We start from the raw sequence: 144,179 nt of genomic DNA, 5'->3' as shown, positions 1-144,179 counted from the left end.
TTTAGGTTTCATTGCTTAGTTGGTACTAGTGCAATTTGCTCAATTAATTGGCGTCAATATCTGGCTGATCCCAAAAGATTGCAAAAGCTCCCTTGGGATCTCCTGATCCTAAAAGATTGTTTTACCATTACAATAAACAGGACTGTGGCTAGGGAAAGGGGCAAATGCTCCCGCCACAACAATTTTGGAAATTGTTGTGCCTTTTTCATTGGAAAAGGCACGTTTTTCATTTGAAAAAAATGGGGGAAACAACCGAAAGTGCGCTTTGTGGGAGTATGCTATCTGGTAAAATTTATAAAAAGCGATGAGGTATAAATATAAGCTTTTAAACGAGCCCTTAAACAGCTCTCTTCTGTTACAGTAGCCTTCTAGTTTCTCCTAGTCAGTAGGCGATTTATAAACCCCTGTCTTCATTATGGCTCTTTCAGGCGAAGTCGGCCAAGTAAAAGCTTTTTGTTCATTGAATGACAAACGTTGCTAGCCCCAGCTTTTCCACTTGAGACATGGGACCAAAAGTGCCGTTTTTAGTTCCATTTGAAACTTGCAGGCTGTGGAATTTATAGGAGGAACGTAGATATAAGTAATAGTTTTTATATGAGCTATCAAAAATGTATCTAGGATGTTCTGGTAGCCTGCTAGCCCCACCCCTTGAGAAATGACATAAAAAGTGCCTTTTTTCGTGCTATATGGCACTTGCAGAGGGCAGAATTTATATAAACCCGGTATATATGAGAAATAGATTTGAATGAGCTCTTAAGCATCTCTCTATGATGTTCTAGCACTCCGCTAGGCCTGGAAAAAAGAAAAAAAAAGACTGTTTTAATATTTTATAAGTATTAATTACTTTAGACAGTGTCTTACTCTTTAATAGGTTTCGTCTACTGCTTAAACCTAGACAAAGAGTTTATTACAAATTCTCCACAGAACCTAGCTAACATCGAAACCTATGGGATCTAATAGATGGTATAATTTGTAAAAACCTAGTAAATATAAGCAATAGCTTTTAATTGAGCCATTAAGCATTTATCTACAATGGTGTGGTAACCTGCTAATGTTTCAGTAGCTTAATGATGAGCAGAAGATTTATGAAATTTACTAATTTACTAAGGGGGCTGGGAGGGGTTCTTGTAATGGCTATCTCAGCCTTGCTTTTCTCGACGCGTGACTATTGGTATCTTGAAAAGTACCCAAAGTTTTTCCAAGAGAAGTAAAGAGCGAAGTTGAAACTTAAAACGAAAACAATTATTACTTCACAGCCTATGTAAAATATATCAATAAAACTAATGCAAATAAATCAACTGGTGATATTTCCCTATGTTTGTAACATTACAGAAAACTAGCGCTTTACTGAAAACACAAAAGCTTTACTGGTACGGTAAAAGTAAACCTTTTAAGAACACTTTTAACAGTATAAAATTAAAGCATTTTAAGAATGTTGCTTTATTCATTTTGTGGTTTAATTTGGCATTATTTCTGCACAATGAGTTCAGTTCAATGATTGACTCTCGTTTTTGGATCTGAAAAGGATATTTCATAATTATTTTGTACACAAGTTTGAAGTGTCACTAAAGACTTGCTTTAGAATTTGTATCGAAACTTCAAATTCTCCGTTTTATGGCGAGAAATAACTGGATTTCCAGAGTCCATATTACGGTTGATATGTTTTCATTTCGAGTAATTCTAGGTGAGACCAAAATGTTACCAGATAAATCAATCCATTATTTTATATGCTGTGTAATGACTTAAAACTTATTATTTTTCTGCCTAAATTTTTAAGATAAATTTAATTGTATACTGAAAGTTACTGATATCACAGCTCCTGTAGGATTATGACAAGCGTTATAGATTAGTTTTCTGTTGTGAGGTTACGTATTTACTTTTGACTCCTAAATCAATATTCTTGTTTTTTATACTTGGCTTTTGTGTTTCCAGTAAAGCGCTTGTTTTCTATAATGTTACAAACAAAGAGAAATCACCAGTTGATTAATTTGTATTAGTTTTATTGAAATATGTTAGATAGGCTGTGAAGTAATAATTGTTTTCGTTTTAAGTTTCAACTTCGCTCTTTACTTCTCTTGGAAAAACTTTGGGTACTTTTCAAGATACCAATAGTCACGTGTCGAGAAAAGCAAAGCTGAGATAGCCATTACCCGGTACTTATACGAGACGCTGGATAAATATATATATATATATATATATATATATATATATATATATATATATATATATATATATATATATATATATATATATATATATATATATATATATATATATATATATATATATATATATATATATATATATATATATATATATATATATATATATATATATATATATATATATGTGTGTGTGTGTGTGTGTGTGTGTAAATGCATCTTTGTACCACAGAGAAACATAGAGTTTAAGTGTGAAAAGTGCCTAAGAAAAATTGACTCAAGAACTTCTCATTCTTTTAATTATAGAAATACGAAACGATCAAACAACAAGGGATTATTTTGCTGAGCTTACAGGGTCACAAAATTAACCCCCATTCCAAACCAAATAACCAGCGACATCCGGACTCGAACACCTAACCTCAAGATTTCAAGTCCGGGGCGCCAGCAACTCGGCTAGGACGGCTCAAAAATAACGCTTGATTAGGCTTCAGCGTCTTTTCGCAGCGTAAGCTTGCGACAATACGGTTGAAAAATAAACCAATGGGATTAAAGGACGGTTTTTAACAAAGATGTAAAGGAGATTCGTTTATTTGTTTGTGCTACCTCATTGTGTTATATTTGGCTTCTATGAATAATGTTACTAGAGAACAAGAGAGAATACAGTTTTTGGACGAACAACAAAATCGCAACTGAAAGAAGTGTAACCTGCACCGACCGGGTGAAGTGTTACACCGGGGCAATATTACTCCCAAATCTTAGACAGTCTGTCATTTGAAACACAATAAATGATTACTTATTCATGCATAACTTATGAGCTAGCATTTGACATATTAAGAGCTATAAATTTGAAATTGATTTCATACAAAATTCATAACGATTGACACAACACGTTAGGAAAAACTATTAATAAAATGTTGACACGAGACATGCTTTCCAATGGAAGTCTGCCATATGATTATCTGTAAATTGAATACTTACGACTCAAAAAATAAAATACTTTCAAACCTGCGGTGTATTGCAAACCCACAACACATGTGAAGTATTCCGAGCTAACTGTCTGCCAATCTATGGTAAGATACTGTGAGAATAAAAGAAATTCATGAGCCCAAAGATTACCTGTCTGAGAGGGGGGGAGACGAATTGTTGATGGGGAAGATAGGCGACATCGTGGGATAATGGAATTTTGGACATCCTCTTCACACAGTAGCACTAGAGGTCTCAGTGGCGGATTCAGGGGGCACCCCCCCCCCCAACATAGTATAGTATAAAGTAGTATAATTCCCTTAATTAACGCAAGATTCCGTTAATTAAACTTGCTCCTAACGCAAGTTTATCATATCAACCTATTTTGGGCCCCCCTTAGAAAATCCTGGAGCCGCCCCTGCAGTGGCTTGACTTCACAAAAATTTACGGCAGGGGCAAACCGTACTTTTCAAAATATGGGGGTGGTATAAAATATGAGGTGTAGGCTACTGTTTTTTGGTACTCCTGTACTAAACGGACTCTTTTATATAGTGCTAGTTTGGTTAATGCTAATGAAATAAAATAAAATAGGATGAATATATAATAGTATAGAAACAAATTTGGGCTATATATTTGCACATCTGGGGGGGGGGGGTAAAGCATAGCATATATTATTACGTAACTTACCCTAACCTAGGTACCTTCCCCCCCCCTAAACCCCAAAAAATAATAGTTTAAATATCGTATACTCAATGAAAACCACGCTATACATGGCATTGCTCTATAGCGGTGTCTTGAATTAACCCATCAAAAACGGGCTTTTCGTGACTGGATTCCATTGCAGTATATAAAAGAGTCCGTTTAGTACAGGAGTACCTGTTTTTTTTTTTTTTTTTTTTTTTTTTTTTTTTTTTTTTTTGTCAATGAAAATACAAAAAAGGGCATTTTTGATTAAAATATAAGGTATTTTCAAGTCTAGGGGCAAACAAATTGGATTTTATAACAATTTTTGAAAACAAATTGCACATTTTTATTAATATTATGATGCTTCTTTGGAGAACAGTCCATTTCATTTATTTTTATTTGAAAAAATGTTGATGTTGTTACAATTTATTTCATTTTACATTTAAAAAAGAATAAAGATCCTTCAAAGCCACTGGTGACACATAGAGCATCGAATCGACACTCTATGCGCATCTAGAAATGCCAACATTATATAGCAATTATTATTAGCAATACCAGCTTGAATCAAAAGATATACATGTACTTTTTTTGTAGTCGTACGACCAGGGACAGCTTTCAATGGCCTCGTTCGACAATAGTGCATTTGAATAACATGCTATATTTCCAAAGCCTTTGGACCGCTGAAAAGGAAATTTTTTGGATTGAACTCCATTTGAAAGATGGATGAACGAGAACATTTGTACGTTTACGCCAATAGACAGAAATTTCCATGCAGTTCGCTGACCTAACATCATCATGTGGCAACATTTTTTACCAGTTTGCGGATTTGGATTTGGAGATGGAGCGGATCTGGAGATTGTTGAAAGCTAATGAAGAGGGTTCCCTATAAATTAAAGCTAAGGAAGAAATAGAAGAAAAACTTGATTAGTATTTGAGAACCAAAACTCTCCTGGAAAAAAAACAACAAGAGAGATATTTAAGAAGCCGCTTCTTGTGAAGGAAGTACTGATATGCAGTATTTTTTAAAACCAATTCTGAAACTAAAAATGTGCAGGTTATTAGTTTTGTTTCATGTAGAATCTTGAAAGAGTACACTACAAACATGGTAAAAGCTTCAACGTGGTGGTATACCCCATATAGAGAAACAGACGGTGGAAGGTGGTTAGACGTCATTCGTCAAAAAATTGAAACGGAAAATAATTTTATTTCTAAACATAATGGCAACATTTCTAAGCAAGTACAAATGCAGTTAATGGATTGTTGTATATGTTTTGTTTATTGATTGCCTTTTAAAATACTTGAATTGAAAATTATATTGTTTAAAACAAACGTCCATCAATAAGCTCTTTCATTTATGGGCCTTTTGGAAAAAAAAACTTTTATCCAATTCCAACTATCCCTATGTTTAAGTAATCATTTTTAAGGGATCAGGATAAAAAGTCAAACTTTAGCGTACAGAGCGGGAGTTAAGAAGGAGGCATCCTCCCTTACATACATAATTTCTCTTCGTTTCAAGTTTTATTGTCACTCTACATTCGTTTGCGAAAACCTTTTTTTTTTAATCTAAATATGGATGAAAGAAAAGAATTTGTATCATCAACAATTTAGACCTATGAGCTAAAGAATTTGTAGATAATTGAAAGCTAATGAAGGCTTGAAAGATAAATTAAAGCAAAGGAATAATAGAAAAAAAAAGAAAACTTGATTAATGCTTGAAAACCTAAGATCTCTTGTGAAAAACATATAGGTATTTAATCAATCAATCAACCCGTTTATTCAATCAAGAGATTCACGACAAAAAATACTTCGACATAGAGTCCCCCGTAAGGCTCTATGACCAGGGGAAAAACAAAAATGAAACAAATACATAAAAACAACATTTGCAAGGATTTCCAACTTCACGGTAATCAACAAAGAAAAAGAAATTTTTGATCAAGTGCAGCACAAAAAATGTACAGACAATTAATTAAAAACAACTTTATCTCAATTAAATGCCCTATTTTAACGAAAACTCATATTGACTTTTTTGGTTCAGTGCCTTAGTTAAAAAACATCTCTTTGTTAGGTTTAATATGCATAATTCTATAAGTCTAACAACGCACAAAAATTAATTTTAGGACACCAAGTGTTTATGATTGAAGTAAAGAGTGAACCTAAAACTTAAAACGAACAAAAATTATTGCTTCACAGGTCATGCAAGATATATATACAAATCTAACTCAGATAACCAAACTCAGGATATTTTCCTTTATTTGTAGAATTTTAAGAATCAACTCTTTTCTAGAAACTAAGCTTATATGCAAGGCCGTATCCAGGGGTGGATTTAGAGGGCTTTACATGCTCCCCCCTCCGAAATGTCTGTCCGATTCGTAAAAACAAATTTTTTGTCCTTTTTTAAAGTTTTTGTAACTTTAAAACGCTTGTGGATTTAAGGATTAGGTAAGGATATGTCACATATAAAGAAACAAACGTGGGAGGGTGATTAGAAGCTATGCTCTTAGATACTGTTGATCAAGTCGTCAAAAAAAACAGACACGCAAATAATGATGAAATAAAATAACGAATAATTGCGTGTCTTAATGGGGAAAATTTAGGCTAAATTTATAAAACTTTTAAGTTTGTAATGAGGAAAGGAGAACGGGAGCAGGGGAAAAACTCAAAGAAGTGAATTAGTCTTTGTAAAAATCTTACCGGTGAACTAACTATCATCGGCCTTATCATAACATTTTGAGCTTAAAATTTTAGTATCTCAAATAATAAAAATGATAATGTTGTTCTGTTACATCGTCTCTGTGCTCTTTGGAGCTTTCCTTCTTTTCTCCCCATGGGTGGTCTAGCCAAACCGATGGTTGTAGAAAGCTTAGGAATACTTTATTCTTAGGTATATTTTATAATTTTATGTCAGCAACAGAAGAGATGTGATCATACCAAAGTGTCATTTCTTACCAACTCCCAATTTTATCGGGTATAGAATGGCATCGGAGGAAACGTTTGAGAAAGCTATTCAATTTAGAAGTGTCGAACACTTGTACATAATACCAAAGAATACAAGAAACTTATAAGAGCGAAAAATTGGTGCTAGGAGGAAAAGAAGGACCACTAACGTCATCTAGCGTTTGGCGACTTTGTTCAGCCCAAAACTGCTGGATATTTCTCCCTTCAGGTAATAAGAAACCCAGGGGAGGCTATAGAAGGTAGAGTTATATCACCAGTAGGCCTATCAGCTCAAAGTCAACTAGCCTACTTAACCTGCCAAGATTTTTCCAAGCTAGCTTAGGCTTACTTTTTGACGACTTTACTAAAAGAAAGGAACACTCTTACTAAAACGAGACTGGAACATGCTCATTTACCTGAAATATGTAGCTTAATTAAAATATCATATTTTTAAGTGTTGGTATTTTCGCCAGGAACACCATCTGGTGTTCATCTCAGAGCCCCAAGTGTGCCGCACAGTTACGCCACACTTGGCAGAGTCTCTTTCACGCTTGACCCATTTTCGTCGCGCTTAGTACACGCCACGTGGAAACATGGAAGAAGTGGTGTCTAAAAGCGGGTGCCACCTCGTGGTAAGGGCACTAATTCACGAAAATGTAGGAGGTTCCAAAGATTTTTTTTTACTATTTACGAAGATACAAAAAAAAAGATATTTTTCGAAATCTAGGGGGGAGGTGATTTTTTATGTCTAATGATAATAATAATAAAAGGTATTTCTTTAGTCTATAAGAGGCAATTGCCCTTATCCTGTCTCTCCCCCAATTGGCATCATTTTCTTTAGAACAACTTGGAAGAAAACTGCTGATTTTAATCATGGAATCCACAATTTCTAATTTCACCAAATGATGAATATAACCTAATAAAGCTTTTGTCATAAATTATCTTACCTTCTGAGATGTTTATATCTAACAATTGTAAGAATAACCAGTGTGTTCATAATGACAGACGCCAAGAAAGTTGGAACATACAAAATTAACAAAATAATATTCCTAGGTTCATTGTAAGTGTAAATCATGGTGTGATAATCCTGCATGTAATCCTCCAAGTTTCTAGATTCGTTTACAAAATGTACGTGAAGTTCGTCATGTATGTGAAACACGTCACCCGCCATTTTAACTGCACTCACTTCTCCACTCAAGTTGAATGACACTTCACAATAAATACTTTGTATTTGATGTGTTTGCGTTCTCTGGAAATTTATTTACTATCCCAGAGTTCTTAGAAGACTGACTGGAAAAACGAATCTTCAGGGATACGAAAGTTAAAGAGACAGGTTCGGACTATGCCCAGTTGTTAACACAAGTCCGGTAACTGTTTATGGACGAGATAGCTAACCATACAAAATTTGGCGAATTTTGTTACCACAACGGGTTGACAATTTACATTAAGAACAAGTTTCAAAATAATTCAAGCTGTGAACAAGTATTGAGATGATACCACTCATCTGAAAAGCCACAGTTTTTCAGCTGTTAAATTATATATTGCTACTTACTGAGTCTAATTAAAATTCAAACTTCCATTACGGACCTAGATCACGCAGCCCCGGTAAGACGCTAATTTGATTTACAGGTATGGCTGTGAATAATTGCAATTTCTTTGTGGTACTCCAAGGCGCCTAGTCCAAATATTTTTAAAGATACGGGTTATTTGCTTCTTGTCTTCGGATGCAATAAAATATATGGAATAATATTTTAAATACAAATTTCTTTTTTCCTTTTTTGTCTTACATTATGTATAGCCGGTTTGGTCTCAGACGTGATTGAACCAAAAACTCCTAAATACGGACTTGAAAGGGTGTAAAGATTTTCGCTTAAAATTATGGATTGGAATTTTACTACACTGCGTTAACTTTGTCTCATTCCACTTTTTTTTAAAGAGAAGGACGAAATGTCTTTCTTTTAATTGCATGTTGAAAAGGGTACTTGTGCATTATTCGGGCCCACCGCTATACACTGTATCAAGGAAACCAGTTACGAAACCCGTCAAACAGGCTATTTGCAAGAGACCGCTACAGATAAATGATTGCAAAGCCGTGGTTTCTCAATGAGTTACAATATTTAAACGATTATTTTTTGGAGTTTAGGGCGGGAAGGTACCTATTTTAGGTTACGTATTTAATATATGCTATGCTTTACTAGCCACAACCCCCCCCCCAAATGTGCCAATATGTAGCCCAAATTTGTTTCTAAACTATTATATATTTATCCTATTTTATTTTATTTCATTAGCATTAACCAAACTTGGCTTCTTCGCAATGCCCGAATAATGCACCAGTACCTTGAAAAGTATGCTTTAGTTTCAATGGTTTGCATCTTTGACTGATTTCGTAAGCTAATCACATCATTCTTATTTCTGGACTGACAAATAGCCACGCCTTTAAAAATCTTTATTGCTTTTAAAAGATTCTGTGTGAAATTTTAAGCCAGTAATAAAGAAGGGAAAGTTCAATCCCAACTTATTGGTTGGGGATTCCTCCTCCTTCATATGTGAGTAAGTGATCATTTTAAATTTTCTTTTGTTTTTTATCTCTGAGTATGTAATTCATATGTCTTCCCTCTTTGTACAGGCCAATGAGCCTTTGAGGGATTAATAACATGTAATATTGTATGTGTATTTAATGAAGAATAAAACATATCTTATCTTATCCTGTGGGAAATTTCAAGCCATTAAAGCAACGGAAATTTTTTGAGTCGCAAGATATTTTACAAGTAGGCCTAATATCTGTTTCTCTACGGTTATCTTGAAATCTCCATAGATCCCCACTAATAATATACTTTGTACATTAAGAAAAAAAAAGTATGATGAAGCAAAAAACCTTCCATGAGTTGAAAGCTATGACACATCATATCAGTAGCACTTTTAAAATCATATGTGAAAATTCTCAATGTTTAAAAGGGAGTCATACATTTTTTTCTTCTTTTTTTTGCAGCTCCAATTAAAATTAATCTCACAATTAAAATGGTATTATTATTGTTAAAATATTATTAAAATAATAATTTTATTATTATTAAAATAATCTATTATTAAAATAATAATCTCATTATTATTAATTATTAAAATAATTATTATTATTATTATTATTAAAATTTAAATAATATTATTAAAATAATAATTATTATGATTATTATTAAAATAATAATCTCACAATTAAAATTAATCTCACAAGAAAAAAGAAGACGAATACATTTACTCTTTGATTATAAAATTACTTATATAATGAGTCGGAGGTAATAGGCTAGTGATTGTCTGTGCAGGTTTTCGACTCTTGTTGATAGAAGAGCATCGCCAAGTGCTGAAAACCATGTTGTGACCAAGATGGGCCCAGGATTGCACAAAGCCCCCATTCATGGAGGTCCCAGCAGCTGTCCGGTTCTAAGCCGGCTTAAGCACTTCGGTGTAGACTTGACAAGATATGTGATCCTCATCCTGCAATAGCGTCCGACATAATTGCTTGTCTCAAGGCGAGAGTCATTTCAATGATCTAAAGGATCAGAAAATCGGAACTTAGAATTTTATAACGTTCAAAAAGGATTATCACACCCACATTCCGATAGAAAAACTTAGGTGATTTGAACTGCACTTATATAGAGTTTTGGAGACTCATATCCCAGGGGTAGGAAGTATTAAACTAGGCGATACAGAATTTGTTTACTTAGGTAGAAAGGATGGGGTACATATACAGGGAATAGGGGTTATGATAAATAAGGAAGCTGATAAGTCTTGTTTAGGATGGGAAGCTATTACTAATAGAATACTAATTGCTCATTTTATGACTAAAAAGTTCAGAGTATCAGTTGTAGTAGTATATGCCCCTGTAGAACCGACTAACGGAGATACTAGTGACTCGGATGAATTTTACTTACAGTTATAGGAGCAAATAGATAGGGTCCCAGGTAGAAATATGATGTTTTTATTGGGAGATTTTTACGCCCAGGTTGGTAGAAATAGGGATAGATGGTACCCTAGCCTAGGTAAATTTGGTGTAGAAAAAGAAAACAGTAATGGCTACAGTCTTTTGCCATATTGTAGGTATAACAATCTAGTTATAACCAATAAGGTGATTGGTCATAAAATGGCTCATAAGTTAACATAGTATACACGTGATGGTAAGATAGTAAACTTTATTGATTATCTTATTGTATACCGAAGACTGGCAGGGTCAATACAAGATACTAGGGTATATAGGAGTGCCGTTATTGATATTAAGAGCAAAGATCACCATCTAGTAGTGTCAAGGGTTAATTTAAAGCTGAAATATCGGAAGGGTAAATACCTCCCAGGAAGTTATGATATTGGGAGACAGACTCCAGGACAAGAATTTGAGAGAAACTTTCCAGGAACAGTTGAATACTAAACTTGAGAGTTTAAGATTTGATAATGTGGAAGATGGTTGGAATAATTTTAGAAAAATAATTTGTAAAGTTGCTGAAGGGGCTCTTAGGGAAAAGTTTCTTAGGAAAAGAAAGTTTCTTAGGGAAGAAAGCTAGAACTGCAGCTAAGAATATTAGTGAAAAAGCTTTATGTTTGATAGAAAGGAGAAAGGACTTGTACAAGAATTACCTTAGTGATAGATCATATGAAAACAAAAGGAATGTAAAGAAAGTGAAAAAGCATTAAAATATGAACCAAGGAGGTTTGAAGTAGAGGCCATGGATAAAATTGCCGAGGATCTGGAAGATGCAGCTAGACGGCATAATAGTAAAATATTGTACTGGCATATTAATTGAGAGGGAGTAGTCAATGCGGACTTTGTCCAGTTAAAGATAGGAATGGGGCCCTAATTAGCGATAAGGAAAAAACTAAAGAAAGATGGGCCGGACATTTTGAGAATTTGCCTAACCAAGATAGAGTTGAAGGAAGAGATATAGTGGAAAATGAAAAAGTTTGTGATACCTTGTATGTGAAGAAAGATTTGTTTTGTGAGGAGGAATTAGCGACAGTACTAAAAGGACTAAAAATAATAAGGCCCCAGGTGCTAATATGGTGATAAATTAATTTCTTAAACATGGTGGCTCTGAGATTAGATATAAGTTACTGAAGATTATGAATATGATTTTTGAAAAAGGGGAAGTACCTAACGATTTTAGGGAAACTTCAATTAAGCCACTTTATAAGAAAGGTGATAAAAATGAGTGTGGTAATTATCAAGGGATTAGTCTTGTCTCTGTAGGTAGTAAATTACTTAGTAATGTGATACTTTTTAGACTGAGAGATGCCGTAGACAAAGTTTTAAGAGAAGAACAGTGCGGTTTTAGAAAAGGTAGAGGATGTGTCGACCTAATTTTCACTCTTAGGTTAATAATTGAGAAATGCCTGAGTGTTCAAACACCTTTGGTCCTCAGTTTCATAGATTATGAGCAAGCGTTCGATTCTGTTGATAGAAGAGCTTTAGTAAAGGTTTTATCCTTGTATGGTATACCAGATAAATACTTTAAAGTTATTAGTGATATGTACGAGAGTAACACTGCTGCGGTTAAGGTAGGAAATGAGGTTAGCGGCTGGTTTTGTATTTAATCAGGAGTTAAGCAGGGCTGTGTTCTATCCCCCTTTATATGGATTATTTTGATGGACTTTATCTTAAGGAGCACAGGAAAGGCAATGGGATACCAAGGAATCAAATGGGGAGGAAAAACTCCTGGAATTTGATTATGCTGATGATTTAAGGATCCTAGATGAAAGTGTGAGCAAAACTAATGAACTTTTAGAGGTTTTGCGAGTTCAGGGTGCTAGAATAGGTTTAAAAATTGATCTTAAGAAGACTAAGTCACTAAGGCTAGGATTAAGCGAAGATGAAAAGGTGAAGTTGGGTAATGAAAAGATTGATCAGGTGGACAGCTTCACTTACCTTGGTATTTTTATTAGTAAAGATGGTTAGAGCAGTGAAAATGTCAAAAGTAGAATAGCCAAGGCTCAGGGTGTTTTTTGACAGTTACAAAAAGTTTGGAAAAATAGGAAGATAAGTCTGCAAACCAAGATTAGAATATTAGAAGGTACAGTGATGATAGTGGTAAAATATGGCTCTGAAGCATGGGCGCTCCGAAAAGCGGATGAAGATCTGCTAGATGTTTTCCAGAGAAATTGCTTAAACATTTTTCTGGGTACCTAGCTGACTTACCGTATTTCAAACAATAGGCTATACGAAAAATGTGGTTCAATACTGCTCTCTTGGGCTATAATGAAAGAAAGGTTGAGATGGCTAGGTCAAGTTTTGTGGATGAAGGATGACAGATTGCCGAAGATTGTCCTTTTCGGCCAACCACCTAGGGATAAATAGAAAGCAGGTCATCCTCGTCTGGGATGGGAGGACATCATAAAGAAAGATTTAAAGGAAATGGGAGCTTCATGGGCGGCCGTAAAAAGGGAGGCTTTGAATAGATTGGTATAGAGGAGGAGCATGCGTAACTGTATTGGCCTTAGGCGGCTTGGTGCTGCGGTGAGTTGTTTGTAGTAGTAATAGTAGTAGCATTCTTACGGCCAGATACATGCCTAGAGTTGCGATTCAGACCTACCCTCCCCCCTCGGGGACTATATTTTTAGAATTGTTCCTATAATTTTGTTTTTTAGATGAAAGATTGATTTTTAAAACCATTTCATCTTAATTTTGGGTTGGTTGTAAAAGAGTGACGTTCTATATTTTATAAAGAGGGTGGTTTCACCTTTTTTTTTATTTGTGTCTTATTGTGCAGGGGCTGTGAAGTCCCGTATCGCCTTATTTGAGTTGATTAGTGGTGAAACGCAGATTCTTTTTAATCGTTTGATTTATTTTTATTTTTCTGGCCTATTTGTCCTTAAGACGTTAGGAATTTTTTTTTTGGCAATATTACATAAATATATAGGCTTATTAGAACTATGGATACTCATGTATGTTAATTTCTTATTCTTATAAGATTCTTATAAGATATTCTGATAAAATCTTATTCTTATTCTTATATTCTTCGTTTTGAAAACGAAGAAATAAGCAAATTTTATTAAAATAAAAATTATGGAGAAACCTGAGATATTGGGGCAACGGTCCCGAAAACGAATCTGCATATTTAAGTCAAATTATCTTATAGAGAAAAATAAAAACGACAAGCATCCCATTGCTTTTCTATTTACTTCCATCTGCGGTGTACAAACAGACAGCATAAACACAGTTGTTTACACAGTTTTTCTATACAATCGTTATTTTCTGGAAACATGTGGCATGTTTTCTTAAGAGAAAGTCTTTTCTGATTACCTTTCAACAGTTAGAAAGGGGGTATGACTTCAGAATTCAATTCTAAATTTTCCACTATGCTTTATCCATGCCCACTACACAAAATAAGAAATTAAATACATGATGCACACTTCATACATGTCCTTATTCACTGTTTGTTCAACTTTTTTCCGTTTGTATGTTTTCGGGATATTTTCTGCCAGACCATACAACTCTGCTTTTAGCACACAATTTTGAATATTTCGTTTAGCTTTTAACATCCACTCCATACGACATAATGTCTGTCAAATGATATTTTAGAAAGAGCCCTTTCCTGTGACACCAAAACAGATAGCACCAAAGTGCCAACTCTTAGCACTATTTTACTTTTTTCTAGGAAAACCGTTGATAAAGATATACTCTTTTTGAAAAGTAACACTACGGAGGTACGTAGGTGGGCTGCTACCACTTGTCCATAGTTGAGCAAAAGGTGGTCTAGATTAATTTCATCTCACAACCATGCTTTTTGCTTAGGTTCAAATTAATGTACAATTTCTGTTTTAACAGTTGTATCAGATAGGGACAGTAATTTTTTTACTTCTAATTCAAAAGTCGCAAAGCAACTGCCAAGAAGGTATCCAGAATTTTTGTTTGGGGGGGTGTATTTTTTCCGGAGGCGGAGGGTACGTTACAAAATACTTTAAAAACTCATCAGAAATTTGTTTACATGCATTTTTGTTACGTTTTTACAAGTCATAAAAATAATTTAAAGGGAGCAGGTTCGAACCCCCTAATCCCTCAGGATACAGTTTTGGCCACTGTACATTTATTCTTCCCTCGGCTAGTTCAGATTAGGACCCATAAAAACAAAACAACCATCATCAGGACCCTTGTGCACAATGTCTAGGTATACTTGATTAACCTGGAAATAAAACTTGTTTTGCGGTTTCCAGATTCCAGGAGACAGAATGAAGTTGCTACACCCTCCCCCTTTAAGTTTCTAAAAAATGGTATAGGCTACCAGTTATTCTCAATTATTCAATACCATTTATTCAAATGGTATATTTTCATAAAGGCAGTAATTTTCATGTCGTATTTATACTTTAAATGCTCACCATATACTGTATGAAAACCATAAATAAATTTATATTTATGTAATAAATTTATATATATAAATTTATATGCTTCTCACTTATTGTGGAACTCCCACTGGGGATAAACTGAACAGAATGTTTTTTCTTCGCTAGAAAAATCAAAATCAGGAGTCGCAGATGCTTTCTCTCCCCCCCCCCCCCCTCCCCCTATGGGGGAAGGGGTATTAGCTTAGTTGGATAGGGAAGCGTGATTTGGACGGAACACTCAAATCCACAAAATCGTGAAACAACAATAAATAATTATTAGGTAACCCGTAAAACAAAAACAGACCAAAACATATTCCCCCTGTCTTCTTTCCTGCTGAATTCTAACTATTTGTCCTATTAGATGTCCGGGTTGCACAAAAGCTTATGCTATCATCCCCCTTACACCCCATTCCCCTTGTTCACAGCGGTAGCCACGGGTTCAGACTCATAAATGTCACAAGTATGACACTGGCTCTTCCTTCCCATTAAGTGTGATTCGGGTTCAAAACTCGGGTTCTTCCAGTAAATGGAGTAATGACAATAAGTATTGGAATAAAATTTAACTACAGAAGCTGTTTTTCTAAAAGAAAAAATCAAGACTAAAATACACATACCATTTTTATTTCATACTCCAAAAATAAATTTAAAATATTTTTTTTTTTTAGTATACACAGTGTCTTTTAAAGATGTGAAAAAAATTGAAACAAAAAGTCTCATCTCGATGAAGAATAGATTTTTAACCGACAAAAAACACCAGCTTATTTTCCTTTTCAAATTCCCACACTAAGCGGCTATTAGGGGGCCGAAGTTCATTAGCATGACACCCATTGAGTAGAATGTATTCCTAAGAACAATTTATTAAAAAGGGTTGTTAGCTCTGTTGGCTAGTGTACCATCAATTCATGCATGGGACCTGAAGCTCAAATCTTACAGCAGTCAAATAATTCATAAAAAATATATATTAAAAATTCCACCCTGTAACTATTAAAATTTTATTTCATTGCAATTTATAGTTTTATTTTTGATGTTGTATGTATAAAGGAATGTATTTGTAAAATATTCCGTTTTCAGTAAAGCGTAAATGACGCAACAAGCTTTAGACTTCTGCGGTTAGGAAAGGGGGGGGGAGGGCAGTAGCCAAGCTCCTGTTGTGTATTACTGTACAGTAATTTTAGTTCTTTTTAAGTTTGGCTTGAACATTCCGTTTAGTTTATACTCGTTTTAAGATTTATTTATCTATCTATCTTAGTACCCGCTATCTCTATTTTTTCTATGATCGTCTATTTTAATTTCGTTTCGTTTTGGGTTTCGTCTATTCTTTAACATTAATGTTTTGTCGTTTTAAGCTTCAATTATTATAGCAATTTATTTCTGCTGGTCTTAAGTTTAATGTGGCTCTTTACTTTTTTTGAAAAACTTTTTTTTCGGAAAAGTTTCTTAAATTAATTTCGGTTCGTTTTTGATTGCCAAAGTTTTGGTATTGGTTACTGTAATGAATATTTCTCCTGTTTTTCATGTCTCTAGAATAAGAATTAAAATTTATACTTTTAATTGAATAGTTCTAATTAGTGGCATTTGATTAATTTCAACATCCCCTCAATATTCCCTTAAAGTTTCAGCTAAATGCCATTAGCCGCTCCTGGTATATTTTAGATACGCCTTGCTGACAACCGAGATGCAGATGGTATCTTTTGATTAAATATTCTGACCTATAGCCGCTCCTAAGATATTACAGATGTTCCCTTTAGATAACCTGGATGCGCATATTGTCTATCTGTTTAGTTTAAAATTCCTTCAGAATTTCCTGAAGGTTCAAGTAATGTTGAAGACGCCCTGAAAGTTTCAGCTTAGTGCCCTCATCTATTTCTGAGCAATTGCTAATGCGCCCTTTTGACAATCAGCATGCACGTAGTGTGTTTTGATTGTGTTCAGCTTCCCCTATTATTCTCTGAAAGTAGTCACAAGTGAATGTGGTAACAGTTGCAAGCAGTCGTAATCACGGTCACAAGTTGTCACAGTCAGAAGTAGTCACTGTCGCAGTCGCAACCAGTCGAATTTACAGCCACAGTAGTAGTAATAGTGGCCCCAAGAATCTCAAGTTAATACCCGTTCTTAAGATATTGCAGACATTCCTTTTTGATAACTTTGATGCAGATAATGTCTTTTGATTTAACTCAAAATACCCCTCAATATTCCCCAAAATTTCCCCTCAGTACCCTAAGTCTTTTTGGACGTACCCAGGATGAATCATCCTCTTCTTTCCCTCTTTCCCTCTTTCCACATGTTAGAAATGGTAATCCTTGCCCCGGGAACTGTGGGGGCATGGTATCCATGGGGGTAAAGCTAATAGAGGAGGATGGGGCTGTTTGCTCTCCGTCCCTTTTCGAACTTTTCCCTCAACAAGATTTTCAAGTTCCAACTTAACATCCTTAACCGTTCCTTAGATATTGCAATTGTACCCTTTTGACAGCCCTCAGTAGTATCCCCTCTATACGTACAAGGGCAGCCCTATCTCGGAGTGCATGGAGCCAACATGTGGTTGCTAACCCCTCCTCAACAAAAACTACAAGAGCCCTATTCCGGTGTACTATTGGATTTGCTCACCCCTCGTATCCTCTCAGCGAATACTATGATAACCCTATCCCGGTGTACTATTAGAGTTACTAGCCCCTTGTATCCACCTATTATCCGGTTAGAGCCATAGCTATAAAAATGCTTCCAAGAAACATTGCTTGCCAAGTTTATAGAACGTTTCCTGGAAACCACCCAACGAATATTGTCGCTGTACCATGAGAGTCCTATGTTGTAAATGTCATATCTGGATGTTATTATCTATGTTTCGTTTGCCAAGTAATTTGTTCAATAGTTGAAGTGAGCTTGAAGGGATGTGATATGGATATGGATACGAATGTACAATTTGAAGATATCTTTTTTTGTTCTCTATTGGTGTCGAGCAAACTGGGTTTTTTTATGGTTAATGACAATTTTTCCATACCCAAATTGTAACGGTACCAAAAATTGTAATGAAAACAGCCGGCTAGGTATCCTTTTTGTAATTAATGGTCCCCAGCACACTGGTTTTCTGACCACACTGGTTTACCGGGCTTGCGCATGAGTTTGGGCCCGCATTTTCCCCTCCAGGGTCCCATGTCCACCACAAGGCCCCCCAGTCCCTCCCAACTTTTTGCCCTTACCCAACTATTTTTTGAACTTAATTTTTTTTTTACTTGCAATTTATTTCGGGGAGGATGAATCATAATTTTTTTTTTGGGGGGGGGGCTGAAATTTTTTACATAGACCAAAAGAAAGACATACAAAAAGACACACAGACGGACAGAAAAAAGACACAAAGACACATAGACAGATGGACAAAAAGACACAAAGACACACGGACAGATGGAAAAAAAGACACAAAGACAGACACAAACACACAATCATAGGCAGCGCAATAGCGCTGCTTAAGTAAAGAGCGATGTGGGCGCAATGTATTATTTTGTTTTCTTCGTTTTTCTCCATACCCGGGCACTTCGTATCGAAGGAAATGTCGTAGAAACTTCAAAAATAGCTCATTCGCTTGGAAATTGGTGTGGCAAGTGCCCTTTTTAATATTCGAAAGTGATTGGAGGGCAACTAGCCCCCCCCAACACCAATCATTCCCCCAAACACATCCAATCAGAATTTTGAGATAGTCATTTTGTTCAGCGTGGTTGATTTCCAGAGAGGAAATATTTTTTTGAGGAGGACACTCCCCCAAAACCCTCGGGGCAAGGGTTTTAAGTTATGCCCTCAGGGCATATAAGAACGATGTTGGCACAATGTATCATTCCTTTAGAGCAGGGCACTTCGTATCGAAGAAGTTGTCATAGAGACTTCGAAAAGGGCTCATTCAATTGGACATTGGAGTGGCTTGTGCTCTTTTTAATAGTCGAAAGTGATTGGAATGCAACTAACACCCCTTCCACACTCACGATTTCCCGAAACATATCGAATCAAAATTTTGACATGGCCATTTCGTTCGACGCAGGTGATTTGGAGACATAAATTATATTTCTGAGGAGGGAAGTCCCCAGCCCTCGGTGCAAGGGTTGTAAGTTGTGCTCGGAGGGCATATGAGGTTTTTATATAAGGCATTCTCGTAGAAACTTCTAAAAAGGCTCATTCGATTGGAAATTCAGAGGGCTAGTGCCCTTTTTAATAGTCAAAAGTAATTGGAGGGCAATTAGCCCCCCCCCACGCCCATCATTCCCCCAAACACATCCAATCAAAATTTTGAGATAGTCATTTTGTTCAGCGTAGTTGATTAGCAGATAGAAAATATGTTTTTGAGGAGGACACTCCCCCACAACAACCACAAGGGTTGTAAGTTATGCCCTGGGGGCATTGAAGGTTTTTATAGAAAGCGTTGTCGTAGAAACTTCAAAAAGGGCTCATTCGATTGGAAATTGAGATGGCTAGTGCCCTTTTTAATAGTCGAAAGTGATTGGAAGGCAACTAACACCCCTACCATGCCCACCTTTTCCCCAAAAACATCCAATCGAAATTTTGAGATAGTCAATTTGTCCCACGACGTTCCAAGTTCAGGAAATTATACCTTTGAGCAGGAAACTACCCCCACAGTCTTCGGGGCAAGGATTAAAAGTTATGTCCTGGGGGCATATAAGGATTTTATTGAAATCTTTGTCGTAGAAACTTGAAAAAGGGCTCATTCGATTTGAAATTCAAAGGGCTAGTACCTGGTTTAATAGTCGAAAGTGATTTGAGGGCAACTAACCCCCATCTCACGCCCACCTTTTCCCCAAACGCATCCAATCAAAATTTTTAGATGGCCATTTTATTCAACGTAGTTGAAAGTTTTGGAAATTAGGTATGCATGGATAACAACCCCCACCCCCACAGCCCTCAGGGCAAGGGTTGTAAGTTATGCCTTGGGGGCATATAAAGTTTTTATTGAAAGCGTTGTCGTAGAAACTTTAAAAGGTTCATTCAATTGGAAATTGAATCGGCTAGTGCCTTTTTTAATAGTTGAAAGTGATTGGATAGTGACTAACGCCCCTCTCACGCCCACCATTTTCCAAAACACATTCAATCAAAATTTTGATATATCCAGTTTGTTCAACGTAGTTGAAAGTTCTGGTAATTAGGTCTTTTAGGATTATAACCCCCTCAGAGCCCTCAGTCCAAGGGTTGTAATTTATTCCCTGGGGGCATATAAAATTTTTATTGAAAGCGTTGTCGTAGAAACTTCAAAAGGGCTCATTCAATTTTAAATTGAATGGGCTAGTTCCCTTTTTTAATAGTTAAAAATGATTGGAGACCGACTAACGCCCCTCTCACGCCAACCATTTTCCCAAACACATCCAATCAAAATTTTGATATATCCATTTTGTTCAACGTAGTTAAAAGTTCCGGAAATTAGCTCTTTTATGATGATAACCCCCCTCAGAGCCCTCAGGTCAAGGGCTGTAAGTTATGCCCTGGGGGCGAGTAAAGTTTTTACAGAAGTCGTTGTCTTAGAAACTTCCAAAGAGCTTATGCAATTAGAAATTAAGGGGGGTCGAGCCTTTTTAGTAATGGAAAGTGATTAGAGAGCGACTAACGCCCCTCTCACGCCCACCATTTTCCAAAACACATCCAATCCAAAGTTTGAGATATCCATTTTGTTCAACGTAGTTCAACATTCTGGAAATTAGGTCTTTAAGGAATATAGCCCCCTCAGAACCTTCGCAGCAAGAGTTGTAAGCTATTCCCTGGGGGCATATAAGGTTTATGTAGAAAGTTGTTGCATAAATGGTTGGCAGCGTGACCGCGCTGCCTAGGGAAAGAACAGGGACATTCGAGAACCAGACGCGAAACGGGGAATAAGTCCTGGGGGCATATAAGAACGATGTTTGCACAACGTATTATTTATTAATTTTTTCCTTTAGAGCAGGGCACTTTGTATCGATGAAGTTTTCGCAAAAAGTCCGAAAAGGGCTCATTTAATTGGAAATGGGAGTGTCTTGTGCCCTTTTTAATTGTCGAAAGTGATTGGAAGGTGACTAACACCCCTTCCACTCCCACCATTTCCCGAAACACATCCAATCAAAATTTTGAGATTGCCATTTTGTTCAGCGTAGTTGATTTCCAGATAGAAATTATATTTTTGAGGAGGGTAGTCTCCCACAGCCGTTAGGGCAAGGGTTGTAAGTTATGCCATGGGGAATAATAGGGTTTTTTTTTATAGTAGGCGTCGTCGTAGAAACTTCAAAAAAGGCTCATTCGATTGGAAATTCAAAGGGCTAGTGCCCTTTTTAATAGTTGAAAGTGATTAAAGGGCAACTAGCCCACCTCTCACACCCACCTTTTCCCCAAACACATCTAATCAAAACTTTGAGATAGCCATTTTATTGACCGTAGTTTTTAGTTCTGGAAATTAGGTCTTTGAGGATGACAACCCCCCCCCCCCCTCCACCCTCAGGGTAAGGGTTGTAAATTATACCCTGGGGGCGTATAATGCTCTTGTAGAATGAGTTGTCGCAGAAAATTCACACATAGATCATTTAATTGAATATTCAAATGGATAGTGCTCTTTTGGACAGTTAAAACTAATTGGAAAGTAACCAACACCCCTTCCACGCCAACCATTTCCCGAAAGTCATTCAATCAAAATTTTGTTATAGCAATATTGTTCCACGCAGTTTAAAGTTCAGGAAATTATACCTTTGAGCAGGATACTCCCCCCCCCGTCTTCAGGGCAAGGGTTATAAGTTATGCCCTGGGGGCATATAAGGTTTTTTATTGAAATCTTTGTCGTAGAAACTTGAAAAGGGGCTCATTCGATTGGAAATTGAAAGAGCTAGTGCCCTTCTTAATAGTCAAAAGTGATTGGAAAGCAACTAACCCCCCTTCCACGCCAACCATTTCGCCAAACACATCCAATACAGCTTTTACGATAGTCATTTTGTTCCCCGCAGTTAAAAGTTCAGGAAATTGTACCTTTGAGCAGGACACTCCCCCCAAAGTCTTCAGGGCAACGGTTATAAGTTAAGCCCTGGGGGCATATAAGAACAATGTTGGCACAATGTATTATTTATTAATTTTTTCCTTTCGAGCAGGGCACGTCGTATCGAAGAGGTTTTCGCAGAAACTCCGAAAAGGGCTCATTCAATTGGAAATGGGAGTGTCTTGTGCCCTTTTTAATTGTCGAAAGTGATTGGAAGGTGACTAACACCCCTTCCACTCCCACCATTTCCCGAAACACATCCAATCAAAATTTTGAGATTGCCATTTTGTTCAGCGTAGTTGATTTCCAGATAGAAATTATATTTTTGAGGAGGACAGTCCCCCACAGCCCTTAGGGCAAGGGTTGTAAGTTATGCCATGGGGGCTAATAAAGTTTTTTTTATAGAAGGCGTCGTCGTAGAAATTTCAAAAAAGGCTCATTCGATTGTTAATTCAAAGGGCTAGTGCCCTTTTTAATAGTCGACAGTGATTAGAGGGCAACTAACCCGCCTCTCACGCCCACTTTTTCCCCAAACACATCTAATGAAACCTTTGAGATAGCCATTTTATCCAACGTAGTTTTGAGTTCTGGAAATTAGGTCTTTGAGGATTACAGACCCATCCCCCTCCCCCCACAGCCCTCAGGGCAAGGGTTGTAAATTATACCCTTGGGCATATAAGGTTTTTATAGAACGTGTTGTCGTAGAAACTTCAAATAGGGCTCATTCGATTGTAATTTGAAATGGCTAGTGCGCTTTTTAATAGTCGAAAGTGATTGGAAAGCAACTAAAAACCCTTCAACACCCACCTTTTCCCCAAACACATCGAATAAAAATTTTGAGATAGTAATTGTGTTCCACGCAATTCAAAGTTCAGGAAATTATACCTTTGAGCAGGGCACTCCCCCAAAGTCTTCAGGGCACGGGTTATAAATTATGCCCTGGGGGCCTATAAGGTTTTTATTGAAAGCTTTGTCGTAGAAACTTGTAGGGCTCATTCCATTGGAAATTCAAAGGGCTAGCGCTCTTTTTAATAGTCTAAAGTGATTGGAAAGCAACTAACCCCCCTTCCACGCCAACTCTTTCCCCAAACACAACCATTTCCCCAAATCATAAAGATTTTGAGATAGCCATTTTGTTCCACGCAGTTCAAAGTTCAGGAAATTTTACCTTTGAGCTGGAAACTCCCCCCAGAGTTTTCAGGGCAAGGGTTATAAGTTATGCCCTGGGGGCATATTAGGTTTTTATTGAAATCTTTGTCGTAGAAACTTGAAAAAGTGCTCATTTGATTGGAAATTCAAAGGTCTAGTGCACTTTTAAACAGTAGAAAGTGATTTGAGGGCAACTAACCCCCCTCTCACGCTCATCTTTTCCCCAAACACCTCCAATCAATATTTTAGATAGCCATTTTATTCAACGTAGTTGAAAGTTTTTGAAATTAGGTCTTTAAGGATGACAACCCCCCCCCCCCCAACAGCCTTCAGGGCAAGGGTTTTAAGTTATGCCCTGGGGGCATATAATTTTTTATTGAAAGCGTAGAAACTTCAAAAAGGATCATTCAATTGAAAATTGAAAGGGCTAGTGCCTTTTTTAATAGTCTGACAGTGATTGGTGAGCGACTAACGCCCCTCTCACGCCCATCACTTTCCCAAACACATGCAATCTAAATTTTCAGATAACTATTTTGTTAAACGTAGTTGCAAGTTCTTGAAATTAGTTCTTTTAGGATGATAACCCCCTCAGAGCTCTCAGTGCAAAGGTTGTAAGTTATGCCCTTGGGGCATATAAAGTTTATATAGAAAGTTGTTATAGAAATTTCAAAAAGGGCTCATTTGATTGGAAATTGAAATTGCCCTTTTTACGAGTCAAACTAATAACCGAGTCAAACTCAAAACGAGCAGAAATTAACATAAGTTGGGCGTAAACCCCTATACCTTCCCAAGGCCAGAACAAAATTTGCACTTTACTGAAAAAATACAAATGAATGTGCATTGTCAGTTTAATATACATATACTGATATTTAGTAATAAACATGTTGATATTATTTGATTTATTAAAGTTATAAAAATAAAAACATTATTATTTTTTTCAGTAAAGTGTAAATTTTGTTCTGGCCTTGGGAAGGCATTGGGGTTTTGCGCCCAACTTATGTTTGTTTCCGCTCGTTTTGAGTTTGACTCGGTTATTTATTGTAATTTCTGTTCGTTTTGGGTTTCATTTATTTATCGATGCTGATTTATGGTAGTTTCACGTTTGGTAGATTATTTGATTTTGCTCATTTTTCTGTTTAATGGAGTTCTTTACTTTTCTTTGAAAGACTTATTTTGTGGAAAAAGTTTTTTTTAATTAATCAGAGAGAAAGACATATAGACAAACGGACAGACAGACAAAAAAACACACAGACAGAGGGAGCAAAAAACACATAGACAGTCGCACAAAAAGCCATATAGACATACAGACAGACAAAAAAGGCAAACAGACAGAAAGGAACAAGACAAATGGACACACAGACAGATGGACAAAAAGATACATAGACACACCGACAGACGGACAAAAAACACAAAGGCAAACACATAAACACGCGGCCAGAGAGAATAAAGACAAATAGACACAAGGACAGACACACAAACACACAGTCAGACAGAAAAAGACACAGAGCCACACGAAAAGACAGACAAAAAGAAACACAGACAGACTTACAAAAAGACTCGCATTGAAAGACAGACTGACAGACGAGAAGACAGATAGACACACAGACAGACATACAAAAAGACACACAGACACACAGATTAAAAGACAAATTGACATATAGGCAGCCGGAGAGACACACAAAAAGACATATAGACACACAACAACAAAATTACACATAGACACACGGACAGACAAAAAAGGCTCATAGACACACAGACAGGCATACAAAAAGACACACAGACACACAAACAGGCAGAAAAAAGACACAAGTACAGAAAGACAAAAAGACACATACACACATGGACAGACGGACAAAAAGACAGAAAGACACACGGTCAGACAGAAAAAGACATGTTGACACATAGGCAGACGGACGGACACATAGACAGTTGGAAAAAAAAACAGACAGACGTACAAAAGGACACATAGACACAAATACAGACAGAAAAGACACATAGACACAAAAACAGGCTTATAAGAAGACAGACAGAAAAGAGACAAATAGGCATACATACAGATGGAAAAAATGCACATAGACACACGGACAGACGGATAAAACAGACACACAAACATACGGTCGGAGCAAAAAAAACGTTGGAACATTGGCTGAATGACTGACAAACAAAACGACAGGTAAAGAAACACACAGAAAAATTACACATTGACAGACAGACAGACAAAAAGACACATAGACAAAAAAACAGGTATATAAAAAGACACAAACACACAGAAAAGAGACACATAGACACTCATACAGATGGACAAAAATATATACAGACAGACACACGAACATATAATCATAGAGAAAAAAGACACGTTGACATACAGGCAGACGGACAGACAAACAAAAAGACACGTAAACAACCAGACAGAAAAATGACACATTGACACACAGATAGTTTGTGAAAAAAAAGCCAAACATACAGACGCATAAAAAGTACTTAGATACACAGACAGACAAAAAAGGCACATATACGCACAGACAGACATATAATAAGGCACAGAGATAGACAGAAAAAAGACACACATACAGATGGACAAAAAAACACATAGACACATGGACAGACGTTTAAAAAAGAAACACAGACAGACACACAAACACGCGGTCAGAGAAAACAGACGCACATACACACAGACAGAGGGAGCAAAAAAGACAAGCAGACAGAAGCACAAAAAGACACACAGAAAGAAAAAAAAGACACAAAGACACACAGAAAGACATATAAAAAGACACATAGACAGACAAAAAAAGAGACAAAGACCCAGATGGACCAAAAAAGATACATAGACACAAGGACAAACGAACAAAAAGACACACAGACAGATGCACAAGCACACGGTCAGAGAGAAAAAAGACACATAGAGGCACTTACAGACAGACAAAAAGACACACAGACGGACACAGAAATAAACAGACAGACAGAAAAAAACAAATAGACACACAAACAGACATACAAAAGACAAACACAGACAGAAGGACAAGAAGACACACAGACAAACAGACAGACACACATACACACGGCCAGAGAGAAAAAAGACGCATACACACACATACAGATAGACAAGAAGACACATAGACACATGGGTAAAAAAGACACTCAGACAGGCACACAAACAAAGGGACAGAGAGAAAAAAGACACACAGACAGAGGGAGCAAAAAAGACAAACAGACAGACGAAGAAAAAGAAACATTGACACAGACGAACACACAGACAAGCATAAGAAGACACATAGACACACAGACATATATACAAAAAGACACACAGACAGACGGTTAGAACACACATAGACACACAGACAGACATACAGAAAGACACACAGAGAAACATGGTTCAGTAAGACATACAGAAGACATACAGCTCAGTTAGCACACGGGGACGCTTACTGAACCCAAATGAACCCAGCCTAAAATCAGTTAACAAAATGTAACCTAGGTAAAAAAAAAATCAGATGTGATGAGATCTATCATTAAAGCGGATAAAATGGTAGCATTTGGTGCAGTAAAAAAAATTCAACATCTATAACTTTAAATGATGAGATGTCAATATTAAAGACGTGAACGAACGATATATTTTCTGGTGTTACCAAAATTCACCTGATATTATCAAATATTAGTTATTTTTTCTTTATCAAGAAAAGGTGAAAGGGTTTTATTTTGCTTAGCCTAATTTCTAAGGTAGTGTTTTTTGGGGTATTTTCATTGTTCCTGGGGTCTTTGTCGATCAATCAAAATGATTGTACTTTTATTAATTTGACACTCTTTTTTTGCGTCTTTTTGTCCGTCCATGTGTCTATGTGTCTTTTTTTTTGTCTGCGTGTCTTTGTGTATTTCTGTCTGTGTGTCTATTTATCTTTCAGTGTGTTTGTGTGTCCGTCTGTGTGTCTTTGTGTCTTTTTGTCTATCTGCCCGTGTGTCTATGTGTCTTTTTTCTCTCTTACCGTGTGTTCGTGTGTCTTTTTGTCCATGTGCATGTGTGTCTATGTGTCTTTTTTCTGTGTGTCTGTGTGTCTTTTTATATGCTTGTCTTTGTGTCTATGCGTAAGTTTTGTCTGCTTGTGTGTCTTTTTATGTATCTGTCTGTTTGACCTATTGCTCCAAATGTATGTGGGTCTATGTGTCATTTTTTTCTTACTGTGTGTCTATTTGTCTTTTTGTCGGTATGTCCGTCTGCCTAAGTGTCAATTTGTCTTTTTTCTGTCTTTCTGTGTGTCTGTCTGTGTGTCTTTGTGTCTTTTTCTGACTGTCTGTGTGTTTGTGTGTACGTCTGAGTGTCTTTTTGTCTATCTGTCCGTGTGTCTATGTTTGTTTTTTCTCTCATACCGTTTGTTCTTGAGTCTGTATGTGTGTCTTAGTGTATTTTTTCTGTCTGTCTTTGTGTTTTTATATACCAGTCTGTTTGTCTTTTTTTGTCAGTCTGTGTGTCTATGTATCATTTTCTTCGCCTGGATTTTTGTCTTTTTTGCTCCTTCTGTCTGTGTGTCTATGTCTGTTTTCTCTCTGACCGTGTGTTTGTGTGTCAGTCTGGCTGTCTTTGTGTCTTTTTTTGTCCGTATGTCTAAGTGTCTTTTTGTCCATCTGTATGTGTCTTCTTTGTGTCTGTCTGTGTGTCCGTGTGTCTTTTTATGTGCCTGTATGTATGTCTAAGTGTCATTTTTGTCTGTTTGCGTGCCTGTGTGTTTTTTATCAATGTGTCTCTTATGTCGTTTTGTCTGTCGGTGTGTCCGTATGTCTTTTTATATGCCTGTCTGTGTGTCTATATGTCGTTTTTGTCTGTCTGTGTGTCTTTGTGTCTTTTCGTGTGTCTGTCTGTTTGTCTATTTGCTCCCTCTGTCTGTGTGTCATTTTGTCTGTCTCCATGTGTCTATGTGTCTCTTTTTCTCTCTGACCGTGTGTTTGTTTGATGTCTATGTGTCTTTGTGTCCGCCTGTCTGTGTGTCTAAGTTTCTTTTTGTCTTTTTCTATGTGTGTCAATGTGTCTTTTTTCTGTCTGTCTCTGTGTCCGTATGTCTTTTTATATGCCTGTCTGTGTGTCTATATGTCGTTTTTGTCGGTCTGCGTGTGTTTGTTTGGTGTCTGTGTGCCTTTGTTTCTTTTTGTCCATCTGTCCATGTTTCTATGTGTCTTTTTTTCCTTCTCTATGTGTGTCAATGTGTCTTTTTTCTGTGTGTCTGTGTTTCTTTTTAGAGGCCTGTCTGTGTGTCTATTTGTCATTTTTGTTTGTCTCCGTGTGTCTATGAGTCTTTTTTCTCTCTGACCGTGTGTTTGTTTGATGTCTGTGTGTCTTTGTTTGTTTTTGTCCGTCTGTCCGTGTTTCTATGTGTCTTTTTTTCTTTCTCTATGCGTGTCAATGTGTCTTTTTTCTGTGTGTCTGTGTGTCCATATGTCTTTTTATATGCCTGTCTGTGTGTCTATATGTCGCTTTTTGTTTGTCTGTGTGCCTATGTGTCTTTTTATGCGTCTGTCAGTTTGTCTATTTGCTCCCTCTGTCTGTGTGTCTTTTTGTTTGTCTCCGTGTGTCAATGTGTCTTTTTTGTCTCTCTGACAGTGTGTTTGTTTGATGTCTTTGTATCTTTGTGTCCGTCTTTCCGTGTGTCTAAGTGTCATTTTGTCCTTCTCTATGTGTGTCAATGTGTCTTTTTTCTGTCTTTCTATGTGTCCGTATGTCTTTTTACATGCCTGTCTGTGAGTTTATGTGTCGTTTTTTTCTATCTGCGTGTCTATGTGTGTTTTTGTGTGTCTGTCCGTCTACCTTTGTGTCAATGTGTCTTTTTCTGTCTGTCTGTGTGTCTTTTTGTACCTCGGTCTGTGTGTCTATGTGTCTTCTTGTCCGTCTGTCTGTGTGTGTCTTCTTGTATGTCTGTCTGGGTGTTTGTGTGTCTTTTTCTGTCTGTCAATATGTTTGTGTGTCCGTCTGTATGTATCTGTGTCTTTTCGTCTGTCTATCAGTGTGTCTATGTGTCTTTTTTCTCTCTGACCTTTTGTTTGTCTGTCTGCCTGTGTGTCCATATGTCTTCTGGTCCATCTGTCTGTGTGTGTCTTTTTGTATGTCTGTCTGTGTGCCTATATGTCTTTTTCTGTTTGTCTTTGTGTTTTTTCGTCTGTCTTTATGTATGTCTATGTGTCTTTTTTTCTCTCTGGCCGTGTATTTGTATGTCTGTCTGTGTGTCTTTGTGTCTTTTGTCCGTCTGTCCGTGTGTCTAGGTATCTTTTTGTCTGTCTGTTTGTCTATGTGTCATTTTGTGCATCTGTCTGTTAGTCTTTTTGTTCCATCTGTCTGTGTTTCTATGGGTCTTTTTTTATGTATGTGCGTGTGGCTATGTGTGTTTCTTGTCCCTCTGTCTGTGTGTGTCTTTTGTGTGTCTGTCTGGGTATCTATGTGTTTATGTGTCATTTTCTGTCTGTGTTTGTGTTGGTGTGTCCGTCTTTGTGTCTTTGTTTTTTTCGTCTGTCTCTCCACATGTCTTTTTTCTCTCTGACCATGTGTTTGTGTGTCTCTTCGTATGTCTTTGTGCCTTTTTGTCCGTCTGTTTGTGCGTCTTTGTTCCTTTTGTTCATCTGTATGTGTGTCAATGTGTCTTTTTTCTGTGCGTCTTTTTGTATGTCTGTCTGTGTGTCTTCTTGTCCGTCTGTTTGTGATTGTCTTTCTGCATGTCTGTCTGTGTATCTATGTGTCTTTTTCTGTCTGTTTGTGTGTCCGTCTTTGTGTCTTTGTTGTTTTTTTTTGTTTCTGTCTCTCCGTGTGTCATTTTTCTCTCTGACCGTGTGTGTGTGTGTCCATCTGTGTGTCTTTGTGTTTGTCTGTCCGTGTGTCTATGTGTATTTTTTACCTCTGACCGTGTGTTTGTGTGTCTGTCCTTGTTTCTTTTAGTCCATCTGTCCGTGTGTCTATGTCTCTTTATTCCATCTGTATGTCTGTCTATGTGACCTTTTTGTATGTCAGTGAGTTTTTTTTATATGCCTCTCTGTCTGTATATGTGTATTTTTTTCTGTCTGTGTTTCTATGTTTCTTTTTGTGCGTCTGTCTGTTTGCATTTTTTGCTCCCTGTGTCTTTGTGTCTATGTGTCTTTTTTCTCTCTGACCGTGTGTTTGTCTGTCTGGGTGTCTTTTTATCTTTTTGTCCGTCTGACCGTGTGTCTATGTGTCTTTTTTCTGTATGTCTGTGTGTCCGTGCGTTTTTATATACCAGTCTGTTTGTCTTTATGTCTTTTTTGTCTGTCTGTCTCTTTATGTGTCTGTTTGTGCATCTGTCTGTTTGTCTCTTTGCACCCTCTGCCTTTGTGTCTATCTGCCTTTTTGTGTGTCTGTCCGTATGCCTAGATGTCAATGTGTCTTTTTTCTGTCTGTCTGTGTGTCTTTTTGTATGTCTGTCTGTGTCTATCTGTCTTTTAGTGTCTCTCTGTTTGTTTGTGTTTCCGTCTGAGCGTCATTGGGTCTTTTTGTATGTCTATCTGTGTGTCTATGTGCCATCTTGACCGTCTGTCTGTGTGTCTATTTCTAATTCTGTCTGTATGTATATGTGTCTTTTAGTGTCTGTCTGTGTGTTTGTATGTCCGTCTGTGTGTCACTGGTCTTTTTGTATGTCTATCTGTGCGTCTATGTGTCTTTTATCTCTCTGACCGTGTGTTTGAGTGTCTTTCTGTGAGTCTTTGTGTCTTTTTGTTCGTCTTTTCGTGTGTATATGTGTCTTTTTGTACATCTGTATGTGTGTCACTGTGTCTTTTTTCTGTCTGTCTGTGTGTCTTTTTATATGTCTGTCTGTGTGTCATTGCGTCTTTTCCTTTCTGTCTGTGTGTTGGTTTGTGGGTCTCTGTGTCTTTTGTCTGTCCGTCCGTGTGTCTATGTGTCTCTTTCCCTCTGACCGTGTTTTTGGGTTTCCGTCTGTGTGTCTTTTTGTCCGTCTGTCCGTGTGTCTGTGTGTCTTTTTGATCATCTGTATGTGTGCCTTTGTGTCTTTTTTCTTTCTTTTTGTGTGTCCTTATTTCTTTATACACATGACCTTGTGTCTTTTTTGTCGCTCTGTCTTTTTTTGTGTGTCTGTCTGTTTGTATTTTTGCTCCCTTTGTCTGTGTGTCTATGTGGCATTTTTCTATCTATGTGTATATGTGTCTTTTTGTCTGTCTGTCCGTCTGCCTTTGTGTCTTTTTGTATTTCTGTTTGTGTGTCTATGGGTCTTCTTTTCCGTCTGTCTGTGTGTCTATGTGCCTTTTTCTGTCTGTGTGCCTTTGTATGTCCGTCTCAGTGTCTCTTGTCTGTCTGTCCATGTGTCAATTAGTCTGTTTTATCTCTGACCGTGTGTTCGTGTGTCTGTCTGTGTGTGTTTTTGTCCGTCTGTCTATGTGCCTTTTTTTGTTCATTTTTATCGTATGTCTTTTCGTATGTCCATCTGTGTGTCTGTGCGTCTTCTTGTCCATCAGTCTGTGTCTGTCCTTTTGAATGTCTGTCTGTGTGTATTTTTGTCCTTTTCTGTCTGTCTGTGTGTTTGTGTGTCTTTCTGTGTGTTTTTTTTGTCTTTTTGTCTGTCTGTCCGTGTGCCTGTGTCTTTTTTCTCTCTGACTTTGTGTTTGTGCGTCTGTATGTGTGTCTTGTGTTTTTTTGTCGGTATGTCCGTTTGTCTATCTCTCTTTTTTCCCATCTGTATGTGTGCCTATGTGTCTTTTTTAAGTGTGTCTTTTATATGCCTGTATGTGTGTCTATGTGTCATTTTTTCTGTCTATGTGTCTTTTTGTGTGTCTGACCCTCTATCTTGTCGTCCATCTGTATGTGTGTATATGTATCCTTTTTTTGTCTGTCTTTCTGTGTGTCTTTTAATATGCTTGTCTCTGTGTTTATGTATTTTATTTGTCTATCTGTGTGTTTATGTGTCTTTTTGTGCGTCTGTATGTTAGTATTTTTGTTCCAACTGTGTGTCTATGTGTCAGTTTTCTGTCTGTGTATCTTTGCGTCTTTTTGTCCATCTGTCCGTGCGTCCATGTGTTTTTTTTCATCTATATGTGTGTCTATTTGTCTTTTTTCTGTCTGTTTGTGCGTCTTTTTATACGCCTGTCTGTGTGTCTATGTGTCTTTTTATCTCTGACCGTGTGTCTGCGTGTCTATGTGTCTGAAAAAAGACTCTGTGTGTCAATGCCTCTTTTTGTGCGTCTGTCTGTTTGCCTTTTTCACCCTCAGTCTGGGTGTCTTTGTGTCTTTTTCTGTCTGCCTGTGTGTTTGTGCGTCCGTCTTTGTGTCTTTAGTCTGCCTGTCCATGTGTCTTTTGTCTTTGTTCTCCGTGTATTTGAGTGTCTGTCTAAGCGTTTTTTGTCCATTAGCATGTGTTTCAATGTGTCTTTTTTCTGTCTGTCTGTGTGTCGTTTTGTTTGTCGGTCTATGTTTCTATGCGTCTTCTTGTCCATCTGTCTATATCTATCTTTTTATATGCCTGTCTTTGTGTTTACGTTTCCTTCTGTGTGTCTTCTTGTCTTTTTGTCTGTCTGTCCGTGTGTCTATATGTATTTTTTCTCTCTCACCTTGTGTTTGTGCGTCTTTCTGTGTGTCTTGTGTCTTTTTGTCCGTCTGTCCTTTTGCCTATGTGTCTTTTTTTCATCTGTATGTATGTCTATGTGTCTTCTTGTGCGTCTGTCTGTTTGTCTTTTTTGCTCCCTCTGTCTGTATGTCTATATGTCTTTTTTCTCTCTGACCGTGTGTTTGTGTGTTTGTCTGTGTGCCTTTGTGTCTTTTTGTCCGTCTGTTCGTGTGTCCATGTGTCTTTTTGTCTTTTTTCTCTCTGACTGTGTGTCTGTCTGTGTGTCTTTTTCTCTGTCTGTCCGGGCGTCTATGTGCCTTATTGTCCATTTTTGTGTGTGTTTTTTTCTTCTTGTCTGTGTGTCTTCTTGCATGTCTGTCTGTGTGTCTATACTCCTTCTTCTCCGTCTGTCTGTGTCTGTCCTTTTGTATGTCTGTCTGTGTGTCTATGTGTCTTTTTCGGTCTGTCTGTGTGTCCTTCTGTGTGTCTTTTTGTCTGTCTGTCCGTGTGTCTATGTCTCTTTTTTCTCTCTGACTTTGTGTTTGTGCGTCTGTCTATCTGTCTTTTGTCTTTTTGTCCGTCTGTACGTTTGTCTAAGTCTCTTTTTTCCCATCTATATGAGTGTCTATGTGTCTTTTTTATGTCTGTCTGTGTCTTTTTTATGCCTGTCTGTGTGTCTATGAGTCTTTTTGTGCGTCTTTCTGTTTGTCTTTTTTGCGTTTATACCGTGTGTTTATACGGCTGTCTGTGTGTCTAAGTGTCTTTTTGTCAATTTCTATGTGTGTCAATGTGTCTTTTTTCTGTCTGTTTGTGTGTCTTTTTGTCTGTCTATCTGTGTGTCTATGCATCTTCTTATCCGTATGTCTGTGTCTGTCTCTATATATGTCTGTCTATAAGTTTATGTGTCTCTTTCTGTGTGTCTGTTTGTTTGTGTGTCCTTCTGTGTGTCTTTTTTTCTGTCTTTCCGTGTGTCTATGTTTTTTTCTCTGACCTTGTGTTTGTGTGTCTTTCTGTGTGTCTTGTGTCTTTTTGTCCGTGTGTCCGTTTGTCTATGTGTCATTTTTTCCATCCGTATGTGTGTCTGTGTGTCTTTTTATATGCCTGTCTGTGTGTCTATGTGTCTTGAGATTTTTTTTATAACGGACAGGCGTTGAGGTTAAATTATCATACAGTCTGAAGCCACCATGGATAGAGCATCAAGTATTATTTACATGGAAACTTTAGCTACAATGGTTAATAATATGAGTTCTGTTTAGTAAATTTTCTTAGGTTATTTCCAAATAAAATCATTTTACATAGTCCCCCTCCAGTATATTCAAATTCAGGGTATACCCCCCCCCCGATACAAACTCCACTATGTGATGTTTATAGTCGTTAGAAAGCGTAAAATACGCTCTTTTTCACCATGTAACCCCCCCCATGTTTACGATTTTAATTCTTTCATTTGAAATAATTCTCTTTTTCGATAAATTCATACTTTCTGTATTTCTAGCTAAAAGTGACAGGCAACTTCGGTCAACTCTTATGCATGCTAATTCCCTTTAAGCCGTCAACCTAACTTTTATCATTTCCGTAAACATGTAAATAGGGGTTATTATCGCATCCTGTCAAAAGAGCATTCTGTGTTAGTCAATTACACAGATAGCTCGCGTTTATTGTCTGATTAACCAAGCAAATTGATTACACAAAAACACGCTTTTTCAGTCAATTTAGCAGCGTATCTTTCTACAGTAAATCCTATATATTGCTGGGGGGGCTGGTGACAGTTATGGTAAATATTTCAATATGGAAAATTGTCTTCCATTTCTAGCACTCAGTGTTTATATGGGGTGGGGTTGTGTCTGAGTTATGGGGTTCGCTTCTGAAAGCTTCGTTGTAAGGTTAAAACAAACTGTTTCATCGCGTGAAAAGTAAGGGGGTGGATTCATTGTGCAGGAAATACTGAAGTTTAGTGTTTGGTTAGCTTTTATTTATACCATATTTATGGCTGGCTATTTTGAGATCTAAATTTTAAATCATTAGCTTGGATTTGATGCAGCTTTTAGCCCTAAGGAATAATATTTTTTTTCTCTAAATGGTAAAAATAGGATTTCTATGCTTTTTGGGTTTATTTCTCACAAGTTGTGTATTTAATTTTTTCTCTAAATGGTAAAAATAGGAGCTACTGACTGTCGCAAATTTTTACCTTTTATTTTACTGAAAAGGGGGTAGGGACTTCTTTGAGACAAATACTTTCTAGACAAAATTATGGCTGACAATAAATTCTATAGAAGGGGCGGGGGTACTAATTTTTCTTCTGTAAAAGAGGAATCGTTATTTTATACTAAATTTGTCTTCTCTTTAAGGATGATTCCGACAAATGCTCTGCTCCTCCTCCTGAAAAGAGACCTAGGAGTAACGATAAAAGCACTACGAATGCGAAAGTTGTACAATTAGGCCGCTGGCCGAGGCCCCCTAGCTCTGCGCTGCCTGCCCAAGCTCCATCTGAACATGTACCAATGCAGCCAGGTAGAAAGATAAAGAGAGAGTGGGCGGCTGCTCACATGATGGTGAACCCCACTGCTCCAGCCCTCTAAGCCAGTGACATCGCTGCACCGGCTGCCCAACGCAATGACATTGCTGGCCTGGCTGCGCAAGAAACGGACGTCACCGTCCCGTCTATCCTCTGACATACTTTTCCAGGACCATCCGGCACTCAACTGCAACCGGAATTTGGAAATGTAAGCAAAAATTTTATTTCTCGCTATTTTTTCTCCCAACTCAATTTGAAGGATAGAGATTATGCAGTTTATTATTGACACTTGTGGATTCTAATTTGCGTAATATTGTTGACAACTTTCAATTACAACTTACCGAGACTTTGGGACAATCAATAAGAGATGCAAGACTTACGGTCCTTATTTTATCGTATGTTCCAGAAAATCTTGAAAATAACAGAATTGTATTAACGAATGTAATTCTAAGGTCAAAGAGGTTGGTTTATACACATTGAAAATAAGCTATTTTCAGGAGGTTATCTGAAAGGGGTGAGGTTGAACTATTTCAAATCAAATAAAAACACCGGTTTTTTTCCAAGGCAGATAAAGAGTATTAATATGAATTTTTTTTTTTTTTGGGGGGGGGGGTTGTTTGAACAAAATCAAAAACTATTATGTCATGTTTTATATTGTAAATATCTTATATTAAGGTGGAAATTTCAGAATATATAGAGTAGTTAGAGTAGTGAATTAACCAAATGCTACTACTAGTAAGCGTGTTTTTAAGCACATGCAAATAATAATCCAATTTTAAAAATAGGGTGATTAAGACACTTTGAAATTAAGATATTTTCTCTTATAGATTGCATTGGTTCCATATTCTCCATCTCCCCCCTCATCAGTTGAAGAAAGAAGTCCTGAACACATTGAAGCGCCTGTGGAGTTCATTCACGACAATTCACCTAATACCCTCCTCCAAAGAAATAAAATACCTTTGGATTGTGAAGATAAGCTAGTGGATATGAACGATCCTCGATTTCCAAATCGAATCAAAGAACATCTGGTCATAGCGGTTTCCTATGCCCAAGCGCAAAGAGACAACTCTAACACAATGCAGTTGTTAGAAATAGTCGAGACGTTGGATGAGAATGAGTGCATGATCAAGGCACTGACCAAATTAATTGTCACTGCAAATGGAGCTATTTCTCGTTTGAGAAATACCCATTACCCAATGTTATTGTCCGAAGAGGATCGTCTAGCGATAAAAAATCAAAAAAAATGCTGGGTTTGTAAGAGGGAATTTGAATAGGGGACTAAGGGGAAAGGGTTTAGAGGGAAAAGAGGGGGGAAGGGGAAAGTGACCGACCATGATCACTTGTGGCAGGAAATATCATCAGGGGGTAGTAATTTTCGTGGTGTAGCACAACAATCGTGCAATGCGAATGTAAGCCAGCAGTTTTTTATACCGGTTTTCATTCATAAGGCAAATTATGATTTAAAATTCATTTTACCGGCTGTTATTTTATCTCCTATTGATTGTCCCAAAATCTTGGCAAGTTGTAATTGAAAGTTGTCAACAATATTACGCAAATTAGAATCCACATGTGTAAATGATAAACGGTATAATCTCTGTCCTTCAAATTGAGTTGGGAGAAAAAATAGCAAGAAATAAAATTTAAGCATACATTTCCAAATTCTGGTTGCAGTTGAGTGCCGGATGGTCCTGGCAAAGCATGTCGGGGGGTAGAAGGGACGGTGATGTCCGTTTCTTGCGCAGCCGGGTCAGCAATGTCACTGCGTTGTGCAGCCAGTGCAGTGATGTCACTGGCTTAGAGGGCTGGAGCAGTGGGGTTCACCATCATGTGAGCAGCCGCCCACTCTCTCTTTATCTTTCTACCTGGCTGCATTGGTACATGTTCAGATGGAGCTTGGGCAGGCAGCGCAGAGCTGGGGAGCCTCGGCCAGCGGCCATATTGTACAACTGTCGCCTTCGTAGTGCTTTTATCGTTATTCCTAGCTCTCTTTTCAGGAGGAGGAGAGCATTTGTCGGAATCATCCTTAAAGAGAAGAAAAATTTGGTATAAAATAACGATTCCTCTTTTACAGAAGAAAAATTATTACCCCCGCCCCTTCTATAGAATTTATTGTCAGCCATAATTTTGTCTAGAAAGTATTTGTCTCAAAGAAGTCCCCTACCCCCTTTTCAGTAAAATAAAAGGTAAAATTTGCGACAGTCAGTAGCTCCTATTTTTACCATTTAGAGAAAAAATTAAATACACAACTTGTGAGAAATAAACCCGAAAAGCATAGAAATCCTATTTTTACTGTTTAGAGAAAAAATTTAAAAGAATTAGCATTATTCTTTAGGGCCAAAAGCTGCATCAAATCCAAGCCAATGATTTAAAATCTAGATCTCAAAATAGCCAGCCATAAATATGGTATGAATAAAAGCTAACCAAACATTAAACTTCAGTATTCCGTGTCGGAATGGCTACAGTAGTCTTCTTATCAAAGGGTGTACAGATCTGCACAATGAATCCACCCCATTACTTTTCACGCGAAGAAACAGTTTGTTTTCACCTTACAACGAAGTTGTTAGAAGCGAAACCCATAACTCAGACACAGCCCCCTCCCCCTCCCCCATATAAACACTATGTACTCAAAATGGAAGACAATTTTCCATATTAAAATATTTATCATAACTGTCACCAGCCCCCCTAGCAATTTATGGGATTTACTGTAGAAAGATACGCTGCTAAATTGACTGAAAAAAGCGTCTTTTTGTGTAATCAGTTGCTTGGTTAATCAGACAATACACGCGAGCTATTTGTGTAATTGACTAACACAGAATGTTCGTTTGACAGGATGCGATAATAACCCCTATATACATTTTTACAGAAATGATAAGAGGCAACTTCACGGCTTAAAAGGAGTTAGTATGCACAAGAGTTGATGGAATTTGCCTGTCAGGATTAGATATAGATACAGAAAGCATAAATTTAGCGAAAAAGAGAATTATTTTTCATAAAAGAATTAAATTCGTTACCAGGGGGGAGGGATTACATGGTGAAAAAGAGCGTATTTTACGCTTTCTAGCGACTATAAACATCACATAGTGGAGTTTGTATTGGAGGGGGGTATCCCCTGAATTTGAATATACTGGAGGGGGACTATGTAAAATGATTTTGTTTGGAAATAACCTAAGAAAATTGACTAAACAGAACTCATATTATTAACCATTGTAGCTTAAGTTTCCATGTCAATAATACTTGATGCTCTATCCTTGGTGGCTTGAGACTATATAATAATTCAACCTCAACGCATGTCCGTTATAAAAAAAATCTCAAGGGCGAATTGTGATGTAAAGGGAAACCTTGTTTAACTCCCTGATTAGCGTAGAAAGAGAATAGTGATCCTGTCCCGTTAGAGTCGATCAGTACACTTAGAAACAACAAACAAATTGACCTAGAAAGAGACACGTGATCTTGTCCTGTTAGCAGATCGATAATCCAACAATTGTTGATGTTAACTTATGTTGACATCCAAGAAACATCCAGCAACTGTTGTTGACATCCAATAAACATCCATCAACTATTGTTGGCATCCAAGAAACATCCATCAACAGTGAGAAAAACCATGAAAAAACATCTACAGTGAGAAAAACCATGCATAAATTATGTAAGCCCAGTGCTGGAACCCCTTTCCCTACTAATAGTTCCAAATAATGATAAGTTCTTTTATTAGACATTGAAACAAAATTGACCGGTAACTTGCTTTGACCCTGAAGTGATTATTTTGTTTAGTATAAATATAGATTGTTTTAATTTTGATACGCTAGTAACTCTACTGATGATGATGACTGACTTTCTCATCGAAATATCTAGAGCTTTTGTATATATTTGTTTTACTGTCTAATAAAAGGACCTGTCCCTATTTGGAAGTCTTATTTGTTTCGTCATAGCTGTCTCTCTTGGTTCGTCTTGTACCAAATAGTCCAAAGATGCTTATCGTCTTAACAAATAACCCTGCATTATTAGTTAAGAACAAAGGTTATGTGTTAATTAGTGCTATTATTTATATATACAACAAATGTGTCCTATGGCTTTGGGCTATTAGTTAATAATTAGTTTTTGCGTTCATAGTTTTTCTTCTGATTTTACTATTAATATTTGCCGAAATAACAGTTACCATTCCTCATCAGCTTCAAAGGGCAATTCTTCCTCACTTGACATTTTTTTTTCTGGAAAGAAGTTTTTTTTTGTTTTTTTTTGGGTCACTATGGGCTAGAGTTCGTTCTTTACTAGGTTTTATCTGACACTGCAACCGTGATAAGGCTATATTAGGACATACATGTGTTTGGCGGATTTTATTCTGCCGAGTGAACTTGAACAACTTTTTTGTGTAACAATTCCAAGACAAAATTAAGTACGATGGCTGGATTTTTGCCAACTCTTGAAACATGGAGTATATCATATAAATACGCACTATTTGGTTATGAAATGGTCACAAATACCTCACTTTAAGTTAAAGATCCCTTTTCAAGTTACAACAGGATCTTTTCCGAAATCAAATTCTAGTTTTGTCTCAATGTTTATTCTTAAACAGTTCGATTAGAAAATAATCTTACCTACAGTCCTTATTTTTTCAAAGAACCTATAAGCATCATATCTAGGGGGAAACCTCGGGTCCTACTCCCCCGAAGAATGTAGCATCTTGGTCGATACTTTTCACAGTTTGCAAATGATATTCTTTTCTCGTCACCTCCTAAAAACAAATGCCTACACACAATCAGCAGCCGTCGCTTCAGCCCCGTAACAGTAGGGGCGTTTTTTCATTCATCAACGTGCTAAGATATTACATCTTTTGTCAGAAAATGCTTAAAATTGAAATCTTTGAACTAAGATCTTACATCTTTTGTCATTTTTATGCAAACGTCTTTCATCATTCTGCTCTGATCCAACAATAGGCCCGTTTTTTAGCACTAAGATCTTACATCTTTCTGCAAAGATTATCGTTTTTTAACTCATCTTTGTTCTAAGATCTTACAGCTCACTGATGTTAGCAAAAAGTTCATAATTTCACTGTTTAGCGTTTTCTGACAAAAGATGTAAGATCTTAGCACATTGATGAGTGAAAAAACGGCCCTAATGATGAGTATATCATCAGTTCTCTCATCATTGTTCTATATGGCAGAACAGTTGCGTTCTTCACACTTTTTGCTAACATCAGTGAGCAATAAGATCTTAGAACAAAGATGAGTTGAAAAACGAGAATCTTTGCAGAAAGATGCAGGATCTTAGATGTAAGATCTTAGTGCTAAAAAACGATCCTAGTATAGTATATTTGACACAAAAAACCCTGCAGGGCCATGGCAAAAAAAACATACAAAAACAATTAAAAGAATCAATAAAACAAAACGACTAAAAGAAAAAAATACCTCCCGATGGGTCATGCCCATTAATAAACCGTACCAGATTCCTAATACTAATAAAACACCTATTCCCCAAAAATTAATATTTGGTTCCTCTTCCTTAGTGTTTTTCTTGAGAAGGGGTATTATAAGGGAGAAAGAAAGGGGAGGGGGTGTTCCTCTTCAGTCACCCTTAGATATTATTTGATAGTGAGGCATAACCTTAAATATTCGTTCTTTGAGATAATGCTGGGAGCAGTTTGGTATTCAGAAAAATGCCTACATACAAGGGTGTATCCAGGGGGAGGGAGTTACTGGGTTTTAACCCGCCTCCCGAAATTTTTGTTTGACTTGTAAAAAATTTTAGGTTCCTCCTTTTCAGCCTCTTTCACGTAGTCTTACTTGGCAAGGCTAGTCACAACACTTATTATATCCTCAGTTACGCTTGAAGACGTCTTTTCATTTTTTCTACGACATTTCTTATTTAAGAAAAGACATTCTGAGCTTTGATAATCCAATATATGTTTCTAATTGACAGCTTGCCTCAGTTTGTCAGCCTTTTTTTCTTAATACCCAATGCTTGTCAATCAGGGTATCAGACAAAAAACGAACCGTCAGGACATGTTCTAATTGGAGGTGCCACTTCACTTTTGTCGCATGTCTAAATGATGTCTAAGCTTATAGCATTATACGGATTCTTATTAACCTGAGACACATTGTATTTCAGCCAATTTTTTTTTTAATACTGTCAAAAATGACAGAATAAAAGCATTGAAGTAAAATAATCAACATCACGCACATCATGTTCGGCAATTTTTTCTTGTGGTATTCGACAAAAACCAAAACAGCGATGAATTCAGGCAGGAAGTGTGGAGGGGGCTGGTTGCAGCTTCCAATAAAATTCATACAAAAAAAGGTCAACAAAGTTCTAACTAATAAATCACTTGAACAAAAACAATTGAATTCTATCCATCCCCAGTCTCCACATTTTTAACCTTCAGAATTAAGTTTTGCCAAAAACATCCTTAAGCTTTCATTATTATACAGGAAAATTTAAATAACAAAAACCAGAAAAACTACATTGGTGCTGAATATTATGTCTCCATATTTATATTTAGTGCATAAATCATGTTGGGCAGTTTTTGGGCTAGAAATTATCCATTACTTGCCTAAGTAGTACAAAGTAAAAACATGGATTTCCAACAAAATTTTTGTCTGGTATTTAAACAATCAAAAAATATAATTTTTTGTTGAAGCTGTGATTCGTGGTGGAAGTCCAACAAACTGTTGAAATTATCAAGATTTATATACTTTTCAGTAAAAAAATGTAATTCTCAATTTAAATAGGTTTTATTAATCAAAAAGGTTTGGATTTCAATAGTAGATTGAAATTTCTTGAATATCATATTGAATTTGACTCTGGCGCCATTTCAAGTAAATTTATGAACAAACATTTTTAGCTTATAATTGATATTTTGGAGCAATGCAAGAAATTTATAGGATATTTTTAATCTCGTATGGCGTATGTAATAGTTACAGTGCACGAATAAAAGAGAAAAAAATTTTTTTGGCAGTATGTAATTTTAATATTACAATTTTATGTAATTTTAATATCATACTGTAATTTTATATCACACGTAATTTTATTTAATAAAATTAAATAAAATATAATTTTAATATATATTAAATTTAATTTTATGTAATGTTTAATTTTACGTATTATATGTATTTTTAATATTAATATGTAATTTTAATATCATACTTGACGACACGGCATAAATATATATACGAACAGTGGCGAAAAGTTAATCCATTCCCCTTATGCGTCTCAGCAATAGTTTCAGTTGCTTATTGCCATTCAGTCAGATCACCGCATATGTCATTTGCCACTGCGCGTGCGCGAAGGCGGAGTCAGGAAGAGTGTTTTGGCTTAATGTGTTTCAAAAATCTTTAATGGAGAATATAGGACTTTTCGCTACTGTTAGTATATATATTTATGTTGTGACTTGATGGGATCATTTCTGTAGTATGATCGCTTAGGTTTCCCCCGGAAACCGACAAATCCACTGAACTCAATGATGAGTTAAAAAGTCTATCTCTGAGCGGGAGAAGGACCGGTTCTGGCTTACGTCTGAACTTGGATATTGATAACCGTTTCTGACTGCTATTATTAGCAGTTGAGATGAAATATATGTAATCCAAATGGTTGTGGTAGTGTTGATCTTTGCGATATTTCTCCCATGGGAACAACATACGGCTTATCATCAGTCGGGTACCAAAAGTCGTATCTCCATAATTGTAAATTTTCAGAAGAGCCAAAAAAACCTCTTTTTTATTTCCGCTTCGATAACCGTAAAACAAAAACGGATTGATATGTATTGATTTTACATGAGGTAAACTTCTGTAAACACCTTCGAGTGGGGTCTAGGTATTCTTTTCGCCGCTTTTTTTCTTTTCTTTTTTTGCAAGGGACCAGGATAAAAACCAAAGGGTCGAAATGCACTGCTAAGTTTACATACAATGTGATTTCTGCGCCATTTGGTCTCAACCTATCTTTTGACTTTTATTGAAAAAAAAACTTTTTGCTGTCTTTATCCTGTCCTACTCATTTTTATCATGTGTATTCTAGTGATGGGCGATATTTGATATCGATATTGATATATCGATATATCGGACCAAATATCGATATCGAATATCAAAACGTTTTATCGAAACCGATATTGTTAGGAGTATCTAACCCCCTATATTCCCCGCGGAAAATCCGCCACATGAAAATTCTGTAAAGAAAATTTATGCATACATCTTCGAGATTCTTTGCAGGTTTGAATTCTTTCATCTATAATTGATTTGATTTATCCTTATCTTATATCTTACCCTGGCATCTTTTTCGCAAGAATTAACTTTCGGCTTCCAAGTCAGATACATGTGAATTATCAAACAGTTCGTGGTAACGAACTGTAAGTAAAAAGCGATCCGGCTCAATAGTAACCGAAACTCTAAAAACGGAATATTGATACCAATAGATACATCAAAAGAATGAAATTTTCATGCTGATTTCAAATATATAAGTTTCATGAATTTTAGTCTTACCCATCCAAACTTAAGCGCCTGACAAAATTTGCCTTATTTTTGAAGAAAGGGGGAAACGACACCTAAAAGTAATAAAACTTTAATGAATCAAGCCATAAGATTCAGCGTATCAGAAAATCCTACTGTAGATGTTTCAAGCTCCTATCTGCAAAAATGTGGAATTTGTATTTTTTGTCAGAAGAAAGATCATTGATGCGTGTTTATTTGTTTTTGTTTTGTTTTTTTTTCCAGGGGTGATCGTATCGATCCAGTAGTCCTAGAATATCGTAAGAGGGCTCACTTGAACGGAAATTAAAAGTTCTAGTGCCCTTTTTAAGTGACCAAAAAAATGGAGGGCAATTTGCCCCCCTTCCACGCTCATTTTTTCCCGAAGTCACCCAATTAAAATCTTGAGATAGCCATTTTGTTCAGCATAGTGGAAAATATAATAAATCTGTCTTTTAGGATGACTTAATCCCCCACAGTCCCCGGGGGAAGGGCTGCAAGTTTTGAACTTTGCCCATTGTTTACAAATAGTATTAATTATTGGGAAGTGTACAGGTGTTTTCAGGAAAGATTTTTTCTGGTAGGGGGGGGGCTGGAGGGGGGGGGGGTGAAGCAGTAAAATATGTCCGTAGAGGATGTTTACTTGGTGTAATGGACATTTCTATTCAGGGGGCCGCGGATTTTCCAGCATTATTTAAAAAATTTCACATTTACAATATATATGTATAAAAATTTCACATTCACAATAATATACGAAATAAACATATACGAATATAGAAGTTCGTTACGTAAGTTAATTTCTAAATTACGTCAGAACCAAATTTAGAGAAAGCTATTTAGCACAAGAAAAAGTAAATTTAATATACAAATTTTGTTTTACTTATTCAATGACGGTGAGCCAAAATAAAAGCTGCATTAACTAAAAACGATCAGAAATTAAATTAAAAAAAAGTTTTTTTTAACTGAAAGTAAGGAGTGTGACATTAAAACTTAAAACGAACAGAAATTATTCGGTATATGAAAGGGGCTGTCCCATCCTCAACGCCTCGCTCTTTGCGCTAAAGTTTGACTCTGTCTTACAACTTTATTTTTTAAAACAATAAAAAACTTTAGCGTAAAGAGCGAGGCGTTGAGGAGGGGACAGCCACTTTCATATACGGAATAATTTCTGTTCGTTTTAAGTTTTAATGTCACTCCTTACTTTCAGTTAAAAAAAATTGTTTTTTTTATTTAATTACCAACTGAGAATGAAAAGTTCGCAACAAATGATGTTATAATGAAAAGTTTGGATTTTGAATGTTATCAAAGCTAAACTAGCCATTAGTAGGGTAAGAGGTACCATTTCTGATGCCCCTATAGGAATTCCACATTCCATGGCACCTGTCCATGCTATGATTACCAGACCAGTTATTTGGCAAGGTATAATGTGGTCAAACATGTTTTGAGAGTTTGGTCGTAATAATATAATGTGGTCAAACAGGTTTTTTTTTCTGTTTTTGTTGTCAATTGCACAATGAATGTACGTCATGAGTTCACGTGTACATTCTTAAAAAAAAATGGTAAGATATAAAGTAGTCAAACATGTCTCGGGAGCACGCACGAAATTATGTAACTCAACCATAGTGGTTTTTCGAGGCAACATCCGTTTTTTAGGAGCCAATCAGAGAGTGGAGGTTACTCCATATACGATAACTTTATTTGTGGTTGGGATTTGAATAAAAGGACTGGTTTTCATTAAAATTCATATTAGTAAGAGAATTGAATTCAGAGAGAATAGTTTATTTGAGAGGATATTAGTAGGGAAAAAATGAGTGGTGCATTTACATTATTGGAGATTAATGATGGAGTCGACAGCAGTAGCAACGATATACGAGTACTCCATATAAATAAACTTCGGTCAGCATTAGATGTCCTATCGAAATATATTGATGAGAACAAAATGCATCAGTGAATATTATTATTATTGTAATTATGTTCAATAAAATTGTTTCTAAATAAATGGTATTTTTCTTTCTATAGTAGACTAGCGTATATTTTTTAGAGTAAAAAAACAAATTCTGGTTAGTCTGTAGTTGGTTGTGAAAGAGTTAGGACTCTAAAAAATGGATAAATTTGAGAAAGAACGAATCATGGGGAATCTATTGCTTATGGAGAAACGTTTGATTCTAGATGACGATTTTCTAGAGCTGTCTATTCAAAGGAAGATATTTTTTCGGGGAATGTTTGTGGATATAATGTAAAGTGATTCTCCATAATTAGACTTCTGTATGAAGCTTTTACGTCGTGGTCCAAATGCATTTACACAATTTATTGATATATTGATCACGACACGGCAAAATGATATTGTGGATATGCTTTTAAATACTAGTTTAGAAATTTAGGACTTTTCTTTCATGAGAAAGATGGTGCTCAAGGATGATTTACTCCTCTCTCTCTCTCTATCTCAGACAATTTTTGTTGTTGCTAGCTCAGTTTCATTGTGGCAGTGAGTGTCAACACATGAAAAAAAAATGTTCCATACATGTCCCCTATGTATGTACACACTGGGCAGCTGGTCATCATGTGAGAATTGCACAATGATTGACGAGTATGATGAAAAGTGTAGATTATGCAACCCGTGTAAATTGCATAGAGGATATGCTGTACAAATTAAAGGTTGTAATTCCTGTCTTGAAGAGGCGTGTGACTCTCATCCTAAAGGTCGCCTATGCTCCAAGTGCCATTATGATAAGTGTAATCAGTGGCAGAATGCATATCCTGGTATGATGGAAAACAATCCTAGCCGTGATTTTAGTTTATTGCTACGAAACTGGTATCATCTTGGTTTTAGATTGTTCTGGGAGGAGGAGCCGGGTCAACTATTCAACTGCTGGAATTATAAAAGAATATGGTTTGTACGTCATCGTTGTGAAGACAATGGGTGTTATGATTATAAGCCCATTGATTTTTATTTGGCTGTGACGGAATGTGATTCGACACTTGAGGACACTGTTTGTGAAATTGCTTCAAATAAACAAATTGAAACATGTGAATTCTATAGAATGAATAAGAACAGTATAATTGACTATACAAAGAGATATGACAAGAGTGAAGTTAAACTCTACTGTAGAAAATGTGACCCTGAAAATGCAGTACATCAGGATCAGTACACTGTGAATTCAGATAATCTACCTGCACTAGTTTTTGTCGACAAATACCTATACCTAGTAGAAGATGAAATCTAAAGGGTAGAAAAGTCGTTCTATCATGTATATAAATTTTTATTAATAAACAATTTCACATAAATTTTGAGAACATTTTATTCGTAGGGCACTAAAATCAATATGAAATACGCTTGTAAGTATATTTTCCACTAGAAAGTCGTTCAATCGAGGTAAGTTAAGGTAGATGTCGAGAAACTGCTTGTAGGTGTAGCCACGACATCTGAACATGAAAAAGAGTAGTTCATGAAAGCTACATGTCTTAGTCGTTAAATCCTGTATTCTTCGTTTATTTAGAATAATGGTTTTCCCCCTGCTTTCAATAAAGTTGCTGATGTATGGAGTGTAGAATTTATACGATAGGCCAAGAGGATCAAAAAATTCAATTTTCTTCGCTGTTTGAAAGATGCATAGCTAATGACCGGTCTTCCAAATCGATGGACTGCTATTAACAATGATTAAGGTATTTTTAACGTTTGGAATTTTTTTCAATGAAGTCCGAAGGTATGCAATAGGACTTGTACTGGGACATGCATGGATCCATACTAAATACGTTGATTATTTGGTTGTGTTCATGGTGCTAAGTCTAGTAGAACACTGCCATCGGTTGTGATTTCCCAATAGGTTTCAAATTGACTCAGTGATATTAGCGTGATACTCTCAGTCAAAGCATCAGCAAATGTACACTCTCAACCCACATTCCCTGTTCGCACTATGGTCATATCCTGAGTCCCCGACAAGCCCAAAACAATTAATCAATGATTTTTTGAAAACATTGCATCGGTTATTCCATTTTCAAATAGTTGAGAGTCATGATCTAGGGATTGCATGGTCAACTCCTACAGAGTTCTATAGGATTTTTTTTCAAGTGATGGAGTTTACAGTGGAATACCGTTCACTTTGCACACAAGGCTAGATAGACCGAAAAAATTAAAATCATGGGGGGATTCATTCCAGGACCCAACGGCATTGCCACTCTTCACAAAGGCCAAAGCCAATTTTGATGGGATTTCTCCATTGATAAATGATGAATCGCTATAGCTACGAGAACCGGTGGCAATGTGACGTTGATTGGTGATCGTATGGGGAACAAGAAGTTTAATGTTGTTGCCATTGGCTCTTAGCTTTTCAACTGCCAATGCAACAGAGCTCATAACTTGTTGTTTTCGGACGTGGAGTATTGCCGATGTGATAATGACATTTGCATCGGTTGCTGCAGGAAGTGTTTTTCTCAAAATGAAATTTGATGGGGCCAGCTGTAACTTTATGTCAATCTTGACATTGGGGGGTAGCCATTGGGATATATTGAATATCTCATGATTTAATTTTCCAACCAGATGATACTCTTACTCTAGATGATACGTCACTGCAGTAGTCAACTCACCATCAGTATCAACACCTGATCGATATTCATAGCCCAATGATTATCCTCTCAACTCCTTGTATGCCTTTGGTGTCATCATCATAAATTGTATGTAGCTTGCATAGTTTGATAAATTATTGCTAGTGCTCACCAATGTTCCATTAATAAATACATTAATTTGTTTGAATAGATTGTGTAGAATACAGTTTTCATAGGAGAGACCGTCGGCAGCATTTGGAGTTGAGTTATCTGACTTTTTCTTCATCGCAACATTTAAATCAATAAATGTTGATGACAAATCAATGAAATAGTCTTCATTGGAAAATATTTGAAAGTGTATATTTTCCGAGAGGGGTTGTTGGGGATGAAATTGTTCATAGTAGCCATACTTGACACTGACATCAACATTTTCAGCATTGAATAAATTCAATGAGGAACTGATTGATGGATATGATTCCTTGTGGGGGAGATAAGTCCTCTTAAGATAAGAAATTCTTCTTTGATCTAACAATCTTTTTCTTTTTCTTCTTCTGCTTATTGGTCTTCGTTGTTTTATTCCTCAAAGTCCTTGTTGATTTCCTTCGATTCCCGCCTGGGTGGAGACTCATGAGTGAATGACGTCCACGCATCCTTTTCAATCTCTCCCAATTTTGTCGAGATTTTAATTGCTCACCAATGGCTCTTGCTGAAGATCTAATATTTTCGTTAACACTCCTTGAAATTCTTGCCGGACCCCCAGTCCTGTAGCGTTGAGGCATCAAAATTTGATGCAGCAGGCACAAGATATTTTCTGGCAAGGGGTAGTGCAGAACGAAATAGCCTAGCAAACCAGCTACCAAGACCATAGCCAGACATTGTAGTACGACCTTTGTAGTAGTCCAATCCATTGCTTATTTGACATGGACTCAAAGCATCAACATAGCAATCGATATCGGGGCAGACAAATGGAATTCTTCTATTGTTAATTTTAAGTGAATGTGCTATCACCGACAATGGATTAAAAATGACATTTAATCACTGCTAAGCCTTTTGTTATTGCTAGAGGATCACCCAATTCACTTCTTAGTGTTAACTGACAGAGTTCCAAATACGAAGTGTTTACAGGAACATACTGAAGATGCTTTATATTATACTTATAAACAAGTTCATGAGTTGTTTTTCGTTCAAGAACACGTAGGAGGGGGACATTTGAATTACCGACTCTCGATGTTTCCAAAAAAGATATATATATAACTTGGCAAGTATCTAAGATAAAACCAATTATATAATCAGAAAGAATAGCTTGAGTTATTCTGTGAATATTACCAGTTTTTTCCCCATCGGTTGTACTACTTTTGAATCCAAGAATGTCTCACATGATCACTGAGGCTAATATCGTCGGCGTCAATAGGGGAGTTATTGTATACACTATTGTGTTCAAATGAATAAAAAAAAAGTAAAGTGCCAGTATTACGATCTGAGACTCCTCTGCTGACTTTATTACACAAGTCCCTCATATTATTATATTCAACATGTTTCGATTTAACAAGTGGATATTCTCTATATTTAACTTCTTCCACCCAGTAGTAGTCAATCAAGAGGAATTAATTAAATGGTAAAGTCTTTATATCATAAAAAAGATACTTTCTCAGGATGCCATAGGTATTTTTGAGAATACAATCGACAAGAGCCACTTCATACGTACCGTCAAATTTGATGGCGGGGGAGAACTTTGTCCAAAATCACTTGTCGTATTCAAGTCGTTGTAGAGAGGATCGGAAACATTGGATATAAAAGTTACATAGAAATCATTGGGCATTGTCAATATCTTCAACACCGATCCAAGAATCAAAATCAGGGTTGTATTCTAGCAACTAAACAAGTAACCGTTTCTTACCGCTGAGAATACGACTCTTTAATATCTTTTCTAGTGGATAGATTTCACGAATATTTTTAACCCTTTTTTGTTTATAGTCTTAAAATTCATCGAAAATCTCTTTAGCTGTTGTGTCACACGGACTAAAAGTTATGGGTTTAGGGTCTAGGATTATTGCAACTTTGAAAAATTTGGTGTACATCAAGCAATTCCCCTTTTCAAAAATATCAGTTGTCGTATTAATTCAAACAGTATCACCAGCATTAAATTTATTTTTCTTCTTGGCAATCGATTCATTGGAATACTGTTTAAGAAAGATATCAATTTCATCATGATCAGAATCATGAACTTCTGTTGGCGTAGAGTTGGACAATGATCGAAGAGGTCGTTGATTATATATCAACATGATTTTATCTAAATTCTGAATAAAAGTCGGTATATTCTTTAATGTAAAATATATTGAAATTAAAATTCGGATAGTTCTTATCAATCGTTCGGCCATTGCACCCTTTATAGGACTATGACCATGATAAAGCAGAGTACTATATTTCAATAGTACTTTTGCAACATGAGGATTAACAAATTCACTACCACGATCCGTTTAAATTTTTTTGTATGAATCCTATTCGAGAATACTTTCAATTGCCTGAGCAACTTCAACGCCTCTCTTTGATCGCAATGGAATTGCATATGCATAGCGACCAAAAACACCGATTGCAATTAGAATGTAATTGTACGGTGTATTGTGACGTCGTTGAACCTCATCTAGAGTCAGGAGATCTGCTTTCATTATATGCAATGGAATAAAGGATTTTGTTTTTTGATATTGTTTAGTTCGAACTCTATTATTTTTATGAAGAGTGTAACTTGGTTCAATTTGTATATAGTCATGTAAACTTATAGTTTGAATAACAGTGACCTTTGAAAAAGTGGTGGGGGAACTTAAACTACCCACTTTACCAATATTTTCATAAGCACCTTTCAGAGCTTCAACCATTTTGAACGTAAACACGTTGTGTAACGTCCACTACCCTTTTGTAGACGGACAGTTGGTGGTGGTAGCGGTGACATTGACTTGATACGTCTTCACCTTTTTCTAACTATCAGTGGTGTGCTAGTGTTTTCCAAAATTGATTTAAAATCTTCTTCTTCTTCTTCATATTTTCATGGTGGAGGTGGTGCTGACAATGATGCCTGTTTAATTAATTTTTTTAGAATTTTTCTATTGCTAATAAGACTTTTGTGGAAGTTTAATGTATTTAGAAAGTTGTATAGATGAGCGTCAAATTATAATAGTACTTTACGATTTCTAACCATGTCATAGATTAAATCAAGTAGATTATAGCTCTTGCCCTGAATTATAATCCCTGTCCCATTGCTCTCAACTTGAATGTGATCTTGACCACTTTCCATGAGATAGGATAGGAGTCGTTTAAATTGTTCAAGCAATGAGTGGGGCATTTGTTTTAAAATTTTAAAAAAAATTGAATCCCATTCCTCCTTCTTTAATTGTGTTCCAGCAGCAGCAGCAGAATCCTGAGGAGATGATTTTTTTTTGCGATCAATAGCAGCAGCAGTGCCCTCCACGAGATAGGGCTTATGTTTTTTCACTCGGTAAAGTACATCTTGAAGTAAAAGTAGTTTTTTATCCTCCTCAATATTCTCATTGTCAATGAATTTACCCAGATTGTCCTCAAAGTGTTCCATTGGCGAGAGGGTAAGTTCTATTGCAGTCAATTTATAGGGTTTTGCCACCTATAGAAAACTACTTACAAATCCTGCAATTATCGGCAGTAAAATTGTGAAAAAGCTATCGCCCGCCTGAAGAAGTGGTGTGCTTTTAAAATTCTTTCCTTTGTTTTTATATGATCATTTACGTAAAAATGAACGATGTTTCTTTTCCCGTTGCTTAGATAATTCTTGCAGTTGAACAATACCCTCGGTCAAGATTAAGAAAAATTCGGATATTAGATTAATGAAATTATTGTCAATACCATGTTTGAGTATGGCTTTCCTAAGCGAGGGTTTTTGAAGTGCTTAGAACTGAAAACAGATGTCTATTTTCATGTAGTTTCTTCAGTGTCATGATACCGACTAATAGGTCTTTTTAGTGTTCACGGGGAGATATACTGTAATTTCATTGTCGTAAATATCTGTGACCACACGCAGATCCTTGGGTGTATTTTGATTAAGATCCAATTTGTTATAGCCATGGGGTTTATTAGTTGCCTGATTGTATGCTGAGAGCAGAAATTTGGGGGCGCCTGGATAGATTTGCTTATTGAGAGTTATTAGCGATCTAGAATCACGAACAACTCTGTAGATGATATAATAGGTACACTTCATTGCAAGTATTCACATAAATTTGCTCTGATGAAAGAGATTGTGTAGAACCAGAGTAACGGAAATATGTTCATGATGAGAGCGAACGGTGAACAGTTGTAGCATTTCCTGGGACCATTGTTCAGTCGACTCAGCCAAATCGTCAATGATCAGCCAAGAGTTTGGTTCAATAATGCTGAAAACATGAAGTCCTTGTGTGAATTGTATCTGCACCGATCCCATGGTGGCAGCAATTGCTTTTATTTTATCGTATGACTCCTGCCAAATACTATAGCAATAGTACATTTTTTTTAACTTTTCCACAAACATTTTATCGCTATTTTTAATTATTTTAGTTAAGAGTGTTGTTTTGCCCGAAATAGAGAGTCCACACAGAAACGATCTGAATAGTGTTTTAAATTGATACGAGTTTCCTTCAATAGTTCACCTAGACAGCAAACCGTAGACTATAATTGTCTAATGACTAAATAATTTCCCTACTACTACTCTATTCAAGAATAATAATAATAATAATAATAATAAGAAGACAAATAGAGAATCATATTTTCTTTTATTATATGCATAAAAAAAGTAACAATACTTAAAAAAAATACTACATTGAAAAAAAAGCACATTAAACTTGAAAAACAAAATACAACATTTACATAGGCACAGAGAGAGAAAAAAAAACTTAAATAAATACACTTTTTTTTTGTTTATTTATTTATAGAAAAAATAAACATTTATTAGAATAAAGCACTTAAAATAATATCACTTTTTTTTAATTTGAATGCAACATGTACAAAAGCACAAAAATCTCACACCGTCTTGACAAAAATAGACCTTGTCGGAGATGGTACTCATGGCAATTTTCTCTACATTTACAGTAAAGTTTCTGTATTTGACAGAATGAATTCCCAGCACTTTGGCTCTTGGAATTGTATTTTTAGCAATCCAAATTCTATCGATGTCCTTTTTGAAATTACTATCAACTTAGCACGTGATTACTCCTTTGCAACGTTTATTGATTTCCTCGTCATATGTCTTTATAAATTACACCTTCGGACTTACAAACATACCACTAGAAATCATGTCGCTTCCAGTTTCAGATTTAAAAAATAAAAGCTGATTTTGCGCCCGACGTTTCACTAGCTCTGGGTATAGCCCACTCCAATTGGTGTAGTCCATCCGTGAGCTGATAATTTCATCCTGTGCCAAATCATCAATTAGATTTTGGGTTTTTAATTTTATCAGTAAAGAATCCGTTTCCTCGTAGCAGACCTCTACTTGTCCCTTTTCTGGCCACTGTATCCTAGCCAAATTGTAGTAGAATTCCAACATGACCTTTTTATAGATGTCCAGGATATCACTGCTTGCAGCAATATTTTTATTTAATTCAATGCGTCTTTTTTCCTATTCAGTAGTACCATGTTCGGGCCGATGATCGTGAAGGAAGTGTAATTTGGATCGGCAATAATTCGAGCACATTGTTTGGGATCGGTCACGACGTCACAAATATTTCTATTGCGAACTCTATCACACATTTTGCTGAAAGCCGAATTCAAAAGGAGCTTATAAATTTCTTTTTCGGCTTTCGTTTGTGTTTCAGAACGTTTTTTGACAAAAGTCTCAACAAACGTTTTTAGATATGGTTTTTGACTAAACTGGAGCGCTTTCTGAACCTTTGTGACGTTGTAACCGTTGTTGCACATCCATTATAAAGCCATGTGATGTACAACAATATTTTTTTTCGGCAGAAGGTCAGCAATAAGTTTTTGTTTTGATGTTGACCAATGCAATTCGTCTACCTCGAATAAACGTCTATTGTAGGGGCTTAAAGAGTCACTAGTCACAGTTCTAGTGATTCACGAAAAAGCAAAATCCTTTACTGAATCATTAAGCTCAACTGGTATCTCCCCATCAATTTCCAAAAACCATCCATTCGGTCCATTCTCCTCAACACTGTTGTCGGCAATGTTGGGGAAATGGGTAGCTTGAGGGTCATTGAACCATTTACAGTCAACGCAAGGTAGTCACATAATGTTAATTGGTCGAGGGGTAGATATAATTCATATCAATGAAAACTACATCAGATTTTGTCCCTCACTTCTCTCCAATTGGATCAGTTTCCAATATACGATCCCCGTGAAAAACGTATCCACCCCTCATTGACCTTTCGATGAACAGATGCTGATCAATGTCTGATTAGCCCGATTTTTTTCCCCACTAATTTTTAGGATGAGGTCCATTACCAGATGAGGAGATGAAAAATAATAGCCCAAATCAAGATTAAATTCCCCATAGATTTTGTCCGTATTTTTACACATAATGTCTATCAAGGTTAACACGCCACTCGATAAATACAATTTGCATAAGTCAAAAACATGTTTACACCCTCCCTCTGCATAAACATTCTTAGCGAAACTATATTCATCAGGGGTGCACCTATGATCATGAAGATTGTCATAAAACGATTCAATGCAAGGAATAGTTTCTCGGCGAATCTTGACAAGGAACAATAATATTCATATGGATAGATGCCCTTGACCGTTAACAAATCATATAAATTATTTGGAACATGTTGCTTGAAAAGGGGGAAAGCGTTGCAGCCGTCATCGTTTTTCTGCACCTGAATTAATTCGCTCAATGATTTGGGGAAAAAACTGTAGGAACCTAAAAAGCGAATTTTATTCGTGTACTCAACATCGGCTTCAACAAATTTCCACATAAATTCCAAAACAAGCAACTTTTCCAATGATTTAGGTATGATTTTGTAGGAAAAGCTGTCTATCACCCATAAATCATCCACTGTTCCATTTCTTTGAAGATGTGCCATTGCTGGTAGCAAATACTTTAGATCATAGTTAGAGTTATGCATAAAAACCGAAAGAAAGAGTTGTTGTTTAATTTTTAAATTACATGATTTGTGAGCCCACCCCAGAAAGTTACTTTTTTCCCATTCAAATGCGATCAATATGGTGATTATGATCCTGGATTGCGTCTTTTGGGGCAAGAACACCTCTACAAACCCAAAAATTTTCCCCATTTCTAGTGCCAGCTGCTCCTTATCTGATAATGTCATTGGGTAGTTGGTGTGACGCAATCGTGAAATTGCGGTATTTGCTGTTTTTATTAAAGATATCAATAACTTTTCCATACTACCCTCCTCATCCATAGCCAAAAAAAACTCTTCCAACTGCATTTTATTGTTGGAATTGCGACGGGCCTGCGCATAGGAACACGCAACCAGTTTGTGTTCCTTGACTATATTTGGCCTTGACGGGTCCGATACCTCAACTATTCTTCATTCACAATCTAAAGAAACTTTATCAGTTTGTAGCAGGGAATTTTGGAAATTTTTAAATTGCAGAAGGCAAGCATCTTTTCCCTCTTTCGGCATTTCAATTCTTTGATTCTTATGAATTTTGCAATGCCCCATGTGATCTGAGACTGTTCACTCAGACCTAAATGAGGACAGGCACATGGGACAATAGAGACCTTCCCCTTTCTGAACATCTTGGGATATGAGTTGACTTATTGCTGCAACAGGGAAAAAATGACCATCGGAATTTTATATCTTTGGGGGGCTCGTAAATAACCAAAACCCAATTTTTAACATTATCGACCATCGGTGTCCTAACTGAACACAAAACCCCTTTTTTATTTGGTTTCTTTTTCCCATTTACAAATTCCGTGTCATACTGGAGAACAACCACCCCCAACCCAAGATTTTCATTTTCTTTTTCAAATATGCCTATTTCTTTCAAGGACGCAGGATATTTTCCCTCTAAACAGTCAAAATTTACTTTAGGAAAATTTTTTTTACCATTATGTGTAAGGTTGTTGAGATTTTTCATTGTTGACTCTCTTCTTAATGTTTTATGGGCTGCGGCTAAAAAATTCATATTTAAAACATTGCAGCCCCGTGTCAAAATTGAAACTCTGAACCCCTTTGGTAGCCGACAAATCTGGGTGGCATTTTATTCGTCGAGGACCCCCTGCCCCTCTTAAAATAAAGTTTTTTTTAAATCTACTGAGATTCAGGTACATGTATTCAATGTATAAAATGGTGGACCCGCTTCCCTTCTCGCTAAACATTTCCAAAATCAATATTAATTTATTTAACCAGTTGAAAAAGTTGTCCTCAAATTCACTTAGACTAGGGTAAAAAGTCTGGTTGCCAGTTGAAAAATTAAAATAAAAAATATCCTCAGATGTCCCCTTTTGTAAATAAACTTTTTGATTCACTCATGCTTTAATACCCCCTTGACCCTCCAAATCCTGAATCTGAATCTCAATTTTTGCTTAAAGTCTGTCGATGTAACTCTTGCGAACATTTACTGCGTCTTTTAAAATAATGCTCCCGTCAATCACGTTTTCCTCGGGGGGATCAAAATCTACCCTATTTGTTTGTAAGTGACCTAGAGCAGACTTTAACAAATTAAATTCACGTAATTCCGGGGACGTGACACTATTTTCATGTCCTGCACCTATTTGCACAGGACCCAATTCACTAATTATAAAACTATCGTCAAAAATGTCCTCGGAAAAATTAGGTTCAAAAATTTGCATTGTTGTTTCTGTATCATTAAGCGGAATAGTGGGTGGTGACACAGAACTGCCAAAAAATTCACCCCCAGTCTGTTGAATTATATTTGTTGGAGGTGGCATAAAGTCCCCTTTGCCTGCTGGTACATATTCCAAGATGTTTGTGGACAATTGATCGAGCCAGCCTGTATTGTCCTGTGACGTAATTTCTTTATGAGAACCAGGTTCAGTTGCACTAGTAACATCTCCTAAATGCTCAAGCATAAATATATCTAGCCATTCCGAGTCCTCGATCATGTCAATATCACAATTTAAGTCGTCTAGGCTAGCCATTTCCCCAAAAATATCATTAAGAAAACCCCTATGCCATTCCATATTATCCATAACTGACGAAGGTTCATCACTGAACTCCGTTGGTGATGATAGAATTGGTCCAGTAAATGCTGATGTCTCATCACCCAATGGCGCTGCTATTTCATCAATCTGTAGAAAAAAGGTTTTATTTTCTATGTGAAATAAGCATTATTTCATAAAGTTAAAAAATCATGTTCATTTTTTTCCATACCATCCCATAAAACTCAATTCCTCCTAGAATTATTTAAACTAAATACTTTTTGCTTATAGCATTATTTTCAGAACAAATGCAAAATAAACTACAAATTTTGTTAGTAACTTACACACAAACACACACACACAAAATAAAATAATGAAAATCATTACATTGTTATTGAATTTGACATATTTATTATAATCTCTCCAGTAATAATAGGTTCGACAGAAAAATAAGCGGCGCATGCACCGCTCACACACACACACACAGACACACACACACACACACACACACGCAGACACACACACATATGCACACACACACACACACACACACACACGCTGAAATATTCTTACAGGTTGAAAATACGTCTCTAACCCCTTAGCCTGAATTCCATTAGCCTATAACGCGCTGCGGAAACAGCGTCAAATAGAAATGCGCTGCGGAAACAAAAACGTGATATCAGAATTTCTACTTTAAACATTCTTATTTTTCTCATAACTTTTGATGGATTAAGTTAAACGAAATAATTTAAAGATATTCAAAATCAGCATTAAAGTACAATTCAGTTGATATGTATTTTGAAAAATTTTCACCGCCCGGATCAAACATAATAAATAACGATATGTAAATATATCTCATTCAATCATTACATCGATATTGAATTTGCACTATCTCAATGAATTATCGAGTAGATGCGGCGCATGCACAGCTCACACACACACACACACACACATGCGCGCACATGCACACATGCGCGCACACACACACACACAACACACATGCGCAGACACTCACACATGCACACACACTCACACTTACACACACACTCACACACACACACACACACAACACACATGCACACACACTCACACTTACACACTCACACTTACAGACACACACACACACGCACACACACTTTTATAGTGTTGAAAAAATGGCGAAAAGGCTAATTCATTAACCTATAGAAAAAAAGGTTTTATTTTCTATGTGAAATATTGATTAGTTTATAAAGTTAAAAAAAAAAAACAAGTTCATTTTTTCACCCCATCCTTCAAAACTCAATTCCTCCTTGAATTATTTAAACTAAATACTTGCCTCCACCCCCCCCCCCCTCCCACAGAAAGTTCAGAAAGACGCAAAAGAGTGTTTTCTTTGCTAATAAAAAAAATGCATTATATTCAGCTATATCTGAGGGGAGCAGAGAAATTTAAAACAATGGTCGGGGGGATTAACATTTTAATATTTCTGACATACACTTTTACGGTGTTGAAAAAACAGCGAAAAGGCTAATTCATTAACCTATAGAAAAAAAAGGTTTTATTTTCTATGTGAAATAACCATTATTTTATAAAGTTAAAAAAACATATTCATTTTTTTTTCACCCCATCCTCAAAACTCAATTCCTCCTAGAATTATTTAAACTAAATACTTACTTCCACCCCCCTCCCACAGAAAGTTCAGAAAAACGCAAAAGAGTGCTTTCTTTGCCAATAAAAAAAAATGCATTATATTCAGCTATCTCTGAGGGTAGCATAGAAATTTAAAACCATGGTTGGGGCGGGGGTGTTACCATTTTAATATCTCTGACAAACACTTTTACGGTGTTGAAAAATGGCAAAAAGAAAATACTTAAAAAAAAAAAAAAAGTTGGAAAGAAATAGGTAGAAGCTAGAGGTGAAAATACTCACATTTCCAAATTCAGACTTCTGTTGAGTGCCGTCCGTTTCTTGCATAGATGTGGCGGTGATGTCACTGGTTTGTACAGATGAGCCAGTGGGGCTCCCCATTATGTGAGCAACCATCCATTCTCTTTTCAACTGTCTACCTGGCTGCATAGGAGTTGGCACTGGTAGGTTTTGAGCAGGCAGCGTCGGTCTGGAATGGATGTGAGTGGCCGCCAATGGACCGCCTATCTCCACTTGTTTTATTGGAGCAATACAGTTAGTCTTAGCTCTCTTTTCCAGGGGAGGGTAATTGTAGGAGTCCTCTTCCTTAAAAAGAAGGCAAAATTTAGCATGGAAAAAACAATTCCCATTTTTTTACAGAAGAGAAAATTAGTCTGCACAAAGAATCCCCCTCTAACCACACGGAATCAGGGAAAAGAGTCTCTCTCAAACCCCGTAATGCTCTTTTAAAAGATACAAGAATTACTTATTTAACACAAAAATTTCATTTTTAACGGGTACCAAGTAAAGAAAAACCGTGTTAGAATTGATACATTGCAGCCACATGCTTGACCACATTATACCTTGCCAAATAACTAGTCTGGTACTCTGCCATGGAAAGGTGCCATGGAATGTGGAATTCCTATAGGGGCATCAGAAATGGTACCTCTTACCCTATATATGCACACATATATATGTATATATATATATATATATATATATATATATATATATATATATATATATATATATATATATAAAAATATATATATATATATATATATATATATATATATATATATATATATATATATATATATATATATATATATATATATATATATATATATATATATATATAGATTACTTTCTAAAGTGTTTATTTCAGAAGATTGGATGAATCAAATTGTTTTTCTTTCTATTTTTTCCCCCAATCCGATCAAATAGTTAATATTATTGAAGTGTTTTTGGTTATTAATAAATTGTATCGACTTGAGCATGCTAAGCAGGGAAAGAAGTAGAAGTATTTACCTAGTACATTTTGTTGCAATCTATATATATATTTGTATTTCTATAGGGTGTGTCGTTTCTCTTAGCTCACTGTGTTCAGTTTTTGTATACAAGAATGAATCCTAGCATGCCAATTTAATTACCCCCCTCCCCCCCCGCCTTAAAGTTCGTATTGAATGATACAAATTTTGGATGTTTTCAATCAAAATTCTTTATCATGGCGCAACAGGGAAAGAGCGATAAGGCTTCACTGTATTATTTTTTTTGTGTGGAAGGAGTTGTCGTGGGAACTTTGGCGGGGAATCATTTCAATTCTCAATTTTTTTTTTTTTAACTTACAAACAAAAGCATAACAATTAGATTACTAATAAATAACTCCCGAAAAAAAATTACAAAAAGGCACTTGCGACGAGGCGGCTACTTACATTTTTTTTAAACTAATAATTAATCAAACTAACAAAAGAAAAATTAAATAAAAAATAAATCAACTACATAACCAACATAAAAATTAAAATGAATCTCTCATCAACCATTCTACAATAACAATAATAATAGGAACAATAATAATAATAATAAATAAACAAAACCTACGAACCTTTTCCTAATAAATATTTTTTCTAATTACTTTTAAATAACTCAAGGTGCTCAGCCACCCGAATGCTCTCTGGAATGGAGTTCCATATATTGGACCCTACAAATTTAGTAGGGTAACCAGCCCTAGTTTCCACGTCTGTGTGGCAAAACATAATTATCAGCAATGACGAGTCTCATAACTATGTAGTGACCTATTGTCATTAAAAAAGCCACGAATAATTCAATTGGAAACTGTAAGTTAAAGCAATATTTATAAGAATGGAAGTGATGTATGGCAATCAGCCTCCCACGCCCGTTTTAGCTTCCCATACCCAAGGGACCTGTGGTCAAAATTAGTCATTTTGTTCAAAATAGTCGGAATAATCTGAAGTTTCACCTTAACACCCTAGTCTTTTCAGAACATGCCCATGATCTATCATCCCTCCCTCTCCCTCCCCAATGATAAACCCTGTGTGTGAAGAGTAGGCAATAGGCTACTCTCGGTAGACTATTTAGAACCCTTTCCCTGGGGCTCTGGCGGGCATAGCATCTCCTAAGGCATAGTTATTAAACCTTTGGATTATTTTGAACGAAATGGTTATTTCAAAATTTGGATCAGTCTTTAGGGAACATCAAAAAGGAAGAGAGGGAGTGATCATTTGCCTTCAAGCACTGCCCATCATCCTCCTCAACATGCCCTGAAAGTTTCAACATAATAACTACAGCTATTTCTGGGATATTACTGGTACACTTTTTTGAGAACCGCCATACATGTAGTGACCTATTGACACTAAAATAGCCACGGATCATTCAATTGGAAACTGATTTGTCCTCCCTAAACATTGAAAAACGGATTTTGCACCCCTCCCAAGAGATATTTATTTTAAAAAATTGCTATCACAAGCACGAAGGGAAAAACCTACAAAAAAGTTAGGAAAAACCTCATCATCTTAGAATTTGGACAGTTAGGAGGGGGGGGGTAATCACGAGTACCTTTAGGAAACTTTTTTAGGACGAAGGAGGCAATTATTACAATGAGCTGCGTTTTTATCAGCGTTTACATCGAAATATTAGGTTTCGGAGAAGTATGAATGAATATTCCGATGGTAACGGATTTAACCTCTGATCTCCCTTTATGAACAAGTTAAGGAGCTTTGTTTATAAAAGAAAAGAAGGACTTGACAAAAGATTATGGTGGTTGTCTCTGCCAAGGCACTTGCGTTTATTTTAGTAGCATGGGCTGTAAGTTGTCAGATTCTACTTATTTCCTAAGATCTGGCTTCTGTAGCCATTTGAGAACATCCATAGATTCAAATTGTGGGGAAATCTATTGGGGCTGCTATAATATATTTCAAGGTTTTGAAATTGCCCTCAACATATTCTGAAAGGAGTCGCAAGTGGAATTAGTCTCAATTAGCATAAGTCGCAGTCTCAAGTAGCTGCAGTTGTAGTTGCGAGGAGTTGCAGTCGTAGTCGCAAATAGTCACAGTTGTAAGTAATCGTAATCGCAATCGCAAATAGTTAGAGTCACGAACGCAAGCAGTCATAGTTGCAGTCGCAGCACCAGTGACCCTAGAATAGTGCGTAGTTCAACTGCAGGATTTGGTCTCCTATGATGGGCGCAGGAGTTAAAGGAAGTGGAAGGGAGATATGCACTTTAATGTTAACGGTAAAGCTGGCAAAAAAGGAAAGCTTATTAAACTCACTATAACCCACCCAAAAGCTTGTTTGCACTACACTACTGTTTGTCTGCAGCAATTAATTGCTGACTCCCTTAATTAAAGTTGAGTCCACTAGGCTACTTAATTTATGTTTGTTTGATGCGTGTGCATTGTTTATTTATGTATCCTGTAATGTTTATTTTTTAATGTAACCGAGTAATGTCTTTGCTAAATAGTAATTTTTCTTCTGTATCGCTTGAAGAAAAATGTCCTATTGAAGACTTAGGGAAGGAACGGGCTAACTTTACTTTTTGGCTACTTGGTACATCCCCCATCATGTTGAAGGGTGCATGTGCATGTAGTCTCAGGATCAGGACAGCTGGGCTGTTACATGTTCTATGAACTATTAACTCAGAATAAGCGCGTCTGTAGGCTCAGCAATGTAATTGTTCAAGCTTCCGGTTCCTTAACCAAATCCGTAAAAACGAGCTTTGTCCAGCTCTCTACTTTAATGTGTTTTATAATGTTATTAAAAATATAATTTGTATCAATTTTAATTGGTTCTAACAGGCTATTAAAACCAATAAAGAGCAGAGCTCCTAACTTTCTTTCTTTGGCTCAGAATCAACTTAAAAAAAGCAACGGAAAATGGATAAGAAGAAGGTATTGAAAAGGGATTGGATTCCCATCTACTTCTTCTTATAGTAACACAATAACAGACAGTGAAGATAATCTTAACAGTGGAAGCAGCTTAACTCTGATAAAATTAATTTACCTGCGTGATCCAATTAATGGTCCAGCCTCAGCCATTTGTGGCTCATATTTGTGATGGCTCCTTTCAACAAAGAGATCACTTGATCTTCTCTTAAACTAACAAGAGAAAATGTGGAACAGAATCATCAGAATTTTCAGACATCTTTATAACAAACTTAGGCTTCTGTTTTTCACAAGTTTTCCAACACCCCTTTCCCCACAGGCGGATTCAGAGGAAGGGGTTGAGGGGCATTCACCCCGGGGCAGATATTTTAGGGGCTCAAATCTGAAATGATTAATCTAACATTCATAATCATTTTGTAGTTTATGAAATCTTATTTTTAGTAAAATAAACTAGAGGTTGTACTTGGCAGTAAGTTACTTACTTGCTGTAATACTTATATAATAATACTTGCTGTATGTATAAGCAAATTGAAGAGACCAGAAGCACCACTGCTTTCCCTTGAAGAAAAGCCCATGCCCATTGACTATCCAGATAACCTCCCCCCCCCCAATAAAAACGCTGGAGCTATGCCCCTGCTAAAGGCTAACAATTTGAGCACAATATAACTCTTCATATGCACCCACTTTTTGCCTAATTGTGATTTCGTCATTTGAAATTTGGGTGACAAAAGGAAACCATGCATTTCAGTCTTCATTCATTTTCTAAAGACGAAACACAAGGAACGCCTCCTAAGCCCGTAGGAGACCCCTCCTGCTGAAATAGAAGAAGAAATAGTCACCCACTGGTAACCTCCCATGTTCCATTTCAGCATAGCTAATTTGTCGTTATTGTGTAGTCTCTCCTTAAAAGTTCAAATTTTAAATGCGCCAAGCTTTGTAAAGCTTGCCACATTTGGTATTAAATAATAAATGACAATGCAGAAATTATAAAGTAATTTGTTTCATCTATAACATGCTATCTTATTATCTATGACAAAACTGTACGCACGCGGGCCTTTGAGCCCTCCCCCTGCAAAATATCAAGATTTCTACAATTTTGCAATCATTTCCTATATTTTTTTGGATTAATCATCATTTTCCTGGTTACTTTAATGGTACCCCTAAAAAAAAGTTCAAAGAATGTACCCAACTCATCAAATTCTTTTTTATTCCTTTCTTCTGGATACAATGCTTTTGTGTTTGCCATTCATGTTTTGACAAGTTTGCTTTTAACAGCCATGCAGTTTCCTCTGTTTATTATATGTGAGTAGTTTCGCTTCAAAAAAAAAACACAGCAGTTTGCAGGTTCAAACTTTGAACCTAAGAAAAGGCTTAAAAATAAAGAAGTAGATACCACACTTGGAACCTAAATTGTAATACTTAAAAAGAGTGAAAAGGAAGGAATTTAATATTAGCAAGTGAAAAAGCTAAAATGACGAAAAAGATTGCTTATTTTTAATCTTCGGGTTTTTCTGGAGGTGGTCCACAAGGTTGAAACATCTTCTCCATTAAATTGAACTTGATTCTAGCTTTGGCTTCGTTTTCTGAGATGGCAAAAAAATTCAAGAGGTCATGGTGCCCAATGTAAGAAGCAAAAGAATCACGATGCTGATTCGTTAGCCATTCGTACCTTAAAAAAAAATTAAATAACTATCCCAAGACTTAAAAAAAGATCTAGTTAGACAACAGCTAGATTCTGTGATCTTATAACACTAATTTGTTTGTCATATAACTACTCTAAAAGACTGCACCATTAGATGTCATTCTTCTAAACCTGAACAAGAGAGTTGACAGAGTTTGTAAGATGTCTGTTGAATGACTGGAATATTTCTTTGGCCTTCCAGGCATGGTTAATTGGAGTGTTTACTTTCTAAATGACTGCATGTATAGAGTCAAAATCTTTACTGGATCCTATTCATACATAATCTTGATCAAAGACATTTTTGAGTAGGATCCCTAAAACAACAGCAATGGACCAACGCTAATTTTAATGAACCACATCTAAATGAATAATAATAAAACCACTCTGTTGGTCCTGCCCCCTCTCATACCGAAAAATGGCCATTCCTTGCAAAAGGAGTTGAACCTTATTTGTTCAATGAGTAGTTGATGGTTCTCTGATTTTTTGTATATTAATGTAAGGTTATCAAAATAAAAAACAAGCCCCAAAACAAGCACATACCCTGACTAACAGCCTTAGTATATTAGCAACCATAGTCAGCAAACAAAGAAAGGTATTTTAGAGCAATAGTTGACACAACAAATAAAATTTATTTCCCACATTCAACACATTTCATCCAATGCCTACAGACCCTGTGGATTAACAAAATACAGCTTTTCAAGCAGATCTGGATGCATAGTGCCCAAGCTCTATGAGGGCTTGCTATAGACCAGTAGGAGAATCCAACAGTTCATGATAGCATACTATAAGTAAAGGTCAGCCCTCTCTAATAGTATCCAAAACTCTAAAAAAGGAATTTGGTAGCAAACTCGAAAAAAGGAATTTTAGTTTTCAGCTCAGTAAAATGCTGTTGAAACTGTTGTAATGTTAAAAGCAGCTTACAAGAGGGCAGCTATGGGCAAAATTCAAGAGTGCATGGAGTTTGTTGTTTTTAAATGGCAACATTTTGTTTGAGGACAAACATATGGTCTAGATCTTTATCATCTGCTCATCATGACAAAAATGTTTTAAACATTTTAGGGCTTGTGCTAACAGACCACCAAGAGACAATCGACCAACTGCCAGACACTAGTGGGACATCTTGGAATTTGGTGCAGAAAATTTAGACACATATTTGCAAATGAAAAGGCCTGATGCCAAGGTTGATCCTCAGTTTCTGATTGATGAAACCAAGGATTGTTCTTGGTCAATTCTGGCCTAGAGATATGGTGCTATGGGAGAGACCCAAAACCAATGGAACAGATCATCATTACACTGTCAAAAAAGAGTTGTCAAGTCACATCAATCAGAAAAACAATGTTGATTTGCCTTTTTGATACCCAAAGATACAGTCTATTCAGAGTTTGTTCACCCTGTTCAGACCATTAATCAATTTTTTTTATTTTAAAGTGTTAAGTAGATTGCACAGCAGTATATGTCAAAGAAAGATCATATTAATGGCAGAAAGGTGAGGGCTCTTCCAATATGACAATGCAACCACACACAAGCTATTTCTGCTCACCAATTTTTGGCCAAGAATAAGATGGCTCTGCTGGCCCAAGCTTCTTAGTTGCCTGACTTTGCTCTATGCAACTTTTTCTTTGTTTTTGTATGAAAATTGGCATTAAAGATACTGATCTGAAAATATTGAAGAAGTAAAATACTGGGCAAAACCAAAAAGTGGGCAATAGTGTCCTAGCTATTGAAACTCAGTGCTCTTTTTAAAAGCCCAAAAGAAAATTGCTGCAGGCAATTTAAACGATTTTTTTTCATAAGGTCTTTGCACAATAATCTTGGTTTCTTTTATGTACCTCCTCTTACACCAAAAGAATCAACTTGAGTGATGATTCCAAGTATGTAAAACTCAACAAGTTTAAAGGTAAATGTCAAAAGCTATAGCCTGAGAATTTTTTTTAATTTCAGTACAAAGGTGAAAATACTCCCAAAGGGAGTGATCTTAGTGAAAATTACGACATCAAATTCCACATATCAGAGGACCTTCTTGCAGACTTTTCCTGCCAGTTTCTACAAAAATACAAGTTTACATATTTTAAAAGAAGGATGGTCATAGATTCATGCTTAACAAATTTTTTTTTTCATGAATAATCCAAAAGGAAAAGGATTCATTTGAAAAGAAATTGAAAGCTCTAGTGCCCTTTTTCAGCATAGCAAAAGAGATTGTACCACAGCAAAGCCATGTTTTCTACCATTGGTGGTGCAATAATTTTCACCTGGAGATAGCCAAAATGTTAATGAGTTAAAATTTTTAGACGGTCAATCAATTTAGTATTATCAAAAAGCTATCATTTCAACTTCCCAGTTTCAAAGGCCTTAAGGTTATTTTGTAGTACATTCATTCCAGAAGATAAATGGAGTCCACAAAAATTATGTTGTTAATGTGGTTATACTTTTAAGCTTTTTCTGACCAATTTGATTTTAGTTACACATTAACTATTAGGCAGGAGTGTCATTGTATATTTCTATGGGTTAGGGGTGGAATACCCTAAGATCCAAAATGTGAATTTTCAGGCCCTAATTTACAAACTCTCTAGAAGAAATAATTCATATAAATATAGAAGAGAGAGGAGTAGTAGGTAAATATAACCCTTAGGCTAGCTATTTTCAGATGATTCTTTTTGGACTTAGCCTATAATATGGGTATTAGGCATGGGCGTAGGGAGGAGGGGGGCAGGTGCCCCCCCCCCCCCTACACCTTCAAGTTTACTTTAGATATGGCTGAAAAAGCAGATGGTTTGGAAAAAGCAGTTGATAAAACTCCATCACACTATTGACTGCCCCCCCCCCAGACAATATGCTGCCTACGCCCATGGTATTAGGGGTAACAGCTATCCTCTTAATGCAAAAAGTGTATGCTCAGAAATGACATTGATGTATTACCAGCATAAAAGGGAAGAATTGGGGCATTCACTATAAAAAAAATTGTTGAATGAATTCCCTTGAAAAACCATGAAAATGATGACCTTGGATAATCATTTTTGACATTTCAGACCCTCCCCCCCTCCCCTGGGAAACATTTAAGATGTTAAGCTTTTTCAAGGATGATTATCATTCTCAAAGCATTGTAACATAAAAATCATACTTGAACTTAACAAAAACAGGGAGATGGGGAGTGACAGGCTCCCTTAAAGCTAAGAGGCAGAGCCCTAGATCAACCAGTTCATACCAACAAATTGCAAGCAATTAGTGATCCTTGTAAATTGAAAACAAAACTCAAAAACAAAGTTTTGATAACAAGATATAGATCAACAGAATCTAATATATCTGCTGGTTCAAAGCATCTTAAATTCCAGAATTTTCTGATTTAGTTGACAAAAGCTATTAGCACAAGAAAATTTACAAAATTTTATGAAAAAATAGACTAAACATCTGACAACAACGGTGTAATCTTGATAAGATTATACAACAAAATTTAACATGTTTTATATAATTTAATATGTATAAAAAATGCATTATTTTTCCAGAGAAAGATGGTAATGCATTTCTATTTTTTGTTTGTTTTTTTTTCTTCCTGGGGTTTACTGTAACATACCAGCAGTGGTAGATCATTGAAACACATTGTAGATCATTGATCAGCTCACAAAAAATGAACAATTAAAGATCTACTGTTATTTTTAAGAAGCAAATGAGATCAGGACAAATTATTGGTGGAAAAGCAACACTTTTTTCTAGGATTTAAAGCATACTCAGCCCATGAGAGACTAGCCACAAAAAGACCTATATCTGAACTTTTTCTTAACTATTTATTCTAAATATACTTAGGTGAATTGGCATTTGCATATTCAATGTACTTACACTGTAAATGTTCAGGATATTACAATTAAAAGTACCTTTTACCATTAATGAGTATACAAGGTAGCTTGCTTTTATAAGCTATGTGTTTGAGAAACTTTTCTAACTTTAAATTACCTTAAATTGCAAATGCTCACAACTTTATTTACAGCCAAAAACGCTCACAACTCACAATACTCATTCTAACAGCCAAAAACAACTGCAACATAATTAAGATAATCTGAGCATAGTTGTTGAGTTGTGCTGTTGGATACACACCAAAAGCTAGAGCAGTCTTCCTTTGAGAGGTTTGGTCTGATCTGAAATTTTGATGCAGTATGTTGGAATGCTTTAAAAAGTAAATTTACTCTCCAAGTCCCAAAACTTTTGAAGCCTAGAGGTTATTTCCAGTAGTATTTTGTCAAGGAATTATTTGAAGATATCTTATCTAAGCTGCTGTTTTTTTGTTGTTTTTTTTTTTGTAAAATTGGTACTTCTTGAGTTGTTATAAAATTGATATTTACATTTATACCTTCTACTTGCTACAATTTGCATAGGAAGTTTTATTTCAAGCCACATAAGACCATACAAAACAGCATTCTAAAGCACACAGCACAATATCATAACTTAAAAAATAATCATCTCTCCACTTCCTAAAACAGCAACACCGGAAAAAAACACAAACTTGAACTACTCTCTTTTTTATCACCATGTTTGTAAACCTGGAAGATTTCCCTTTTTAAAGTCATTTGCAGGATCACTCCAGAGTTTACCTCCCAAAAAGATTATTTCTTAAATTAGAATGCTGCTGGCACCCTGTCAGAATGCCACATCCTCCACTCCAAGATTATATCTGGGGCAAGAACACACTGCACCTGAGACCAGCTTTTTTTTTTATCAAAATCCTTATTTCTATTTTTCAATGGTAGACTATTTGCTCAAATACAAAACCAGGTACCTAGTATCTCAGATGATAAACCTAAAATAATACTCAAAATAAATACAAAACTTCTTTGACCTGGGCTTAGAACTTCACCATCTTGGACCTGCTTACTGTCTGGTTCTAAACCTGGATTTCTTGGTCTTCTATTCAACTCCTAAGCCAAGACATCAGTAATTCATCCTCCTCAAGTTATTCTATTCCCTAATGACACATATAAGATCATCTTGCTCCATCTAATACAGAATATGCTAGAATATGTGCCACATCTTTGACTCATAGATTATATTTAGGACAAAAAGATAGTCTTGCTCCATCTAATACTGCTCTTAGATGGTACAGTCATGATCTTTTCCTTTTTGATCTTAGGATATCTAAAGAAGCTACATTTGCTAATCAATCTCCAGCAGGCAAACAATATTTAGCCAGTACCCTGGGCCATGTGGTATTGGCTTTTCATGCAAACTTTTGTCAAGGAAAGATAATATTCCCTTACTGCTTGAAAAGCACCTAGTCTAATAGCATATTAGAAAGGATCAGGCCTTTTTGTTTGAAAGTGCTGTTATACATTATTGACATCTTGAAAAACTTCACTCTAAAAACTAAAATCACAAAAGCAGGAATGAATTGCAATGTCTTCAATAGTAAACTAATATAAAATCTAGTAATTGTACTTTTGGAAGGATTTTTTAGTTATACTGAAGTCTTTTCACTATATCTTGTTTTTGACCACCCGCTTCACTCATTGAGGAGTTGAAAAAGGCAACAGATCATTTAGAGGGGTAGTATATGTAGGGCCAGATGTCAAAACAAAAACTTGACAGTCCTAGCCTTACAGGTACATTGAATATTAAATTTGTCAGTTTGAGAAGAAAACTCTACCATCTTTAGGAACAGTCAGAGAACCAGCCATCATTACACAAGAGGACACTCCAAGAAGCTGCCAAAGTTAAGCTCCTGATTGAGAACTCATCAAATGTACTTCTCAAGAAGAGTCATAAACCATTGGCATCAATTGAAGAACTCAACTGTCAGCACTCCATCCATCCAGTCTTTCAAATGCCACCTTGACAAGGAGTGGGAGAAGAGGCAGTGGAGGTTCAATTGGGAGTTGTCAACTCAAGAGCACTACAGGTCTGGAGGACCTTAAAGCTCTCAAATGGATTAAGGTGATTAAGGTAAACTGACATGTATTTTTTTATGATTTCACTATAGTTACCCCTCTCCCCCTAATATGCAAATGTATAGCCCAAATTATATATTTCCCATGTGTTTTCAGTTTCTCGGTTTTGCCAGCATTGGTTCAGTTTATGGATACACAGATTGAAAAAAGAAGGGTGCATTGAAAAATACAAGTGAAATGTTTGGTAAAACTCTAGGTTAGCTACTTTTTGCTATCTTGGGAAGGGGTTCGGAGAGGAAAATGAAACTTTCAGTGATGAGTCCAGGGTCAAAAACACATACTGGGAAGGTGTTGCCAAGCTTCCATGCTAATCCCCTTCTGATTTTTAAGTCTTAGAAATTTGCCCAGTTGACAGGTATACCTATTGATATTTTGACGAAACAACCTCTTACCTTAATTTTCAGTAATCACTTTCTTTTTCTTTGGTTCTGAAAATGCAATTCCTGTTATTAGGGAAATTTTAAGCCATATTAGGTTTCTTTTTCTGAATTCAAAAAATGTATTTGCTGATCTTTGAAACTTCATAAATTGGTAAGTGGTGAAGCAAAGTGGTGAAGCTGAAGCAGTTTTGTTATATTTATTTAAGCAGAAAATCTATTTTGCAAGGTTTTGTTTTTATAACACAAAGAATTCTAAAGGTCACTGCCCTCTAAAGGGAGAATGAGTGGAGGTAGGTACTTCAAAATACCTTCCCAGGACATACTTTAGTCAGTAGACCTATCCCTGAAAGTTTCATTCTCCTAAGCTAACCTCCTTCCAAGATAGGAAAAAAATAGCTAAACTAGAATTTTACCTTAACTACAATTATCCTGTACATTATGAAGTAAGAATAGCTTGCTTAACATTTTTCCTCCTAAACAGCCTGAATTCTAGGCTTATACAAACCATTATTGCTCTGGATGCATTCCTGAGAGTTTTAGCTCAACTACTTTCTAAGATAGCAGACATTCTCTAAACTAGAATTCTACTTATCTATATTTTTATCTTAGCCTTTTGAGCAAACAAAAATAAGGGTAATTTTTTGTTATTCATCTTATTGACTTATGAATAAAGTAAAAATATCACTTGATGCCTTTTTTTATACTCTTTCCAAATATAATAATCATTTTGATCAGAACTGAATTTTACCCCTGCCCTATATATACCAATTCAGGGTAGGCTATATATTTGCATATTACAGGGGTGGAGACAAATCCTCATTTTCTGATGTAGCCTAAATAAAAGGTAAGTTTAGACTTTCCCCCATCCCCCTAAGATATTATCAGCGTTGGGGGACGGAAACAATTGTCACACCAGGGCCAATGTTTGGAAGGTGTTGAATTGTAATAGGCTACTCTTTTGTTATTACTGTGTTTTGATGAGAAACACAATCTTATAAAAAATACTCTGCTTACTTAGTTGTGTCGGCATGACCGGTTCCAATATATTTAGACTGCAAATGCTCAAGCTGACTATGAATGTTGTATCTCTCACCCATTGCGAATTTCCTCGTTTTTGATATTTAAATAGCAGGAACAACCTGATCAGTGTTGCCACTCGACCGACACCGCTCCGCGGCGCCGGCCTCGTCAAAAAGTGGCATTTCCGCGGCATCCTTGAACCAAAATGCGATAAAAACCGCGGCATGCTCGAAATTCTCGGAAAAGCTGTGTTTTGTATTTTCGAGAGAGAATGGGTGAAAAATCTCGCTTTAATATGAATGTCGATTCAGTGTCAACTGAAGTTCAGTGTCGATTCAGTGTCAAATCAGGTTACCTGATTTGTAGAGTTAGTTACTGTCTTGTAATAAATTAAGATGGCTCAGATAAGTGTGTTTTTTTTGACTCAATTATAATTCATGAAACTTCAATTATATAATTAATTCAATTATAATTCATCCCCCCCCCCCAATAAAAGTGCTGAATATTCACCCCTAAGGAGAGCACAAAATCACAATTAAATTTGTATGATTACAACCACAAAATGGAGCTCAATTCTAGCGTCTCTTACATGCTATAAGAATTATGCGAACTAAGTTTGTTATAATCAGGCATTTCAAGCAGAGAGTCATAACAAATAATTGATTATTTGTATTGATAATTGAGTTTTATGAACGCACTCTTTGTTTGACTTCTAAATGGCTAGTTGATTTATTTATTCATTTATTTGCTAATAACAAACTCCGTAAGTTTCACGAAGCTTATTGCAGCAAACATAATCACAATTTAAAACAACGCTTAAATACTGGTTCAAACTGAGATTACTAGTCTAACACACAACTAAACATAATTTTGAAATATAGCGTAGCCACAAATCTTAAGAGTGCTTTCTTAGGACCAGATGCAGAAGACTCACCCGGAATCTAGAAGACTGCGAAAAGTTGACTTGTACCCTCGATCTTATGCCACCTCTTCAGCAAACTGGAGCCAGCAGATCTCCCGCTTTTTGCCAAGCTTTCGATATCGACCAATTGTGTAAAGGTTGTTTGTGACAGGTGCCCACCAATTCTTCAATTGACTGCCAGGACGCCTGCGTCAGTCTGGCAAAGGAGCAGCTAGAAGCATTTGCTTGATGATGTGGTCATTGGGTCTTCTCAGCATATGTTCAAGCCTATGCTGTCTTCTCTGTTTGACTATCGTGGTGGTGTCCTCGATATTACAATAGCAATGGCACCACATCAGCATTTGAGATTCTGTCGGAGAATGGAATCCTCAGGATTTTGTACTCAGTGGTAGTCAAAGGCTTCTATATCATGGATATGAAGCGCCTTCAGTGGCCAAGTCTCAACTGTATAGAAGAGAAGAGATCTAAAAGCAGCTTTATAGACACGAATTCTTTCCTTCATTTTTATCTCCAGACAGTTTCACAAACACTTCCGACAATACGAGTGACGTGACTTAAGCTCTTTCTGTTTCAAGACATCCCTCTACCCCTAAGTGCCTTGTGGCAGTCCAAAGTGGTAATGCTAGGCTACGCTGTCAGGATGGTTACCCAAAGCCAGCAACGCAAGATTGAAACATCACTTAAAAGTATTGGCAATACATACAAATTTCTTGAACAAAACTGACGGCTGATGTCTTTCCACATTTGGTCAACCTATTAAACCTAGTTGAAATAGGCGCTTCTGACAATTATTTTCATTTTAGAATTACAGCATCCAAAGCCTCAGGTCTTCTCATTGTTTATAAGCTGATTCTTCATGCAGAGGCTATTAAGATTGCGCAAAAATTACATTCATGGCCAGAATTTACATAAGGGAGGGGAATTACGTGAAGTGAATAACTTTTAGGAAACCCTAAGCTAAAAGAGTTCAGGTGGTTTTTTCGCCCAGGAGACTCATATCAACCTAAGTGAAAACCGTACAAATGTAAACAGAAAGATTCACTAACGATAAAGCCAATGAGGTAGACCCTGTCGAATTCAAGAGTTGGTAGGAGAAAGGATAAGCTTAGTCTAGTGGCATTTTCTGGATCCTATGCTAAATACAAGAATGATTAAAGAAAAGAAATAGAGATAATTTGGTAATTTTATCACCTACTGGAACCTCCGATATACATAAAGAAAAACATTTCTCTAGGGATGGGGCTCCCACTGGTTTGGTCTGACTTTTCATAAGTCATAGACCTACTATAAAAACTTGATGCCCTCCATAGGATTCAGGTGTATTAGAGGAGACTGATGGATTTTGTCAAGAGTACTTCCAAAGTCAATATTAGCCGATCTCATAAACTTTTCGAGGTCCTCCTAAGTAAATGGCAGATAAAAAGAATCTGAAACTGGTCAAGGGTGGAGACTAGTCTATAGGTTTACAGTAGACACTGATGAGCTGTACTAAAATCTAACTTTCCGCCATTTTATTGAACGAGACAAAACAGTTATTTTACCAAAATAGTTATAATATATGCATCTGCATCAAGCATTGTGTCGTCAAATATAAGCTCACACTGTATCGAATTATTAACTTATTTGCTTGCCGAGTATGCTGCATATTAAGCTGTGAATTTTTTGCTATAAAATTTCACTACTACTACTACTACTATCAACAACTCACTGCAGCACTTGGCCACCTGAGTCCCACATAGCTACGCAAGCTCCTCCTCTATACCAATCTATTCAAATCCTCTGTTTTTACACCCTTCAGTTAAAGTAATATCAAATGTATTCACAAATTAATTTTTTGTAGAGTTCACGAACTTCGTCAAGGTTCTGCACACATACCGCTGGAGCTTCAGCTACAAAATTGGCCTTCTTTAACAACCCTTTATAGATGAGACAGCATAAGTATTAAAATGGTAACTAGCTAATATGTATGTTTTTAAATGTGGTGCTCTCAGAAGTTGATTGCACATTTTGCACATTTTGACTTGCACATTTTGTGTCACTATAGCTTCCTATAATAAACGTGGGACGTCAGAGGCATTTTTAGGCGGGGGAGTGGAGCGGAATTTCTGCTTCACTTTTCTAAGGAGTGGAAATTTTAGGAGTCCAAAATGTTAATGAATAATCTAACGGTTATAATTAGTTTGTAATTTGCAAAACTCAATTTTTATTAAAATAAAGTAGAGGGCACAGTTGACAGCAAGTATAAGCAAATTGAACCCAAATTTTTTATTTTTTCCATATCTTCATTGCTAATCCTTGAAGACAGAAGACAGAAATTAATTAATTTTAATGTGATTAGAAATAATTGTGCAAAATGGAGATGAAGAGGTAAATAGAAACGTAAGAGTTCTCAATCAAATATTACTAACGGTTGCAGTATCAGCAGCCAGTGATGAGCGGTCGGTTAGTAAACTTACGTTAACAATAACGTACCTCATATCAATTATAAGCGAGGAGCGACTATATGGTTTAGCATTGATGAGAACAGAACGCGAGGAATCATAGGCATTCAATTGGGACGAGATAAAAAACAATTTGCAGCGACTAAAGTAAGAAAAGTTATTTTTAAATAAATAGAAAATTGTGTTTATAAATAAAAATTGTGTTAATAAATGAAAATTTTGTTAAAATTTGGCCTGTAAATTTTTTAGAGACAGGGGGGAGCTAATCAAGATTTGTCTTTTTCGCAAGAGAGAACCGCTACTGCGGGACATGGTGGTGTAAGATTACCTTAGAAACCATATTAAACATGAGACAGGGAAACTCTAAATTTTGAGCTACCATCGATTAGTTACCCATGAACAAAAAAAAATACAAATCAAACAGTATCAAATAGCCTCAATATTGTTCGGACACCAAAATGATAATCTATGCTAACCCACCAAAGCTCTCAGTAGCTTCCTCGGTAAGATTAAGTTTCATAACGTACATGTAGTCATTTTATTACAAATTATTGTGAATAAAGAACCTTCAAACCTATCCGTAATTAAATAAAAAAAACAAGTTTTTTTTAACTGAAAGTAAGGAACGACGTTAAAACTTAAAACGAACAGAAATTATTCCGTATATGAAAGGGGCTGTCCCCTCCTCAACGCCTCGCTCTTTACGCTAAAGTTTATTATTGTTGAAAAAAAGAATAGAGTTGTGAGAAAGTCTAACTTTAGCGTAAAGAGCGAGTTTTTTTTATTTAATTTTTGAACGTTTTTAAATTAATGCAGGTTTTGATTTTGGCTCACCGTACATGAATAATTGCAACAAAATTTTCATATTAATTTTACTTTTATTTGGTTAAATGGCTTTCTCGAAAGTTATTTAATTTTATTTACGAACGTTTTTATTAGTAATAAATATACGTAACTTACGAATTAACTTAAGCAACGAACTTCTATATTAATATATTTTTATAGGTTTATTAGAGGGTTCGCCCCCTAGTCAGTACCTCGCTCTTTACGCTAAAGATCCAATTTTGTTCCATTTTTTTTAAAATTACTCATTAATCACAAATGCGATTAATTAGAATAAGTAGCTCTTAGGAAAGCACTAAAAAAATTTTAGCTTAAAGAGCGAGGTATTGACTAGGGGGTGAACCCAAGCCTATACGTAATATTTTCTGTTTGCTTTAAGTTTTGATGTTGCTGTTTACTCTTAGTTGAAAAACTTTTTTTTTTATTTAATTTCTGATCTTTTTTTAAATGATACTGGGAAATCCGGCTCCAAAAAGCGAATGAAGATTTGCTAGATGTTTTCAAAAGAAATTGCTTAAGGATTATTCTGGGTACCCAGCTGACTGACCGTATTTCAAACAATAGGCTATACGAAAAATGTGGTTCAATACCGCTCTCTAGGGCTATAATGAAAGAAAGGTTGAGGTGGCTAGGGCACGTCGTGCGGATGAAGGATGACAGATTGCCAAAGATTGTTCTTTTCGGCCAACCGTCTAGGGCTAAACGGAAAGCAGGTCGTCTCCGTCTTGGATGGGAGGACGTTATAAAGAAAGATTTAAAGGAAATGGGAACTTCGTGGGCGTGTTTAAAAAGGGAGGCTTTGAATAGATTGGTGTGGAGAAGGAGCGTGCGTAGCTGTGTTGGCGTCAAGCGGATTGGTGCTGCGGTGAGTTGTTAGTAGTAGTAGTAGTAGTAGATTTTGATTTCTCAAGGAAGTGAACAGGGGTAAACTCTTTCGAGTAAACTCTTGTGAAGGTTTTACGGATAAATCCCCCCATCCCCCCAAGGCCTTCTTAATACTTTTCGTGCTGACACAAATAATACTTTTTATCAGAAATATATGCAATACATTTACATACTTCAAGCCCCTTTGCCCTTAAAACCAGTTTTTTTACCGTTTGCAAAAACAAGCATAAATAGACTGGATTTGGCCTAAAATAGAAATACTGTCACCAATACCAAATCTTATCAGACTTGACCCTTGTACTATTAATTTCTGAATTCCTCTATATTTACAATGTAATGATTTCACTTAAAACAAAATTTAGTAGTTTTAGTTTTTGAAACACCAAGAAAATTGTCTAAGCTTATAATTAACTCCTTGAAGCATTTAAAACATTCCGAACATTTCCATGTTTATCAATAAGTTCCTTTGCTTCGCCTTCGTCAATACCAAGTAACTCTTGAACCATCCGTATTCCTCTATTCACTAACTTAGTATTACTAAGTGTCATATCCACCATACGATTTCCTTTTATTCTTCCAAGTCGTATCATAACACTGGTGGATATCATATTAAGAACCATCTTCTGTGCAGTGCCTGCTTTCATCCGTGAGCTACCACTTACAAATTCAGGCCCCACAATGACCTCGATTGGATAATCGCATGATTTGGACAAAACAGTTTGTAAGTTACAAGTAATACACCCAGTATTAATCCCGTTCGATTTTGCCTTTTGGATTGCGCCAACTACATAAGGCGTTTTTCCAGAGGCAGCAATGCCGATCACTGTGTCAGTGGTGTTGATATTATGTGCCTGCAAATAGAAGGAGTTCATCAGACAAATTAAATGCTCTAGCTGTAAGAGTTCCTGTGAAACTGTTTATAAATTATAATTTTTTGTAATTAGTAGTACATAAAATGAAGCAGCTCAATATGTTCAAAACATAGACGCAGTGGCGCGCATTCATGAAAATTAAGAGCTGAGGTATTTTTCTTCAATTTTTCTAAACAAACATGTAAAAAAAGGCACTTTCAAAATCTAGGTGGAGGGGATTTTTAATACAAAAAAATATTTTCTTGATATCGGGCGAACCCCCCTGCCACTCCCAGTTGCTACACTGCAAAGATGTATTGATTTTTTGAAAAATGGTGAAAAAAGATACAAAGATGTATTGATTTGTGTTTGAAGCCAATGTCCTCACGGACAAAGGATTTCAAGTCTAGCGTTTTAACAGCTCGTTTCGTAAGTGTTTAACATTAATCCTTGTTTTTTAGACAAAGCTTTGGAAAAGTGTAATTGTAAAATTCAATCAAAAACTTTGACGCTTATCTGCATCTATGATGTTCATAGCAAAGTCTTAGTCTTAACACATTTTCCCTCTAGCTTTTATTCTATTCAAACCTTTTTAAGTCCTGCTAAGGTCATTTTATTCCTTCTTCAAAAATGAAGAAAACCGACAGAACTTGTGAATAAAACTGGGACTGATTTGTAATGCATTAATCAAAAGACACCCCGAATTGAGGCTAAGGAGGTACGCCCAACTGTGGATAAAAACGCCAGTGTATATGAGCGATCCATGTTTTCGTTAACGTTTCTTAACGTTCCTCTTAGGGTACAGAAGAAGAAAATTTTAATTGCAAAAAATCAGTTCCAACAATTTTTACCGACAGTAATTTGTTCCCCATTTTGTCTAACTCCATATTGAATCTTCATCTTCATTGATCAATCACAAAAATTACGCTTGAGGGTTGACCAAAACCCAAACCCCCAAATTACATAAGGAACGGAATATTGACACTATAGTTGAGTGCAAATTTCCTTTTATTGACAAGTGTGAGTGTAGTCTAGCTCGAGCATTTGAATAACGGCTTTTTCATCTATAGAGTCAAGTTCAATTCAAGTTCAGATAAAAACAAAGTTCAGTTCAAATCAAGTTCATGGAAAAGTCAAGTTCAAGTCCAAAAGAAAGTACCGTTTGAGATATAGGCTCTTAAAACTTAGTAACTAATATTAAATTCCTTGCTTTCTGTTGCACATAAGTCTAGGGAGAAAATATAAGACCGATTTATTGGGATGAGTAAAAACTTTCCTGGTAAAATCTGAGAGGAAGAAACAAAATAAATTCAAGTCAATTTGATTCACAGTTGCAATGAAAAGAAAATTTGATGTTTGATAATCCTTCGGCAAATGTTGTGTTTCACGTATGATTGGTTATTCTCTGGTTCAGTAAAGGTATTTTGAATAATTCCTGTCAGTCTGCATTTTCCTTAATATCATGTGATCAAAGACAAAATTTTCGCACAAACTTTTAAATAACAAAAACAAAAGTTTTGTATTAGCTACCGTAAACTGTAAAGTTTCATTGCAATAATTCGCTGATTTATAATCGATGATGGTGAAAAAATCAACAGAATGGTCCAAACTACTCTACAAGTGGTAGTTATATTATTTTAGGTCAATATGTAAAGAAAATACTTCAAAACTGCAAAAAATATGTCAAATCCCCTTTTAAACTGACCCTTCCAATTATTTTATCTTGACTTCAGGGAAAGGTATCAACCCTCGTGTTTGTCTCTTACTGTTCCAGAACCTGGAAATAAATATAATACCTGCAAGTCGTTCCATCCCTGTTCTGGGTCATCTTCAGCAAATTCTACCGCTCTTCTGATCGCAGAATCTCCACCAGCTATAAGCCCTACAACAAGTCCATGTGGAACGCCATAAGTAGGAGGACATTCAGAGGCATCAACAATTCCAAGTCTGCCGCTTGTTCCAGCTCCTAAAATAAGTTTTACTTTGAGTAGTCAATGATTATTTTATCACGACCGTTATTAGTTGATAGCCTGGTAGCTGTCGTCCATGAATTGTCATCTTCAGATATTAATTAAAGAAAAAAATTCCACAAAATATATTTTTCAAAGAAAAGTAAAGAACTCCATTAAACAAAGATTGAGCAAAAATAAAATCAAATAATCTACCAAGCGTGAAACTATCACAAATCAGCATCGATAAATAAATGAAACCCAAAGCGAACAAAAATTACAATAAATAACCGAGTCAAACTCAAAACGAGTTAAAATTAACATAAGTTGGGCTCAAAACCCCTATTCCTTCCCAAGGCCAGAACATAATTTTCACTTACTGAAAAAAATACAAATGAATGTGCATTGTCACTTTAAAATACATATACTGATATTTAGTAATAAAAATATTAATATTATTTGATTTATTAAAGTTATAAAAGTAAAAACATTTATATTTTGTTCAGTAAAGTGAAAATTATGTTCTGGCCTTAGGAAGACAAAAATATATAAAAGAAAAAAGACTCACAACAACATGCGTCCCATAAAACCAAAAATTAAAAAATTTTCAAAGCAGTCTTAGCATCCTTACTTCAGCGAAGTTCAACCAGGACTGATAAAAAGTGAGGTAAAACAAGGCGATTCAATGAGATGAAAGAAAAATAATTTAAAAACACGTTCTTATTGCTAATCTAGCCTTTTTGACCGCTAACCTCAAAAGTCTTTTTGTGACCGGTTCTGTGTTAATGTCTATTGGTTTTAAATTAATATTTTGTAAGATCATTTTTAATTAAATTTGTGTATAGAACATTTAGTGTATATTCCCCCAAGTCCCTATTTGAGGAAATACTATTATTAATCTTAACTCTGATTTCAATTAATTCTCGGAGTACCTGCTTTATGCCTAGGTCATTGCTAATAAGGGCGGATTCATCGAAAAGCATATTGTGGCTAGGATTTTCAAAAATATGGCTGCCTAATGCAGAATCAAATGAAATTGTGGAAATATTAGAATTTAGAGCTTTGACTATATCATCTTTATGCTGTTGTATGCACTTTTCTAATTCTGGTGTGTTCTACGTTCATAATATTTGCCACAATCGCATGGTACTTGATAGACCCATCTTTGGCGAGTAACTGGGCGTTTATCTTTACCAGAATTTCAAAAATTTATGATTTTATGATTAAATTATTTGTGAATACTACATAAAGATTGTTTTTTGTGCAAACTTTTTTAAGATGTGTAGTGATTTTTGGGATGTAGGGGAGGCAAATAATGTTTAAGGGCTTGTCAGAAATCTCACATGGTAAACTATCATTAATTTTACGGGAATGTCTTTTCAGTCTACAGTTAATTACACTATTAATAAATAAAATAGGAGACCCATTTCCAAAAAGTATGTCCTTGATAAAGTTTAATTCTGCTGTGATGTGGGAATCAGAACAAATCTTTAGTCAGAACAAATGCAAATATCTGTTATTTTGTGTTGGTTTTCTAAAATAGCAAAACTGAGTTTATCGAAGCTACGAATAACTAACACATCTAGGATAGGGATTTTATTTGCGATTTCGATTTCTAAAGAAAACTGTAAATTTCTATCGTGTGTATTAAGGTGTTCTAAAAAAACTCTTAAGCTCATTTTCCACATAGTTCCAGAGTGAAATTACGTCATCCATGTAGCGTCCCCAAAAGATATGTTTCAAAAAATACGAATCTAATGCCAAATTTTCAATATGTTCCACATAAATATTCGCCAGTAACCCGGAGAGGGGCGCGCCCATCTCTAAGCCATTAATTTGCTGGTAAAAAGAATTACGGATTTGGAAATACTTTGAGAAGGCTACTTGTTACAGAGTTTAACCAAGGTCATTAAGACTTCACAATCTATTCCTGCTGCTGAAGCTTCTATTAAGTGATAATTTTCTTTGATTTTATTTTCTAATAACTGTTCAGATACTGCGACATCAATATTTGTATGCATTGAAACAATGTCAAAGCTACTTATAATTGTATTTTCGGAGATATCTACGTTTTTGAGTTTTTCAACTAAATCTACCGAATTACATATATATGATTTTCGAGAGTAAAGCAAAGTTTTAAAGGCTGTACATAACCATTTCGCAATATTAGATGTGGTGGCTTTCGTACAAGCTACTATGGGCCTTAAATAGGGACTTAGGGGAATATACACTAAATGCTCTGTATACAAATTTAATTAAAAATGATCTTACAAAATATTTTAAAAAACCAATAGACATTAACACAGAACTGGTCACAAAAAGATCTTTGAGGTTAGCCGCCAAAAAGGCTGGATTAGCAATAAGAACGTGCTTTTAAATTATCTTTCTTCCATCTCATTGAATCGTCTTGTTTTAACTTCCTTTTTATCAGTCCTGGTTGAACTTTGCTGAAGTAAGGATGCTAAGACTGCTTTGAAAAATTTTAAATTTTTGGTTTTATTGGTTGTATGTTGTTGTGAGTCTTTTTTCTTTTATATTTTTTTGTCTTTCTGAGCACGGCCCTTGGACATAGGGCCGAAATATTCATTCAAATTACCTCCACTGTCTTGCAAAAAGATTTCCCTATTGTTCTTCGAGCTTTTGTTGTTTCTTACAACCCTTGCCCTGAGGGCTGGGAGGGGGGGGGGTGTCATCCCCAAAGACCTAATTACCAGAACTTTCTGCAACGTTGAACAAAATGGCTATCTGAAAATTTTGATTGGATGTGTTTGGGGTAATGGCGGGCTTGAGAGGGGGGGTTAGTTACTCTCCAATCACTTTCAACTATTAAAAAGGGCACTAGCCCTCTCAATTTCCAATTGAATGAGCCCCTTTTGAAGGTTTTACGACAAATCTATCAATAAAAACCTTATATCCCCCAGGGTATAACTTACAACCTTTGTCCTGGGGGCTCTGGGGGGGGTTTGTCATCCTTAAATACATAATTACCAGAACTTTCAACTACCTTGAACAAAATTGCTATCTCTAAACTTTCATTGAATGTGTTTGGGGAAATGGTGGGCATGAGATGGGGGTTAATTGCTCTCCACTCACTTTCAACTATTAAAAAGGGCAATTTCAAATTCCAATCACATGAGCCCCGTTTGAAATTTCTACAACAACTTTCTATGTAAACCTTATATGCCCCCAGGGCATAACTTGCAACCCTTGCACTGAGAGCTCTCATGGAGCTACCATCCTAAAAGACCTAATTTCCAGAACTTTTGACTACGTTGAACAAAATGGATATCTAAAAATTTTGATTGGATATGTTTGGAGAAATGGTGGGCGTGAGATGGGGGTTGGTTGCTCTTCTGTCACTTTCAACTCTTAAAAAGGGCACTAGGCATTTCAATTTTAAATTGAATAAGCGCTCTTTAAAGTTTCTACAACCTCGCTTTCCATAAAAAACTTATATGCCCTCAGGATATAACTTGCGACCCTTACCCTGAGGGTTATGGGGGTGGAGGGGTTGTCTTCCTTAAAGACTTAATTTCCAAAAATTTCAACTACGCTGAATAAAATGGCTATCTAAAAATTTTGATTGGATGTGTTTGGGGAAAAGGTGGGCGCGAGAGGGTGGTTAGTTGCCCTCAAATTACTTTCGAGACTATTAAAAAGGGCATTATCCCTTTGAATTTCCAATCGAATGAGCCCTTTTTCAAGTTTCTACGACAAAGATTTCAATAAAAACTTATATACCCCCAGGGAATAAATTATAACCCTTGCCCTGAAGACTGTGGGGGAGTGTTCTAATCAAAAGTATAATTTCTTGAACTTTAAACCGCGTGAAACAAAATGGCTATCTCAAAATTTTGATTGGATGTGTTTGGGGGAATGAAGGGCGTGGAAGGGGTGTTAGTTGCCTTCCAATCACTTTCAACTATTAAAAAGGGCACTAGTTATTTCAATTTTCAATCGAATGAGCCATTTTTGCAGTTTCTACGACAATGCGTTCTATAAAAACCTTATATGTCCCAGGGCGTAATTTACAACCCTTGCCATGAGGGGTGTGTGGGGTTGTCATCCTCAAAGACCTAATTCCCAGAACTTGCAACTATGTTGAACAAAATGACTATCTTAAAATTTTGATTTAATGTGTTTTAGGAAAAGGTGGGCGTGAGAGGGGGGTTAGTTGCCCTCCAATCACTTTGGACTATTAAAATGGGCACTAGCCCTTTGAATTTCCAATCGAATGAGCCTTTTTGAAGTTTCTACAACACCGCTTTCTATAAAAACCTTATACACCCCCAGGGTATAACTTACAACCTTTGCCTCGAGGGCTGTGGTGGAGTGTCCTCCTCAAAAACATAATTTCTAGCTGGTAATCAACTACGCTGAACAAAATTACTATCTAAAAATTTTGATTGAATGTGTTTTGGGAAAAGGTTGGCGTGAGGGGGGGGGTTAGTTGCCCTCAAATCACTTTCGACTATTAAAAGGGCACTAGCCCTTTGAATTTCAAATCGAATGAGCCCTTTTTCAAGTTTCTATAAAAAAGATTTCAATTAAAATGTATATACTCACGGGGAATAACTTATAACCCTGGCCCAGAAGACTGTGGGGGGAGTGCTCTACTGAAAGGTGCGTTTTCCTGAACTTGAAACTGCGCACAAGAAAAAGGCTATCTCAAAATTTGATTTGATCAGTTTGGGGAACTGGTGGGCGTGGAAGGGGTGTTAGTTGCCTTCCAATCATTTTCGACTATTAAAAAGGGTACTTGCCATTTCAACTTCCAATTGAATGACCCTTTTTTGAAGTTTCTACGACAACACGTTCTATAAGAACCTTATATGCCCCCAGGGCATAACTTACGACCCTTGCCCTGAGGGCTGTGGGGGAAAAACAAAGACATAATCTCCAGAACTTTCCACTACGTTAAACAAACTCGCTATCTTAAAATTTTGATTGGATGTGTTTGGGGAAAAGGTGGGCGTAATCAATCAATCAATCAATTTATTCAATCAATAAACTTAACAAAATACATTTCAATATAAACTCCCCCGTAAGGCTCTATGGCCAGAAAAAAAACAGGGGAGAAACAAAAATGAAACAAATACATAAAAAACTAAAACATTTTCAACATCATACATTCACACCTTTAAGAGACTCAACACCAGAGAAAAAAAAGAAGAAAGAAAAAAATAAATAAATAAATAAATAAACAAAAAAATAAACAAGAAAAAAAATCATAAAATACAATGATCCATATAAAAAAAGAAGAGAGAGAAAAAAAATCAAAAAATCAAAAACTAAACAGGGGACCAAGCAATTTTCAACTTATTCCGCGTGGACTACCATTTCATGCATTTCAACCTTTCAAAGACTCAACACACACACACACACACACACACACACACACACACACACACACACACACACACACACACACACACACACACACACACACACACACACACACACACACACACACACACACACACACAAACACACACACACACACACAAACAAACAAACACACACACACACACACACACACACACACACACACAAAACAAAGAAGAGAAAAAAAAACAATAAATAAAAGACCCAAACAAAAAGCGATTTTTATGAGACCCCACCCCCACCCCCAAACAGAAAAAAAGATGTAGGACAATCCAATAAAGTAAACCAAATTCCAAAAATATATTTGAAACAAAGCCACAAAAAGTATTAGACAAACTTCGTACCCCTCACAACAAAAAATATTAGACAAACTCCGAACCCCTCACAACAAACGTTTCCAACCCAGGCTAGGGTAACCCCCCCCCCCAAAAAAAAAATAATAATAAAACAAAAAAAATAATAATAATAAATTTAAACATGAAAAATCAAGACATTAAAAAAAAATTTTAATTCTTTTGAAACTACCAAACGAGTGACATTCTTGAGCTGACTCAGGTAGGCTATTCCAAACGATATGACAAGCAGTTAATGGATTAAAGTCAGACCTCACCGATGGAGTAAATAAAATATTAATATTCCTTGAATTGCGAAGATGATGCGAAGACCTATCAGTGACGAAAAAAGGAGTAGTTTGAAGGACTGTGGGAACATCACCATAAATTTGATAAAAAGTGAAAGACGCGCACGAAAGAATGTAGAGAGACTGCAAATCAAGTAATGGGCTGGTTGGGTTAGTTGTAAAACAATTTGTTTCCTGTATAAGCCTTCTTGCCTTATCATATAATTTAGAAAGTGGTTTCAAAAAGGAAGAGAAAGTTGAGATCCATATTGTAGGGCAATAAGAGACGTAGGACTGAACTAAGCAATGGAATAGAATTTTTTAAACTGATCCATGAAAAATGTGTTTTAGCATCTTTAATATTCCAAGGCTCCGTGAGATCTTCATATTAGTTAGTCCAATATTATGCTTGAATGAATGGTTTTCATCAAGAAGAATACCGATAAATTGGACATACCGTTTCTTTAGGTCTACTGAGAGAGCCCATTGAAAGCTGGATATCAGTTAACTCAGTTCAGAGGTAGGTTAGTTGCCCTCTAATTACTTACGACTAGTAAAAAGGGCACTAGCCCTTTGAATTTCCAATCGAATGAGCCTTTTTTGAAGTTTCTACGACGACGCTTTCTATAAAAGCCTTATATGCCCCTAGGGCATAACTTAAAACCCTTGCCCTGACGGCTGTGGGGGAGTGTCCTCCTCAAAAACATAATTTCTATCTGGAAATCAAATACACTGAACAAAATGGCTATCTCAAAATTTTTATTGGATGTGTTGGCGGGAATGATGGGCGTGGGGGGTGGGGGGCTAGTTGCCCTCTAATCACTTTCGACTATTAAAAAGGGCACTAGCCCTTTGAATTTCCAATCGAATGAGCCTTTTTTAAGTTTATATGACAACACATTCTATAAAAACCTTATATGCCCCCAGGGCATAACTTACAACCCTTGCCCTGAAGGTTGTGGGGGAGTGTCCTCCTCAAAAACATAATTTCTATCTCGAAATCAACTACTCTGAACAAAAGGGCTGTCTCAAAATTTTTATTGTATATGTTTCGGAAAATGGTGGGCGTGGAAAGGGTGTGGAGTGGCACAAGCCACTCCAGTTTCCAAATGAATGAGCCCTTTTCGAAGTTTCTACGACAACTTCTTCGATACGAAGGGCCCTGCTCTAAAGGAAAAAAATAATAAATGATACATTGTGCCGACATCATTCTTATGTGCCCACAAGGCTTAGCTTAAAACCCTTGCCCCGATGGGTTTTGGGGGATTGTTCTCCTCAAAAACATTTTGTATGTGAAATGAAACTACGCTGATCAAAACTGGTATTCCAAAGAATTGATAGGAGGTGTTTTGGGGAATGATAGGGGGGGGCTAGTTCCCCTCCAATCACTTTCGACTATTAAAAAGGGCATTAGCCACTCGAATTCGAATCGAATGAGCCCTTTTCGAAGTATCTACGACAACTCCTTCGATACGAAGTGCCCGGGTATGGAAAAAAATAAATAATAAATAATATATTGTGCCAACATCGTTCTTTACTTAGGCAGCGCTATTGCGCTGCCTATGATAATAAGTGTCCTGCTCCATTGTAAACCCTAGCGGAAATCGTAAGTCATTGTAAACTTTGAACAATTATCATAATAGTATTATAAATTGCACATGAATCATTATTTATCTAAGACCAATGATTATTTATAACCATGTATAATTTTCACCTAAGACCAGCAAGCAGTGGCGTAGTTTCGTCAAAATCCAGGGAGGTATAAATATAAAATCCTCCTCTATCCTCCTTCCTAGACGGCCCCAAGTAGTGATTATTCGCTTCAACGGTTCCTCATCTAAGAAATTTACAGTAACCAAACCTTTTGCCTTTTACATGGATGAAAATATCCCCCTTTATATCTGAAACCTACCCCCTAAACATGGCAAAAGTCATACTTGAATTTGACGCTGATGGGCCTGACGCCTTCTGCTAAGCTCTTATTTGCAGTCAAAATGTCCATACTGATTATTAATAAGGTATTTTTCGACTGGTAGCAGTCATTAATTTTAAACCCTGGGCTACATTTTACTGGAAAAAAAAAATTACAAACAAAATACAAGCCTTAATCAAGGTCAGTTACTTGAATGCTTTCTATCAATATACGACAGAAACCAGGTTTCGGACATGGTCATGAAAGTAGTTGAAACTTATCACTTTTCATAATTGTCTTTAATTATTACGTAAATGAACAATTTTTGTAAATAGATTATACTGTGTAAATAAGAGATCGAGTTCTAAGATTAAATTTGGAGTTTATAATAGAATATAAGCTTTTTTCGAGATACACGAGCCTAGAAAAAGTGAACAGATTTTTGTTCAAGTTTCAAAGAGATTTAGATGCGAGAGCAGGCCTAATCTAAGAAAATCAACAATAAAATAAATAAGAGATTAAATATAGATCATAGTGAATAGGAGATCAAGCTTTGAGATTAAATTTTGAGTGGACAGATTTATGTTTCAGTTTCCAAAGAGATTTAGATGCGAGAGTAGGCCTAATTTAAGAAACTCAACAATAAAATACCAATATAAAACAGCCGTCCATTATGTTTCATTCGTTCAACAATCGATTCAATAAGAGCTTCTATTTGGGATATAGCTTTTTCCACAGCAAATGCAACAGTTTTGTCTTCTCCGTTGATGAACTCTAAAAGCTCCCGAGTTGTTTTCAGTTCAAGGTCATTGTACTTGGATAAGGCTTCTGTGTAATTCATTCTTGGCTAGAAAATAAAATAGAACCAAAATCATCAACCTATCAAATTAATAAATCGTAAAAACACGGAACAGAAACTTTGAAATCAAAACAGCTGTCTTCCAATGTTTGTACCTCCTCTTGCAATGTACCCTCACATTCTCTATCTCTACCCAGGGGCGTCCCGAGACTCATTTCATTGGAAGGGCAATCTTCGTAAATTTTACGGAATCGCTACCTGATTTATGCCGAATTTTCTGCCGAAATTAAGAATTTTGCTAAATTTCGGGCAATTTTGCTAAATTTCTGCCGAAATTTTCGCCTTTGGCAAAAATTTTACAAACTTCCAAAAACTTTGGAGGGGAGCCCCCCCCCCTCGGGGCGCCCCTGTCTCTACCTATCTATTTTCTCTCCCACACACACTTTTAATTGTTCCTTTTCTTCCTTTTTTCTTTAAAAATATGTATTAACTATGATATATCAAAATAAGTTCATCATTGTAACTGTAATTAAACTATCTTCTAAAGCTAATTTTCTTAGTTTAGACTCCAGGAGCCGAAGGGCTCCAAAAAGGCACTTAAGAGACTGCAAGGAAGAGTGTGCTTAGATGCGCTTTATTTTAAGGGTGCTGTGAGGATAAAGAGGTCGAGAAACACGAAGTTGAGCACTCTCTATGGGAAGGATTCCCAAACTGACTTCAGTTCCGTATCCCTTCGATTTGTATCAGACGATTATTTACCAGTGTTATTTACCACCTGTTATTTACCACCTGACGATTATTTACCACCTTTAGAATGAGCTGCAGAATTTTTGCTTCAGAAAAACTACTTTACAAATGTATTTGGCATTTGGTATTTGCGTTGAAGTGCTTTCTAAAAATAATCCCCAGAAACTTCGAATTAACTCTAGGCTTGCTGATTTTGCTGGGGGGGGGGGTGTTCTCCTATTGGAAATACACGCCGTGGTATTGATGAGTAGTAAATACTAAAAAGAACACCAACCAACCAAATTATAGTCTAATCTTGTTCCGCATTGCGATCCTCATATTACCGAAAACCTTAGTCGTAAAAACATTTCTAAAATACCATATTCAAAGTAAAAAGAGCTTTTTTTCACTGTTCGTGATAAGTAATAAAAAAAAATGCAGACCCTAAGAGTACATCAAAATAAATATTTGCACTATGGCCGTATCCAGGCGTTAGGGGAGGGGGAGGGGGGGTTGAGATTGAATTAAACTGAAAGAGAAGATAAAATTCAGTTAAATAGACATTCTCTGATGAGAATCAAATAAGTTGTTCTTTGTTCAGAAGTGGAATCTTACACCTAATTTACCAAAAAATTAACTGTGTTCCATTGCAAAAGATCTCATTTGATCATAATCAAGATACAAACAGGAATTGAGAGTGTTGAGAGTGAATTGAGAGTGTGAGTGTTGAGTTGCTTGGTTGGGATTTGGTTGCTGTTGTTGTACCGATTACCGCAAAAGAAAAAGTAATGCGTTTTTAATCGATATGAAGGAATTTAAATAAGTTTTGGCCAAAAACTCACAATTGTTGTTAGTCCCCAATATTAATTTTTTTTTTCTTGCAAAATATCAGCAATTCGTTCTAGATCGTCTACTTTAACATGCATGAGTGTTAAAAAAGGCTTCTTTTAGTTTAATGAAAAAGGTTTCTCGAAGTGAAGGCGAAATATTCGGGCTTTCATCAATATTTATTTTTTTATTGCCTTAATTAAAAGTTTTAATTTTAAAGGTATAATACTTTCTATTCTTGTGTAAATGTCTATTTTGTTGTTTTACCTTGAATTTGGAAGTTTTTGGAAAAGTAATTACCCAGGCTACCCCTTTAGTCGCTAAATAGTTAAACCCGGTGGGGGGAGGGGCGTAATTTGCTATGGGACAGGGGGGCAACTGACCTTCCAAAACCTCAGTCCCCCTCGCAGATGAAATTTAGTTTCTTCAAAAATCTTGCCAAAACTTAGATAAGTCTGCATAATTCAAGCATCCACAAAAACAGGTCAGCTTTCTTTAGTATATCTTTACCTTCATGGTGCTATATGGTGATTTTTCATTGTCATTTTCACTTCACTAGAAAAATTGGCTCCAACATTGCCCGTCCCCCCCCCCCATATTTTGAGAACATAACACCCCTGGTGAAACCGAGATTTTTTTTTTTTTTTTGGTAAATAAGAAGAGCCAATCACGTTTTACGTTATTTTTACTGTTATGTCATTTTTTTGTAAATATGTTGCTATTCGAAACATTTTTGTTCCTGTTACTTACTTAAAATTACATACAGAAGAGCCAATCACGTTTTGTGCTATTTTTACTGTTATGTGATTTTTTTGTAAATATATTGCTATTCAAAACATTTTTGTTCCTGTTACTTACTTAAAATTACATACAGAAGAGCCAATCACGTTTTGTGCTATTTTTACTGTTATGTGATTTTTTTGTAAATATATTGCTATTCAAAACATTTTTGTTCCTGTTACTTACTTAAAATTACATACAGAAGAGCCAATCACGTTTTGTGCTATTTTTACTGTTATGTTATTTTTTTGTAAATATATTGCTATTCAAAACATTTTTGTTTCTGTTACTTACTTAAAATTACATACAAAAGAGCCAATAAAGTGTTGTGTTATTTTTAGTGGTTCACAATCTGACACAGCGACAACAAATACAACAAGATGTGAGAGAATGGACTTGTTTGTTTTCCCTTCATGACATCAAACAGTTCATGTTAGTGAACTGTAAGTAAGGAGCGACCCGACTCAATAGAAACCGTAACTCTGAAAAACAGAATCTTGATACAAGTAGATACATCAAAAGAATTGTATTTTTATGCTAATTTCAAATATGTAAGTTTTATCAAGTCTAGTCTTACTCCTCAAAAAATACAAGAAAAAACAGACAAAAGAAATTCCTGAGAAAATTTGTCTTATTTTCGAAAAAAAGGGGAAAAAAAACCCCTAAAAGTCATAAAATCTTAATAAAAAGCACACCGTCAGATTCAGTGTATCAGATGACCCTACTGTAGAGGTTACAAGCTTCTATCTGCAAAAATGTGGATTTTTTTTGTCAGAAGAAAGATCACAGATGCGTGTTTTTTTTCAGAGGTGCAAGTTGTGAATTTGCCCATTGTTTACATATAGTATTGGTATCGACCCAGTGGTCGAGAGGACTCATTCGAACAAAAATTAAAAGTTCTAGTGCCCTTTTTAAGTGACCAAAAAATTGAAGTGGAACTAGGCCCCCTCCCCCACTCATTTTTTCCGGAAGTCACCCCATCAAAATTTTGAGATAGACATTTTTTTCAGCAGAGTCAAAAAATCTGATAACTATGTCTTTGAGGATGGCTTAATCCCTCACAGTCCTCGGGGAAAGAGCTGCAAGTTATGAATTTGCCAATTGTTTACATATAGTATTGGTAATTGCGAAGTATACAGAGGTTTTCAGGGAGGATTTTTCTGGTGGGGGGGGAGATCGAGAGAGAAGATTACGTTGAAGGATTTTTCCATCGAGGAATTTTTCATGGGGGAAGGAAATTTTCTTTGTTTAAACTTTTTAATTGTTTTATTGTGTATATAGCTTTTACGCTTCCTCTGATGTTATCGAAAGACAAATTCAACCAGTCTCAACTCATTAAAATGTGCTGTAATTATGTACAATTTACCCTTATTTTTAATAAAAATGTAACAGATTCATTTTATTGTTGCTTTTCCAATATACTAATATACGTACATATTTCTTGGACACTTAAACATGTATAAAATAATAATTTTTAAATAAGGTTCAAGGAAATAAAAATTCACTTTAGTTTGAAAATGAAGACAGAACTATACTCTGGTAAAAGACCTGGCAAGAATTACTTGTAATTGAAGGCTAGACCTGTACTGCTACTGTAAGATAATCTGGGGTCTCCAATCCATCATAAGCTCCTTCCTCCTTCCCTATCTCCATGAAGGAGATAGAAAAGTGCTTGTGTTGCCTCATAGTGGTATCGGAGTGAACATTATAAAACTTTTCCTAACCAGAACCGTGAGTACAAACCGCGCAGCAAGGCTACCACCTTATGGTGCCACCTTAGTAAACGACATAGCCCTACGCTGGATTTTGGTTAAGATGGATAATTCTCCTGGGTTTATTTTGTTTGGATGGGTTTTTTGCACTAAAGTGTTTTCCTAGCTACTTTATTTATTATAGGTTACCTGTCCAGTGTAGTGTAATCAAATATGGCTCTGAAACGTGAGTGCTTCAAAAAGCTGGGGAAAATTTCCATGGCGTTTTGCAAAAAGGTCCTAAGTCCACTTTTCCTAATTTCACAGGAGAGCAAAATTAAAATAAAAACGCACAATGAAAAAAACTTTCTCACAAATCAGATTTTAAGAAACTTGAGACTACAATGACTGATCGCTAGTTAAACTTTCGATCGGAGTTCACTGGAAATGTACGAATTGCTGAATTGTTCGCTATTTAGAAGGTAAGGAACTTACGCTCTTTTTTAGGCCCTTTTGGAACAATTTATAGCTGGGTCAGAATTAAAAATAAGCCCGTTTTAAATAGACCGATTGACAGATCTCCAAGTTTTTTCGAGCCATACGCTTAACTCATTTTAGAATTTAATGAACTTAGGCCCTTTTTGCAAAACGCCATAGATTTGTCAGGTATTTTCCTAAGGAATTGTCTTTCGTTTTCAGTACTCTTTAGCTGACTATATATCAAACAGTAAAAAGGGTCTAAGCCTCATTCTACCACTATCATAAAAGAAAATTGAGGAGAATAAGCCACGGATGAAAGGTAACACGTTACTAAAGATAGTTATTTTAGCCATCCGTCAAGGGTCAAGCAAAAATTCGGTCATACCCAAATGGAGTAGGAAGAGATCATACCAAAGAATTTGAAGGAAATTCATATTACATAGGAGGGGGTAAAGGCTGCAAATTTGAACATGTTGGATGGAAGAGGAGCATGCTGGCCCAGGGCGACTTGGTGCTGATGTGAGTTGTTAGTCTTAATAGCAGTAGTTGTAAATTCGACTTTAAATTGTACGACTTTTTTAAACCCTAATTACTTCTTATAACGTTTTTTTTTTTTTGGGTAGCTCATTATACCTCATGCTTAAATTGATGCCTTTTCGACGTAAGTCAAATATGCCATCGGAATGGAAGGGGAGCGTGGGCAGCTATATTGGTCTGGGGTGGCCTGGTGCTGATGTGAGTTAGCAACCGTAATAGCAGTAGTTGTAAATTCGACTTTAAATTTTACGATTTTTTTAAACCCTAATTACTTCTTATAATTATTTTTTTTAAAGCTGGTAATGCGTCATAATTCAATGGATTCATTTTTGACTTTAGTTATTGATGTTGTGGACGGAATAGAGCTGAGAAAAAAACTAAAGAACAGATTAAGTACATTAAAGATACTGGTAATTATGGCCAATATAGTAAAGCTACTGACACTTTCGGAGGGATTGATTTGGACGCCTAGTCTTTATGTATTCGGTAAGCCATGTAAAAGCCGACTGCATAAATTAAAAAAAAAGTTTAATATCATTCAGGGGCACCATTTGAGGGAAAAGAGGCAATTACCCATCATCCTGTAGATTTTAAAAACACTATTGATATTTTCATTTAAAAAATTGTAAAAACTTAAATTGCATTAAAAATTAGACTTTGAAGTACACATTTTTTCCCCTATATTTATTAAAAAAAAAAATAGAAAATAACTCCCATCTCTCTACATTTTTGGTAACTGGTACCCCAGGTCTCAGTTATAAAAAAAAATTGTTATTCCGAGTAATACAAGAAACTAGGGCAACATAAACAGAAAAAATTGTCTTAGAAGCATTGAAAAGGGAAAAAAAACATAACAAAGTGTTTATTTTACCTTCTGTGAAATTCCTCAAGTCCCTTGATTGGAGTTCTGTTAATGAAATCAATTCTATAACCTTTTTTCTCTCCAACTTTTCTTAGTTCCTTCTCAAATTCCGCTGCAACTGAGCCTACAAAGCGGAGGGGAAGCCCTTTTGCCACTGAATATAAATCGATAATGTTCCCAAAAAATTCCTCAAAGTTCTCTTCGACTATCTTCGCTAGGAATGGATCATCTATATTATCCTTAATGAAAGGAACGAAAGACGCCAGGTAACGATTTGGAAATTTTTCACTAAAATTTAATTGATAAATTACGATACTCTCATACATACTAATAACATATACTACATATACTAACACACTAAAATGATGTACTTAACTGTCCTTGTATGCTAACTATGGATTTATATTGCCGAGGTTAGTTTATTATTTTACAATTCTATCCATCTCTTAGTAAAAATATAGGTCACTGACTGGCAGGCTAGTTGGTTCCTTAAGGATATTTATACATACTCATTAGGATACTCCGGCCTAGGAGGTTTTATTTTTCAAAAATTCACGAATTCTGACGACCTTAATAAAATGCAGTACTTGGTTGTTTGATGTGCATATTACGAATAAGCATGGGCACTGAATCTGTTTTCTGTTTATGTTCTGTTTTCAGAGTACCTGTTTCTGATCTGATTATACAAAAAACAAAAAAACAGAAACAGAACATATACAAATGACATGTTTTTTTATTTACATGTTCTGTTCTGTTTTTGTTTTTATAGTAGCTATTTTGTCCTGTTTCTGGGAGTTTTTTTTCACCTGTTTTTCTTCTGTTCTCAATTTTATTTTAGTGATAAAAGAAAGAAATATTCGGGAACTTCAAGGTTACAAAATAGTGTTTTAAATCATAACCCGAAATTATACCCCTTCAAGGAAAAGCCTAGAGTTGAAACAGTGGAGTAGCTAGTTGATTTTCAGGAAGGGTCAAAGTTCTATAAATCGCTGATACACTTTTCTCATTCAGTAGGATACCAATCTTCGGGTGAACATAGTATTTTGTACCATACAGCCCAAAAAATAAAAAAAAATTATCACAAAGCAATATATTATTACTTGTATCTATCTCTTAAAAGCCTATTATAGACAAACGAATTTCCTTAAAATTAATATTGGGCTGCAAAGGGTCTAAGCTTACAGGAAACTATAGTTGGAAACTGTAATTGTGCTTTTATTTGCCGATAAATTGTCTTGGCTTGATGTTCCAACGAAACAATCTTCTATATAATTTCTTATACTAACCCTTGATTCATTTAGTTTTGGCGTTATTTTTCAAGTTGTGACCCATTCCTCAATTTAACTTTCTTCTTTCCTTGGCTTGTGTTATCAGTTCCTCCTCAGCCAATCCTGTTAATTTAATCGTAGTATTATTTTTGTTTTTGTTTTCAGGGGACAAGTCAGGGGACAACCGGCCCCTTTCCCTCTAGTTACGCCAGTGACGTGAAAGAAGTCAGAGATTTGGGTGAAGGTGTCATTTTCAAAATTTTAGGCTACTGGAAGATGGTTCTAATTTTATAAAAAAAAATCCTAAAAACATCTTTGTTTTAAGAACATCATGACATCATCTTCTCATGACGACTTTGGTGCTCTGATCAAAATTTTGAAGCTATCTCTCCGAGTACCCTACGGGAAAAAGAAATTATCAGGTGCAACTTCAGCAAAGTGACTTTAAAGGCTTAGGGAGCCTCTACCATGAAATCTACGTACCATCTTAAAAGGAAGCATACAATTGATATGCACAAAGATAAAGTATATACCGCTGGTGCAGCAAATAAAAAACCCAAACCAACTAAAAAAATATATCAAGTCAGGCTGCTTCCTTAAAGAAAACTCCAGATAGCAAAGCAAGTGACACACAGGCAAATGTGTGGCAAGAAGAGCAGGCATACGATTATTCTTTAGTTCCAATCGATCAAAACAGGCTCTTCTGCGAAAGCTCTGATGCAAAACACTGTTTAACGACAAATTGTCAGTTTCTATGTTTGATAAGCCAGGTATGAAACAGCTTATTTAAAAACAACAGGGGGGTTGAAAGCTACCCGGGGAAGTCTTGCTTCCAGAAGAAAAAAGCAAGTTAAGCTAAAAGCTGCTTTAAAATCTGCCACTCAGGCTAGCTTGACATTTGACTGATGGCCTGCAAAAGGGTCTGGATTTATAGGTATCACTACCTATTACCCCAGGAAGATGAAAAACGAGCAGAAGTTACACCGCCGTATTTCACATTTCAAGAGGCTTAAGCAGTCTCATACAGTTACTAACATTCGTTCAGCAATCCAAGTTGCAATCAGGAAGTTTTCAAGGGAACAATGTCACCAAAGCCTGTGGCCTAGTAGCACTTCCCTGAACTTCATGTTTTGCACATCGTCTTTATTTATCTGTTACACGTGCTCTTGAATTTTGGTCCATGGTAATGAGGAGGGGGCAACGCCTCGCTCTTTACGCTAAAGTTTTTTATTGTTTGAAAGAAATAGAGTTGTGTGAAAGTCAAACTTTAGCGTAAAGAGCGAGGCATTGAGGAGGGGACAGCCCCTTTCATATACGGAATAATTTCTGTTCCTTTTAAGTTTTAACGTCGTTCCTTACTTTCAGTCATTAAAAAAAAAACAAGTTTTTTAAACTGAAAGTAAGGTGCGACATTAAAACTTAAAAAGAACAGAAATTATTCCGTATATGAAAGGGGCTGTCCCCTCCTCAATGTCTCGCTCTTTACGCTAAAGTTTTTTATTGTTTTAAAAAATAAAGTTTTTAGACAGAGTCAAACTTTAGCGTAAAGAGTGAGGCGTTGAGGAGGGGACAGCCCCTTTTATATACGGAATAATTTCTGTTCGTTTTAAGTTCAATGTCGCTCCTTACTTTCAGTTTAAAAAACTTGTTTTTTTTTATTTAATTTCTGATCGTTTTTTAGTTAATGCAGCTTTTATTTTGGCTCACCGTCATTGAATAAGTAAACAAAATTTGTATAAAAATTTTACTTTTTTTTGCTAAATGGCTGTCTCTAAATTTAGTTCTGACGTAATTTACAAATTAACTTACGTAACGAACTTCTATATTCGTATATTTTTCTTCTGGCAAAAAATAAAAAGTTGCAGATTTTTGCAGATATGAGCTTGAAGCCTATGTAATAGAGTTTTCTGATATGCTGAATCTGACGGTGTGATTTTCATTAAAATTCTTCCACTTGTAGGGGATGTTTCCCCCCTCTTAAAAAAATCAGGTAAATTTTCTCAGGCTCGTAGCCTTTGATGAGTAATACTAAACTTAAAAAAATTTATATACTTAGAATCAGCATTATAAACCCATTCTTTTGATACATTTATTGACATCAAAATTCCGTTTTTAAAAGTTTCGATTAGTATTGAGCCGTATCGCTTGTTCTTTTATTGTTTTTTTTTTATTACGTATATGTTATTACGTATATGAGGGGGTTCTCCCCTTAGTCAATACCACGCTCTTTACGTTAAAAGTTAAAATTTTGTTTAATTCACAAACCCCTGAATCACAAATGCCGTTTAATTAGAATAGATAGCTCTTTTGAGAGCACTAAAAAAAATGTAGCGTAAAGAGTGAGGTCTTGACTGTGGGACGAACTCCCTCATATACTCAATAATGTCTGTTCGTTATAAGTTCTAATGTTGTTTCTTACTTTCAGTTGAAAAAACTTGTTTGTTTTTTTATTTACATTTCTGATCGTTTTTTAAATAATGCTTGAAAATCCGGCGCCCACTTCATAAAAATATCCCTTACCCCAAAGAAACATCCTCCACGGAAATATTCTCCCGAATAACCCCCTCCTCCAGCCCCCCCCCCCCACCAGAAAAAAATCCTTCCTGAATATGTCTGTATACTTCCCAATAACCAATACAATATGTAAGCAATGGGCAAAGTTCATATCTTGCAGCTCTTCCCCTGGGAACTGTGGGATATTAAGTCATCTTCAACGACATATTTATTAGATTTTTGACCATGCTGAAAAAAATGGCTATCTCTACATTTTGATTGGGTGACTTTGAGAAACAAATGAGCGTGGGAGGGGGCCTAGTTGCCCTCCAATTATTTTGGTCACTTAAAAAGGGCACTAGAACTTTTAATTTCCTTTCTAACGAGCCCTCCTACGATATTCTTGGACCACTGGGTCATTACGATTACCCCTGGGAAAAAGAAAACAAAAATAAACAAACTAACACGCATCCGTGATCTTTCTTCTGGCAAAAAATGGAAAATTCCACATTTTTGTATATAGGAGCTTGAAACCTCTACAGTAGGGTTTTCTGATACGCTGAATATGATGGTGTGATTTTCATTAAGGTTCTATAACTTTTAGGGGTCTTTTCCCCTTTTTTCGAATATAAGCCAAATTTTCTCAGGCGCATAACTTTTGATGGGTAAGCTTAAACTTGATGAAACTTATATATTTTTTGAAATCTGTTTTTTGGAACTTATATATTTGAAATCAAAATTAAAATCTGATTCTTTTGATGTATCTATTGATATCAAAATTCCGTTTTTTAGACTTTCGGTTACCATTGAGCCGGGTCGCTCTACTTACAGTTTGTTACCACGAACTGTTTGAAAAAAACTTGTTTTTTTTATTTAATTTTTGAACGTTTTTGAATTAATGCAGGTTTTGATTTTGGCTCACCGTACATGAATAATTAAGGCAAAATTTGCATATTACTTTTACTTTTATTTGGTTACATGGCTTTCTCGAAACTTGTTTAATTTTATTTACGAACGTTTTTATTAGTAATAAATATATATAACTTACGAATTAACTTATGTAACGAACTTCTATATTCATATATTTTTAATACGTATATTAGGGGTCTCACCCCCTAGTCAATGCCTCGCTCTTTAAGCTAAGTTCGAATTTTGTTCCAATTCTTTAAAAATGACCTCTTAATCACAAAGGCCGTTATTTAGAATAAATAGCTCTTATGAAAGTACTAAAAAATCTTTGGCTTAAAGAGCGAAGTATTGACTAGGGGGTGAACCCAATCATACACGTAATATTTTCTGTTCGTTTTAAGTTTTGATGTTGCTCCTTATTTTCAGTTGGAAAACTTGTTTTTTTTATATTTAATTTCTGATCTTTTTTTAAATGATGCTGGGAAATCCAGCGCCCCCTTCATAGCAATGTCCCTTCCCCCATGAAAACTTCCTTCATGGAAAGATCCTCCCATATAACCCCCGATCCACCCACCCCCCTACTACTAGAAAAAATCCACCCTGAAAACATCTGTATACTTCCCAATAACCAATACTATATGTTAACATTGGGTAAAGTTCATAACTTCCAGCCCTCCCCCCGAGGACTTCGGGGGATTAAGTCATCCTAAAGGACATAGTTATCATATTTTCAACCATGCTCAACAAAATGACTATCTCAAAATTTTGATCAGGTGACTTTGGGAAAAAATGAGCGTGGGAGGGGATCTAGTTGCCCTCCATTTTTTTGGTCACTTAAAAAGGACACTAGAGCTTTTAATTTCCGTTCTAATGAGTCCTCCCATAATATTCTACGACCACTGGGTCGTTACGATCACCCCTGGGGAAAATTACAAAAAAAAAACAAATAAAAACAAATAAACAGGCATCCGTGATCTTTCTTCTGGCAAAAATTGCAAAATTCCATATTTTTGTAGATGGGAGCTTGAAACCTCTACAGTAGGATTCTCTGATACGCTGAATATGATGGTGTGATTTTCATTAAGGTTCTATAACTTTTAGGGGGTCTTTCCCCAAAATTTTCCCCGTAACTTTTGATGGGTAGGACTAAACTTGATGAAAGTTATATATTTGAAATCAGCATTAAAATCTGATTCTTTTGATGTATCTATTGGTATCAACATTCCGTTTTCTAGAGTTCCGGTTACCATTGAGCCGGGTCGCTCTTTACTTAAAGTTCGTTACCACGAACTGTTCTTTTTTGCATAAACCGTGCTGCAATAGTACTATACTTTCTCAGAAGTGTTACTGCCAGAGAAAAGTGCTACCCGTGGCAAGTGGCAATTCTAATGAGAAGTTAATGAGGGACTAAAAGTTAATGTTTGCAGATTGGAGACCCAATCATTTTCTGGATTCAAAACAAAGAAATCTTTCTGGAGCTGCCAAATTCGATCTAAAGCGCCTTAGTATACCTACTTCTAGTGTGCCGAGCGAACCGGCATTTTTGATCGCCGATTAATATACGCAAAAGCATTATGCCCGGCCAATGCCCAAAACATTAACAAATAAAGCTTTTATTAACTTTTTGATAATAAACTTATCACCTACAAAACTTTTTTTTGCTTGAAGCTTTAAGTGTTCGAAAACAACAGTTGTATCTTGAACAAAACAGCTGTTTTCTGTATGAAAGAAAAACAGAAACAGAAACAGGTCTTCTGTTGACCTGTTCTATTTCTGTTCTGTTTTATTCAAGATCTGTTTTTCTGTTTCTTCTGAAAAACAGAATAGTGTCCATGCTTGATTATGAATAGGTTATTTGCTAATCTACTTATATGATTGGTGATATGAGTAGCTCTCATCTCTTAAAAAAAAAAAAAAAAAAAAAACACCACACAACGGACTTGAAGTCATTCGACAAAGCCGATATATTTCCTAATAGGTTTCATTGGAATTGTGACTAACTGTAGCTGTAGTTTTGGTAAGCTTGCCTTCTTTTGTCTCACGATTGAGAGATCAAACTGAAACGTTCAGGTGTTTTAGGGGTGGGGTTAAGGATGAAGGGAAGTAATTATTTACTTTTCTAATTAATTTCGTTTGCTAGCAAAAAAACTATACAAGTTATTGCTGAGGGAAGGGGGAGGTATAACAATGTTCTGAGGTATATCATTTTAACGTTTAAACCATTCCAGAAGGAGCCTGGTAGCTTATGCCCAAGATAGTTCCTCGAGAGTCACATGAGTGAATAACCTTTTTTGCCAGGTTTTCCCAAACTGCTCTGAAATAATGAAGGCAAGGCTCTTTTAATTCTAGCTAGATTTTTTTTTCTCTGTAGGAAGGATGGTGTGCATAAAGAGGGAGTAGGGCACATTATGAATAAGGAAGCTTCTATATTTTTCTTAGGATGGGAAGTTATTAATAAAGAGTTTTAGTTGCTCATTTTACGACTAAAAAGTACAAGGTATTAGTAGTACACCAGTATATGTCCCTGAGAACCAACTGACGGAGATAGCAGTGACGCAGATGATCTTTATTTACAGTTAAAGGAACAAATAGACAGGATCCCAGGTGGAAATATAGCATTTCTTAGGATATTTTAATGCCCAAGTTGGTAGGATTAAGGATAATAATGCCCTAATATGGATAAATTTACTTTTAACTTACAATTTTTACAAGCTTACAAGTTTGATTCTGAAACAGATCAAAACATCAGACACAAATAGCCTTTATTTACCCCGAGATTCAACGACATATTATTCATTTTGCACAACTGCCAAAGAAGATATTGACTGTAACCATAATTGAAATTAATAAACTACACAACAAATAGACACACAAATAAAGAAAATAAGCAAGGGCTGTCAATAACGCGTCAAGAATTCCTTACCTGAGACAAAGGTATGATTCGTCATTTTTAGAAATTCAGCTAATTTTTTTTATAACAAACTTTCTGCTATTCTAGTTCTAACTATTTCAGTTTACGCCTATCTACGGAACTCTGCAAACTCACCTTTAACAGTAAGTAGATTTCTTACCTGTACACTTTTCTAAGTACTTCAGTTGTAGAAATTTCCGGAAAGACTTTGCACAACTTGGTAGATACTTCTTCCGGTAGTTGCCTCCGAAGATGCTTCTTAATCACTGTCTTTCCAAGGCTTCCTCCACTTCCCTCGTCCCCTAGAAAAATCCCTAAAGGAGGGATGCTTTGCTGAATTTTTCCCTCGCGGAAATGACAGGAGTTAGATCCAGTACCAATAATACAAGCAATGCCCTCTTCTTTCCCAAATAAACCTCTTGCAGCTCCTAATAGATCGCTCTCTACTTCAATATGATCTGCTGATAGCTCTGACTCCAGCGCGAATCTCACCTTGGCCTTGTAATCTTTTAGACCACAGCCTGCACCATAGAAAAATACGTGGTTAGGCCGAATTTTGCGGGATTCAAAGAAATTTTTTACGACTTGAATAGTATCGATGATTTCTTCAGTATCCTGCAACACTGGGTTTATACCACATGTAGTCAATCTGTAGGACTCGTCGGAATTAATAACTGACCATTCACTTTTTGTTGAACCACATTCGCCTATGAGAATCATCCGAACTGGAAAAATAAGTAAAATAAGACTAGGAGTGCGTTCCAGATGGGAATCACAAACTCAAATTTATCGTGAATTAACTGCGAACCTGGAACGGTTTATTAACTAATGCCTCAATACGCATTATAATTGATAATTAAAATATAAGCAATTATAATAGGTAACCACTAAATCTGAAAAGAATATGAGTTTCAATGCTTTAATACTCATTAATTGTCATTCGATGGTTTTTCACCTTCATTTTCCCAATTTGATGATGATTATGCAAAACTTAATACGCTAGAGCTGCTAGTTAACAGTATTCGCAAAAGTTTCATACAAAATTTAATGAAAAGTGTATTTTCGATTGTTCCAGCTGCTAATTCTCTGTCACCTGGAAAGAAAAAATTCATTTCTTATTAAATATTATTAACTTTTTGTTGAACCTGGAACAGGCTCAAGATTTAAAACGTTTAATGCTAGGGAAAATATAGAATCCCTCCAAAACAAGAGGCCACATCTAACATTTTTTTTTTTAATATATTTTGAAAATAATAAAGATTCCTTTAGTGAGCATGTCCCCACTGGTTCATTTGTAGAATTACATACGAGCACAGGGTGCCCTCAAATAAATCTTAGCGTACGAGTCGGTGGATGCATGTACAGCTTTGATTTCTTGCAGGTTTTTGATCTTGTTTTATAATATTGCTTATGCTTTCTATGGCTTATAGGCTCATCTCATTTGAATAGCTATTTCTATTAATTTTTCCAGTTGACATCTTCGAGTATAAAAATAAATAAATATATATATATAAATATATACATATATATTTATATATATATATAATATATATATATATATATTTATAATATATATATATATATATATATATATATATATATATATATATATATATATATATATATATATATATATATATATATATATATATATATATATATATATATATATATATATATATGTATATACATAGAACAAGAAACTAAAGTTCACGTTCCTGTTTCAGAATGTAAACTGATATTTTGTATTGTAAATTTTGGAATTTGATATTTCATGATATATTACCGTAAAAAAGGGGGGTTGGATAAATATATGGATGGACTATGCATCCCGTAAAATGTCATTATTAGTTTACATCACTAGGGACAATGTTATTTAGCAACTTTTTTGTAGACTCTACATTTATAGTACTCATTAGAAATAACTGTAAAATAATGGTGAGCAATAATATTTACCGTGAATATACAGATCCAGATGGACATGAGGTCTAACAAACACATATAGTTCACACAATTGAAATATATGGACGTTTTTAAGGCCACTTAAGGTCACTTTTATACCTTTTCGTCCAACTTGAAGATACTTTCTGTTTGGGGCGCTTTGGTGGCAATCCCTATTGTAACTGATTAAAATGAAAACACCACCAAACCACCTGAGGCCAACACACTAGGCCTCATATACGGCCTAATAAACCTAACAATTTCGGCCTAATATACCGAAAGTTTCATCCCTTACCTCCTGCCACAAAATTCCCACTTCCTTCAAATCCCTTATATGACCTCTACCCACTCCATTCGGAGACGACCAGCTGTTCATTTGGCCCCAGAGAGATGGTCAAAAAGCACAATCCCTGGCAATCCATCATATTTCCCCTTTTAAACGTGGCCTATTCATCTTAATGTCTCCTAAATTATTGCCTAGGAAGTCGATGGACCCACAATTTTTGGTGAGGTTTTGTTTAATGTTAGGTCAGTCAGACGATGTACCTAAAACGGTCCGTAGACAATCCCTCACGGAAACGGTTAACATATCTTCATCAGCCTTTCGAAAGTGGAAGCTTACACTCATTGTTATTTAGTTAGCTGAGAGATTTCCTGAGATTTGAGAGAAATTGCTGAAAGATTTATGAATTTTATCAACCATATGAATCTATTGCTCGTCAAGCGAAAGCTTTCTGCGTTGTGGTAATAACAAATAAATAAGTGTGGAATATCTAGCTCATAAATGGTACCAGTGACTGGACTAGGATATTCGTGACAAGCCAAAGCAGCTTGTTTAAAACTATGATGGTAGCAACTTGATTTTGACGATAAAAACCCTCAGCCAAGAATACTTCCTAGTTTCAGCCTGGATTCACTTTCAAAGTCCTGAGTAGAGATGCCTCAGGAGGTCGTGACGGGACTTCTTATATGGGCATAGAATACTGACTGGGCTCCATATATGGGCATGGAATCCCTAGGGAGAATGATTGCGTAATCGGTCAATGACCTCTTTTTCCAAGGTCGATTTATTTGATGTTTCTCTGTGTAATAACTCCGGAACGAGGATTGCACATGCGCATTGAATTCTAACGGGAAACAATGTTATTGATCTAGGACTCGAGGGGGAAGTGAATTTCCGAGAACTTGATTGTGTAATCGATCGCGAATATTATGATCCAGAAATAGTATTTGTTATTGTTGTTGCTCTCACCAAATGTTAAGAGTTCCCCGGAAACAGTTAGATCACGTGTTTCCTTCTCAGCCAATCAGCGAGTCGGATACATCCCCCTTCTCAGCCAATCAGAGGGCTTGTTAAATATGGTTTTACCCGTTACATAACAAATCGCCCATGAGATTTAGTATATAACGGACATGCAATGTGATTAAATTATCAGAAAGTATTTTGACATAGTTGATACAACAATGGATAAATTTAACTCTTTAGAAGCATTGACAGCCGCAATTAGCAATGTAAGTGCATTTTTATTTTCAAACGAATTTTCCTTGGACATCCTCCAGTATATTCAGCTAAAACGAAAATATATTCCTTTACCCCAAACCCCCCCCCCCTCCCCCCAAACCATACAAACATCATTATAATCAATGGAAAACATAAAATATATTCTTTTTACCCTAACCCAATGTTTTACAATCCCAAATTCTCGCAAAAAGAAATAATTATCCTTTCGTTAAATTTTGGCTTTTCTCAATTGTAATCTTTTCTCTAACTGAGACATCCATCGCTCTGTTGTTATTAGCCAGCTCTGATTTGACACAAGACTCCAATGTGAGGCCTATAATTAGCTGTCACCCTTTTCCGGTGTGTTCACGCTTTCGGTCTAGTCAAAGGGTTTTGTTTTGGCTGTCAAATTAAAACAGTTTTAAGCAAAAAGAGATTGCTGTATATTAAACTTGTAGTTTCGTAACCTTGTATTTGTCAGAGAGCTGGTGAAAGAGATTATTTTCAAATTAAGTTTAACAATATATTTAGAACATTATGTGAAAGGGGGAGGGGGCAATACATTGCTTCTAACAGCTTCGTTGTAAGTAAATTATGTAAAGGGGGAGGGCAATGCCTTCAATTCTACCGCCATCAGTTTAAAATGAAAACCAACTATTTCTTCGCATTAAAAGTATGGGCCTTGTATTTGTCAGAGAGCCGGTGAAAGAGATTATTTTCAAATTAATTTTAACAATATATTTATACCAGTATGTGAAAGGGTGTGGGGGGCAATACATTGCTTCTAACAGCTTCGTTGTAATTAAATTATGTAAAGGGGGAGGGCAATGCCTTCAATTCTACCGCCATCAGTGTAAAATGAAAACAAACTATTTCTTCGCATTAAAAGTAATAGCCTTGTATTTGTCAGAGAGCCGGTGAAAGAGATTATTTTCAAATTAAGTTTAACAATATATTTAGAACATTTTGTGAAAGGGGGGGGGGGCAAAAAATTTCTTCTAACATCTTAGTTGTAAGTAAATTATGTAAAGGGGGAGGGCAATGCCTTCAATTCTACCGTCATCAGTGTAAAATGAAAACAAACAGTGCAGGGCTAGAAAAGTCTTTGGGAGTTGCATGAAGCTAATATTATGTATAAATTGAATAGCATTTTAACCTATGTTTGCAAAATATAATTCTACAGGTCGATGGGTTAACGATCTAATTTAAAGCCTATAGACCGTAAAATTTAATATTTTTCTAAATGGTAAAAATATAAACAACTATTCCTATCCTATGGCTATAGACTACTGATTGTCTAATAAAAACGTTTGATTTCTAAGCTTAATATATTTCTCGTGAAATTTTTACTTTTTGCTTTACTGAAAAGACATTAATGGTTTTCTAGACAAAATTATATGGACGAGGGTACTAACTTTCTTTCTGTAAAAAAAAGGGTAAAATTATTTTGAAATTAATTTGTTTCTCTTCTTTTAAGGCCAATTGTGAAGATGATGTGCCTCCTCCTTCCAAGAAAGCCAGAGAGGGTGAGGCAGCCCCATCAGTACCAGCTCCAATGCAGCCTGGCAGGAAACTTAAGAGAGAGTGGGCGGATAACTACAATGCCGAAGCTACGCAAGATCGTGAAATAGCCGGCCCAGCCGCGTAAGAACATAGCGCTGCCGGCCCACCCAGCCTCCAACACATGTTACCTGGTCCTTCGGGTGCCCAAGCCCAGACGGATTATGCAAATGTAAGCATTTTTCCCGACCCATCTATTTCTTCCAATGTTTTTTTCTTTTTCAATCCCAATATAAACTTATCACAGCGAGATATTAACCCCTCACCCCCCAACCATTGTTTTAAATTTATCTCCCTCGGAGATATCTAAATGTAATTTTTTTGCAAAGAAACCACTCTTTTCTAATCTTCGCTATCGCTTCGATATCTCATAAGCGACTATTTTTAGGTAATTTCTATTAATAATCACCGCCTTTGAAACTCAAAATGCTATTTTTTCTAATCCTTACTATTTTCTCTATTGCTATCACATATATTTTTAGGTACCTTTGAAACACCGACTGCTCTTTTTCACCTAATTTTGAGAGAGATTATCCCATCTGTCACATATTGTCGTTCTAATTTACAATGAATATTTCTATCGTGACATGTTTTGCTCTTACATAGAATATAGAACTCCTATGTCCTAAATATTAATTTTGCTGACAATTTTTTCTCCGCTATTTCAGAAAACACAGAATTACGCAAAAGTCATTGAAACCTTGATTGACTAAAACCGCTAATTTAAAACCAAACAGGAAAAGGAGATACCAATATTACTTAGAGTGTCACACAGAGAACTTCATGTAAAAACAAAGCGGTATAATGGCTAAGAAGTGAGGGGAAAGTCACTTATCGGTTCTCAACATTTTGTAGTTCAAATTCCTTCATCTAACCTCCATAATTAAACTCATGTGTTGACCGAACCTGTATGGAATTAGAAATATTTCAACTTTTTGAGGCATTATGTAAATGGCCAGGCGCCACGGAGCCCGGAATGCGCCGGTGGGTCAAGGAAGCACTGGGGAAAGCGCCGCGGGTCCAAGAAGTGCCGCGGGTCAGGGAAGCGCCACAGGGGTGTGCCGTGGGCCAGAGAAGCACTACAGGATGCGCTTCTATGTCGTATCTTAGATTATCTTCAGTTGAATTAACCAAATGTTATTAAGCAATAATAATCCAAAATTTTAAAAGCAGTAGGGGTGATTTGAATACTTTGAAAATAAGCTATTTTTTTCATTTATAGATCGCATTGGCCCCATATTCGCCGTCCAGTGAAGAAGAGGAGGAACCAATTCTAACACCGCCAGTGGAGTTTCAGGACAACGAAATCATTAACTTTATTGAAGTACCTTTCGATATTGATGACTATTTAGCTGATTTTTTTAATGTAGATAATAGCGCAGTTGAGCTGGTAGACTTGAGCCAAAATACCTTGCAGCTTTTGGATGATTTTACAGGGAACCCTCCTCCTCCAGCTTCCGATACCATAACGGGTCCACTTCAATCGAATGAAGTGGATTCCCATTCGCCGGATATTGTTGAACAAGTTGGGGGAGGGGGTAATATACACGTGGGGGTGGGGGGTACAACTCCCCCCAATTTTCAATTAACCAACAGAATTTTAAATGCAATAGTTGTTTACACTGTGACGTTTGGGGATCCCTTTAATTCACTTGTGGGGGGAAAATTTGTTTTTGACCCTGTAAAAATTGTACATGCATATGTAGATAAAATTTGTGCGCTTCTGGAGAATCAAATTCAATTATGGGGGAGGGAATCAATTAAGGCTTCCATTGTTCTAATAGCATTTTATTTAAATGAGGGAAAAGTGAAGTTTATTATCAGTATGTACATTCCGAGATACGGGTGGTATATTTGAATTTGGAAAATTTTGAGGGTGCTTTCATAGATTTGGTAGCTCAAATTATAACGCATCTTGAGAACTTTAATGAAAACAGTAGTGGGTCTCTAGTTCTTTTTGTTGAAAATTTAAGTGTTAATATTTGTAAATTTAAGAAAGATTTTATTTTAAGAGGGGGGCATAGGGATAAGGGCATAGTTTTAAATTATAATCCAGATCTAGAAGGTTGTAAAGGTGTCCAGCGGATCTGTTTTGAAACAGGTCAGTGTGTTTAATGTGTTTCCGATATTCTGTCAACCGCTTAGTATACAAGCCTCTATCTGATGACACGACCATGACAAATTGGGATACCGGGGCAATGGTCTTGAAGAAAATGTTCCCTGTTCAACTTGTAGATTTTTCTTGTGGCGAGTGACAATACACAGTGATTATACGTTCCCTTGATAAGTTTGAAAAAGCTAATGCCCATTTGAATGTCGGCGCTACTGTGCTTCAGTATGAAACAGAATTTTGATGATGGAACTCGCTCTAAAAAGAAGGGGGTGGTATTTCCCGTAAGCAGTCCCTCAGGTGAGTTGGTTAAAAACTGGGTTTGGTTGCTTTACACGCCGCCTAGTCAACCGAACATAATCGGTCATTTTAAACCTATTACTGACATTAGTAGAGTTCTGGAGGAGGGTAAAAATAAGGGGGTATGTTTCTATTGTCCAACATGCCTGTCTAGATTTTAGATTTTGGAGTGAATTAAAGTTGCGAAACCACATGAAGCATTGTAGAAGGCATGGCCACCAGACAGTGGAAACGGTTTCAGGGGATAGGGCCATTCTACGCTTTAAAAAGTTCCAGAACACCCTTCTCCAGTGCGACAAAATATCTTTAGACTGTGAAGCTAAGCTGGTGGAGATGAATGACCCCCTATATCCACACCGAGTCAAAGAACATCAGGTCATTGCAGTGTCCTATGCCCACGTACAAAGAGACAATTCTAACACCCTGCACTTGTTAGAAATAGTTGAAACATCGGATGAGGGGCCAGAGTTTATGTTTAAGGCATTGACTAACCTGATTGGTACGACTAATGGTGCTATTTCTCGTTTGAGAAATACGAAATATCTATTGGTGTTGTCCGCAGAGGATCGTCTCACTATTAAAAATCAAAAAATATTTTGGGTTTGTAAGGGGAAGTTTGTAGAGGAGGATAAGGGGACTAAAGGGAAAAGAGGGGGGAGGGGGATAGTCAGATACCAAAATCATTTGTGGCAGGAAATATCCTCGGGGGGTAGTAATTTTAGGGGGGTTGCGCACCAATCGTGTAATTTAAATGTTAGCCAGCAGTTTTTTATCCCTGTTTTTATTCACAATTCCAATTATGATTTGAAATTTATTTGACCGGCACTGGCAAGCATGCATAGGGAAGGAGGGGGAGTAGATTGTCCATGGGTAAATAGTTCATTTACCTACAACATTATTCCCAAATCAGCTGAGAAGTTGCTGCTTCTCGAGCTGAAATGGCAGGCAGTGGATAATGGGCATACGTGTTGGAATAAAATCAGGTTTTTAGATTCCTTTAGTTTTTTTCCCAAGGCATTGAGTCAATTGATTCAAGTGCAAAAAAGCGACAATTTTGATAGCTTTCCCTTGCTTAAACAGCACTTTCCAGACAGTGAAATGTATGACCTGTTGACCTGCAAAGGTATATACGCATACGACTATTATTGTTCTGGCGCACGCTTAAGTGAGGTGATACTACCTCCAATTGAAGCTTTTCACAATTCACTGACCAACAGTGAATGCACAGCCGAGGAGTATGAGTTTGCCAAGAAGGTGTGGTCAAAGGGGGATTGTAAAAATAGGTGTGATTATTGTAGACTGTACTTGGCCAGTGAAGTTTTAACTCTGCTAGATATAGTCTGCAAGAACACAGACCAGATCTATTCAGAGTTCGGGTTAGATATAGGCTATTATTTTTCTACACCCCAGTTAGTGATGGATTTAATTTTAAAAATTAGAAGGGAGGAAATAGGCCTAATCACCGACGTAGATCAGCACCTTTTTGTAGAGCGTTCAATGAGGGGAGGGTATGTTTTTCATGGGGACCGCGTCTTATCAACCGATCCGAGCGGACAAAGCACCGGTGTAAAGTCAAATGCAGTGTTCTTGGACAGGAACTCGTTGTACCCCTCGGCAATGTCCCACTACTCTTTGCCGTGTGGGAACTATCAATGGCTTGAGAATCCTTGTGAGTTCCCCGACATTACCACCGTCGAGGACAATGGGCCTCAAGGATGGTTCTTTGAAGTTGACGGTCAGATTCCGCTGGCACTTCACGACTCAGTCAAAGATTTTGTTTTGCCTTGTATCAATCGGCCGGTGAGCAGGGACTCGCTGAGCCCCTACAATCGTTCATTGGTTGAGAATATGGGGATGCACTGGACCCCCTCCAAACTGAAACTGATTGCTGATTTGGACCCTAAGGAGAATATCGTTGTTCACCATGTGCTTTTGCACTGGATGGTGAGCAATGGCTTCAAAATCACCAAACTACATAGGGTCCTACAGTTCAATCAGTGACCCTACTTGAAAACGTTTATCGACACCTTTGTCGATAAACGCTCTAAGGCAAATTCAAAGGTGGAGAAGGAAATGTATAAGCTCATCCTAAATTCAGCGTTTGGCAAAATGTGTGAAAGCGTTCGTAATAGATCTCGCTGTGACGTCGTGACTGACCTTCTAGAGTGTGCACGAATTATTGCCGACCCCAATTTTACATCGTTCACGAGCATAGAGACTGGCATGGTTCTTCTACACAGGTGAAAGCGAAATGTGGTACTGAACAAGAATATTGCAGGTGGTAGTTCAGTACTTGAAATTTCAAAGAAGCTCATGTTGTCGTTTTTTTAAAATTTGTGCCAGGTGCAAACGCCACGGGAGGGGGAGGTTAAATTTTACTAATGTATTACAAATTCTCTGCTGTTAAAGGTAAATGGGACGGAATATCTATTGGGTGATTTTCAAAATTGAGTGTACATGAGCTCGCGGATGGATTTCACCAACTGGAATACATCACTCTACCCTGAGTTGGTGAAACGTCAAGCCCCCAACCAACTATTAATGTTAAAATCAGAGACGGGGAGTGATTTGATATCCCGGGGGTGTTCCCGGGCCCCAAAGTTTATTGCTTGGAAACTCATAGTGGGGATGAAAAGAAGGCGTGTAAAGGGGTGCCTACACATTTTGTAAAGAGCAATTTCAACATGAGCGTGTACAGAGACTGTGTAGAAAGTAGCCTAGTGCCAAGAGCACAAGTGCTTGCTATTTGCTCTCTACAGTATAGAAATTATACTGTGAGAGTAGAAAAGAATGCAATATCGTGCATATCCGACAAAGTCTATGTGCTCGAGAATGGTGTGAGTGTCCTACCCCACGGCCACTACCGTATTTCAGACCGAGTTGAATGCATAGACTATCGCAATCAACTTGGTCTGGATAAATTAACCTAACCAACTAACCACCACCCAACCTGTTCATAGATTAACTAATCCCAATCTCACTACCTTAACCTAACCACTAACCCATCCACTAACCTGTAGCAGCAGTCGCAGTGACGATAACTCTTCTAGTGTTTTTTTCCACCGCCGTTCCCGGGGGGAGGGGGGTCACTTCCCACGGCCGCCCAGGGGGGGGTTCAGCCCATGGCTGGCCGGCCTTCGGCCCTGTGGCCCCCGGGGGGTGGGGGGGGGGGACACCACCTTTAAATTCACCGTAATCAAGTTCAACTGTGCTACTAGTTCCCTGAGTGTATTTTCAAGTGTGTTTTCTGTTTTTTTGTTGTTGTTGTATAGAAAAGTGTTTTGTTTTTTTTGTACAGAAAAGTGTTTAAGTTGACAATAAGTGCTTTAAAAGATGGACAGAAAAGTGTTGTATAGAAAAGTGTTTTTTTAAAGACAATAAGTGCTGCTGATGGACAAAAGTGTTTTATATTGTACATAAAGTGTTATCATTGCAGTTCATGTTGAACAAATAGAGTTTTCATGTTGACCGGAGAAATTTTGTCAACTGTTCTTGTTGAACAAGTGTTATTTTTATCATTGTTCATGTTGACTACAAATATTCGTTTTCATGCAGTGTCGAAATAAATGCTGCCATGAAATATTGTTTTTTTTGTTGTTCTTGAATAGATAGATCCATGTGGAAATTATTGCTACTTATTCATTGGACACGTATGATTTACAGTTAGTTGTAGTCCGACTGTTGTCAGCAGCATGTATTAATTTAAAACACCCTTCAGATCGTTTCTGCGTGGGCCCTCAATGTCGGGGAAAACAACGCTTTTTGCTAAAATAATTCAAAATTGCGATAAAATGTTTTTGGAAAAACCGAAAAAAATCCAACATTGCTATAGTATTTGGCATGAGACCTATGATAAAATAAAAGCTGTTGCCATAGCCATACCAATACAATTCATACGGCGACTTGATGTTTTCAGTAGTATTGAATCGAGCTCATGGCTGATTATTGATGATTTGGCTGAATCCATTGAACAGTTCTCACAGGCAATGCTACAATTGTTCACTGTTCGCTCCCACCATGAACACATGTCCGTTACTCTGGTTCTACACAATCTGTTTCATCAGAGCAAATGTATGCGAACCCTTGCATTGAATTGCACCGTCTATATTATCTATCGAGTCGTTCGTGATTCTATCTTGCTCCAAAAACTCAAAAAGCAGATATAACCAGGCACTCCTAAAAGTATATTTTAAGCGTAAACAAACATGACAAACAACCCCTATGGGTACAATTTGCTGGAGCTTAATCAGAGCACACCTGAGGATCTACGTCTAGTCACCGACATTTTCGACAAACAAATTACAGTATATCTACCGGTGAACAGTAGAAAAGGCTATCAGTCGCCATTATGACACTGAAGAAACTACACGAACAACGACATCTGTTTTCCGTTTTAAGCACTTCAAAACCATTGCTTAGGAAGGCTATACTCAAACATGGGGTTGACAATGATTTCATTAATCTAATATCTGAACTTTTTTTAAATTTAACTGAGGGCAATGTTCAACTGTCAGAAGGTGTTAGACAACAGGCAAAGCAACATCGTTCAACGGTACGCGCCTGGGATTTTAAAAACACGGGGAAAAAATTTAAAAGAAAACGATTCCCTCAAGCGGGCGGTTGCTTCTTCACACTTTTACTACCGATAATTGCAGGACTTGTAAACAGTTTTCTCTAGTGAGAATGGCAAAACCCTATAAATTGACACCATTTGAACTTGTCCTCTCACCCGTCGAACATTTTGAAGACAATCTAAGGAAATTCATTAACGACGAGAATATTGCCGATGACAAAAAACTGCTTTTACTTCAAGATGCATTGCGACGTGTGGACAAACATAAACCATATCGTGAGAGACCCACTGTCGCCACTGACCCCTCTAAACAGGAAACATCTCCTCAAGATTCTGAAGCAACATCAAAGGAGAAGGAATTGAATTCGATTTTATTGAAAATTGGAAACCTATTGCCACTCACCTATCGAGAATAGAGTAAAAGAGTATTATCTTATCTCATGTTGGAAACTGGCGATCAAGTTCAAGTTGAGAGCACAGGAAAACGAATTATAATTCAGGGAAAAAGTTATAATCTAGTTGATTTAATTTGTGATATGGTAATGAATCGTAAAGGACTTATATTCTTTGACGATAATCTATACACCTTTCCTTGTGTATCAAACTTTCCCAAAAGTCTTATTGGCAATAAGCAAATTCTAAAGAAACTAAGAGAATATAGTCCTCCAACACCAACATTTAAAAAAGAAGAAGATTCCATATTTGAAGATACTAGCAGCGTCACTGATTTTACAACACCTGTGGCTGCTAGTCAAAAGCGAAGACGAATTGATTCGCCCACCAGTGTGCAAAAGGGGAGTGGACATTACACTACGTGTTTACGCTCAAAATGGATGAAGTTCTGAAAGGTTTCTATGAAAATATTGGCGAAGCAGGAAGTTTAAGTTCTCCCAAAACGCTTTCCAAAGATGTCTCCGGCACCATTACATTGAAAAATGCAAAACAGTATCTAGAGAATGAACCGAGTTACACACTACATCTGAATCACATGCTTCGCAGCAAACAATATCGACAAACTAAAGCCCTTTTACCTCTGCATATAATGCAAACGGATCTTTAAACTCTAGACGCACTTCAACAAACTCACACTGCGCCCTATAGATATATTCTGGTGGCAATCAGTATCCGTAGTCGATATCTATATGCCAGTCCACTGCGATCAAAGAGAGGTGTTGGACTTGCTAGGGCCATTGAAAGTATTCTAGAACAGGATTCTTATAGAAAAATTCAATCGGATCGTGGTAGTGAATTTGTTAATACCCATGCACAAAAGGTTCTTTTGAAATATAATAAAATACTTTATCATAGTCACAGCCCGATAAAGGCTGCATTGGCTGAACGATTAATAAGAACAATTCGTCTATTAATTTCAAGATATTTTAACCTGAAAAATACACCGGCTTTTATTCATGATTTAGATAAAATCATGCAGATATACAACCATCGATCCCATCGATCTCTGTCCAACTCAAGCCCTCGGGATGTTCACTAGAATGAAAATATATTTGATGCTTTTCTAAAGCAATACTCCAATGGTGAAAAAGAGAAAAAAAAGAAGAAATTCAATGTTGGTGATACTGTTTGAATTAATAGAACCACCAATATTTTTGAAAAGGGGAATTATTTATGGAGCACTGAACTTTTTAAAGTATCAAATCCTGGACACCGAGCCCACGACATATCGACTGCGAGACACCAAAGATGATGAGATTCTCGGCGGTTTTTATGAATATGAACTGCAAAAAGTTAGAAACACTAGTGAAATTTATCAAATTGAAAAGATATTAAAGAGTCGCACATGCCACAATAAGAGACAGGTGTTCGTTCGTTGACTAGGATACAGCTCGGATTTTGATTCTTGGGTCAGTTTTGAATACTTCAAAAATGTCGTAGGATTGATTTTTAGAAATCAAGGCCAATGATCTATTTCCTCTCTACAATGAATTGCATAGAAAAATTAATTATTGGCAGAAACTCACCCCCACCATAAATTGGATAACGGAAAGTATGAAGTGGCTCTTGTCGACTGTATTCTCAAAAATACCTATGACATCCTGAGAAAGGATCGTAAATATGAAATAAAAATTAGACCCTATGATTGGCCGCCGCCACCAACAAGTGATCAAGAACAAATTCAAAAAATCAATTGGATGGATTATCCATATATTGAATTACCCTATGAGGAACTCACCTGTATGAATCATTTATGTCGTTCTATTAATAAAAGAATTTCTGCTCGTAAAAAGGGGGCTTTTAATTTCAACTATTCAAAAGAGGAGGGCAAGATCTATATTAGTTCACCTATTGCCAGTGAAAAGGTTATTCTCAACGATAATATAAAGGATTTTCTTGGCTTTAAGCTCAATATAATCAATGGTAAAAGTGCCGGAAACACTAATTTCATTTTCGCTGACTACCTGCCTGCCTTCTCCACAAACACCTGTATATTTCTCTATGCTTCATTTGTGAAAACATCACGGTTCATTAATTCAAATTTTACCCTCCTGCGAGTTCTTTAACAAAAAACCAATTAAGAACATAATCATCACTACAATATAAATCATCATCAATATATTCCTGTAAACATTTACTATTTGGAACTCTGTCAGTTAACACTAAGAACCGAATTGGAAGTTTCCCATAGCAATTTCAAAAGGGTTGGCTGTGATTACATGCCATTTTCGACCCATCGTTCAACAGCAAGATGTCTAATAAAAAAGTGGTATTCACTTGTCCTGATATTGACTGCTATGTTAAAACTCTTGGTCCAAGACAACAGGGCAATGGAATGGACTACTACAAAGGTCGCTCGTCAATGTCTGGCTATGGTCTTGGCAGTTGGTTTGCTAAGCTGTTTCGCTCTTCACTACCTCCGGCTAGAAAATATCTTGTACCGGCTGCAACAGATTTTGCCTCCTCTACACTATACGATTGGGGCTCTGGCAAGGATTTTAAGAAAAAGTGCTTCGGAAAATCTTAGGTCCAGTGCGCGAACCCTTGGCGAGAGATTAAAACAAAATGGTAAAGGCTTAAAAAGGTCAAGAAACAATGCATCCTTCATCAGTTTCTACTCAGGTCGGAAACAAAAGACATCATCACTCTTGTCAAAGAAAAGAAGGAAAAAGTGGACATATGCTGTAAACAGAAGTCCCAGAAAGAAAATTGTCAGATCGAAACTAGATTTCTTCCCCTAAAATGTCCTACCTACTGCATAAGGATTCTCAACCTTCAATCACCTCCTCATTGAATCTATTCAATGCAGAAAATGTTGATGTGAGTGTCAAACATGGATACTATGAACAATTTTATCCAAAACAACCCCTCTCCGATAATATCCACTTTAAAATTTATTCCAATGAAGACCACTTTATGGAAATGCCTTCAACATTTATAGATTTGCAAATGAAAGTCCGGAAATCCGATAATTCATTGCCGATTCGGGTTGATGGAATATCCTATGAAAATTGTATACTACATAATTTATTTCGTCAAATCAGTGTCTACATCAATGGCACGCTGGTGAGCACTAGCAACTATCTCTGAAATTATGAAAGCTATGTGAAATTAATCTTGATTACACACAAGTCATACAAGGAATTAAGAGGCACCTCCAATGGATATGAATATATTACTGATACTAATAGTACAGATGCACTTAAAAATGCTACAACTAGTGAATTACATCTAGTTGGAAAAATACAACATAAAATATTTAATATACCCCAATGGCTACCACCCAATGTTAAAGTGGATATAAAACTAACGCTTGCATCCTCCAATTTCATATTGAGAAAAGAACTTGCTGCCAATCCCGATGTAAGTCTCTCCCTCACCTCGGCAATACTTCATGTACGCAAACAACAGGTCATGAGTTCTGTTGCTTTGGCCGTGGAAAAACTGAGAGCAAATGGCAACAATATTAAACTACTTGTTCCTCATACAATCACCAATCAGCGTCATATTGCACTGGGGTCACGCACCTTAACCTATTCATCCTTTATCAATGGTGAAATTCCGTCAAAACTCGCTTTGGCATTTGTAAAAAGCGCCAGTGCAATAGGATCATGGACTGAATGCCCACATAAATTCGAGATGTTTGGACTTTCATCTCTTGTGTGCAAAGTAAACGGCATCCCACTCTACAATCTATCTTTTGATAAATCCTATAGAACATTGTACGAGTTGACCATTCAAACCCTAGATCATGACTCTCAACTATTTGAAAATGGTATAACCGAAGATATGTTTGCTAAAACACATGGTGTCATTGTATTGGATTTGTCGGGCACACAGGATATGAGTATAGTACGTATGGGGACTGTGCGTTTAGAGTGTACATTTGCCAACCCATTGGCTGAGATTTTTGCACTAATCTCACTAAATCAATATGAAACCTATTGGGAAATCACTCCCGAAGGCAGTGTTCTACTAGACTTGGCGCCTTGAACACCAGTCAAATAATCAGTGTATTTAATATGGACCCCTACATGTCCCAGTACAAATCCTATTGTCTGCCCTCGGACTATCTTGGAAAAATTCAAAGTGTCAACAATACCTTGATTATTGTTAATAGCAGTCCGTCGACTGTGCTGACGGGTCATTGGCTGTTCATCCTTCAAAGAATAACGGCGATTGAATTTTTTGATCCTCTTGGTCTACCATATACATTTTACTCACCCCACATCAGCTACTATATCGATAGTAGTGGGAAAACTATTATTCAAAATCGGAAGAGGGTGCAGGATCTAGCGAGTAAAAGATGTGGCTTCCATACACTACTATATTTTGTGTTCCGATGTCGCGGCTATACTTAAAAGCACTTTCTCCACATTTATGTTGACAATCCTCGTCTGATTGACTTTCTAGTGGAAAATATCCTCTCAAACCTATATAGTATTGATTTCAGTGCCATAAGAGTAAAGTGCTTAAAAATTGTTTGTAAATTTGTTTATTAATAAAATTCATATATATACAACATTGTCTTTAAATCTTCACTTTAGATTTCTTCATCTTCGATGTATAGGCAACTGTCGTGAACCACTAATGTTGGTAAATCATTTGGATTCACTGTATATTCATCTTGATTGACTGCAAAGTCAGGGTCACATTTTCCACAGTACAATGTAACTTCACTCTTGTCATATCTCTTTGTATAGTCAATGATACTATTTGCATTCATATTATGAAATTCGCGAGTTTCAATCTGTCTATTTGAAGCAATATCACATACAATGTTTTCAAATGGTGAATCACATTCAGTATCTGCCAAATAAAAATCACTCGGTTTATAGTCGTAGTAGGAGATGTCATCACAACGACGACGTACAAACCAGATTGTCTTGTTACCCCAACAGTTGAATCGTAGACCAGATTCCTCTTCCCAGAATAATTTAAATCCACGACGATACCAATCTCGTAGAAATAAACTAAAATCACGTTTAGGATTCTTTCCAATCATAGCGGGGTAAGTATTCTCCCACTGATCACATTTATCATAGTGACAATTGGAGCACAGGTGCCCTCTAGGATGAGAGTCACACACCTCCTCAAGGACATGAATTACATCCTTTAATTTGTACTGCATAGCCTCTATGTAATTTACAAGGATTACATAATTTACACTTTTCACTATAGTCACCAATAATTGTACAATTCTCACATAGATTCCAACTGCCAAGAGTGTACATGCACAATGGACATATATAGAACATTTTTCGGTTTCCGATGTCAACTCACTCACAGCTAAAACGAAACTGATCCTCTTCGTTCGATAAATTCAATGAGAGGGAAATGGGGGAGAGAGGAGTAGCTCTGTGGCGTTACCTCTTTCGAATGATGGGGGGAGCCATCTACATTGAATCCATTGGCAATATTTTCAAAAGTATATCCACAATATGATTCTGCTTTGTTCCAATTAATATATCAATAAATTGACTATAAGCATTTGAATCATATCTTAAAAGTTTTATGCAATAGTCCAATGGGGGAGAATCAGTTTTCATTATATTGTCAAGTGTTCCCTGACGACAGAATATCCTGCGTTTAAGAGATAACTCGAGAAAATCATCATCTAAAATCAAAATGTTTTTCCATAAACACTAGATTTGATCTAATTCTCTCTTTCTCAAATTAATTCATTTGTCAATCCTTTCACTCCGTCTGCTGACTCTAGACTGAACCAGAAAAGAAAGAGAACATTTTCGATTTCGAAACAATTTTATTGAATAATTATAACAACATCAATAATACAGAGCATGTATATTTAACGATACTGTTTATTGTCTTCTATATGTTTCACCAATGCACTTAAAGCACATTGAAGTCTGTTCACATGTGCTATATCAACTTTAGCGGCAAAACATAATTGATCCTCCATTTTAAATTTGCTCAAGGATATCACATATCTTGAATATACTGCATCCCATTCCAGACAAAGAAGGGATCCTTTCGTGATTTACACCGCAATGTTTGGTGCTCTTGTACTATTATCATCAACTCCACTATCAACTTCTAATAGGGTAAACATTCCACTCATCGCCATCACAAATATATATCAAAATGAGTAAAGTCAAACTGTTCTTCTTCTCACTCATTGAATTATATTCACAGACTAATAAAACTATAGAAAAAATCCTTTCTTTATATTCACCCCGCTGCTAATATGTAACCGACTCGCTGATTGGCTGAGAAGGAAACACGTGATCTAACTGTTTCCGGGAAACTCATAACATTTGGCGAGAGCAACAACAACAAATACTATTTCTGGATCATAACATTCACGATCGATTACGCAATCAAGTTCTCGGAAATTCACTTCCCCCTCGAGTCCTAGATCAATAACATTGTTCCCGTTAGAATTCAATGCGCATGTGCAACCTTCGTTCCGGAGTTATTACACATAGAAACATCAAATAAATCGACCTTGGAAAAAGAGGTCATTGACCGATTACGCAATCTTTCTCCCTAGGGAGTCCATGCCCATATATGGAGTCCCGTCAGTATTCTATGCCCATATAAGGAGTCCCGTCACGACCTCCTGAGGCATCTCTACTGTCCTGATAAGTCAGGCAGCCTTTCCGTGGAGCACGAATGCCAAGAGAAAGCGGAGTCGCTATCGTTTTCAATTCCGCAATAATCACTCTCAGTTAAACAGCAACGTATTCTAGGGCCTGGAATTGGATTCCGAGTGGTAAAATTATTCAAAAGTGGCTCCATAACAATCCAAAGAAGAACCAGACTCTTACTTCTTCAGCTTCATATAGGGCTAAAAAAATATTATATTGTTCAGGCACCCTTTCGCTGAGCGTGAATGACAACGGAGCAATTGAAGTCCGCTTTACGTTCAGCTCTACCAAAACCAGTGCCTTTTTCAGCTCCGTACGGCTATGAAAAAAAACATCACTCCCTACGTCCTCAGAACTAGATGCAGTGGAACACTACATAAAATAGCCTTCCCCTGAGTGTGAATGTAATGGAACAGTTTCGCCTTCATCTTCTGCTCCGCAAAAATCACTCTCACTTCTTCAACTTCATACAGTTCTGAAAAAAATGATTGTTTGTGACCTTAGAACTAAAGGCAGTAGAAGTCAAAGTCCGCATGCGGTAAAACAAAAAGCATCGTTTCATCGCTTACGTTTTGAAGACTTAGATCTGGTAGTAATTTGAACCGGCGTTCTAACTAATTCAACATTTCTAGTTTCATAACTATGTTCCTTTTCTTTATAAAATTCGGAAAAACATGCAAGTAATAAATTAGGAAAAAATATATGCATAAACAAATTTGCATAAAATTTAACCAAACCGAAAAAATGGCAAAAATTTTAATTGGTGATACCTTGATCTTACTGAATTCTGGAACAAGTCATTGGTCAAAAGTCTTACAGCTTTATTTTGTAACAGACGGAGCGGATATAAATGGCTAGTGAACGTCGACGACCAAACCGTTACACAGTACAACAAATACGGGTGAATAAGAGAAAAATATAACATTCTAATAATGTTTTCGAGGAAAGAAATTTTCAGCTTCCGTAGATTTCCAATATGTTGGGCTAATTTCAGACTTATAAATGCAATATGATCTTTAAAACTTAGGCATTCTTCTACCATGACACCAAGATCCTTTACAATACTTTTCCGTTTTATATGTCCATTTTCTAACTCAATTTCTTCAATACATGGATAGTAATTTGTACTTCTGCTATATAACATGAACATTGTTTTCTTCTGATTAACAAGCAGTTTGTTCAATTGCGTCCACGTCTCGATTATCACAATTTCTTGTTTCATGCCATTTTTCAAATCCGCTTTTGTTTTCGCTGCGATTGTAAACTGAGTATCATTGGGCCATTATTGTACCTTGGCGTTGATAGCTGTTTGAGGCATCCATTTAGATCATTAATATATACAAGAAATAATAAGGGACCCAATGTGGCATAGTAAAGGTGTTTGTAGGCCTTTGGAAGACAAAATGTCTGAGAGAGATCTTGAAATCCCATTAACCTCACAGCGTAGAGTTCTTAAACTTTGTGCTGTGGCATATTATGCATAACGTGAATACTAGACTACATTGTCAGGGGTCCTGAAATCCCGAATCCCAAAACTCTACAGAGTTTTATTTCATACTTGGGTGATATTGGGTATTCTAATTTATTCAAAGTTCTAATTAGACATTGGCCATTTGATATCATAGGCAGTGCAATCGCGCTGCCTAAATAAAGAATGATGTTGGCACAATGTATTATTTATTTATTTTTTCTTTAGACCAGGGCACTTCGTATCGAAGGAGTTGTCGTAGAAACTTCGAACAGGGCTCATTCGATTGGAAATTGGAGCGCATTGTACCCTTTTTAATAGCCGAAAGTGATTGGAAGGCAATTAACATCCCTTCCACGCCCACTAGTTCCCGAAACCCATTCAATAAAAATTTTTGTATAGTGATTTTATTCAACGTAGTTGATTTCCAGATAGAAATTATGTTTTTGAGGAGGACACTCCCCCACAGCCCTCAGGGCAAGGGTTACAAGTTATGCCCTGTTGGCATATAATGTTTATATAGAAAGTGTTGTCGTAGAAACTTCAAAAAAGGCTCACTTAATTGAAAATTCAAAGGACTAGTGCCCTTTTTAATAGTTAGAACTGATTGGACGACAACTAACCCCCCTCTCACGCCCACCTTTTCCCCAAACACATCAAATAAAAATTTTGAGATCGCCATTTTGTTCAACGTGGTTGAAAGTTCTGGAAATTAGGTCTTTGAGGATAATACCCCACCCCCCACAGCCCTCAGGGCAAAGATTGTAAGTTATGCGCTGGGGGGCCCATAAGGTTTTTATAGAAACCGTTGTCGTAGAAAACTTCAGAATGGGTTTATTCGATCGGGAGTTTAAGTTGTTGGTTCCCTTTTTAATAGTCAAAAGTGATTTGAAGATAGCTAACGACACTTCCACGCCAACAGTTACTCCAAACACATCCAATTAAAAATTGAAGATAACCATTTTGTTCAAAGTAGTTGAAAGGTCCAGAAATTATATCTTTAAGGATGACACTCCCCCCCCCCCAGCCCTCAGGGCAAGGGTTGTAATTATGCCTTGGGGGCATATAAGGTTGTTTTTTTAATAGAAAGCGTTGTCGTAGAAAACTCAAAAAGGAATCATTCGGTTGGAAATTGAAACAGCTAGTGCCCTTTTTAATAGTTGAAAGTGATTGGAGGGCAACTAACCCCCCTCTCACGCCTACCGTTTACCCAGTCACATCCAATTTAAATTTTGAGATAACCATTTTGTTCAACGAAGTTGAAAGGTCCGGAAATCATGTCTTTGAGGATGACAACAGCCCTCAAGGCAAGGGTTATAAGTTATGCCCTGTGGAAATATAAGGTCTTTATAGAAAGTGTTGTCGTAGAAACTCAAAAAGGGAAAGAACATAATTTGCACTTTACTGAAAAAAATACAAATGAATGTGCATTGTCATTTTAATATACACATACTGATATTTAGTAACCAAAATGTTAACATTATTTGATTGATTAAAGTTAAGAGAATAAAAAAATTTATATTTTTCACTTAAGTGCAAATTATGATCTTGCCTTGGAAAGGCGAAGAGGTTTTGAAGCATACTAATGTTAATTTATGGTCGTTTTGAATGTGCCTTTGCTATATATTGTAATTTCTGTTTGTTTTGGGTTTCATTTATTTATCGATGCAGTTTTGTGGTAGTTTCACGCTTGGTAGATTGTTTGATTTTATTTTTGCTCATTTTTGGTTTAATGGAGTTCTTAACTTTTCTTTGAAAAAAATGATTTTGTGGAAAAAATTTTTTAATTGATTTGAGAATAAATGACGATATGTTATTTCATATTACTACTTCTACTAACAACTCACTGCGGCATCAAGCCCCCTGAAGCCAACACTGCTGCGCGCGCTCCTCCTCTATTCCAATCTATTCAAAGGCTAGCCTTTTACACCCTCCCAAGAAGTCCCAATTCTCTTTAAATCCTTTCCTACGACCTCTTCCTCTACCATTTGGGGACGATCTGCTTTTCGTTTAGCTCTAGAGGGTTAACCCAAAAAGGACAATTTTTGGCAATCTTTCATCCTTCATCCGTAGAACGTGTCTAGCCATCTCAACCTTTCTCTCACTATAGCCTTATAAAGCAGGATAGAACCACGTTTTTTGGACAGCTTGTTGTTTGAAATAAGTTCAGTCCGACAGACACCCGAAATAATCAACAGACAATTCCTCTGGAAAATATCTATCAAAACCTCCTCCGTTATTCGGAGCACCCACATTTCAAAACCATGCTTGACCATGGTCATCATTGTAGCTCCCAATACTCTAATCTTGGTTCCCAGACTCATCTTCCTATTCTACCTCATTTTTCCTCTTCCCAACTTTCATATTATCCATCAATCCACCTTTCAACTACGCTGAACAAAAAGGATATCTCAAAATTTTGACTGGAAGTGTTTGGGGAAATGACGGGCGAGGAAGGGGGCTGGTTGCTAATCGACCGCTACTTGATACTTGACCACTTTCATCTTTATAGCTTCCATTACTTTAATCTTGGTTCACAGACTCATCTTCCTATTCAACCAAACTTTTTTTAATTGTGAAAAAATTTAACAATTATTTCATATTCGTCTAGGCATATAAGCTTATCATTACTAAATAGCCCCAGCTTAATAATTTCGTTAAATCTGTGTCAGTTGAAATTGCAGCATATTTAAGCAGATAAAAAACGCTTTTTGTCATTCAATGTTTTCACACCACTTTATGGTAATTTATAGCACATTTGTTCCTCAATCGCTATTTTTAGTGGTGTATTATTATTATTTTTTTGTGGTATGTTGTGCCGCAAAATTTTCAACAATCTTTAGGAGTTCTGTGGAAAGAAAAAGCTTAAGAAGGACTGGTCTGAGGACCAACAAAAGCAACATTTCAGGTCAGGTTTTAGCACATGGCAAATCATGTAGGGGCATGAGCGCCCATAAGCTGAATTCCAGGGGGGGCTTACCTGGTCTAATTGACATTTTTAATGCTATATAATAGAAATTTCAAAACAAAATATACAAAATTAGGCAGCATCATTCAGCCAGGAGGGAGCTAGCGCCCCCTCCTGCCCCCCCCCTTATGGGTGCCCATGTGTAGGGGTGCCAATTGATGGTAGGGGCATGGAGGCATTTGCTCCTCATAGATTCACCCCCCCCCCCCTGCAGATTTTGAAAAATATTATTTTCGTGTATTTTAGTGTAAAACGTCTTTTTTGTATTTTCATGGAAATATTTCCAAAAAAAAATTCCCCCCCTCCCCTAGATTCGAAAAAAATTGTTGGCCCTCCCACCTCTACATTTTTGTGAATTGATACCACTGAAAATTTGGCAACTTCTGCAGAAATTGAAAAATGAAGAATTTTTATTGTTACCGGTTTAAAATTTAATTACAGTGAATTTTACTTTCTAAGTTAAAAAAAATGCACATAGGAAAAAAACAATTATTAGGTTCCAAAGCTCTAGAAACTGCCTATCCGAAACGATTCGACAAATTTAGATCTTGAATAAATACAATAAAACCATAGATAAGACACGTGACGTGTCAGCTTAGACGCTTTAAATACCTAGCCGGATAAAAAAAGGAATATATCCAGGAAAAGGGATTAATAAATGATTTAATATATTTGTGGAATTGCTCATAATGAGACAGATTTTTCACAAAAGAGGCGTTGCGTTGTTATCCCCTGATTGATCTAAAAAAACGTTTTCCACAAAATAAGTTTTTCAAAGAGAAGTAAAGAGCTAATTAAACCAAAACGGAGCAGAAATAAAGTCAAATAATTTTCCAAGCGTAAAACCACCACAAATCACCATCAACAGATAAATGAAAACCAAAACGAACAGAAATTACAATAAATAACCGAGTTGAACTCAAACGAGCAGAAACTAAGAAGAGTAGGGGTAACGACCCCATGCCTTCTGAAGACCATAACATAATTTGCACTTTTTCCGTGAAAGCTTCTACTGTATACCCTATTCTAGGATATAGGGTTATGGCTATACCTTTATACCTTATATCCTAGTAGAAGCAACAATAAGAGCAGGATTAGCAATAGTAGTGATAGTATTAGCAATAATCAGTATTAGTATTCATGTTGTGCCTTTTTGGTCTAGTATAGCATTCCCTCCTCAACTTAATACTTTAAACTGTTTCTGAAATTTGTCTATACGTCCTGTTGATAACCTGCATGCGCATAATGCGTTTTTATGTAGCCCAACATCCCCCTCAACAGTTTCAGAAATCTCCAAGTTAATACCATTAGCCTTAGTAATATTAGTAGTAACAGGAATAGTGGTACTACTATTACTAGTAGTAGTAGTAAGCAAATAGTGCATTTTTATTAGCTCGGCATACCCATCACCATGCTCTGAAAGTTTCATCCTAATACTCTAAGATGGTCTTGATATATCGCTGATACGGTCATTTTACAGCCTACATACCTACAGGGTGTTTCAATTTAATTTACCATACCCCCCCAACATATTTTAAAAATGTCTCCTTAATACACTTGGCCTTAATAGTAGTATTAGTAGCAGTAGTAGGTGTAGTACACATATAGTACCTTTTGGTTGGTTCAACATCCCCCTTAACAGGCACTGAAAGTTTCAATAATACTCTAAAAAGTTCCTGAGATATAGCTGCTACGGCCTTTTAATAGCCTGCATCCACATACGTAGCGTGTTTCAATTTAGTTCATTATCGTCTTCAACGTTCCCCGAAAGTTTCACTGTAACTCCTTTATCTATAGTAGTGCTAGTAGTAGTCGCCGTAGTAGTAGTCGTAGCAGTAGCAGTTTCAGCAGGAAATTTAGTAGTTAGTGTTAGTAGTTGCAGCAGTTTGACCATTTTATATTTTCACCATTAACCTTAGCATGTCCTGAAAGTTTCAACTTAATACTCAAGACCATTCCTGGGATACTGCTGATACGCCATTTTTACAACCTCCTTGTAGAGAGCATGTTTTTAATTAGTTCAAGATCCCCTGAACACCCCATGAAAGTTTCAACTTCCTACCATTAGCCTCAGTAGTAGTAGTTATAGCAATAACGGTGATAAGCAGAGGTAGCAGCAGTAGCAGTACACACAGAGTACCTTTTAGTTAGTTCAACGTCCCTTTCGATACGCCCTGAAATTTTCAACTTAATACTTAGAACTAATCCTGAGAAATTACTCATACATACTTTTGGAAGCCTGAATGCACACAGTGTGTTTCGATTTACTTCAACACCCCCCTAAATGTTCCCAGAAAGTCTCACCTTAATAGACCTAACCTCAGAAGAAGTAGCAGTCGTAACAGTAGCAATAGTGGTAAGATGCACATGGTACCTTTTGGTCAGTTCAACATCCCTCTCAACATGCCCTTGACGAATTGATTATCCCCCTCATCATTCTCTCAAAATTTCATCTTAATATCCTTAGTCATTCCTGAGTTTTCCCCTTTTGACAGCCAGTATGCACGTAACATGTTGCGATTTATTTCAACACTCCCTTCAATTCTCTGAAATCTTCACTTGAATACATTTTTTCTTTTTGAACACCAAAGGTCAAACATACCCTCTATCCCAATAAGAAATACTATATATAAACAAAGGGCAAATTGCATAGCTTATGGCCCTTGCTCTGAGGGCTTTGGGGGGTTGACATCCACAACATCCCTACAGACATGTCGGACGTAAACCTGAAAAGTTTCAAAAATCTTTTGAAATAGAACCTGCTTCTTCTTTGTTGTGCAAGTCTATAATATTTTTTAGGGGATGCCGTTCGGAATTTTAAAGGAGGATGTACAACCCGTTCTCCCCTACACGTTAGAGAATTGATTAACTGAAATCAAGTGATCTACCTCATATTGATTTAACTCACATATTTATATAAAAAAAAAATGGACTATAAATCTTCCCTTCGTCCAATCTTGGTGCTAGTCTGATATGCTAGAAGATTTAGAAAGAAGATTGTTAGATATTTGGTGTGATCCAGAATTTTTTTTTTCTATCCGTCCTTTTTCCAGATCTTTTTTTTCTTTTGTGAATCTTATTTCAGCATACATTCCAAATATGCATCATTTCATGGATGACAATTACTTTTCATTCTCAGGGATATCCCATTTAAAATTTAAGAATTATTACCGGGTGCCCACTTAGGAGATGAATTTGCATCGTTTTTTATTAATTCTTGATTTCTTAGATAATGATTTATAGTGCCCAATATCTGTATATTTTCCAATTTTCTTGTATGTTCACACTGTTCACCTAGTTTTCGTTTTTATTTAAAGCGAAGCAGCGCTTGCAGGCTGTTGTTCAAAGTCCTCCCTCCTCTTCCAAAAAACACGATTCGTTATTATTGGTCTTGCATTTTTCATTTAAATTATCCTATTTTCTCAGTTGTTGTCCCAAATTTGCGCCCCCTCCTAAATGCCAGAACTCCAAAGCAATAACCCCCCCCCCACCCGCGTACGTGCTTATTTCCCCCCGTGTAACCTATTGGTTATCTATGTTTACATTTTCCATTTTGATATATTGCTAGAATATGAACAAAACTCGAAAATAACAAATGCAACAATGGACTCGAAAAGGGTCAAGTCCATTTTAAAGACTTCGAAAAACTGAGTGAATTGAGTAATCTTATCAAATATAAATATAATTAATGAACCGGGTTATCTGGTGCAAAAAACTCACCTTTTTATACTAAGCAACAACAAAACGCAAATCGGAACTGATTTTGATTTTTACTTACCGTAGATGTTATTCTTTTTAGAGAGATAAAGGCAACTAGATAACCAATGTGCAATAATTAAAGATAACAATGCATCTGAGACAATACCTCTATTTAAATGTCAGAGGGGAAATCCCACAACGTTTACTCACTCCTTTTCACGTTTACATGTGGTGAAAGATAGACACAAAAATTATAAGAAAAAAACATATTGAAGACACTAAAGGCCCATTCACAATGAGATTTTACCAATATCGAATCTAACTAATGCTAATTTGAACCAATCGGGATCTTTTATAGATGTCTTCAGACAATTAGAAAATTCTAAGAAAAATCTTGTTGGCTCAAATTAGCGGCAGCTAAATCTCGGTATTAGTAAAATCTCATTGGCTAATGGGCCTTAAGTGAGGATCGATAAAAATTTTCAAAACTTTTCAAGAACATCTAGACCTCATCTTTATCATTTTTTCAACGTTCAAATAATCTGTCAATAGAACATAGAATTTGTTTGATGAAATTGAAAAAAATATTTTCAGTGATAGTGACATTATCTGTGGTTAATTAGGCCGTAAGAAACAAATTAGCGGCTAAATCAAATGGAGACATCATTCTATTTAAAATTTAGAGAAAATTTGAGAAAAGACTACTCTTTCTTTCTCCAAAATGTAATTGACTTAAAACATCATAACCAACAACTTCATAAAACTTGATTATCAGCCGCCTCCAAAATATTGGTTGTGGTGGCGGTTGAGTCACTGCAATAAAGGCTTGAAAGGGGCTGAGAAGGACTCGTAAATGCTTGCTTTCGATATATTGGGACTAAATTAATTTAAAATAAGGCTCGGTCTTAGAAGCCTATGCAGCAATAGGATTCACAAAACAAACTCTTCCCTGAAAATAACTTGGCCCTTTGTCACCGAAATTCTAGGCCCTTCCCTTCTTTAAGATATATTTTTGTAGACGTGATTTTTAGAGCTAAGTGACCCGCCAATTTACCTGGTATGCATAGTGCTGGGCGATATTATGATTAATCGATATATGGATATTTTTTATTTCGATATATCGATATGGATATTTTGGATCAGTTTTTTTGCTATCTCATGGATTTGCTGAAGTTCAGCAACGCAAATGGTTAATAAAGGGTATTTTATATAACTTTTTTTTCAAAATTCAAATAATATAAAATCAAACAATAAAAATAAACTTCGATGACATAAATGAATGTAATAAAAACCCCTATTTGGAATTATTCGGGCTCAGGAAAAGAGAAAAATAAACTACTGGCTACTTAAAAACTGCAGCATGTCAATGTTTTTCCCTGAGAGTCGGTTCCGCCGTTCAGTGGTTATCTAACCAGTCTTGGAAAACACTCTTTCAGAAGGGACACTGGTAGCAGGCAGAGACAAGAATTTCATTGCAACTTCGTACAGGTGTTTTTGGAACTCCATTGCACGAGACTGCCACTACTTGAGTGGACAAGTTTCTCTTGAAACTGTTGGCTCCCTATTGAAAGTTTGCAGAGCCATGATATATTCGGCTGCTGTCGAAGCATGTCCTGCATTGACTATAAGGACCTCATCATGTGAACCCAAAAACTGGCTTGATTTTGATATGACTGCATCGCAGGGACTGCGATGGTACTTGTATCTTCTGTTCGAGATTCAACAGCCAGCAAGGGTAAATCTATCTCGTTTTCAATTTTGCTCTCAACTTGTAGAAGATCGTCAGGTGAAATATACATTTTCTTTAAACGTGGGTCAAGATATGTGGCAATGGCGACGGGTGTGACGTGACCCAGGCATATAAACCTACAATACATTTTATTCAGCAAAGGTTTTCGAAGCTCATCAGCCACATCTGAGAATCCACCAAAATTTACCTGAGCGAAGCAGCGTCTCAAATTTTTTGACAAAGGTAGTACTTCCGAGATGGGGAATGGATTTTAGAATAGAGCTCAATAGTTGCCTCTTCAAAGGGTGTAAGCACCGCAATCACGTTTGAAATTATACCCCATTCACTATCAATGAGTATGATATGCGCTTTACCGAGAAGGGTAAGTAAACTTGTTACCCACTCTTTCAAATTTTATAGAGTGCGTAACATAGTGAGAAGCGAATTCCTTCTAGTGCTCACATCAGGTTTCAGTTTTTTGATGCAAACATTGTCAATAGAGATTTGAACCTGACGCAACTTCTCGGTAGCTACAACACTACGTCTGAAAAGGCTGACAATATTTCTATCTTTTTGGACGAGAGGCAAAAATTCAGCAGTATCATTAATAGCACCCCCACAATCAAATTCAGAGTGTCGGCGAAGCACGAAACATGTGTCCATCCTGTACCTACTTGGGATACAGCATCCTTTACGGCCCGAACTACATATGCTCCATTATCAGTTACTTCAGCATCAACCTTTTCCTTATCTGTTTAATTCTGTTTTAATAATTTATTTGTGGCAGATAGCTCCTTTTCCTTGACAGAATTTTTCAGACTGAGAAATTTCACCCTGTCTGATCGGCTAGTTTAGCTTAGATAACATTCAAAATCCGAACTTTTCATTATAACATCATTTGTATGTGATATCGCAAGAAGTTTTTGAATTATTGTTGAAGCCGCACAGTAATTATGTTTTCAACATAGAGATATAAACTCTTTGGTTCTCAAGTTGTATGATAGAGAAGGATGTAAAACGAAATTTTTTTTTCTTCCTTTTTTGTTTCATCTTTGTTCAATTTTCTTTTCTCTTTTTTCATATTTTCAAAATTCAAAATATCTATTTTGTTTTTGTTTCCTTTCAGTGTTCCATAATGAAGTTCAATCGGGTATGCTCATTTTTTTGGCTCCTCGCTCTTCTGAAATTTTCACGACGGACCGACGGTTGTAGTTGGTAAGTGATGACTCTTCCTTCAGCTTTGTCCCTGAGAGGTATCAGAGATTTTGATATAGATAGATTAAATAACTTAGAAGAGTCTTATTGAAATCTTAAGCTTATTTTTTATCAAGAAATTGGTCAATAAAATGATTTCCATTTGTTGATGATAATAATTTTCCTAGAAGTAAATATATAATTTCTAATGCAATAACTGGCAGATCTTCTGATTCTCGGCTTTCGGCATTTCATTGGAATTGTCAAGGATTATGTACCTCATTTTCTGACCTAGAGTCAACATGTCGGGAGCTAATACTCTGTGTATTGCTTTTCTACTTTTAACATCTTCACTGGATCCACCATCTTTGCTAATAATGCTACCTAGGTAAGTGAAGCTATCCACTTGATCTACTACTACTACTAACAACTCATTGCACCAAGCCGCCTGAGGCCAACACAACTGAGCATACTCCTCCTTCATCCCAATCTATTGAAAGCATCCCTCTTTACACCCTCCCAAAAAATTCCCATTCCCTTTTAATTTTCCAATAAAACATCCCCCGACCCCATTAGGAGATGACCTCCTTTTCGGTTGGCCGACAAGGACAATCTTTGGCAATCTATCATCCTTCATCTACAGAACATGTCCTAGCCACCTCATACCTTCTCTCATTATATCCCTGGAGATCCGGATTAAACAAGATTTTTCGTCCTCTCCTTTACTCTTTCCTTATCACTCACTATAGCCCCGCTCCTACGTTTAACTGGGACAAGTCAAGATTGACTATTTTATCTTAATTTATTAACATGGCAGTACAATATTTTACTATTATCCCGTCTGGCTGCACCTTCCAGGCATTCGGCAGTTTTATCTATGGCCTCCACTTCACACCGCCTTAATTCATATTTTAATGCTTTCTCCACTTTCTTTGAATTTCTCTTATTTTCTTATGATCTACCACTCAAATAATTATTTTACAGGATCCCTCCTCCTCTGTATGAAACAAAGCATTTTCGCTAATATTCCTAACTACGTTCCTAACCTTCTTCCCAAAGACACCATCAGCGACTTCACAAACTATTTTCATAAATTATTTCATCCCTCTTGTACATTGTCAAATTTTAAACTCTCTAGTTTAGTATTCAACTATTCCTGGAAAAATTTGTCAAAACCTCATCCTAGTGTACCAACGTCACAACTTCCCGGAACGTAGTTACACTTCCTAAAATTCAGATTTAAATTAACCCTAGACACTACTGAATGGTGGATTTTTCTTTGGTCGGTTTTATCCACTTAATCGATCTATTCGTTACCAAACATCATCTGTTAATCTACATTTATTTTTAGTCTAAGCGACTTAGTCTTCTTAACATCAATTTTCGAACTTATTCTTGCATCCTGAACTCTCAGAAGCTCAAAAAAAGCCATTCATTTTGCCAATATTTTTATCTAGGACACACAAACCGAAGAAACCTCTAAAAGTTCATTCATTTTGCTATTTTCATCTACTTTGCTTAAATCATCAGCATAATCTACGTCTAAGAGAATTTTACCTTTATATTTGATTCCATCTCCTTCCATAGCCTTTGCCGTGCTCTGTAGGACACAGTCCATCAAAATGATCCATATAAAGGGGGATATAGCATAACCCAGTTTAACTCCAGATTCGATATTAAACCAGCTACGAATCTTATTTGCTACCGGAGCATTGTTATTTTCGTACATAGCAGTAATTACTTTAATGTATTTATCACACATGAATATTTATCATGCATGGTATGCCATACATGAATAGGACCTTCAATAAAGCTCTCCTATCAACTGAATCAACCGCTTCTTCATAATCTATAAAACTGAGGACTAAAGGGGTTGGATCATTCAGACACTGCTTAATTATTAATCCAATAATGAAAATTTTGGTTGACACATCCTCTTTTCTTCCTAAAACCACATTATTCTTCTTTCAAAATTTTATCTACAGCCTCTCTAGGTCTAACCATAAGTACCATCATACTAAGTAATTTGTCTTCTATAGAAATCAAGCTAATGCCTCCGGTAATCACCACATTCAATCTTTTCACCTTTCTTATATAAAGGGATTTAATTATAGTTATCCTAAATATTTTTTCAATCCTTTTAGCAATGTCTTTAACTCTTCCTTCACCATCCAAATTTTCACAAAACTTTTCATTCTTTTCTGTCATTTCCTCTAACTTTGTCATGGTTTAGCACATTCTCAAAATGTTCTGCCCTTCTCTCTTTAACACTTTCTTTATCACCAATAACGTCCCCGTTCCCATCATTAACTGGGCCAAGTCAAGATCAATTTTTCAACATGCAAGAACAATATATTATTATTTATGCCACCTGGGTGCATCTTCCAGATTCTGGATGATCTGGATTTGTAGGAAGGGCAATTTTGTCCGTGGCCTCCACTACACATCTCTTTAATTCCTATTTTAATTATCTCTCCACTTTCCTTACATTCCTCTTATTCTCATACAGGGGCGGATCTAGAGCAAAATCTTGGGAGATGGGATGGGGACAATGTGGCAAGGGCAACAATGAGCAAAATTTTGAGGCGGGGGGGGCGGGGGGCAACGTGACAAGGGTGCCAATAATTGACAAATTTATTCTAAAAAGAGTGAAAAGAAGAAATAACAACAGGGAAAAAGGGCACCATAAAAAAATCTTGGGGGACAGGCCCCCCGGCCGGTCAAATATTCTCACAAGATCTTTGACTCAAATACTCCTTCTACAAACTCCTCATCTTTTCTACCAAGCTTAAAGTGTTTTCACTAATATGCTTAGCTGCGTTACTAACTTTCCTCCCTAAGACAGCCTCTGCTACTTCACAAACCATTTTCCTAAAATTACTCCATCCCTCTTCTAAATATTCAAATTTCAGACTTTCCAGTTTTACAATCAACTATTCCTGGAAATTTTCCTTCAAATTTTATCCTGGAGTCTACCAACTTCAGGACTTCCCGGAAGGTAGTTACCCTTCCTAAATTTCAGCTTTAGAACTCGAGACACAACTAGATAGTGATCTTTACTTTTAACGCCAATTACAGCAATCCTATATACTGTATTTTCTTGTATCGATCCCGCCAATCTTCTATTTACTATAACCACGGGTAACACTATCCATACGTTCTACTCTACTTCGATCTTACCTGAATACCCACAACATCCTTGGTGCTAGATTCAAGATTAAAAGTTTGAGATACCCCAGGAACTCAATTTTTCAACCTAACAATTGTATTTAAATAACAGTTTTAAGTTTTAACATTGCCCAAGAAGCTTGTCATAACCTTATTTCCATCACCTATGGGAATTGCAGATGTAAGGGGATTTTCCATAGGGTGGGGGAGGGAAGATTGATCAAAAATGCACAAACAAGAGGCAATTTATGGGATTCTCAAAAAGGCTCTTCAGACCAATCGCAAGGTCAAATCTCTCTGTCTCCCCCTTTCCAATACAATTGTATGCGCAATACGTTTTTATCTTGAGATTAACAAAAAAAAAACTTTTTCCACAAAATAAGTTTTCCAAAGAAAAGTAAAGAACTCGATTAAACCAAAAATAGAATCAAATAATCTACCAAGGGTTAAACTACCACAAATCAGTTGAACTACCATAATCCAAAATTAGCCATGGCTTGATGCCTGCAACTACTTGATCAAAAAGTTCGTGGTAACGAACTGTAGGTAAGGAGCGACCCGGCTGAATAGTAACCGAAACTCTAAAAAACGGAATTTTGATTCCAATAGATACATCAAAAGAATTAGATTTTTATGCTGATTTTATATATATAAGTTTCATCAAGTTCAGTCATACTCATCCAAAGTTGCGCCTGGGAAAATTTACCTCATTTTCAAAAAAGGTAAAAACACCCCCTAAAAGTCATAGAACCTTAATGAAAATCACGCCATCAGATTCAGCATACCAGAGAACCCTACAGTAGAGGTTTCAAGCCCCTATCTGCAAACATGTGGAATTTAGTAGTTTTTGCCAGAAGAAAGATCACGGATGCGTGTTTATTTGTTGTTGTTGTTTTGTTTTTTTTCAGGGATGATCGTATCGACCCAGTGGTCCTAGAATATCACGGGAGGGCTCATTCGAACGTAAATTAAAAGTTCTAGTGCTCTTTTCAAGTAACCAAAATAATTAGAGGGCAACTAGGCCCCCTCCCAGTTCATTTTTTCCTAAAGTTACCTGACCAAAATTTGGAGACAGCCATTTTGTTCAACATGGTCGAAAAATATCATAGCTATGTCTTTGAAGATGATTAACCCCCCACAGTCCCCGGGGGAAAGGCTGCAAGTTATGAACTTTGCCCAATGTTTACTTATAGTATTGGTAATTGGGAAGTATACAGACGTTTTTAGAAGGTATTTTTTCTGGTAGTAGGGGGGAGGGGGAGGACGGGGGGGGGGGGGTTGGTCGGGGGTTACATGGGAGGATCTTTTCACGGAGGAAGTTTCCATGGGGTAAGGGACATATCTATGAAAGGGGCACCGGATTTCCCAGTATTATTTAAAAACGAGCCGAAATTAAATAAAAAAAATAAGTTTTCCAACTGAAAGTAAGGAGCAACATCAAAACTTAAAAACAAAAACAGAAATTATTACATATATAACTGGGTTCGCCCCCTAGTCAATACCTCGCTCTTTGCGCTAAGTGTTTTTTATTACTTTCATAAGAATCATTTATTCTAATTAACGGACTTTGTGATTAAGGGGTCATTCTTAAAGAATTGGAACAAAATTTGAACTTTAGCGCAAGAGCGAGGCAAACCCCTCTAATATACGTAATAAAAACATACGAATATAAAAGTACGTAAATAAAATTAAACAACTTTCGAGAAAGCCATTTAACCAAAAAAAAAAAAAAAAAAAAATTAATATGCATATTTCGTTTTAATTATTTTTGTACGCTGAACCAAAATCAAAACCTGCATTAATTCAAAAACGTTCGGAAATTAAATAAAAAAAAACAAGTTTCTTTTAACTGAAAGTAAGGAGCGACATTAAAACTTAAAACGAACAGAAATTATTCCGTATATGGGTCTGTACCCTCCTCAATGGCTCGCCCTTTACGCTAAAAATTGATTCTAACTTACAACTCTATTTTTTGAAACAATAAAAAACTTTAGCATAAAGAGCGAGGCATTGAGGAGGGGACAGCCCTTTCATATACGGAGTAAAGAGCGAGGCATTGAGGACGGGACAGCCCTTTCATATACGGAATAATTTCTTTTCGTTTTAAGTTTTAATGTCGCTCCTTACTTTCAGTTAAAAAACTTGTTTTTTTTTATTAAATTTTGAATTAGAATCAAGTAATTGCAGGCATCAAGCCATGATTAATTGTAGAAAAAGCCAATACAGATAGTCCGAGAGTGAGAGGCAAATCTGGCATAAGCCCTATTTAGGACTGTATAAAAATTGTGTCATTTCATTTGTTAATAGATAAGTTTATCTAACATCCGTCATTTTAGGGCTGAACAGAAGGTTTTTTGGTTAATTTCTGTTCGTTTTATATTGACATAAGTCTTTTCAGGGAAAAAGAAAATAATAATTTGTGTATTTCTTGTTTACATTAAGGAATTTATAGTTTGGCCTTCTGTTTTTATGTCGGAGAAAATTTTTCCATTTCTTTTATCAACATACACCCTTTTAAAAATCTGAACACAAATAGTAGTTTTTAGTTTAGTTTTGTACCTCCTCTAGTTGACCTGAGTAATCACTTTTTTGTCTTCTAAAACACCTGATTACCAATCCAATAAGCCCCCTCCGAAGTTTATATTACCACCTTTTTTTTATAAAAACCTTATATAACCACAGGGCATAACTTACAACCCTTGCCCTGAGGGTTGTGGGTGGTTTGTCATCCTTAAAGATATATCCCCTCTAATCACTTTCGACTATTAAAAAGGGCACTAGAAATTGCAATTTCCAATCGAATGAGCCCTTTTCGAAGTTTCTACGACAACTCTTTCTATACGAAGTACCCTGGTCTAAAAAAAAATAAATAGCAAAATTATGCGTCGGCTCACTCATAGATGACACCAAGTGGAGAAATTTTCCTTCAAAATTTCCAACCTTTCAGCCTGATCGTGGAAGAATTTTGATTTGGGGTTCAACAACGGAAAAGGTATTTACCTTTTTTTTAACCACCACATACCCAAAAGTCCGTATTTTACGCTGAGATTCCTACTCCTAGATACAGCATTGCCTTTAGGCACGGAGCCACCAACACGACGCATGGAGTCTCATTTAGCTGAAATCCTAAATCATTTAGTGAAATTACTTGGCGACAGATTTTATTTGTCGACAAAAGAAGCACTAGTTTAAACCATGCGCCTTAGTAATTCATTGATCATCTCTTCACGGTTACCAAAGTCACCTCCGTCAACAAAATGGTTTTTCTTGCCACGCCATCCACCGGTTGGTGTGTTCAACTGTAAATAGAAAATTGATTAGGAACACTGCTCATTAAACTTACAAAAAATGGTAGACAGATGCTAAGCTGATAAACTGACAACTTTAATAAAGGGTAAGCAATTAAGTTCGTATTAATAATCTCGATTTCCTTTCCTTTTAAAAACTGCAGTGTATGTCATTAGGAAACCTTTATTATAGTGCTGAATTTTGTTTTGACTGCTATTCGCTTTATTGTGTACACCACCTACCTACACTAGCCTTTGCTACTTTGATTAATCTTAAACGATTAAATTCCATTATAAAACATTTTGTATATTCATTTACATGTGTTACTGCTCCAATCTTGTATAATGTATGGTCACTATAATAGTCATGAATCGTGACCTTGAAGTAGCTCTTCCTACTTTATATTTTTGGTGTTGTTGTTTTTTTCTTTCTAGTCATTATGTTTAGTGGTTTTTTTTTGTAATATTGAGACACTTATGTTAGCTCTTGCTACTGTGGTGAATAAATATTTTCTATTACCGTTAATTTGAGTTATATTTCGATTATTTTCTATTTACTTTATTTTTCTATTTACTTTATTTCTATTTTTCTACGTCATTGTACATTTCGTAAAAACCGATATCATATATTCATCTTTATATCACAATAATTTTCTTATTAAAATATGAAATAAAAATTTAAATTTATTGGTCAGTCAGCATATTGAAAGATTCAACGCATACCGAAAACAAACACTATCATAGCAGATCCCCCCCCTAACGACAAATATTATGGGAGTCATAAATAAGGGATCTTTGACACTGCGATGGCGTTCATAAAAATATCAGGGCAACTACCCGAACAGGTTATTAAAGTAAAAAAAAAGGTGGAATGATGGAATATGAGGGCCTATTTCGACGTTCTACTCTTTAATAGTCGAAACAGGGAAGGAGAGGGTCCTTAAATTCTTATCATCATAATATCTACAACAAAGACTGACGAAAGGTAGCAGATAATGTCCTGGTTTTGTTTCTTTTATTGCGAGGGGGAGGGACGGGGAGATTCCAGGACCAATCCAAATTATTTACATAAGCGCACCCACAAAGGGAGGTTGCATCCCAGCCAGCCAGCTAGTTTAAAAAGAAAACATACAAATACACCAAATACACCTTTTTGGCGAAGTGTCTTCTGTCTAGAGTAAAACATTACCATTTTTTTAAAATAATTAACTACGATTTTCCTGGATAGGGCTAGACACCACTAGTTTTGAGTGACCTAGATGAAAATACTAGCAAAATGAATGATTCTAGGAAATTTTGAGAGTTCAAAGCGCAAGAATAGGCTTGAAAATTATTGTTAAGAAGACAAGTCGCTTAAACTGGGAATACGTACAGTAAAAGTGATGTTGGGTAACGAGAAGATAGATTAATTGGATAGCTTCACTTACCTAGGAAGTATTATTAGTAAAGATGGCGGATACAGAGAAGATCTTAAAAGCAGAATAGACGATGTCTAGGATGTTTTTTAGAATTGAAAAAAGTTTGAAAGAATAAGAAGATAAGCCGGCAAATCAAGATTAGAACATTGGAAGCTACAGGGATGACAGAGGCCAATTACGGTTCTGTAACAAATTTAAAAATTTGCGTTTTTACAAAAATAATAATATAAGGAAATATAACAACAAAATAAGAACCAAACCAGTAATATTTCCAGAAGAAAACATTCTTACCTTGAAGGGCCAAAGGAAATTGGAGGCATATTTAAAGTTACTGCCAACTGTGAAAATCTCATGTACCAAGTCTTCTAAGCAAATAACATTGACTTTACCTAAAAGAAAAAGGTCAAATTATATACCAAAGACAAATCCCTAAACGATATCAATAATATTTTCTTAATGACTAACTTCATTTCAAGTAGTTAGTTACATATGTAAATTATATATAACAAATCTCGGAGGCATTGTATACCATAAAATAATTCAAATAACTTCAGAAACAGCAAAAACGAATTACGTAGGAAAAAGAGAGGATCTTCAAAACAAGTTCTGCTATTCATTTCGTTTATTTAGTTTCAGAGGAAACTCAAAGATAAGACATGAGAACAGTTGTTAAGGAGGAAGACGAAAATGAAGTAAACAACATAACCTATCATACATAACGAGCTGAACATAAAATGTGCGCAACAATCCGTCCTTCATATGCAGATGACTAACAAGGAGCTGGTTGCATAGAGGTTGATTCAGTCTATGCTTGACCAGAGACGTATCCAGGATTTTTGTTCGAAGGGGTGGGGTGATATAAAAAACCATCAAAAATTTGTTTATATTCATTTTTGTCATATTTATATGGATCAGAAAAACATTTCGGGAGGGGGAGGTTGAACCCCCTAGCCCCCTCCCCTGGATACGGCCTCGCTCTTGGTACTCATTGCATTTATAAATAAATTAGCAGCAAAGCCTGTCCAACGACAGGCACAAGAAGAAAAAACAGCACCATGCATTAATTTGTGAGAATCGGAGGAACGTTTTTCTGCCTTCCCTCTATAATTCGAAGTCAAATGTCCTCCCCCCCCCCCTCCTTCCGCAAAAAGTCTCCCTGGAAGTTTCAAGTGGATCTCCTAGTTGTGAAAAAATGCAATGGTATATCAAAAATATACCTTTGTAAATACTAATTTTTAATTGTGCATTCATCTGCACGAGTAAAATAGTCCATAGTTTTTTCTCCATGAATAAAACTTTCACCCAAAAGGAAAATGTTCTCAATATTTTACTTTTTTCAAAGAAACATAATCTCATAGTAGGACTTGAACCCAGGTGGGACTAGTAGACCCCAGGTGGGTTAGTAGCCTGACGCTCTCTCATTTGAGTTAGCTAGGCTTGTTAATTGGTTTTACATGTTTGCTGCATTTGTAAATACCTATATAAACAAAAGAATTGCCTATGAACAAATTTTCTCTTGGGTTACAGGCACTTACCAGTTATGTAGAGTAAGAAACATGAAAAACATAACATTTTTTTCAATAATGTGTGTAGTTGACATCATTTATTTAAGTTTCGGATGAAACTCAAAAGATAAAAGATGAAAACAGTTGTTATAGGCAGGTGCGTAGCACGAGGAGAATAATTAGCTCGTCCTGCTTAAAAACCAGCCAAACACAATATTTATGCGACAATCACTCGTTCATGTGCAGGTGAGCAGCAAGGAGGGAGATTAAGGCCCCAAATCCTATGATTTTGTTTTTCATGAAAAAAGCTTGAGTTTTTTTTAATTCGATTATTTTTGTCTTTTGATAACCATATGTCCTCCCTTACCCCCTTCCCCCCTCCAGAAAAAAATATTTGTGCGTGCATGTCTGTTTGTTAAGCCAAAATATGAGTAATTAGGATTTGTCGTAACCAAATATCCAGATTTGTACATATTCAAACGCGCTCCTTTTTGACCAAGGTTCCCCCTCAAGACAGCCCTTGGTAGAAATTGTTTCTATTTCCCACCCTTAATCCCCCATATCAACAAATTTGGTGAAAAGAGGTATACGCTGAGGATTTCCAAAAAGTACGAACAATAATTAAATTCGATAAAATAAATTAGAACGAAAAAGACTTCAGCAGGTCATGTTCGGTTAACTTCATTAGTGTAAACTTCGGATGAAACTAAAGATATCAAACAGTTCGTGGTAACGAACTGTAAGTAAGGAGCGAACCGGCTCAATGGTAACCGAAACTCTAGAAAACGGGTTTTCGATACCAATAGATATATCAAAAGAATCAGATTTCAATGCTGATTTCAAATATATAACTTTCATCAAGTTTAGTGCTACCCATCAGCCTGAGAAAATTTGACTGATTTTCAAAAAAAGGGGGAAAGACCCCCTAAAAGTTATAGAACCTTAATGAAAATCACACCATCATATTCAGCGTATCAGAGAACCCTACTGCAGAGGTTTCAAGCTCCTATCTACAAAAATGTGGAATTTTACATTTTTTGCCAGAAGAAAGATCACGGATACATATTTATTTGTTTGTTTGTTTGTTGTTTTTTTTTCCCAGGGGTGATCGTATCGACCCAGTGGTCCTAGAATATCGTAGGAGGGCTCATTGGAACGGAAATTAAAAGTTCTAGTGCCCTTTTTAAGTGACCAAAAAAATGGAGGGCAACTAGGCCCCCTCCCACGCTCATTTTTTTCCACAGTCACCCGACCAAAATTTTGAGAGAGCCATTTTGTTCAACATGGTCGAAAATATGATAACTATGTCTTTTAGGATGACTTAGTCCCAAGACGCTCCCAGAAGGAGGGCTAAAAGTTTTGAACTTTACCCAATGTTAACATATAGTATTGGTTATTGGGAAGTATACAGAAGTTTTCAGGAGGTTTTTTTTGTGGTTGTGGGAGGGAAGGGTGGGTCGGTGGTTATGTTGGAGGATCTGTTCATGAAGGAAGTTTTCATGGGGGAAGGGAAATTGCCATGAAGGGGGCGCCGGACTTGCCAGCATTATTTATTGGTTATTGGGAAGTATACAACCATTTTCAGGAAGGATTTTCTCTGGAGGGGGGGGGGCTAGACGGGGGGTTAATCTGGAGAATATTTCCGTGGAGGATGTTTCTTTGGGGTAAGGGACATTTCTATGAAGGGGGCGCCGGATTTCCAAGCATTATTTAAAAAAGAATCAGAAATTAAATAAAAAAAAGCAAGTTTTTTCAACTGAAATGTAAGAAGGAATATTAGAAATTAAAACCAACAGAAATTATAACGTATTTGAGGGGGTTCTCCCCCAAGTCAATACCTCACTCTTTACGATACAGCTATTTTTTTAGTGCTTTCAAAAGAGCTATCTATTCTAATTAAACGACCTTGATTATTCAGGGGTTTGTTAATTAAATATTCTTTTAACTTTTAATGCAAAGAGTGTGGTGTTTACTAGGGGGACAACCTTTTCATTTACGTAATAACGTATACGTAATAAAAAAAACAATAAAAAAACAAGCAATACGGCTCAATAGTAATCGAAACTTTTAAAAACGGAATTTTGATGTCAATAAATGTATCAAAAGAATGTGTTTATAATGCTGATTCTAAATATATAAATTTTATTAAGTTTAGTATTACTCATCAAAGGCTACGAGCCTGAGAAAATTTACTCGATTTTTTAAAGAGGGGGAAACATCCCCTACAAGTGAAAGAATTTTAATGAAAATCACACCGTCAGATTCAGCGTATCAGAAAACCCTATTACATAGGTTTCAAGCTCATATCTACAAAAATCTGCAACTTTGTATTTTTTGCCAGAAGAAAAATATACGAATATAGAAGTTAGTTGCGTAACTTAATTTGTAAAGACATCCATTTAGCAAAAGAAAGTAAAATTTTTATGCAAATAAAAGCTGCATTAACTAA

General features: G+C 36.3%; 4 protein-coding genes and 1 non-coding gene across 7 annotated transcripts in view; 1 reads left to right on the top strand and 4 right to left on the bottom strand.

Annotated features, from left to right (window-relative positions):
- The window catches only part of LOC148948895 (orexin receptor type 2-like), a 356,926-nt gene extending 348,811 nt beyond the window's left edge, over positions 1–8,115 (bottom strand). The window contains exon 1 of the mRNA XM_089094812.1: positions 7,691–8,115. Coding sequence (XP_088950938.1) covers positions 7,691–7,914 — 224 coding nt within the window. The 5' untranslated portion in view covers positions 7,915–8,115. The remainder of the gene's footprint in view (positions 1–7,690) is intronic.
- Positions 8,116–42,657: 34,542 nt separating this feature from the next.
- On the top strand, positions 42,658–42,868 carry LOC148948894 (small nucleolar RNA U3). The gene has a single exon (XR_016142256.1). It is a non-coding gene; the product is annotated as a small nucleolar RNA U3 (small nucleolar RNA).
- Positions 42,869–64,572: 21,704 nt separating this feature from the next.
- Sf3b5 (splicing factor 3b subunit 5) lies at positions 64,573–72,298 on the bottom strand. Its single transcript, XM_089094123.1, has 2 exons — positions 72,149–72,298; positions 64,573–64,812 (listed from the first exon to the last, which is right to left on the bottom strand). The coding sequence occupies exons 1-2, from the start codon at positions 72,229–72,231 to the stop codon at positions 64,638–64,640; spliced, it is 258 nt and encodes an 85-aa protein (XP_088950249.1). The 5' UTR covers positions 72,232–72,298; the 3' UTR covers positions 64,573–64,637.
- A 4,475-nt stretch (positions 72,299–76,773) lies between these two features.
- On the bottom strand, positions 76,774–129,702 carry LOC148948892 (uncharacterized). 3 transcript variants are annotated; one of them, XM_089094805.1, is made up of 4 exons: positions 94,674–94,813; positions 88,613–88,808; positions 79,893–80,062; positions 76,774–78,096 (listed from the first exon to the last, which is right to left on the bottom strand). In XM_089094805.1, the coding sequence occupies exons 2-4, from the start codon at positions 88,800–88,802 to the stop codon at positions 77,653–77,655; spliced, it is 804 nt and encodes a 267-aa protein (XP_088950931.1). In that variant the 5' UTR covers positions 88,803–88,808; positions 94,674–94,813; the 3' UTR covers positions 76,774–77,652. The 3 variants fall into 3 exon arrangements, with proteins under 3 accessions (XP_088950931.1, XP_088950930.1, XP_088950929.1); XM_089094804.1 differs by lacking the exons at positions 76,774–78,096; positions 79,893–80,062 and adding exons at positions 102,406–102,970; positions 129,596–129,702 and having other exon boundaries at positions 88,666–88,808; positions 94,674–94,952; XM_089094803.1 differs by lacking the exons at positions 76,774–78,096; positions 79,893–80,062 and adding exons at positions 102,406–102,970; positions 129,451–129,481 and having other exon boundaries at positions 88,666–88,808; positions 94,674–94,952.
- Positions 129,703–138,664: 8,962 nt separating this feature from the next.
- The window catches only part of RpL7 (ribosomal protein L7), a 33,768-nt gene continuing 28,253 nt past the window's right edge, over positions 138,665–144,179 (bottom strand). Inside the window, exons 5-6 of the mRNA XM_089094806.1 lie at positions 140,517–140,614; positions 138,665–138,819 (exon numbers count right to left, since the gene is read on the bottom strand). Of these exons, the coding sequence (XP_088950932.1) occupies positions 138,709–138,819; positions 140,517–140,614 (209 nt within the window). The 3' untranslated portion in view covers positions 138,665–138,708. The remainder of the gene's footprint in view (positions 138,820–140,516; positions 140,615–144,179) is intronic.

This window comes from Artemia sp. Qi Xiang Cuo, chromosome 9 (assembly GCF_049724085.1).
Source record: "Artemia sp. Qi Xiang Cuo chromosome 9, ASM4972408v1, whole genome shotgun sequence".
NCBI lineage: Eukaryota > Metazoa > Arthropoda > Branchiopoda > Anostraca > Artemiidae > Artemia > Artemia sp. Qi Xiang Cuo.
Note: the sequence above shows the minus strand (reverse complement) of the source record. Positions and strands in the feature narration are given on the sequence as shown.

Bases quoted from the DNA above. Each gene is read 5' to 3' on its own strand.
- Sf3b5 (XM_089094123.1), bottom strand. From the start codon at position 72,231: ATGGGTGAGAGATACAACATTCATAGTCAGCTTGAGCATTTGCAGTCT. The intron at 64,813-72,148 runs GTAAGCAGAGTA...TTTTTTTTTAAG, and splicing joins GGTCATGCCGACACAACTAA to GTACGAATGGCTAACGAATC.
- LOC148948892 (XM_089094804.1), bottom strand. From the start codon at position 102,965: ATGATTCTCATAGGCGAATGTGGTTCAACAAAAAGTGAATGGTCAGTT. The intron at 94,953-102,405 runs GTAAGAAATCTA...ATTAAATTTTAG, and splicing joins GTACTTAGAAAAGTGTACAG to TGAAAAATTTCCAAATCGTT.